Source organism: Uloborus diversus, chromosome 8 (assembly GCF_026930045.1).
Source record: "Uloborus diversus isolate 005 chromosome 8, Udiv.v.3.1, whole genome shotgun sequence".
NCBI lineage: Eukaryota > Metazoa > Arthropoda > Arachnida > Araneae > Uloboridae > Uloborus > Uloborus diversus.
The window spans coordinates 48432857-48577035 of record NC_072738.1 but is presented as its reverse complement, the minus strand read 5'-3'; the positions used below and the strand labels follow the sequence as shown (position 1 = coordinate 48577035).

General features: G+C 32.8%; 3 protein-coding genes across 3 annotated transcripts; 2 read left to right on the top strand and 1 right to left on the bottom strand.

Moving 5' to 3' along the window:
* The first annotated feature begins 23968 nt into the window (after positions 1 to 23968).
* Positions 23969 to 61562, top strand: LOC129228349 (nose resistant to fluoxetine protein 6-like). Its single transcript, XM_054863028.1, has 9 exons — positions 23969 to 24123; positions 36263 to 36348; positions 37428 to 37598; positions 40123 to 40169; positions 48547 to 48626; positions 54364 to 54484; positions 55622 to 55808; positions 57466 to 57608; positions 59113 to 61562. The coding sequence occupies exons 1-9, from the start codon at positions 23969 to 23971 to the stop codon at positions 59365 to 59367; spliced, it is 1245 nt and encodes a 414-aa protein (XP_054719003.1). The 3' UTR covers positions 59368 to 61562.
* Positions 61563 to 85282: 23720 nt separating this feature from the next.
* Positions 85283 to 114657, bottom strand: LOC129227347 (DNA-directed RNA polymerase II subunit RPB3-like). Its single transcript, XM_054861891.1, has 8 exons — positions 114480 to 114657; positions 110319 to 110490; positions 108224 to 108352; positions 107686 to 107737; positions 104244 to 104412; positions 88357 to 88394; positions 86547 to 86749; positions 85283 to 85480 (listed from the first exon to the last, which is right to left on the bottom strand). The coding sequence occupies exons 1-7, from the start codon at positions 114563 to 114565 to the stop codon at positions 86571 to 86573; spliced, it is 825 nt and encodes a 274-aa protein (XP_054717866.1). The 5' UTR covers positions 114566 to 114657; the 3' UTR covers positions 85283 to 85480; positions 86547 to 86570.
* A 484-nt stretch (positions 114658 to 115141) lies between these two features.
* LOC129227655 (double-strand break repair protein MRE11-like) lies at positions 115142 to 136553 on the top strand. Its single transcript, XM_054862246.1, is given in 6 exon segments — positions 115142 to 115278; positions 127563 to 127650; positions 130364 to 131130; positions 133179 to 133365; positions 135347 to 135438; positions 135440 to 136553. Coding segments are annotated over 5 exon segments (1992 nt in total). The 5' UTR covers positions 115142 to 115278; positions 127563 to 127565; the 3' UTR covers positions 136301 to 136553.
* The last annotated feature ends 7626 nt before the right edge of the window (positions 136554 to 144179 follow it).

Here is a 144179-nt window from a genome sequence, read left to right as displayed (position 1 = left end):
ATTTCTCCTAAGACAGAGGTTCCCAATCTCTGGACCGTAACCTCAAATGGGGCCGTGAAGTATTTTTATGGGGTCTTGACAATTTAAATGTTTAAAGACGGCTTTGTGTCCGATTAAATTTAAATGAAAAACGAAAAGAAGAACGAGAAGTATTAATATAAAGAAAAGAATCAATAAATATTCTTAAATAAACGTCTAAAAGTTGAGCTCTGAGATAGGAGAAATATGTGTCTGTGGGTCTGTCTGCTCTCACAAAAAAGTTTTGAAGGAAAAAATGAGTTATAAAAAAGAAACATATTACATTTGTTTAGATTTAACGTTGGCGAAGTTAAAGGAGTGATTGATTGATTCAAAAAGTGCGAAGCACTTTATTCACGCAAAAGTAATATCAATAAACGATTTTATTTTTACAAGAATGACTATCTTTATCTCCACTCCAAATTATCTTTATTAAAATGTGTTTTTGTTTGGTATTAGCAACGAATGAAAAGTAAAATAGTTTTCCTGTGGGGTATTGTAATTTCATATCTGCATAAGATGAGGTGTCTTCGGAAAGCCTCGTAAGTGATTTTCTTTATTTTTTAATTTTTTGAAAACTATTAATTCAAAATTTTAATATGAAGGAATTCTTTTGTTAAATTCCAGCTCTGAACTTTTTTTCTTATGATTTGACGTGTAAAAAGAGTACTTAATCTAAAAATGCTTACATTAAACATGACTAATTATAGTACGAGTATGTTGAAACGTTACTACTAGCATTTTGAAAAAAAAAAATGATTTCGTTTTAACATTAACAGATAGTTTTCATTTTCGCATTAAAGAGACCTTATGGTAAAAAAAAAGAGAGAGGGAGTACAGTAAAGACATTGAAGATAGTTTTGTTTGTTAAAAAGAAAGTGAATACTGTTGAAGGTGAAAATAGAATACTGATCAGAGCTGATTCAAAAGTTTGAAAATTTTACTTCGAACTAGTGTCAACGGTACCTATTTTGGAGCTTTTAGGCTGCTTCCTAAGTGCGATAGGATACTTCAACTACACTGCCATGCTAAGAGCAAAAGTCGTATATACAGCCGAGTTCAAAGCGAGAACTTAGCCGTTTAACGTTCTGCGCCTCCATGTATTTAACGTAAATATATTTATTTGGTTTCAATGTATTTGATTCAAATTGTATTTGATTTAAATGAAACTTTTTCAAAAATTAAAAAAAAAATATTTTCCATTGGCAAATGACCTTCAAACATTATATTTAGGAGAAATATGTGACAAAGAACCATCTGGTGATCATAACACAATTTTTATTTAAAAAAATGCAGATACCACTTTTGTGCTTAGCACGGCAGTATAGCTTCAGTTTAGCAATTGTCGAGGAACCATCAAATCTTCCGTTAAGTAGAGGATTTTGTTAAATCGGGGAAACATGTAGCTCGGTGAGAAAGTGAAAGAATCTGGTAATGAATGCAAACTTGGGTAACTTCAACTTTTATTTAATTTTAGGAATCATTTTGTCTGTTTAAATCTGGTTGAAAAATGCTGTTTATGCATGCTAAAGCGAAAGAACTTTCAGTCTCAGCCCTAGTTTTAGCCTCATTGTTAAGTTTACTAGAAAATTCTTTTCAAGGACATTCAAAATTTATGCTCTCGTGCGGTTGAGGAGAACGTTCTAAAACACCACCTCTTCTTCCGCGGAGGTAAACATCACAACACGTTTCTAGATCCGGTTTCTATCAGTAGTTCAATGGATGACTCTAGATCATTTCTACATCGTTTGAATTTTTCTTTTTTTTCCCACAAACAAAAGAAACGCCTTTGACTTTTCTTTTTTTTTAAATGGACAGTTTTAGAGAGAGTTTTCCAGATGCTCTGATCTGGTCGTGAGATAGTCTTCTAGAAGCTTGTCATATTTCTGAAATTCATTTGCATTATTATGCATCCAGGGTTGTGCTTCTTTTTTTGAGTTGGCATCTGCATGCCCAAGGTTTTGCGGTAAGGAATGGGATAAACCCATTGAAAGATTTTCATCAGCTCGATAAGGAGGTATCCCCCGCTTTTTGAATGAAATAAAAACTGAACACAGAGTTCTGAGCTTATCAAATACTATAAATCTCAAGAAGGAAGTTTGAATTCCGTTTCGGTAATTTTGAAATTGACTGCAGCTGTTTTTATAAAAGTCGTTTTTTGGTGCATTTAATTTTCTTGGCTACCCAATTCCCTTTATTGCATATTATTTGCTTCAGCTTGGAGTGAATTGCTGTTTCCATAATTTTAGTTTAGAAAAATTATTTGAAATGCATTTTTTTTTTTTTTTTTGATAATGAGATATTAGTACATTTTAGTAGCATGGAATAAGTTGTAAATTTCAAAAATTAGTTTTTTTACTTTGTACAATTGCTTTATAGATTTTCGTAAAAGTGCTACTTATATCACGAAGAAATATGCATTTCGTTCAAAAATATCAATTTTGTCCGCATGTTTTTGGCTCATAACGCACAAAGTTTTCCGTCGTGTCTTACCAAACTGTCAGAAAACTTGATAATAAAAAGAGTATCATTATACTAAAATTTAGAATTAAAATTTTGAAAATTTGATGAAATATGAACATTAAAGCAGTTTATTGTCTCTGGGCGTACGCGAAAGGTAGCAATTTATAACATTTTGTAACCAAATAAATTTGGCAACTCGCAAAAAAAAAAAAAAAAAAAAAAAAAAAAAAAAAAAAAAAAACCCTGCGTATCTTTAAAATTTACTACCAAACGCACGACTTTGAGGGTCACGAATTTAGACAAAATCCTAGATATAGGTCCATTCCCGTTAGGTAAGAGCCCAGGAAATGCGGTTTGACTGCATAGGTCTTAGTTCGGCTGCAACTAGGATCCAAAGTTGCTAATTTAGACCCAGAATTGCAATGGAGTTTCTTTCAGAATTACCATTTTCCCCCTTTTTCTGCACATGTACTGCAATATGAGCCATTTATATGCACTTACCTTTGAATTAATTACGTTGAATACTAATTTTTAATAAGTGGTTCGCAAATTTAAATTGGACACTACTTTCAATTTCAATAATTTGAATGCCAAAATATCATAGTTACAGGATATTTATCGTTTGCAAATGAAATTAATTATTTTCGTTTTACATTAATTCTCTGCTAGTAAAAAGTATACGTTTGCTAATGAAAGCATTTACTTTTACAGGATATTTATCATCTGTTATCAAAGATATTCTTCAATGATAAGCAAAAAAATGGGAGAGGGGGGAAAGCTCTAATTTATTCCACATGGCACATTAAAAAAAAAAAAAAAAATATGACAACTTACAAAAAAAAAAACTCCTGTTCAATATTTTTAAAATTTAGAAAGATATGGTGGTTTAATGAGCCATATTTTCATTATTCTCAGTACTATTCGTCCCGTTCCAAAAAAATTGAGATGCAGCTCATCAAATCACCAATATCTTTCTAACAACCAAACGGCACGATCTTGAGGGTCACGGCTATGGACAAAATTCTAGATAGAGGTTACTTCCCACTAGATATGAGACCTTGACATTTGACTGCATAGGCCCTAGTTTGGCTGTAACGAGGGTCCAAAGTTGCTAATTTGGACCCAGAATTTTTTGTCTGTTTTGTCAGTTTTGTCTTTTTTTCAAAACGAGATCGTTTTGACTTTTCAAGTAATTTAAATATAATGCCCATAAATACATAGGTGTTCTCCCTTCCACTTGTTGTACTAACAAAAGATGCCAAATGCGTTGGACCATCGTCTGAAATTCCAATGGAAACACCATTGCGTTTCTGGGTCCAAATTAGCAACTTTGGACCCTCGTTACAGCCAAACTAGGGCCTATGCAGTCAAATGTCAAGGTCTCATATCTAGTGGGAAGTAACCTCTATCTAGAATTTTGTCCATAGCCGTGACCCTCAAGATCGTGCCGTTTGGTTGTTAGAAAGATATTGGTGATTTGATGAGCCGCATCTCAATTTTTTTGGAACGGGACGAATAGTACTGAGAATAATGAAAATATGGCTCATTAAACCACCATATCTTTCTAAATTTTAAAAATATTGAACAGGAGTTTTTTTTTTTTGTAAGTTGTCATATTAAGTTAGTTACAAAATTTGAAGGTTATGACCTACTATTTTTCGCTCATGCACAGCTAGATCTTAACTGCTTTTAATATTTATGTTTTATCAAAGTTTCAAAAAAATAATTTGAAATTTTTGTACAATGATTCTTTTGTATGGGATCAAGCATTCAGAAAGTTTGGTGAGCCACGACAGAAAACTATGCGTGTTATGAGACAAAAACATGAAAACGAAATTGAAAAATTGAAAGAAATGCATATTTCTTCGCGAATATAAGTGATTCTTCTACAAAAATATATAAAATTATTGTATCTCTGAAATCTACAGTTCACTCCATGCTATTTACGAGGAAGGATAATTCAAAAACGTTTTTGTTTTCTTCAATTTGTTGTTGGTCCCCCTAAATGCATAGGGGAAAAAATTGTTATTGGAAAATGACAGAAGAAGCATGCCTTTTATGTGACAAAATTTAAAGAACAATTATTCTTTTAGTTCTTGAGAAGCTAGAAAAACTGAATTAATGCGAGTGTATTGAAACTAATGAGCAGTAGTATAAGTCAATCATAACAAAACAAATCTTGAAAATAGTTTATGAAACAGTTCTTCAATACTTACTAAATCTTTGCTAAAGGGAAAAAAACTCCGAACCCACGAAATTTTTTCTCAAATTTTTATCAGTTCGCGGGTCGGAGGAGACTGGGAAACGCTGGTAAATACTTTTGCTGGATAATGTCATTAGTATTTCTTCATTTTTATAGCTATTTTTGAGCAAGCTGCCATACAAGATTCTTAAAACGCTGTTTTGATGATATAGGTCAGTGCCAATGCCTTCGAAAATGGTAAAAAGTTTTACAAAATTAGAACAGGATGAAACCAGTTATAAAGGTAAGAAAATATGATAAAATTAAGAGGAAAAATAATTTACGGGCGATCTGAGTTCGGGAAGGGGGAGGAGGAGGGGGATTTAAGGGTTGAAACCGCATTTTCCCGAAACTACGAGTCCTATTGAAAAAAAGTAAATGACAAATTTGTTGGAAATACATAGAACTACAACTTTTATGTTTGCACTTTTTTTTACATAACCTCAACACTTATGTAAAAAATTCAAAAAAGTCAATTTTTTGGGTTTCTTATTTTTATCTCCCCCAAAAAACACTTTTTTTCCACGAAACTTGATGAAAAGTTACCTTTTTATGTCTCAAATACATTGCAATTTTTTTATTTCAAATATTTATTTATTTTTCTGATTTTGATCGCATCTGAAATAAGTAAACTAACATACGAATACGGCCAACAGTCTTCAAAACCTCATCAGAAAATGACGTTTACAAATGACAAAATGCTGCTTTTATTTATATGAAAAACGTACTAAAACTTTCAATAAAACTCTCTAAACAGTATACCTCGTTGAAACAACTATAAATAACATTTGATGAAACAGAGAAAAAAACATTAACATTAAAGATTCAAAAAGATTTATCATCTGCAAGAGAGAGAGAGAGAGCAATAAATAAACAAATGAAAAAAAAATAAGTAAATAAAACAATTTAATACACATAAAGCAATAGATCACGTGATTCGGTATATACCGTTCGCAAAGATTGCAGCATGAGAAGCGTTATGCGGCAGTAAAATGAAACCAATAAACAACCTTGATTGAAGCAATTGAAATAAAAGTAAAAAGGGGGAAATACAGTGGTGGACAAAATTATAGACTCAATTTTTTTTTATTTTTTTTAAATTACAACATGACTCAGTTTAAATTATTTTCATTGAAGTAAAGATGAATAGTTGAAGAAATAGTTCTAAAATTAATATATCTTATCAATTAAATTAAAAAAATCATAAAATTAGAAAATTTGCAAATTTAATATTTTATCATTACGTGAAATCTGGACAAAAGTATAAACTCAAAGGTAAAAAATCCAGGATTACGAGAAAGTTTCGTTCGAAAATGTTAATTTAATGCCATAGAATGAAGAAATGTTGCCATCAGTGATTGCTAAAAGTTTCGTTTTTGGAAATTTATGAGAAACATATAAATGCACCGCTGGACAAAATTATAAACTCATTTTTTTTTTCTCATTTTTTCAATCATAATTTAACTCAGTTAAAAAAAATTTTGTTCCAGTAAAGATAAATAACTCTCTCAGCATGGTAAAGCAGGATTGGCATTTCTTAATTGAAGATAGAATGCTGAAGATTACCAATTAATAATGGAAGATCATCTCTTACCTTTTGCTCATCTGATTCCTGGAGGTAACTGGTTATTTTAGCAAGGTAACGCGAGTGTACACACAGCGAAAAGTACAAAAGAATGGTTCAAGCGTGGGGTATGAAAGTTATCAAATGGCCAGCTCGTAGTCCGGATCTTAATCCGATTGAAAATCTTTGGGGGACCACGGTTCGCAAAGTTTATTATGATCGGCACCAGTACCAAACCACAGAGGAATTAAAAAGGGCAATACTTTTAGCATGGAACCCTATGCCACTGCAGCTGTTGGAAACTCTTGTGAAATCTACATGCCCAGCCGCATATTCGAGGTAATTCAGAAAACTGAGGACCCAACTCGTTTTTAAAAGTTTGTAGTTTACACTAATGGCTAGATTTAATGCAGTGTTAATTTTTAAAACATTTCAAATATAGATTTTTTTTTCAATTTATCCATGTTAATAGCAAAATTACATTTTCCTAAATCTATGCTTTTGTTTTACTGAAGTAATTGCAAATGTAACTCAACTAAACTCAAAAAAAAAAAAAAATAATAATAATAATAATAAATAAATAAATAAATAAATAAAATTTTGTCAGCTTATAATTGTGTTTACGCAGTATTGTAAGTTTGTAATTTAGCATTTTTTCATTTTTGGATATTAAATGATTAAGTATTTGAATAAAATTCTACCAAACTTCAGAGTTTCTTACTTTTGAGTTGATACTTTTGTCCAGGTTTCATGTATTATCAAGATATTAAAGTTGAGATTTTTTTAATTAAATTATTTATTTTATAAAGTTTATGAGTTATACTGAATTTAGGACTATTTAGTCAGTTATTTATCTTTACTGAACAAAACGTTTTTTAACTGAGTTAAATTATGATTGAAAAAATGAAAAAAAAAATGAGTTTATAATTTTGTCCAGCGGTGCATTTATATGTTTCTCATTAATTTCCAAAAACAAAACTTTTAGCAATTACTGATGGCAACATTTATTCATTCTATGGCGTTAAATTAACATTTTGGAACGAAACTTTCTCGTAATCCTGGATTTTTTGCCTCTGAGTTTATACTTTTGTCCAGGTTTCACGTAATGATAAAATATTAAATTTGAAAATTTTCTAACTTTATGAATTTTTTAATTTAATTGATAAGATGTACTAATTTTAGAACTATTTCTTCAACTATTCATCTTTACTTTAATGAAAATAATTTAAGCTGAGTCATGTTGTAATTGAAACAAAAGAAAAAAAAATTGAGTCTATAATTTTGTCCACCACTGTAATAACTAAAGTAAGCAAGATACATTTTTGGTAAAACTACCATCGAATACAGATAATGAAATTAACAATGCAAATCAGAATTAAAGACCCGGATTTGGCGAATTCGGAGGGAACATGACCAACACCGACTCCTGGAAATTTAAAGTCTTCGACTCTGACTATCAACTTCATAATAACGAACATTTCATTATTGGCAGTTATTGAAAGCAACGCTTTTCTGCGGCATATGTATCTTTAAAAGTGCTTTGCACAAGATAGCAAGACAGGTTAATATTGGACTTTTTTGTCGGCTTCACAAATTGTTCAATTTTCCAAAGTCTGTCCGACTGTATGCCCTGGAAATAAGTTGTTTACTGAAATTCTCTTTAAAGAATAAAGTTACTTTCAAAGTCAAATCTTAAAAATGCCGAGTATTAATTCATATTGTTGGAGTTCCAGCCATACATTTTATGTGTATCAACCATATTTACTAATGATGTATGTGTCGCTGAGGTTTCTTTTCACGGAATCTGATGGTATTTTGAAAAATACTTTTGGAAAACAAAATGTCAGTGATTAATCTTCGTTTATGTGAACTATTACGCTTACCGATTCGTTCGATCCATGACAAGTTCTCCTTCTGGGAAGATCGAGCAGTTTAACCTTGGTATGGAATTATTAACATCACGGATCGTAACACAGCGTGACAGTTCGGTTACAATAGCTTGACATGCCTCCCACCTTGCGCAAACTTGTGAAGTTGCGACTTATCATTGTAACAATTACTTTATTAGAAAGAAAGGAACACGTAATTAAGTAAACGATCACGTAATTTTGGAAAGAATTGTAAAAAGTCAAACCCTACTTGTTAAATTCGCCATTTGCAACAGGTATTTGAGCTTGAAAAAAAAGATCTTTTGTTAAGTTTGCCTTGGTTTCAATAATGATTTCTAGAACATTCCGAGGCTGACAGTTACTTGAAAGAGTTTTGTTGATTCTCAATGTCTGACTTTCATGAGCCAATATTAATTATTGTTGTTATTATTATAGTTTCTACCGTATAAAATAGTGATCTCGTACCAGTGGCGTAGCTAGGAAGGGGCGGAGGGAGGCGGTTCGCCCCGGGCGGCACTATTTAGGGGGCGGTAATATGACGCTTTAAATGTGAAAAATAATTCAACGTATTTTCCCAAAATGATTTTAATGGCATAGAAAAACTGGAGGCGAAAAAATAAAGCGTTAGTTTTGGTAGCCGTAGACGATGATCATAAAATGACTCTACTGCTTGTGTACTACGATTAATAAACTTTTTTTTTTTGGAAATTCGGCACTTCATGTTTATAAAACACTGCCCTACAGCCCCACATGTAATACAAAGACATTTATCGACATATCAGCACTACTGCTGGTTTTTCTTTCACTTTGACCGAAGCTACTAACTGGTGGCAGAGCGAACTCAAGGATGCAAGAGTTTTTCACTAAAGAGTACCATCCAAATTGGGTAATATAACAGTACCAAAGATAGCCAAAAATTAAATTTCAATTCAAAAAATAATATGGGAGAAATCCCCAGTCTTTGTTGGCTGGGCAGCTCTAACGGCGAAAACAAAGACACCCTACAATTGCGTTTTTCACAGTTAAGTCGAAATTTTTTTCGGACCACGCACTCGAATCTATTCCATTCCCTTAACGTTTCCAAAGATAGCAATAAAATTGTGGTTTTAACTCTTCAGTTTAGTAAAATTTTTTCATGAGCCTCCGACTCCTTAACATTACCAAAGAACGCCTAAAAATATATTCAGTTTTGTAAAAAAAACCTGCAGGGCACCCCAATCCTCTTTTCTATTAGCGTTACTAAAAATTGCCTAAAAATAGGATTTTTGACTTAAACCTTTGAAATTTTCGGTGGAGCCCTGATTTATTTTTCTTCTGTAAGAAAATATGGAAAAAATTCCTTTTCTTTCGTCATTAAATATTTTTTTAGTGTTATTTTAAATACTTTTTATCGTTTAATGTATTATGGTTATTTCTCAAAAAAAGGGGGGGGGGGTGGCAAATTGTGGAACCGCCCCGGGAGGCAGAAACCGTAGCTACGCCACTGTACTCGTACTCATATAGTTGAATTCTTTGGATCAATTAATTTTCATGGTGCGAGAGGCTTCAGACTGTTTTTAAGTGTTTAAAAAAGACAAAAGCGTGTACAGTCGAACCCACTTCATGGAATAGCCATTTTGCCACGAAAAAATATTCTAATAAGCGGGATATTCCGTTTACCGGGATCAAAAGGAAACATTACATTGGTTTGGTGCATTGAAAATGAATTATGTTAAGCGGGATATTCTTTTAACCGATATTCTAATGAGCGGGCTCGACTGTACTTGGAATTTTATCAGAGAAGCCCGAATGGAAGATCACGTGAGGTCTCTGTGACCTCCAAAAAATCTTTTCACTTGGCAAATTTTACTGACGACTAAACAAGTTTTAAGACAGTATTGCGGCTGTATTTTTTTGAGCAATCACGATTGCTTATTGTTCTCACTTGTCTGTTTTTGGCGTTCCTTTGATTTTTCCCACCGCCACCCTCCGCACCGTCACCGTCGACGGGCTCCTCACGATGCTGCACCTCTAGCGAAAGCCGTCTCCACACACACATCCATGTCCTACACACACGCGCATACACACACAACTACACACGCACACCTACACACACATACAAACACACACATACACAAACACATACAAACACATACACAAACGCATACATACAGACACATACACATTCATGCCTGCACAGACACAAACACATATGCCTAAACACACATACACATACCCCCCCCCCACAGACACAAACACACATGCCTACACACACATACACATAATTTTTTTTTTGTTAAATTAGTTTTTCAATGTTGCTTGATGTCCCTTCCCATTAGATGCAACTATGCGTCCATGCGTGTGTTTTAACATTTGGTAAAATTTGGAATTTCATACGGTTAGTTGAGAATTTCCTCATACCCAAATGTTTAAGTTTGAGACGTCCCTGAATTTAACCTGTCTGAATTTGGCGATTTTGTAACCTTAGCATGGTTATTAACACCTCTTATACGAAAGCATACAAAATGTAATGTATTTTTTGAACCTGACTTTTGGAATTTTTCTCTGAAAGAAGGAAAATTAAAAAAAAAAAAAAAAAAAAAGAAATGCTTACTCTCGTTTATTCCACTTAAAGCACTGTTGAAGGTCACTTTGCTGTTAAATATTTGACGGTAATGATGTTTTAAATTTTTTGAGTAAGTGAATTATTTTAACTGAGAGAGCTAAAAAATTAATAGCACCAATGATTAAACTGACACAATTCAACTAAACTTTTAACCTCAAAATATTACTTCTGTATTAAAAATATTTGTGAATGACGTAAGAGCAATGGGTTAACGTATTTTGCCCAAAACTTGTTGCCCCAAAAAAACTTTTGCAGTGTGATAAGAAATAACTTAGACACACATGATACACCATAATTTTAATGCTAATGAAAATATTACAACCAAACTTCAAAAAAAAAAAAAAAATATGAATACATTATTTCGTATAATATTTTTACAAATTTTCAAAGAGGGAGTTCCTTTAGGATTAATACAGAGCTTTAAACGTGTCACAAAATTTTCGGCTCTGGGCCGTAACTCACTTACTGATATTTTATCCCATCTCTTGCATAAGGATTTCTTTTGAGGTGCTAAAGTATTATGAGATTTAGCCCACACTCTTGTCTCCACGATGAATCAAACAGAATAATCCATTGGATTCAAATCTGGAAAATACGGTGGCCATTTTCATTAAACTCCAATGAAGTCGGGGAAATGTGTCTTGCACCAATCTTGAGTGCATTTTGCTCTGTGTGCAGGTGTGGAATCCTGTTGGAAGGTCCATCTTTTGTTTCCAAAGAACTTTTACGACCATGGAAAGACAACATCTTTCAAAATGCGTTTGCGATATGTTTCTTGACTAGTTTTTTTACCCCTTATCGACAAAAACAAGTGATATTTTCCCTCTAACAGATATCCCACCCCAAACCGTTGAAGCCTTTCAACAATGTAAGAAGATCTTAGAGACAAGGATATGTGCTAAACCTCATATAACTTTGGCATCTTTCAAGAAATCCTTATGCAAGGATTGAAAAAAAGTAACAGTAAGTTAGTTGAGGCTCATAGCCGAAAGTTTTCAAACACGTTTAAAGCTCTGTATTAAGTCTAAAGATGGCCACTTTGAAAATATGTAAATATATTAGACGAAGTAATGTATTCATTTTTATTTTTAAGTTTGGTCGCAATATTTTCATTAACATTAAAACTATAATGTATCATGTGTGTCCAAGTTATTTCTTGTCCCTCTAAATATTGCATTAATAGATGAATCGTGAATCATAACTCTTCAGGTAAACAAGGAGACTATGGCTAAGAAAAAACTTAATGCTAACACATACAATGAAAATGGTTAGAGAGTGAAGGAATTATTTGGAAGACAAAAAAATATTTTCTAACATATTTTTTTTTTCGCAATTAATGTTTAAATTTGAGAGTGTTTTTCTTTGGTATAGGTATATCCTAGCTTTTAAATAAGCAATGTTTTATATCTACACATGAACAACTTGGATTATTTGAAATGAAATTTTTATTCAAAATACTAAGTTCATCTTGAAACCATAAATGTAGCTTTAATTATCATTACGTAATTCTTACATTTATGCCAAACACAATGTATTTACAATATAACTGTATTATAAAACATATTACGGCTTTTATATAAAGTTCGATTTTCTACATAAATATTCTGCTATGCCGTTCGGGCTGCACTTTATACAGCATTGTAATAAAAGGATTCCAAAACCAATTTTCACACATTTTATCGCTGTTACGCAAAAGATGTTATTTTTTATTTAAACGGTGTTGTTTTTCTTCACAGTTGAATAATTAATATTTATTTACGACACATTTTGATTTCATAAGTTTTCAATGTCAAAGCAAAAACGATAAAAAAAGTTTTTGAAACACGTTTCAAATCTACTTAACTCAGGTGTTTAGTATTAACATACAATTTTTCCGGGTATAGTGGTTTCGAATTCCACGGTTAACAAACAGCACGCATGGAAAGAAATACTTAAACTCGTCTAAGTATTTAGAAAACTTAGTAATTTGCATTGATAATCGGGTTATTGATTAAGTCATCAAGTTATTCCTCTGAAAGGAAATTAAATAAGTGTGATTGAGTGTGTTACTTAACACCAAATGGTAAGATAAACAGTAAATACTTATTTGACATTAATTCAGTGTGATTAATTAATGTGATATACAATTTTCAAATCCTCCTTTAAAGAGAAAGAAGCAATCAAACAAATATTTTATTTCATTTTTCAATTATTTTTCAAGTAAACAATAATGAAGAGATAAATGTTGTGGTGACTTTTATTGCTTAAGCAAATTTCTGTTAAAATCAAAAAACTGCTGAGTAGAAAAGAAACTACCTGGAGAAAAAATTCCATTTTTTTAATGGAAATAATGCAACAGAATGGGAATTTTTTTAAAGTTTTATTCTTCGCGTTTTTAGTCATTATTATTGTTAATTGTACTTAAGTATTTAATTAAGAATTTGTTTTCTTTAAAAACCGCCCTCTTTCGGTATTTCATTTCGAAAATTCGCTGTTGAAATTTGAAATAAAATATATAAAAATAAGGTTTTTTTTCACCAAAAAATTAATAAACTCATTTACTTACGTCGGTGACTTGCTTTCAAGTTTTTCCAGCATGTTCTCTCCCGCTCTCTCCCCCTGTTTTCATAGTTTCTGCAATTTTTTCTCTATTTCTTGATGTGTTCTTAATATTGTAAGTATCAAGTATCAACTTAAATTGCAGAACTAAAGAACATTAACTTACACTAACACACATAATAAACATTTTAACGTTTGAAAATGTTACTTTTCTTTACTAACAATAAAACTGAATGTCCGGATGTCAGGATGTCTGTGACGTGCATAGCGCCTAGACCGTTCGGCCGATTTTCATAAAATTGGGCACAAAAGTAGTTTGCAGCATGGGGATGTGCACTTCGAAGCGATTTTTCGAAAATTCGATTTTGTTCTTTTCCTATTCCAATTTTAAGAACATTTTACCAAGTAAATTATCATAACGTGGACGAACAAATTACCATAACGTGGACGGGCAAACTATCATATGCAACCATGGGCGAGCAAATGATCATAGCAAATTGCCGAGAAATTCATCATCCATTATCTGTAAATATACAGGCGAACCAAAAGACCTTTTCATTTTCTACTATGAACAAAGCCGTGCGGGTACCGCTAGTTTTGAATAAGGGAGTTATTTAATGTAGTTAACGGAGAAAAATGTAATATTCAATAATATTACCGTGTATTCATATTAGTGTAATACAGGGAGCTTAATTTGCGTGGGAGCTCACGGGAGCTCTTTTCAAATACATGCATTTTTTTTTTCAAATACATTTGAATTTTCATGTATTAGATGGAATTCTGACTGTTTGGGCATTACAACAAGTTCTAGAGACTAAAACTTCCGTACTTTTTTCGTTATTAATTTAAGCCTTGGAAACAGATACTGCAACTTCTGAGAAGATGTGAAAGCAAGTGGAATAAAACGCATTGTTTTTCCATTTTATAAAATGATCATTAAAAGTAATTGCCAAATTAGAAGCATTCTCTGACGGATATGATTTAAAATTGTATAAGAACTGTTGCATTAAAAAAAAGTAAAAATTCAACAGTTAATTAACCTCCTTTTTCTTTCTAGTACTCGATGCTTCATCAAAAATACCCCCAGGTATACTAGTAGGAACGTTTGCCGATTTTGGGGCATTCGATGAGTGTTTAGATGTTGAAGTGAAGCGAAAGGATGGCACCCTTGACTTCAGAGGCAGATCTTGCGCTATAGAAGCAAGACCACCACTTCCATCTATGCCGGTAGGGTATTCAATTGCAAGGACGAAATATGCAGATAACGAAGAAACGGCAAGTATTATTTATCTTTTCATAATCAATAATTACTATGAATGAATATTAGTATATTTTTTGAAAATATTTTTCCCTTAACATCAGCTTTATTGGCATAGCTTTTAGTGGTTTAATTTTAAAATTAAAATAAATTCGTTGGAATGAAATGAAAAGTAGATAAGCGTAGAGTTGTATTTTAAAATATTGCTATAAACTGTCAAAATATTTTTAATTACTTAAAAGAGCTTTAATTCAGATTTTAAGAACGAATTGATATTTTTTTGGTAAATACACTTTAACTTTTGATTTCGTGTTTTAAATTATATAAGAGCTATTCTCGTTTTTAATGGGTTTTACTTTCACTTTAATGATTTAATTTCGTTTTAAAATGTTATTTCTACTTTATAACCATCCTAGAGAAATTTGGTGACATTTGCCTACTGTAGGATCTAAAATAAGTTTCAGAAACTCTGATGGGACATATTATTTCCATTTCTGTTTATCGGATGTTTAGAATTCAGAATGTCGTTCTTCCCGAGTGTGACTACAAAATTAGAAAGTCGGTGGGAGATGTACTTATTAAAATGTAACAATGATACAACTGAGTTTTTAGCTTCGCATGAAAGTCAAGCCATTTAAGTTCAAAATCGCCGAAAAGGTTTTGTTACATTGTGTACCTCTCTGTCATATTAATCTTCCTCAGAGTAAAGTAACGCAACGCCTGAACAAAGTCTTTTAAGGGTCGTGGGTGTGTTATATTAAGCTGGCCACACAAAATGCAACACCAAGAAGGAGTAGTCAGAAGGAAACTAAATTTTACATACGTGATGGCAGCATTGTTATTAGAAACTGATTACAAAACGAAGAAAAATGATCATTTATCACTGAAAAAATTCAAAATGAATGGATTTTAAGTACCCTACTGAGCCACCTCTAGCGTGAAAGTACGTGGCGATACAGTGAAGCATTGAGGAGCAGTAATCTCGTGCGATGTCTTACGTCATTTCGTACCACAGTTACTGTAAACACGCCATTCATTCGATCAAACTCATGAGCTGTCCAATTTATCGTCTCAAGTGATCCCAGTTATGCTCGATTCGTGACAAATCAGGGCATCACGCGGGTCAGAGAAGTTGATTCTGTGTGTGACCGAGCATTGCCCAGTTAAAAAATGGCTATTGAAAGTCACACCGTGCGTGCCAACACATGTGACTGAAGCACGATACAACCGTGCGATTATGCAAATCATAGTGCTGTGAATCAATATTACAGTTGACTATGTCTGTACAAGGAAGACAGCACGCCTTAACGTCCGTGCAGCTGTGGGTGCGGTGTGCCACTGAAAAGCAAAGGCTTTATTAGGACATTCACAGTGGGACACTCGACACTACTAGGAGTAGTGTCGAATTCGAAGGGATGTTTGCAACACAATGGATCCAGATTGTCTTTAGTATGTATCCAGATCAAATTTGGGGAAATAATGGTATTTTCGTGCGTTTTTGGAGAACTCGTTGTGAACTCCAAAATAGTGCCTTTGCTTTGCAGCGGCACACCGCACTCACAGTTGGGATGATGTTATGAGGTGCTATCATATGCGAAACATGGTCACCCCAAATATTGATCCACAGCACCATGACAGCAAAACGGCACGTTAGTGTCATGTTTCAGTCAAATGTGTTAATACTCATGGCAGGAGTCATTTTTTAACAGAAGAATGCTCAATAACACACAGAAAGGGTGTCAGGGACTTCCTCTTTCACATTATTGCTTTCTCTGGACAGCACGATGCTCTGATTTGTCCTAAATTGAGCATATCCGGGGTAACTTGAGAAAGTTAATTGGACAGCCTATGAGTTTGATCGAATGAGTGGCGCGTTTACAATAATTGCGGTACGAGACTGCTATGCGGCAATGCTCGACTGTATTGCCTTTTATATTCACCCTAAAGGTGGCTCAACAGGGTACTTTAACCTCCATTCATTTGGGATTTTTCCAGCAATAAATGATCATTTTGCTTTCATTTTGTAATCATTTTCTAGTACCAAATGTTGCTATCCCTTTTGTAAAATTTCATTTTATTCTATCTACTCCTTCTTGGTGCTGGATTTTGCGTGGTCAGCAGTGTATTTCTACAAAACATGAAAGCAGTAAATACAATTATAAATGACAACCCAAAAATGATGAAAATTTGATACATAGTTATTTGAGAATAAGTCATACGTAGATGTAAATATTTTCACAGAATATTTTATATATTTAATTATTTAAATGAATTTTAACTGAAAACAAGAAATCAAAGAAAACAAAAATAGAAACAGAACTGGTTGATTGTACTGCTTATGATGAAGTTAGTAATATGTAAAAATACATGGGGATCTCCTCTAAAAGGAGTTTAACTCAGCTTAATTTGATACCAAGCAAGATGTAAACAAGGACTGATTAACGCACGGTCCTGCAAGTCCGTGGACCTGAGCACCACAATTTTAGGAACATCAAAATTGGGTACATTTCTTTCCTGTTTTTTTTTCTTTCATTTTTCTGAAATCATTACTTTGAAAATATGCCGACGTTCTTGTGAGAAGGACACCATGTTTTTCCAGGACCTGGGGCATCACCTTGGCTTGATCGGACCCTGGTTTGAATGCGCTCAACATTTGAAAAATCCAGAACATCTCTATGGGTGGATCAGCGCATGTATTTGCAAAGTGATAGGCAATTCATCTTCATGACAGAGACTTAGTCTTGTTCCAGACATGAAGAAGAATGATTACTTTTGCGAATAACCATGAATTGCAAAAAAATTCAAAACATGTTTTTTTGTATGTCATTTGAAAATGGAAGGGGTTCTGTCAAATTTAAAGATATATTCTTCGCCAAGGATTTTTCGTCTGAGATTCTTTTCAATTCTTCAATTAACATCTGAGTCACGATTTCACATAGATTGCCTTCTGTTTCTAGTTCAAAGCAAAGGCATGAGCAAGGGATCAAATTTACATGATAATTGCATTTCGTGATTCTAGATGGATTATCACAGGGTAGAAAGCTATTTTTGATTTGTCATAGAAAAAAAAAATGACTACACCTTATGCGGGAACTACTAAGTAAGTTGCTGTAGCTTTCTTGTAGAAAACTGATTTCGTTGTTTAATTTATAAGCACGATTGGAGGGGGAAATGGGAGTGCCAAACTCTACAGAACCCTAGAACGAGTCATCTTGCCAATCTTAGGGGAGGGTGGTCCAAAGCGGGTATGTCGCCCAAAGCGGGTAGGCATTCGTATGCCGCTGCATGGTGTGGAAGCGGCGATGCATACGTATGTCGTATTTACCCGAACACCCCCGAGTTTCAATTAGTCCCAGCAAAGCAGCGGTGAAGCGGCATGACGTAACCAGACTTAAAATACAAAAAAAATGATACATTTCTTTAAAAAAAACTGAAAGTATGTAAGTTGTGATTAATCGAAGACCAGCTTAATTTTTTTATTGTCAATATTATCGTTATTTTGACACCATCCACCTCTAAACTAAGATGGTCATTCTGTTTTTTTTCCTTAATTTAAGGTTATAATTATTGCAATAAAAAATGAACTTTCGGGCAAAGTGGGTAGGGCAAAGCGGGTATACCCGCTTTCTATATGTTTTGTTGGCAAATGTACTGACAAAAGTTACTTTTTATGATGGCTATTAGCTAGTCTATTGATTTAACCAATAATTTACGTTTTATGAACAAACGTGCTGACTTAAATTTTAAATTTAAATTTGATAAGTATAAATTTATTATTTTTTTCTTATAATAACAGTTAGCTAGTCAATTGGCTTAATCATTTATTACTTCATATTTGAATGACAAATGTACCAAATAGCAATTAGTTAAGCTTATCCGCTTTACCCGAACCTTTTACTCACTTTAGGCTCCCTTGTAGGGCAAAGCGGGTTTTTCGAGTGTTTGTAATGTTTGATAATATCTAAATAGTATTGTGTTTGAAATAATGCAAAAACCACTTTTTACTTTGAAGTTCAAGATCCCTTCTAGGAAATAAAACCAAAATTGTTATTATAAATAGCTAAAAACAACAGTTTTCGATCGTTCATCGTTTACCTACCCGTTTTAGGCCACCCTCCTTAATGTACACTGCTCAAAACAATTAAAGGATATTGTAAGTTTTTGTGCAAAAAAGGTATTAGAAAATATTTTTTTGCATAGAATCGAAGAAGGGAGTTACAAATGCAAATTCTTCTTAATTTCAAGCGTCGCAGTATGCAAATTTTGACTTTGACGTCGAAGACGACGTTTCAGTGGCGGCGAATGAGATTTCACTCTTAATTTATTGTAAGACAAAGCAGAAAAGAATGATCGACATTCAGTAAGCGCGTTGTTTCGATGAATGTGATGCCTCAGCGAACTCATTTAACGGAGTCAGAAGCTTCTAAAGTTGGTTGTCAGGCTAAAGGGAAGCCAAACACAAGCCAAGGCAGCAGAAGCTATTGGAGTTTTGCAAAGTATGATTTCTACGAGATGGAAACGGTTTTTAGAGACTGGAAATGCTGGCCGAAGATCAGGGCAAGGTCGCAGACCGTCAACAACGCTCAACGAAGACCGTTATTTATCTTTAACGGCTCCGAGGCACCGAAATATGAATGCCACCCCACTACAACGACACCTTCGCTCGGGTACTGGCACCACAATTTTGACATAAACTGTCCGAAATCGCCTTCACGCTGTAAATCTGTATGCTCATCGACCAATGGTGTGTGTCACATTAGCTGCAAGACACCGACGCGATACAGGGAGTGGGTAACAGAGCATGTGAATTGAAGAAAAAATGAATGGAGCAACATTTTTTTGTCTGACGAGTCTCGTTCATTGTTTTATCCATTTAATGGCGTATTTTCATCTGGAGGGAGCTTGGCACTAGAAACAATCCAGCGTTCGCGCCCGAAAATGTCAGATTTGGTGGTGGTGGTGTGATAGTGCATGCGGGGATCTCCATTGATGGTCGCACCGAGCTGCATGTCATTCCGAATGGAACTCTGACCGGTCGTCAAAGTAGGGATGAGATCCTCATACCTATTGTAGTCCCTTACCCTGCAGCAATTGGAGGTGACTTCATGTTAATGGAAGAAAATTGCAGATCACACCGTTCTTACTTGATGGATGATTTTCTTTTGGCGGGAGGAATCACACGAATGGAATGGCCATCGTGTTCTCCAGATATGAACCCAATAGAGCATGTTTGGGACATTCTTGGCAACGGGTTTTTAGGACGCCTACCACCTCCAAGAGCCGGAAAGAGCGCTTCAGGAGGAGTGGGGCAGAATACACCAGCCCCTCATTAATAGCCTCATTAATTCCATGCCTCAGAAGTGTTTTACATTGCTGTCCGTCCGGGGTTACCATACCCCCTATTAGAAATGATTTTCTTTTAAGAAAAACCTCAATTTTTTTATCGCTTTTCTCATACGCACAAAGTGCGTTTTTTCCCCTTTTGTACCCAAAAGTTGAAAAAAAGTATTTTTTCCTGCCATGCAAATGTAACTTTTAACTCAAATAGTTTACCAAAGCCTGTCGATAATGTATCAATCATCCAAAAAGTTCTCCAGGTTCAAAATCAACCCAAAACTTCAATATCCTTTAATTGTTTTGAGCAGTGTATTAGCATTGGCAAAATGACAATATTTTGCATCATCATCATTATCATCATCGTCATCATCATCATTATTTTTTTTATCATCATTAGTTATTATTACTATTATTATTATTATACTATTTTTTTAAACATTTGAAAACATGTCCTTAATAGGCTTTGGATTCCTTTTGTGTAAATATATGTCGTATTTCCTGCGGAAAATTAAGAGTATTTTTTTGTTTTTGGAGACCTTTTTACTTCAATAAAAAAAAAACTTACGTAGTACTAATCGTAACCTTAATTTATTTTCTTTCTTTTCCAACAGCTTGGCGCTCAGTTTCGTGAAGCCTACCAGGCTCTTCACCACAAGCAACTTCGACTTATGGTGTGTGTTCCATCTTCTTGTTCTCTTCAAGATATGCAGCTCATGGCTAAGCAAAGTATGGTATTTGAAAGCACTCAATATTTTTTAAATCTATTTGTTTGTCTATAATCTGAGTTCCAAAAGGTTTTCCAATTTATATTTCTTCATGGGTTGTTACTTACCAAAGGTTAAACAGTTGTTTGTAGGAACAGTTCAAAAAATCATTAATCTAACCTACACATTAAGTAATTAAACTTCTTAAACATACAAACAGCAATATTACAAACAAGGTGTTCCGTTTTAACCTGCAAGAGCTCTATTTTCGCAACCATTAGTCCTAGATGCATACTAGACTAGATACTAGGGAGGGTCGAAAAACACTTTTTTTTTCTAATCAATTTCTAATTGCGCGGAAAACTTGCGCATTGGCAACCTAATAACGGGAAAAATAAGTAAAAAAATTATAAATAATTTTTGAAATCGTGCAAGAGTCCTCAAGTTGAGAAAAAAAAAGGAAAAAAAGCGGTAATTTTAAACATATAATTTTTTTTCAAGAAATAATTTACTTCCTTTCTAATATATAAAAAATGCACCTAGAAGTTACCGAAATGTATAGAAAAAACTTGGGGGCACATTGTCGATCATTTGATTTCGCTCAGAAAGCCTTAAAATACCATTTTTAAAGTAAAAGTCATATTTTTTCAAACATTCTTAAGCTGCCATAAAGCAATAAAAATATACTAATAAACATCCGTTTTAATACTTTACATACATTTCTCTTATGTTGAAATGACTCAGGATTCACTAAGTGCAAGCCCGTCATTTCAAACTTTCCAAGGGGGGGGGGTGTCAAAGAGCGCAAATTCACTGGAAGTTTCAACGCAAAACAGCAAAAATCACGCCCACCCAAATGTAATTAAATTTATTTCTCAAAGCCGTGTTGGGAGGCAATAAACCACCTCTGACCCCCTAAATGACGGGTCTAATCACGTGGCGTTGGCAGCAAGTCGAGTCCCACTCAACATCCTACACAATCAACCAACAAATTTGGATTTCATTCATTATGCTGAAGTTTTTTAAACTCTGAACTCATTTCAAATGTTCTAGATCTGATTGTTATTTACTATGAAAACCTTCTCAGTTTTCACGCTTTACGACATTTTCCTTCAGCCTCTGTTACAAGTTTTGCTCATTTCTCTGCCGATTGAGGGTGGCATCAAATATTCAAGTTATGGCAGGGCTGTGGCTTTCAATGAATATTAAAAATCTGTTTTAATACTATACTTATTTTTCCATTATGTTAAAATGTCTCAAGACTAACCATGTGGAGGTAGCAGCAAGTCGAGTTCTCTCTACCCCTCCTCCCCCTCCCAAACACCCTACCCAACCAACCAAACAACCAATTTGTGTGTGATTTTTCTGCTTAAGTTCTTTACATTCTGACTTAGTATCAAATTTTTTTTATCAAAGATCTTGATCTGAATGTTGTCTATTTAATAAAACCTTCTGGGTTTTCATGCCCGCAAACTTTTAAACCAGTCTCTGTCACAAGTTTTATACATCTCTCTACTGACTGAGTATAGCACGGAAATTTCACCTTTTCGTTGAAATTTCCATTCTTCGAGCACATTTCAACAAGTGATCCAGAATTAGGTGTTGAGAATCCAAGACCCCTCAGTTATTCCCAACGGTTAACTATGCCAACTGGGTGTTAGGACTTAATGTTTCCTATGCTGATACAGGAAAAATTATAGTAAAGGCCTAGACCCCTACGCCTGTTTGGTTTGATATTAAGATGCAGTACACCGTGAAATGCGTCCCGAAGCATATACTACAGGTCATTCAAACAACAAGACATTTACCGAATTAAAAGAAATCCTTGATCCCGTCATTTATTGAAACTCGTTCTTTTGTCATCCAGAGAATATGATGAGGCCATGATATTTGACTACACAGAGCACATTCGAGAATTAGACTACATGAGAATACTGAAAATCTGAAATGAGCCTCCAGGGTTCTTCAAGCTTTCATTAATTTTCAAGCCGCAGATTATCCTGAACTTATTGATCGGCTCAAATGTAATCTGATATCACCACAATTGTCAAGAAGATTTTGAATTTCATTGAAAGTCAAAGCCGTGCCATAGCTTGAACAGTTGATACCACACTAAATCGGTAAAGAAATGTGCAAAACTTCTGACAGAGGCTGCAAGAAACTATTGCAAACATGAAAACCCAGAATGTTTTCATAGTAAATAACAGTTAGATCAAGAACATTTGACACGAAGTCAGAATTTAAAGAACTTAAGCATAATGAATGACATCCAAATTGGTTGGTTGATTGCGTAGGGTGTTGAGTGGGACTCGACTTGCTGCTAACGCCACGTGATTAGGCCTGTCATTTAGGGGGTCGGGGTTGGTTTATTGTCTTCCGACACGGCTTTGAAAAATACATGTATTTACATTTGAGTGAGCGTGAGTTTTGTTTTCCGTTGAAACTTGCTGGGCTGTTCATTCATCGGATACACAGGAAAATAGCCAGTTTTTAGGGGAAGTGGATGCATTTATTAGCTTTTAGAGATGCCAGCGTTATCTTCAAAAGTTTTAATCATGTTATAAATTAAATGCTTACAATTATTTCACAACGGTTCTTGGAAGTCTCAACTACTTGGTTCTTTTTAGAAATTTATTTTCATAACAACAGCTCACAAATATCAGAACTACACTCTATAACAAAAAAAATTGACGCACAAAGAAGCAATCATCCTATTGCTTTAAAATTTTGTATACATGAATGTTTTGATCAGCTATGCAAATGACTAAAATTTGGTGTCCAATGAATGTATAGTTTGATGTCCAGCGCATCGAAACTGCGCATCCAGCAGATGTATATAAAGAGCAGATCTTCAACAGTTCCTACAACTTTCGGTTTGACTGCGATTCAGATTACCTTTCAACAATTTAAAAATGCCTGGCCGCGTAGTTTGTGCTCATTACGAGCAACTGTCACAGTTTAAAAGAGGTCGTGTCATTGGATTGAAAGAGGCCGGTTGGTCTGGTCAAATTGGAGAATCGCTCGTCATTTGAGTCGAAGCGATTCGGCGATTCGAAGATGCTGGCAAGGATGGATGGAAAATGACAGAGTTCAACGTCAAGATGGTAGCGGTCGACTTAGGGTCACAACAGATCGTGATGACAGAGTGATTGTCCGATCAGCTGTCACAGCACTTTCTTCATCTCTATGAACCATCAGACGTTCAACCCAAACACCAGTGTCCATCATGACCATTCACAGACGGTTGGGACAACGAAATCTACGCTCGCGCCGACCGTTACGCCACCTGCCACTGACGCCTACACACTGCCGAGCCAGATTACAGCGGTGCATGGCTCGATCAGGTTGGAATGGTGCCGACTGGGGACGTATATTCTTCAGCGACGAATCCCGCTTCCCATTGTGTCATGATGATCATCGAAGATGTGTTTGGAGACACCCAGAGCAGAGGGGTTATCCTGGTTTCACTTTTGCACGCCATGCTGGTTCTCAACAAGGCATTAAGGTCTGGGGTGCCATTTCCTTTGATAACTGGACCCCTTTGGTCGTAACTAGAGGTACACTTACTGCACAGTGGTACGTCGACAACATCCTAAGGCTGTTTTGCTGCTGTTCCTTTTGCAGTATCCTCGGATGATTTTCAGCAGGACAACGCCAGATAACATGCGGCCCGTGTTGCTGTCTGCAAAATGTCTTGTCAAATTCTTCCGTGGCAAACCAGATAGCCAGATATCTCTCCAATCGAGCATGTCTGGGGTATGATGGGATGGTGATTGCCTCTGGCAAGGAATGTTGATAACCTCGTCCGACAATTGCAGCAAATTTGGCCGGAAATACCGCAGTATACCCTCCGGAAGCTTTATCGGTGTTTGCCACGCCGTGCTTCAGTTTCTTATTGAACTTGTTACTGTAACTCTGACATAAACTACTGAATTGTTCTGAGAATTTAATCATTTACTATTCCGTGCATTGTCTTCCTATACACCAATTTTCGTCTCAATCGGATCACTCCTTCTTGGTGCGTCGATTTTTTTTTGTTATAGAGTGTAAATTATATTTTGTGAACTAAGAACCTTTTTTTTTCCTCTACTGTTTTCAATTATTTGTTTTTGTCTTCACTGGTTGCTTGCCAACTGTCCACTCGAAAGGTGATCAGTCTAAAGCTGTATCTAAGTTATTGTCTGCTTGATCTTAGCTTTCTTCTGTGACAAAAGTTTCCGGTGGTTACCGCACAAAATGTGACCGATTGTCAAATTTATGTTTTTTTTTTTTTTCTTAAATACACTTGAACCTCTTATGGAAAATTTGTTCCATCTATGTCGGTTTACCAAAAATTTTTTTCTTCCAAGCATACAATGTCATTTTCAAGTTAACATCGGCAGTAAGAAATAACTTTTAAATTGCTAAATTAGAGAATGATAGAAGGTGAAAATAAAAATCTTTTAGTAAGTGATTATTTTGTAACTATGTCTTTAGGTTTAAAGTTGCATTTTCTGATTTGTATGACATTTATTGAATATTTTTCATTATTATAGTAACATAATTAAAAAACCCATACGCAGAAGTCATATTTGTAAGTTTAACCATTTTTAAGACCTGAGAAGAATCAGAGGCCATCTGACAGGCAGGTTTAGGTGACCTCTTTTATTTGTTTCAGAAAATCGAAAAATCCAGGTAAAATAGAGTACTGTTGTTGATTTTTAAACTTTAAGTACTAACAAAATACTTTTTAAATTTTTTCGAGCTTAATACATAGCATTTTCATACTTACAATGATTCAGTTTCCAAAAAACAAGCAGGTGAATTTGGTTGAAAAATGAATTGAAGTGAAATAATTGTCTGCATAATTTGGCGCCTGCAGAACGATTGACTTATAATTGTGCTTTAAAACTGATGTTGCTTGCTTAGAAAAAAAAAAGTGAACCGACGAGGTTAAATGAGTTATCGGTTTACAGAATTTCAGATAATCGAGATTAAAGTGAATTACAAAAATTAAAACAAATTTGACACTTGATCAGATTTTGTGTGGAAATAGGTAGGACTTTTAAGAAACCGTTGTGAAATAATTGTAATATATTAACTCATAACATAACATGATTAAAACTTTTGAAGATGAAATCTCTACGAGCTAATAAATACATCTACTTCCCATTCAAACTGACTATTTTGCTGTACATCTGATGCGTGATAGAATTGCCCAACCTTGGAAGTTAAGAGTTCTCTTCTCAACTTTAGCAGTCGTCCTAAATATAATAAAAATAAACCTGTATTAATATTTTTCTTCAATTTAGTTTATCTGATATACATGCTCTAATAGTACGAGAAAGCATGAATTTATTTATTAGTGTATTCCTTGATCAAGAAGAGGACACCTTTGGTTGATTTTTGTACATTTTAAAAGAACAATTTTGATCATCTCTAACTTGATCAAAACTCAAAGCCCCAACAATTTTATAGCATGAGTGTGTACCATTTTTAATCTAGTATTTGGGAATATATTGGATTTTGAAGGTTTTGGAGGGCTAAAATTGCTATTTAGCACTTTTTGAGCACAAGTCACTGTCCTAAATTGAACTCAATTTTGTTGTTTAAAGATATTTTTAGCTATTTTAATTTATTTAAATTTTACATTCAACTGTAAATTTGACTTATCAATACAATACCGATCAAAATGAAAAAAAAAAAAAACTTTCTATCTCGAAAATAATTTTTTAATAGTGAAAACTGCGTATGTATGCACGAATGCTGGATTTGCAGTTTTCGCTAAACAACAAGTTTTAGGGAAAACTTTGAAGTGCTGCTAATCAAAAAGTAATTGATATATTAAGATAAAATTTTCTATTTATTCTTATATCCACACATAGAACATCCTCACAAAGTTTCATCCAGATCTGAAAACCTCTGGTGTCAAATCATGTTTTCGCTGGATGATTTGACTTGGAATGACCCCTCTATGTCTCGGTATCTCCTTCGGGTAGGCTTGCCATTCACTCCCCATGTTTGATCATGTAGAGGAGGTGAACACGACATATTTTGTAAAACAACATGAACAAGATACTAATAAGACGTTTTTCACTAAAAATGTTCTTCAAGCAGTTTTGAAAAACCATCCATTAAAATTTTCTTCTTTTGTAACCTGCTGGAATAAAATAGTTATGAGGTGAGTTAGCTTCTTCAGATAGACTTTTTACGTTTAAAATTTTAGCTTACTTATTTATTTTTGCAACGCATCAGAAGCTGTCAATATGACTTAAATTTTTGTGTTGTTAATACAGATTACAAATTCAGATATTCAGTGCCTGATTTACCTATAAGCCCGTGAAGTTCGGCTTAGCAATGCCCTAGCCCGAAATCTGTAGACCAATGTATAAATTTTCTTTTTTTTAATAAGCTTTCAATTTTTAATCATTTCAGTACTCTAAAAATTACGAAACGTTTTATTCGAATTAGTATATATCAACAATACTTAAACTGTGTTTAACAGGTCACATGCAACTGACTGAACTTTCTTGAACGGTCAGGTAAAGTCCTCCAAAAGTCTTGACACAACGTGATCAATTTATATATATATATATATATATATATTTGAGAAGTTACAACATAGTACACCCTAAAACTGCGATTTTTCTTGTTTATCAAGTGATAGCAGACTAGTTTTGGGGAAGGAAAAACTGTTTATTGACATCATCAAAAAAAAAAAAATTATATCACACATTTCAATGTAAGTGTTCTTAATTCAAATTTCAAGAATCAATGATGTTTGGTTGTTCCTGACGTAAAATAGTTGTCACATGTATATATGGCCTGAGTGAAATAAAGGTTCAAAATCATTTTGTTTACACCCTCGATTTACTTTCGCCTATAGCCATCTAATTGCCGGTTATGCCCCGGGGGGGGGGGGGGGGAGTTCATGGCACAAAATGCGGCAATGCAACTTTTAAAAGGTACACCATTGCTCTTGATGGGATGGGCACCTATATACAATGACAAAATGATGAGCAATTGAGCCTCTTACACGACATTTTTTTTTCGATTGTAATAACTCAAGAGGGCTCTAGAGGTGGTTCTGTCTTAAAATTTCTACATCGGGCTCTTCACATATCAGTTGTGCACATCGCCGTATACAAATGACTTTTTATCGAAAAACTATGATTAACGACTACTTTAACTTTAGACATTTTGTCGTTGCCTGATAAGACTACATATTGATATTAAGGAAACTCGGATTAGTTGACGCAGGGTTAAGTTGATGAAGGGCTTTAGTTCTTGAGCACGTATGTGACAAGAACTGAGACTTATGAGGAAGAAACAGATTTGGATGATTTGGCTATACACACGTGACAGCGTGCTTTTTTTTCTTGGGAGTTATTGAAAAAAAAAATATATTTTTTTTTTTTTTTAATTTTATTCTATTTATTTATTTATTTATTATGCTTCAAAGTAAATTTTTATGATTTGCTTTCGATTGTCGTACAGAGTACATAGGTATAATTGCATCATACATAGTAATATAATAATTTATTCCATGACTAGGAGACTTGATTTTGCCTAAGAGAAGTTACTTCCCCTTTTTTTTTAGTTAACGTAATGACGTTTTTTACGTCAAGTTGATGCATCGCGCTTGGGTGAAGTAAATACGTGTACTAGTTTTTTTCACGGATTTTTAATTTTCTTTTTCCCAGAAATGTTTCGAAAGAAATAACCGAAAAAAAAAGAAAGAAAAAAAAAAAAGGAGGAACTTCATCTTGAAATAATTGAAAGAGCTTACTTCAGAGAATATATTCATACTTATGCTAGTGTTAGCAATAAATAAGATTTACGTTTATCATCTAACTCGGATAGATACTCCAAACATTGAATGAGACTCCTCTTAAAAAACAACTTTTAAAAACTTCATTTCGTTGTTCATTCCGTCAGAATAGCAGTTTATTCATTAGTGTATCAACTTCACCCACGTTGGGTTTAAGTAGTATTATTCTACCTATCCCACTATTATCCTTTTAGGCTGGAGACAAAATATATATTTAAAAAAAAAACCAGTAAGATTGTGTTTTGTCTGTGTTTGTCTTGACGTTCTTGATTTTTTTAAATATTTTTTAATTAGTTATTTGACTTTATTTCTCTCTCATCTACATTGTAAGGGTGCAACTGATGTGTGAAATGCAGTTTTAGCTCCATAAGGGCATTTTTGGTGAAACTCGGTATTTGGACCATATATGGATACGCGTTTTTTTTTTTTTTTTTCGTAATGCAGAACTTAACCCTACTACTCACGATTTGGGAGAACCTATTGATTTTCGGTGCAATCATTATTTCACTGGCAATCTCCTAATCTCTTTCCTCGTTATTTTTCTTTTTAGACTCCCGTCTTCAACTCTCAAGACGAAAGCAAAACTTAAGATTTTCTGGAGCAGAAAACGAAACTATTAGTTCAAATGCGCCTTAGGCACCGCTTATTCATTTATTATTTATTTTTTAAACCATCCAGTTAGAGAATAAGTTCAGGAAAGAACTATTAATAGATTAGAGAGAAACCAATCTTCAATCAATGAAGCACTTATTTTGCTGATATTACTTGCTTACTAACCTCAATATTCATTCTGCAAAATTATACTTAAAACCATTTTGTAAAGTCTCATTCTGGGCGAAAAAAAGTGCTATTATTTCTACACCAGTACCTTTCTTCTTTCATTTTATGGTCCTAATAATTTCGCCTGTTTTTTTCCTTGACTTTTTTTTGGACAGTAGTTAATGGCATGTTTTTGTTTTAACAAAAACTTATTTCAAAGCAGCAGGCTCACATTGTAACGTTTCGCAATGCGTATATTTCACAATAAACACGTTGTAGGAACACGAGGTACATATGTAGAATTAAACATTTTCATCACGCAACATTTGCTCTTGAAAGATCATTGAACTGCACTTTACTTTCGCCTGGCCAGTGGCTTTTGCTTCTGGAGACATATCATCACCGACTCGATTTAACCTGCAGATTGATTAGGTAACTAGTCCTTACTTCCTTGTTTGTCCTACTTTCGCGCTTTTCCAGCCTGTGGCGCTAGATGTCATTCACTTACCGTAGTGATGAAAGTAGAAGTTAGCCTTAAACTTGCACAGATTATGTCAAGGTCGAACGGTTTGGAACATTTTTAATAAGGATTTCATTTTGCTTCCCTGAAATAATTATGCGAACTTTTTTATAACTTTAGTTGTAATGATGGTGATTGTAATTGTTATTTTGTTGATCATTATTCTTTTTGTCGAAATATACCATTTATGGATGATTTTCATATGCATTGACATTAGTAATTGCGATTTCGTAATACCGGTATTTTCTGGGGCAAAATACCGGTATTTTCAGTATTACCTTAAAGTAATATATAGTTTCAATTAAAGAATTTTCAGTTTGATTTACTATGCATCTACTTATATTTTTAAACGTACATTTCTTTTTCAATGATACAATACCAAAATCAATCTATTGATGTAAAAATTTGGCTTCAAAAGCACGAACTAATAGAATATCAATAAACAAAACTAGCAGAAAGATTGCAAAATGATATTTTTTTTTTTCCATTTCTCTGATCACTCACTTTCCCTTTTGTGAAAGTTAATTTCGTTTGTAACGTAGAAAACATTTGTGTTATGAACAATTTATTCTAACCCTCAATTGCAAAAACACTTGATGATTTCTTTTTTAATTATTTATGTTAATTATTTGTCTTAAATGTTGAGAAAAAATATTCTTGTTAGCATAACAAATGGTAATTTTTGTCACCGGTATTGATTTGTTGTCCTGTCTCGCTATTTGGCTTTAATACTTGGCAAGAAAATATTTAGAAATTATGTAGTGCTTTGAAGATTTTCATATAGGTAAAGCATAATCAATTGAAACATATTTTGAGATATTTACATAGTTATAATTGCAAAGGTATTTGAAAAGAAAGCGAAAACGAATAAGATAAACTAACAACATCAAATTTATTCAAGTTGATCGTAAATTTCAAATCTAAGAGCTTGTAAGAAACAAACACAAACATCTGCTCAAGAGAAAATGATGTTAATATTAGAAAAGTATCGTCTCTCGGAAAGGAATAACAACTAGCTATAAATTAAAAATAACAATGATAATACACACAACAAAAGAAATACACACACACACAAAAGGATTTATCCAAAAATAACACGCAAGAGACCTAATTATTTGAAGATGAACGACTTCTAGACAATTAGAGGAGGTGTATCACGCATTATTAACAGTACCACACACCTGCGTGAATTCAGGAAGAGTATTTTCAATAACTTGAGCACTAAAATGAGTTCCAGGCTTTGAGACTATTCAAAAGATGCATTATGTTGTTTATTGCTATGGGTTTTTTATTAGGGCATTTGTTCCCTCCTTTTATATTTGTTCACTATACGTTTTCATAAATAATACATTTTTAGTACAAAATGTTGACACGTGACAACGAAACAATGAATTTTCAAGCATTTTTGAGAAATTTCATATACCGGTATTAATACCGGTATTCCGGTATCACGTTTTAAAAATATCGAATACCGGTATTGAAGTTTTGGTCCGGTATAGCGTACGGATTTAGGAAATGTAAAATTTTCTTAAGAAAATTTCCCTTACTAGCTAACTAAAGTAATAGAAAAGGCTTATTGATCTACGATCATGAAAAAACGCACTGAATGCAATGAATAAAGTGTAAAACAATGCTTTACTACATGCTTTTGCAATGCCAAAAAATAATTTATCACCATAAAAATGAACGGATAAAATCAGGGCATCAAACTGTCAATCGTTTTGAAAATCACTCTTATGTAGAAAAGTTTCAATTTGGGGAAGTGCTTTTAGATTAACAAGAAGTTGATATTGTTCTAAAAATGAAAACAAATAAAATAAAAAGAAATTATCACATTAGCACCGAAGTAGCAAACAGGGATAAAGAAGAAAAAAGCTTGTAACTCAGGAGTATTTTCCAATTTTACACATTATGTATAATTAAGAACAGTTTTTAGAATTTTTTAATTTACCATTTAAGATTTGAACTTTTGACGTTGGTTCGTGGAAAAAATCAAAATGCACCTTCTTTCATTACATTTTTTTTTTCTTTTTTACAAAATAGTTATTTTGTTTTCAAACGGCAAATGTATTCCAAAAACATCGAGTGAAAATTTCCGAAATGATAGCCAAACTTTAGATAAAGAAGGAATCGAAGAAGCATCAGCGAACAAACTAAAGATTCCTTAAATTTTGGAAAGTGTTCAAAAATTAATGTTCGGAGACTGTATTTCTATGAAATTTGTTGGAATCAAGGACGGATCCAGCTTAAATTTTTGGAACTGGTCATTATCGGAAGGGGGGGAAGGGTCGAAGTACAATATTCAGACACTATAAGGGAATCTGAGGCATGTTTTTCAAAATATGCGTCACGAAAATGAGGTTTAGGCTACATTTGGTCACTTTAGAGGGGTGGACCACTCAATGGACCCTCTCTGGTTCCGCGTTTGGTTTGAACAAACTTTAAATCTAGTAAAGAATATTTGTGAAGCAAATCAATGACCTCTCAGATGAAACTTTGTGAATAAAAAATAAGGAAAGAAAAAGAAAGATAAAATAAAAAGAATAAAACTAACATCTACAGAACCCACGCTTTTGAGTGTTGAGAACCCAAATTATTGTTTCTAAGAAAACCAATGGAGTTCGAAATAGTAGTAAACAAGTTTTGAATCAGTTCTTGAAAGAAAAACCAAGGGAATAATTTACAAACATATTAACAGCGCTAAAATTAAACAAATGACAAGTAGAATTGCAGACTCGTGCTTCGAAGTAATAAGGAACCCCTTTCTCAATATCGTATGTCGTATCTATTTTCATCTACTAGGCCACTGGTTTAAAAAATAGTTAAATTATTAAGCGTTATTAAATATTTTAATAAGTTTTTCTGTCATATATTACATTTCTATGCTTTCATTGCATTCACTTTTGCTTCTATAACGGAATTGATAACCGAACTATTTGAAAATACTTTCTAAACTATAGTCTTTCCCATATTTTTATTCAGATTTGGGCATTGTGTTAAGTGGAAAAGTGTACTGTATTCGAATAGCTTCTATAAACTGCAGCAATATGCTTCGATTTTCCATTTTTATGTTTTTGAATTATGTTATTTATATATTATGTGAGTTTTGAGTTCTTCCTGTTCGTATTATCGTTATTCCGAATAACTGGAGCAGTTTAAAACCGAAGCTGTAATGCAATAAATAAACGAAATTCTAGTTTTGTTTTTCGACTTTGAAAACAGTGAAAAATAGAAAGAATTAAAAACGAAAAATGCTTAAAATATGCGATATTTTCTTTTCTTATACAGTTGTAATCTCCCTTTTTCTTTCTTTTTTAGTTGGAAATACATCTGATTTTGACATAAGGATACCTCAGTGTTATGTGAAGGGGGAATCAGTATTTCAGCCAATTCATTTTGCTGTAATGTATGTATATTAACAATTCTATTCATTTTTATTTACTTTTTGTTATTTCTTACATGCAACTGAAATGAATAAAAATAAAAAGAAAGATATTCGAACTCCAGAACTCGAATACGCTACCTTGCGGTGGTTAATAATACTAAAAAAAAGGTAAAACATTCCATTCCACGCGTTTTCTTTGGGCTAAATTACAGGCTTCAGACAGTTTGTGGTGTAATGTAATTTCAGAAGAATAGAAAAGAAAACTTCTCATAAACACGATGAAAAATTACTGTCATTCACTAAGCGTTAAAGCAAATTATAAAATACGGTAATTTGTTTGTTTTACCTTTTTCATCCGCCATTAGACAGTGGCTGCAGCGCCCCCTATAGTTTATTGGAGTTGCGAATAAAAGAAACTTTAACTATTCAAAAATAAAAAACGACATTTTTTAAAATTAAAAATTTGTAACATTTTTAAAAAATTTCTTTTTAAATGCAAGAGTACACATTAACTTGCATCTTGTTTCTTGCACGACATTGTTTCAATGTAAGTGACAGATTTCGATTCCATCATTATGCGATATTTATAAATTATTCCAAAGATATAAGGGCCATTCAACGAAAACGGTCATTTTGTCCCGCACGTGACGCCAAATATATTTAATTAAAAATAATTTAAAAGAGTAATGAACGAAATTATGTTGTTTAAGAAGTCTTAAGTGCATTTCGTCGCCTCAAAGCAACAGTAAGATATCTTACTGTTAATCCTGGGATTACATGTCTTACTGTTGCTCTGAGGTCGCGATATGTGATTTCTTCAGCAAAAAATTTCGTTATTACCTTTTAAAATTATTACTTTATTATGAAATACTAGAAAATCGCCCATCGGGATACGACGGATGAAAATTGTTTCTCCATTTGAACGAAGCAATTGCCAGTTTGGTGACATTTTGATAGTTGAAATGTTGACCCTAACTCCAGTGAATATACCCTAAACTGCAGTGGATAGCGTTCACTGTAGACCACTTTTTCGTTTCTTTATTCCCCTGAAATGACACAGTCTTATACAATTAAAACAGTTAAGTTACCGGTTCGAGTTCAGCCTTTTCACAATAAAGCCTTCCCTGCATTTTAAACATTACCGAAACATATTATCAAATTAGCATGCCGTAGCGTGAGTTTCAGTGTTGATGACGTCTGGCGCGTTACTCGATCATTGGCTATCATATATATGAGGATATGACTTGTCACGTGCGGGACGAAATGGCTATTTGTCCGTGGAATGGCCCGTAAGAGGCTGCAAAAAATCCTTGAAGTGTTTAAAGAAATCATTCGAAACCGTTGAATTTTTATTGAGATGTACAGTTTGCATGAAATAATTTAATGATTTTCCCAAAAGAAAGTAGTTTAAAAGCTTATTTAAGGATCATTCAGGTGATGTGTATAATTGTAGCGGGGAAGGTGAGGGGGAGGGTAGAGTTATCATAACAGTTCCATGAAGACATAAAACTGTATGTAGGGGAAAGTGATGTAGTAACGCCCAGTGGATAATCCATCTCACACAAGTATCCCAAAACAGAACAGAATTACAAACTCACAATTGAAATTGCCATAGAGCTAACATCATCATAACTTGATTGTAAGGATGTCATTGTCGGAAAAAAGGTGTTTTTGCAAATTCTGGTAATCATGGCTGCAATTGTTTCATTATAACATCCTACAGTAGTTAAGTAAACATTCTTAATTTTAAAACTTAATTTATTCATTTAGGCTATTAGATGCATACGTTTAGCTGTACTTAGTGCTTTTATTTATTTTTAGAGCGCTTTTTTAAGCCAATTAAATTGCATTCTAATTCCACGCACCGATGAAGGGTAATGGCGCTCACGCAAGCTGATGAGAACATAACAACATTTTCAGAGATTGAAGCCTGCTCACATTGATGAATGTCAAATGTCTGATGATAATGATGATGATCCAGATGATTTGCTTCCAATCAAATAGGATATGTTTACAAACTTCTGCTATTTTTGCAGAGAATTTGGGACAGATATCAAAATGTGATTTCGCTGTACTCAATATGTGGTTTTAATGTGTAGAACATGGTCGCAAAAAGCCTGATGTATTGATCCAATTAATATGCATGGGAGTGAACAGCCCACACAACTACTTTGAGGCAATGAGAAGCAAAGGGATGCAAGTGGCAAAATTAAAAATTTGGAGAGAACCAGTACACATGGTAGGTGAACCTCTCCTCTGTCTTGGGCCAATAGATAGTACTAGTAGCCCTGGTAGTTGCTGCCGTACAGCATGATTTAGAAAAAAAACTTCAATGAAAGTCTACCTAGGAGCTAATCTTTAAACGCATTTTACTCAAAACTTGAAAATGTCCACTTGCATCCCTTTGCTTCTCATTGCCTCATATGTGAATTCTGTTGTTCAAAAATGTAGTATTAATACTTAAACGCAATTACTCTATCATGTCGTGCATTACTGCTCATTTATTGGTGTAGATTAATAAATTAATGTTTTTAAAAACCTAAAAACTTTCATGCAAATAAATTAATTGCGAACAAGGCTTTATAGATAGACTTTGAAAAATAATTATTGATTTTCGTGGTAAATATGGCTAGTAAATCATGTTTTCTCTTAAGTGTGTGTGAGCGGAATTCTCCGACTTTCTCTTACTTACATATACGTAGATCTCTGTATGTATAGTCCGTTTACCAGGAGCTAGCACTTGGCTTCTCCTTCATCACGTGGTATCCGACGTTTCTGTTTTGCTGTTTTCATAGGAGGTTTATGATCATAGCATTTTGCAGCAAAAGCGGCAGTTTTTAAAATTTAAGAACTATAAAGTAAACAGCAGAAGCGAAGCAAGTGACGAAAAAGACATTGATACGTTTTGGCACATTTAATTGCCCGTCGAAGTTAAAGTGTTCAGACTTACAATCACGGAAATGTGTTTACCAATCAGCCCCGCGCTAAGCTGAACTCTGCGTTCAAGAAGGCGGAGCGAAGTGCCATTTCGTTGTGAACGCAGAGTAAGATTTTTTGTTTGAGTTTTAAGATTCTTATTTTAAGCTCAGATCAAAGAATGTTCAGAAAAGTTTGACGGGTTGCATTTTTCTTTAATTTGACTCCTTTTTGTTCTTCTTGTATTTTTTCAGTGGCTGCTTGAGCATCCTCTCATTATTGTGTGCTGCTGGGACTATAGTGGAGATTTTACGAAAAGACGATGAGAAGCTAAAACAAAGTAATCTTCCAAAATAAATTCTCTCACATTCTATGAATAAATTAAGTTTGTGGGAAATTTTAAAGAACATATTTATGTCATTTTTGATTACGAAAATTCCGCAATAGCTGTAAGATCACTAATATTTTGCGCTATTTTCTAGTGCAGTGAGTTTAAACTAAATGATTATAATAAGATTTTTATAACTATTGATTATTGTTAATATTATATTATTATAAAAAGTAATATAAATAATAATAATTATGATGCAGTAATTATGTTAAAAAAGCGGAGAACCTGACCTATGTGCAGTGCATATATTTCGATTTCGTTTACCTGTGCGCTATAGCAGATATTTAACACTACGTTATTAATTCCATTAGATGCTTCAATGTAATTGATAAGTAGTTTCTTATCAAGATGTACATGTCACGGAAGATTCAAAATTAACAATTTGAAACCTCACCTGTCGTAGGCAGGTATGCAAATTTTTCATTTTTCTCTTCTTTCTTTCTTTCTTTTTTTTTTTTTTTGCATTTTTCTCATTTGTTTTACGTTAGCTTTATTGTGCAAACAAAACTATTTGGTTTCCGTTGAAAAAAAGTCTATTTCTACATTTCTCAATTGTTAGTATTGAATCCATAACGCGTTTTTTCAAATATCTTGAGAGCTCATTTCAGCAGATACTACTGTTTACCTGCCTACGGTAGTCGAAGCGTACAAATAGTTTTATGTTCAGAATAAAATCATAAATTACCACTAAGCCTTAACATAAATTAATAACATATAGTAAAATTTAAGTTGCAAGTAAAATAACTTTTGAAAGAAAATATGACTTCTAAGTTCTATTTGGAACAAATGGCTGTCGCGAAATTTCACACAAAAGTACTCAATCTCGCCAAAAAATGCAATTAGGCTATAACTAAAGCCACAGTAGACATTCATATGCTCAAGCTTGTCTAATTGACCTATAAATACCGTAATTAGCAATTCTTAAAAACCTGTTTCTTAGTCGATATCTTTGATTTAAAAAATCTCACGTTTTAACATCCTCACTTAATTGCCTTGGGTGTTAAAAAAAAAACATGTTAATTTTTCAGGTTTATCGGAAAAGATAATACTGGCGTTCTCCTTGCCATCAAACACCAAGCGCTTGTTCGCTGCTTCGGGAGGTTCTAAGGATCTGAAGTGCATTCATGGCATTAGGGCCATTGGAATGTGCTGGGTTATTCTTGGTCATACGTATGTGTTCATGTCGTTTGAAGTTTTAAGTAAGTATTTAGTACACTTTTAAAAATAAAACTCAATGTTTCACCAAAAAAAAATAGTTAAATATAGCCAAATTTAGGTGCTAACATTTATTAGTGATACGTTTCAGTAATGTAATGATGCTTTTACAAACTGGTGACCATTAAAAGCTACATTGGTGAAACTTATCACAAATAGCATGGTTGCAGTTAATTTTTGTTATGTTAAACAATTTTTTTTGTGATATAGTGAGCTTTATTTTAAGATAATATTATTTTTAAGTTCTATGTCAATACGCATGAAAATTTCTAGCTTCGCCGTTAACTATTTTTACAAAGAAAGAGATGTAGGTATTATATCTATTAAGGAGTAAAGGAACTTTTAGTATAAAAACTATCAATATAAAAAAAAGAAAAAAACTAGATAGAGAACCTATCAACAAAAAAAGGAGGTTTACATACATGTTTACGCACTTATCAACAATAAAGAATTGGCTTTAAATCTATCAACAAAGAAGGTTTAGGTTTCGTACCTATCAACAAAAAAAGAGGTTTAAATATAGTCCCTGTCAATAAGGAAGGAGTGTTAGACGTAGTTCCTACTACAAAGGAGGTTTAGGTACAGTACCTGTTGTCAAGAAAATCCAATTCTAAATCATTTTCAATTTCATTTAAAAATTCAGCACAACTTCTGTGAAAAATTAATGTTTCAAAATTCATCGATTGTTTTGTGCGCAAAATAGCAGAGAGTTTTTAGAATAAAAATAATAAAAAATTATTAAATAAAAACAAAAAACCCGACTGCGTAAAAACCAAAAAAAAAAAAAAAAAACTAAAAAGAAAAATGTATAAACCCAGTAATTTAGAATGTTATTAAGTACTACTGAATAACTACACCGTTGAAATAGTTTTATAACCGTACACAGATAAGACAAATCATAAATTCAAAAGCAGAATAGAAGGATCAAAAGTCAGGGCTCACTCCTTTCTGATTCAAGGAATCCCGTTAAATTTGAATGAGCCCCGACTGTTGATCCTTCTATTCTGCTTTTGAATTTATGATTTGTCTGATCTGTGTACCGTTATAAAAGTATTTCAACGGTGTAGTTATTCAGTAGTACTTAATAAAATTTTAAATTACTGGGCTTATACATTTTTATTTTCAGTTTTTTTTTTTTTTTTTTTGCTTTTTACGCAGCCGGGTTTTTGTTTTTATTTAATAATTTTTTATTTTACACTTTTTAGTTCATTTTCACTGTCCCTCTAGGCACCTAACTCGGCTTAAAGCTACATGTTCTTCACCTTCGGCAAAAATGCGCGAACTTAAGTCAACCACAGCACAGCTATATAAACTTCCTGTATAACTCATGATGACGCGAAATCGGAAACGTCGTCAGTCAAATCTTTTCTTTCTTTTGGTGCTGAATTGCACAGGTATATTTTGATGAGGACTACGATCTGTGTGCCTTGCCTCCCTTACGCATGATATATATTTTTATTACAAATATAAACAACACATGGAAAGATTTACATCACAAAGAAGGGAAGGTACAACAGGAGAGAGGTGGGAGTCGAACCCACCGTCTCAAAAATGCCAATGCCAAGCAGTCACTCAGACCGCTCGGCCACTGTGCCCCGACAGTCAAATCTTTCTCGCAAAACTAAAAAAGCCTGTCAAGTAAAACTCAGTCCCTTGAATCAAGGCAAAAACAAATGCAACATGTTATAGTGAAAATCGAATTAGTAGAGTTTCTTTCTTTTGATGCTTATTGCACGGGTTATTTTTATGAGGACTACAATCTGAGTGTCTGGCCTTGGTTACGCATCATTTATTTTTTATTACAGTACAGAATTCACATAAAGAACACATGAAAGAATTTACATCTGAAAGAGGGAAAAGTACATCCGGAGCGAGGGTGTCTTGACCCACCGCCTCAAGTGGGAGAAGCAATCGCTTAGACCACTCGACCACTGAGACCCCAATTAGTAGACTTAGTAAACAAAAAATTCAGGCAGTGAAAACTACCTGCATTTGTCGCACGCAGGTAGCGTGCGACACAGTGTGCGACACCCAGCGTTCGTCGATCCCAAACTGACAAAATGGCAACTGGTTTTTGAAATGGTACTTTTGATTACTGTCATATGTGTTTAGTGACACTCCCAAGGTTAAGACAAATCGATTGACGTAAGAATTACTGAAATTGGCCAAGGCGTTTAGCCTGTAGAACGCCACATAGGAACAGACATACATACATAGACTGATAAACACATTACCCTCCTTTGCGTCGCGCACGCGCAGTCGGGTAAAAATAAAAGTCTTACAATAAAATCTTTCGTGAAAATAAGATGAAACGTCAGAAAGTGGAAGTTTATGTGAATGCCTTTTTTAACAATTGCATTTAACTAATTATAATTATTGTGTATTCATGTACGTATTTATTTACATTTATTTATTGTATTCGCGTTGTAATGTGTAGTCATTACTGCATTATATTTGTATTCTATGTATTTTTATGATTTTCTAAAATGATGCTAATATTTTTTACAGAGGAACCTTCAGTTATTACATCATGGTTCAACAATCTTCCATTTGAGGTTATTCACAATGGATGGATTGCTGTAGAAACATTTTTTTTATTGAGGTAAAATAAATTGATGCTAATGTTCAAAAGTAGAAAGTAATGCAAGATACATATTGTTTCAAAATAAACTGTAATACAGTGAAATTCCGTTCAACGAACTACACAGGACAGTAAATTTTATTCGTTGTAACGGGAATTTCTTTGTGATAGAATTCAAGCAGTGTACTGACAATTAATTCAGCGCAGAAAATTGTTTTCTCTGAAACGGATATTTCGTTGTATTGGTATTCGTTGTAGCGGGATTTCACTGCATTGTCATTTTAAAAAGCATATTTTTGATACATGAGAAAAATTAGATCGCTGCTATATTTGTATTCGTTTATTCATGCTTTACAGGTAGAAGACTGACAACTAAAATAGTGTGTGTTCAATAAATAGATGATTTATTTACTTATTTTTTTTGTTTCAGTGGTATTTTAGTCTCTTACGGTGGACTCAAAGGATTGGAAAAAACGAATGGCAAATTCAATGTTCCTCTTCTTGTCTTAAGAAGATATATCAAGTAAGGTTAATTCTATACTGATTCGTTTTTCCTTTTTTTATAATCTCAAGGTTTTAACCAGGGCTGCGGAGTCGGAGCAAAAATGACCGACTCTGGCTCTTTTTTCGACTCCAGGAATTTTAGAGAATCCGACTCCGACTCCTGTACCCCAAATTCAGTCCGACTGCGACTCCGCATGCACTCAGAGTTTCCGGACTTTGGAGGAAAATGAACGACTCGGATTCCCCACTCCAACTCTTTTACCCCAAAATTAGTCCGACTCCGACTCTTCGATTTCGACTCCACAGCCCTGGGTTTAACAGCAACAAGAAAAAAGTCAGCTGAAATGAAAATAATAATAATAATTAAAAACAAAAGATAATTAATTTGAATTCTGAAATTTTGAATTCAAATTATGTTTTTCGCAATCACGAGTTGCGACAGGGCCCTACTCATTGGGGGCTATTGTTTCTAGAAACAGCTCCTTTCCCCCCCTCCCAAGCCTACCCCTCCTCCTGGGCGGTTACGTGTGTGCAGGCATGTGTGTATGTATAGGCGCGCGTGCGTGCATGTGTAGGCTTGTGTGTGTGCGTAGACCTGTGTGTATGCACGTAGGCGTGTGTGTATGTGTGTAAAGGCTTGTATGTGTGTGTATGAGCGCGCGTGTGTGTAGGACATGGACGCCACCGACCAGCAGAAACGGATTCCAGGAGGCAGTGCTCGGAGCCGCGCCTGCAGAGGCCGGTGGGCGGTGGTGCTGGTGTCCCTGGTCCAAGCTGAAAAAGGAACCACAACATCAAGGACGGTGAAATAAAAGCAATAAGCAATCGTGATTGCTCAAAAAAAAAAAAATCGTTCAATTTATTATCACGAGTGGGCATCTTTACGCACATATTTTCCCTTTATTCCCGAAAGTTAAAGGTTTCGTTTTTAATATTGTGATATGTTCGAATATAAGGAACTGTTGTGCATCATAATATAAAGTCTATCAACTTCCTAAAAAAATTTTGAGTTTAAAAATTAATGATTTGTTGCAGAAGTGGGCTTATTGTCACGCTCGCAAAATGAACAATTATATTCGAATATATCACAGTTAAGAACCCAAGTATAAAATTTAGGGAATGAAGTGCAACTATATGTGAAAAAAATTTACACCAAGGGCACCCCGATGGGTGAGCACGGGAGATTACAGTGACCTCCCCAAAAATTCCTTATTCTGCTAATTTTGTCTGATGTTTTGGCAAATTCGAAGACATAATTGAAATTTTTAAATGTCCAACTGTCCCTTTTCATTAGGTGCACGTGTATGTGCAGAGCATAGCCGAATTCCATCATTGAACAAAATTTGGAGTTCCATTCGGCAAATTGAAAACTTTATCCAGTTCAAAAATTTAAATTCTTGGCACCGCTGTGTCACACCTGTGCAAGTGAATAGAGAAATTAGTTGTTTTCAACTGCTTGTTACAAGTTTCTAAAGCATCAAACTTCAACATAAAGTTGCTTTTAAAGAATATAAAAGCTATCTTATTAAATTCGAAATTAATAAGATTTTTTTTGTAGAACAATTTTTTAAAAGCACGCATTTTTAAAACGCTTTTCGAGGGAAAAGGAACCCTTTTTCACAGCAGAAAGATTTGAATATGTAAATGTAAAGCCATCTCAAGCAATTTATGGTTTTTTAAATGTTGTTGTGTTTGATTTTTACTATTTAGCACAACGTTTTCTATTTATTTCTTAAGAAGGGTGTGTTTTTTCTTGTTGAACAAAAATTTTGCCATCTGCGGAGTTTACGAGGATATTAATGACAGACTAGATGCTGTCCACCATTAACATTTGAATACTTTGTGTGAACGGTAAGCCCTTAGAAACCTGAGGTCAATGTGATTTTGGATCTTAATGTTAATTCCAAACTGTGTTTTTAACAGTGAATAGCAGTGAGATCATTCATAGTACCAGAAAATTTTATGTTTGAGAAATTATTTTAAGGTTCAGATAAAAAAAAAAGAATGTCTCGATCTCAGTGACCTAGTTCGCTCTAACGTTATACGCTGCCCAGAGTGCGTACTCACGATGCCTGCAGCTCGCGTCCTAAGCAAAAGATGCTATCGAGTATAAATAAAAAAACATAGCAATTAAAACTATCTGGCCACCTCAAAAATAAATTCACGACTTTTAAGTGTTCAAAATGCATTAAGTTATTGGAGGAATAATTTCCACCAAAATCAAGATGCAGCCTTTGTGCTATTTGAATTTCCTAGAAATATATTATTTTTTTAATTAAAGCCCACATTTAGGTGCATGACCTTCTAGATATGTAAAGAATAAATCGTTTACGCTTTAAGAAAAAAAAATGGTGCCGACTATTTCAAAAAAAAAAGTGACTGCGAATGAAATTGATACTGCCAAACACTGCAAACTAAAGAATTTCCCCAGTTTTGTTTTTAGATTAAATGACATAGTAATGTCATCAGACTATAAGCAAGTCAGTTAATTAAGTCAATAAAGCAGTCTATTAATTACTAATTTTTGCCTTTTCTATTTTAGTTATCTAAAATAAAAATGCAATTTCGCTGCGACAAATTCTTCGATGTTAGAAACAAAATTAGCTCATCGAGCTGCTAATAAATAATATGAATTTGCATTTTATTTTATCAAGATACTTATTTAAATCTTTATTCATAGTTTATTACTCCGAAAAATGAAAATAAAAAACAAAATGAACATAGTAATTTGACCTTTCCTTTATGAAATAGTTATTTTGTTGTTTTCTCTGCATTTAAACTGCACTGGCGGTGAAACATGTTTTACAGAGTTTAAGTCGACTTCAGAGAATTGACATGAGATGAGCTTGGGGGAATTACTCACCTAAGTGGCGATTTGGTGGTAAAAAATTGATATGAGTATACGAAAAAAAAAATCAAGAAGGTTTTTGAACTATGACTTGCAAATTTCTCAGGTATTTTTCCGGCCTATTAAGATGACCGTTACGAAAAAGGGGCGTGAGACATTGAAATTGGCTTACTTTTGACTTAGTCAAATATTGCGATAGTTTGCGATTAAATTTAAATTTCGGTTTGAATAATCTTGCTTGATATACCAAAGTTGGCGCTGAAACGTAGTGTGCATTTGTGCGAAAATTTTAAGTCATTTGGCGTAAATATTCACTCATTTGAAAGGTTTTTACACAGTTAAAATGTGTCTTTGTTCCTCCAACACCGAACTCTCCTTGGGCCGGCTCTAGTAATTCTGCCACCCTAGGTGATATTGACAAGTGCCGCCCCCCTCCCATTGAATAATAATAATAATAATAATATAAAACAATAATATATTAATAAAATGAAAATAATAGTAAAGTGCTTAAAATTAAAGTTGGTTTCTACTTAAATTCAAAACTGGACTTTGCATTTCCAATCAGTGGTACACACTTAAAAATTATTCTTTTTAACATTCAAGTAGTGGATCTTATGGCACTGAAACATATATTAATAAAATTATTTTTAAAGGCGGCAATTTGCCGCCTTTAAAAATAATTTGAATTTCTAGTTAAATTCCGAACTTTATTTCGCATATCCAAGCACTGGTACACGCTCTAAATTATTTTTTTTAGCATTGAAGCAGTGAACGTTATGGCGCTGAAAATATATTTATACTTAAAAAAAATGTTTCAATTTCGAAATTTACCGCCCCTAAAATTTGAAGCCTTAATCGGTCGCCTAGGTTACCTGCCTCAAGAGCCGGGCCTGTTTGTCACAGCTGTTAACCAAAAGCGATGCTACCTTGCGACTCAAAGCTTCGGACGTCGGGAGTGGTGTTAGAGGGTAGTTAGAGGGTGGTTAGAGAGGTGGTTCAATTACAGAAAGATAAGCTATAATTTATCTTTCATTTCAAGGAGATTACCTATTCATGTATTCGAGATAACGAATTGAATAGCAACAAAAGTATTGTGGAAATATCTCTTCCCGTAACAAAAAAAATTCTTACGATAACTTTTTTAGTATGGACAAGCTTCGTTGCAACGGGAATACACTTTTTTTTTCAGGAATTCAAAGAAACAGAAAAAGAAAACAATTAACACTTTTAATAACTATAGTTGGGGCAAATTTGGCCTGGTCCCTGGTAGCTTCGTAATGCTGTAACTTGGATCTACGTAGCATTTACAACGCTGCCAGGTTAGGTTTGCCCCAACTATAGAAAAACATTCTCTATTAAAAATGTTTCCACGAGACATTTAATTTCCTGAACTAATTTTAGGACTATCTACATAAAAATCACAGTAAAATTCTTCTGGTCTTAAAGGGGAACTACTTCTTCATGAGTTTAACACAACGAAATCAGTAACTGAAAAAGTATCGTGCAAATATCTCCTCCATCGATATAGTGAAATTTAAAGTAACCCCAGGCTGTGAGAGGGTATCTCCATAATTAGGAAAAAAGAAAACACTGATTCAGAAGAAAGTGGAATTGAAATCCACCTCGCAAGCGAATTGAGAAAAGTTAGAAACAAAACTAGATAGAATTCACAGAAGAGTTCAAAGCCAATTTAAGTAGTATTTTTAATGAGCAATTTCTAATTTTTTTGCGTGCATTAAATTTCAAACTTATCAATACTTTCATCCAAAACTTATCCTACTGGTTAAAAATGCTGATAGCGTTTTAAAAAATCAAAGCATTAAAAATTGCTTAAATCAAGTAGTAATAAGTCTAAAGGCACGGTTAGGCTTACGACTTCAGTGTGCGCAAAGCCTTTTATTGAGCAATCGCGATTGCTTATTGTTCTCATTTGACCGTCTTTGATGTCCGTGCCTTTTTTAGCTTGGACCAGGGGCCTCTGCAGCACCACCGCCCACCGTCCTTTGTAGGCGCGGCTCCGAGCACAGCCTTCTGGAATCCGTTTCTCCTGGTCGGTGGCGTCCATGTTGTACACACACGGACGTTCATATATATATATATATACACACACGCTCATACACACAAATCTTTACACACATACACACACGCCTACGTGCATACACACAAGTCTCCGCACACACACAAGCCTACGCATGCACGCTCGCGCGCCTACACACACACACAACTATACACACGTAATTACCCAGGAGGAGGGGCAGGCTTGGGGGAACAGGAGCCGCTTCTAGAAAAAATAACCCCCAATGAGCAGGGTCCTGTCGCAACTCGTGATTGTGAAACACATAATCTGAATTCAAAATTTCAGAATTCAAGTTATTACTTTCTTCTATATCTAATATATAGAAGAAAGTATTGGATTCGTGCAAATTTTCGAATTTCGAATTTTGACGGATTCGAACGTTTTAAGGTGTGCTGAGTCCATTTCGACTATTTTTGGAAAATGTCTGTCTGTCTGTGTGTGTGTGTGTATGTGTGTCACGTCTGTGTGTGACCAGTTTTTTGTGGCCGCTCTACAGCAAAAACTACCGCATGAAATTGAACGAAATTTGGTATACATATGTGCCCCTATGTGAACTTGTGCCCATTGGTTTTTGGCGCGAATTCCTCCAAGGGGGGTGGAGCAATGGGACGTTTTTTGAATTACGCGTGCTTGCTATTCCTCAAGAAGTAACTGGCGGAATCAAACAAAATTTGATCCATATGTTGCCCCTAACAGGAGCAGGTGCTGATTCAATTTTGGTGTCAATAGCTCAAACGGGGGTTGAATTATAGAACGTTTTTTGTCGTCAATTGTGACTGCTGTATCTCAAGAAATAACTAACGGAATCAAACAAAAATTTTTTGACAAGTAGCCCTTAGTGGGTATAAGAGCTGATTTTATTTTGGTGTCAACAGCTAAAAAGTGGGTAGCGCAATCGCTCGTTCTTTTTTTCCATTGTGAGTGCCCTTTCTCAAGAAGTAATGCTACGTTCTGGTTGAAATTTGGAATATATGTGAATCCATACGTAAACAGGCTTTGGTTCAATTTTGACTCCAATCGCTCCAAGAGGTGTTGATTTTTTTTTTTTTTTTTTTTTTTGCGAATAAAAATAGTTTTATTAATGCAACAATAAGAAAGATAAATCGTAATAGATTGTCGTCTGCGTATTTCTCGTGATTTTAATTGTGTGGAAATGATCGGAAATATTATCTCAATGATTTAAAATTTTTAACTGTTGCCATCTTATGTTTGTTAATAAATAAAATATTTGTAATTAATTCAAGTAAGGCTTTTAAAGTAACTTTCCATTTTCGCTCTTTGTTTTGTTTTTACAATAATTCAGACATTGGGATGGACGTCAAGTTTTTGCATGTGTAATTTTGTTTTTGTTAGGAATATTGCTTCCTCGTCAAGCATGGGGAGGGATCAGAAAAAGTTAAAATATAGAAGAAAGTTTCGTGATGGCCACAACATACTAGTTTTTTATTTATCATTATAATTATTTTCTTGTTGTATCCACACTAGAAATTTATGTGCAACATTCCTGAATTTAACTCTGAATTTTCCATTACAGGCTGACTCCTCCGCTCCTTCTTCTCACGGGTTTGGTATTCTTTCTCCCACTAATAGGTTCGGGACCTTTCTGGTACGAACAAGTAGATCCTCAAATTGAATCCTGTAGAAAGTACTGGTGGGCGAGCATCCTCTACTTTTCAAATTGGTGGGGCATTGACAAAGGGGTAAGTCAGTGCGATTGTGGATCTTAATGCTTACTTCCAACTGTTTGTCTGTATTAAGTATCATAACTTCATTAATTTCATTTTTTTTTTTTTTTTTTTTTTTTTTTTTTTTTGATGATGTTAAGACTTTGAGTGAGAAGTATTAGAATACGGAATTGAATCTACTCTTTCGCTAAATTTTGATGCTTGGCTCAATTCATTTGGTTGGGTGTGATATTTTTACGTATATATTTGCATTTTATTTCGAAAGTTTAATACTTTGGTTTTTAATTTCTATACAATTGATGAAAGGAGCCATTATGTATCATTATATGAAGTATCAACAATCTAAAAAACATTTTTGTACGTAAAAAACTGGTTTTTACCTGTACAAGTTTTGAATGTGGATATTTCATTCAATGTTAACAAATAATAATAAGAGAAATAAAGTCGAGGGTCTGCGGAAGAATACATTTTTCCCACTGGGACACTAGTTTTCAATAATGTGGACATTTCCTTCAATGCTAACAAATGATAATAATAAGAATAAAGTCGGGGGTCTGCGGAAGAATACATTTTCCCCACCTGGATCACTAATTTTGAATAATGTGGATATAACATGACCTGCTTCGTACATTGAGTTTAAAGTTAAAGGACAGTTTTAATTTCCCAATGCATTATTAAAACTCCTCTAGAAAGCTATGTGTTACATACCATGCTGTAATATATTTGTGTAAGACATCATATTGCAGCTCGCACAAAAAGACATTTCTTGTGATTTGATTAACATCTTTTGATCTGTTTCTTTCACTACGAGGTTTCTACTTGAGCTGTACATAACTTTGGTACAAAATTTATGTGTGAAGTTATTTTTCCTTTCGTCAATTTTCACTTGGAGAGTGATTTTGGGGGGAAAATAAAGAAACAGTTGTAGTTGAAAAGTTGCGTATCAATGTTGGAAGTAAAAGCAAAGCTTCGTTTTGGGTTGTTATTCGATCAAGATTCTATGACCATCAACCCGAGGGTCAGCAGCTTTTCTAACTGCGCTATTGCACAGGGAGAATATTTGCCCAGTTTTCGAATAAAATAAATTTAAATAAAATTTCGTGTAGTAAGCATTTTTGTAGTCATGATAAATTTGTGAGAACAAATATTTTTCTCTACTTTATTTCAGACTTACTTATTTTTTACTCCAGACTTTTTCATTTTTAATTTTTAAATCTCATTTTCTTGCTGTTTTCAGTGTCTCATTACAACATGGTACCTTTCTGCTGATTTTCAGTTGCACATCGTGTCTCTCATAGTCTTAATGATTGTTTATAGGTAAGTTAAGTTCTTATACTACCCTGAGTTATCTTTGGGAAAACAAGTATATTATTTGCATTCGTAGATTCTACAAAAATATTGGAACTTGAAGCATAAGATATGTATAGGCGGCTTGTACGGTGGAAAGGCGGGGGGAGGTAAGTACCCTTACTCTTCCAAAAGTAAAGTGGTCTTGGACCTCCCCTTTTCTGAATTCGGAATCAACGAGCGATCGAAAAGTGATAGCGCCGATCGATTCACGAGTTTTAAAGAAGTGACTTAATTATTGTGTATCTAATACTTTTCTCGTGTGATATTTCGATTGATATTAAAATGGAACTTTGAAACGGGGGAGGGGGGGGGAGAGGAGAAGAAAAAGTACTGTGGTCATCTGTAATGATTTTTGAGACAGTGTCCCCAATATTTCAGAGAAGGATTAACTCATAATGACATAAAATCCAATATCCAATATTGCGGTTTAATTTTCTAATGCTATAGGGGCACCGCCATCTACCCCCCCTTTCTTTGACCTCCGCTATCTTAAGCCCCAACCGGTTATGAACATAAATGTATTATTTGTATGACGCAGTTAAAATACGTGCAAGACTGTCTGTATGTCAGAAATCTCCGGATTGCCTGTTTGTTCGGAGTTGACACAAGTATTGAAGGACTCAGAACATTCAAAATAAGTTCATTCTGGTCGTCTTAATCTTCTCTAACCTCAATGGAATAAGTTGATTTTCAGTTGCAATCAAAATAAATAAATAAATAGAATACGAATCATGATAATGAGGTTCATCTCTATTGGTATAATTTAAATTTAACGGGCACTGTATTGCCATCAATATCCATAACAAGATAGAGAAAAAAAAATCCCTTTTGTTCTGCTTTTTTTTCCCCAAAGCAACTGTAATTTAAGTCATTTCATTGACGATATATTTTTGAAGTTTCAGCTCCAAGAAAATTTATATTATTATTATTTTATTATTTATTCTGTTTATGTTTATATCATTGCTTTCAAAAAATATCAATATCTAACAATATACCTTTATATATTTATAAATATATATATATATATATATATATATATATATATATATATATATACAGTGAAACCCCTCTATTACGGACACTAACGGGACAAACTTTTTTGTCCGTAAGAGAGGGGTGTCCGCTTTACAGAGGTTTTTTAAATTTAATTAACTTTAGTTATTTGTTTATGTTTTTTGAAATCTTAAATGAAATATGTGTGAATTCTACTCTTTCATATGCATAGATTTTTTTTAATTTACTAGTTTTTACCAACATATACATAATAAACAATTATTTTATCAGGTTAAATTCAAATATTACAGTTTTGCACACTCAAAGAGATTTAAATAACAGGTTCGCATAAAAATTACATACCTAATTTGTACTTTTAAAAAATTGTTCGATTGATGTCTGTTGATATGTTTTGATCGATGAAAGTCTTTCATTTTCGAAATGTATCTTAAGTTCTTGTACCAAGTCTAGTCCTTTAGGATCGTTGTGTTTAATTGAAAATTCCCTGAGTCCATCTAATACGCTTAAAGCTTCGTTAACATTTTTAATTGTTTTAACGTCTTCTTTTACGGACAGTTCATCTTCATCGTCATCCTCAACTGTATGATCTTCGTTAATTTCGCGCACTATGCTTGCAATTTCTGTTTCGCTTTCTTCAGTGAAAACTTGGTCGTCGATGGGAGCATAGTCTTCAGCGGTCACATTTGTGAACCCTGCTTGTTGCATTAACGACTGCAAATCGGATCCATCATTGTCACAATCAACTTCGTTGTCAATTTCCTCTGTGGCAGATCCTTTTTTGAATCCAACGCGATTAAAGCAACTTACTATTGTTTCTTTTTTAACTTCCTTCCATGCGTGCTTAACCCAGCTGATTGCATCTAACACATCAATTGTTTTGGACAATTCGCTACTTGTTTTAGTTTCTTCCATTTTATTGATTAAATGCTTCATAACTAGTTGTCTGTATTGAATTTTAGATGCTTGAATTATCCCAGCATCCATAGGTTGGCATTTCGATGTTGTGTTTGCTGGCAAGAAGACTATTTCTATATTTTTCAAGTGAAAGTCTTTGGGATGGGAGGGCGCGTTGTCCATAAAAATAACAATATGCCTTTTTTCTCTCCCCAACTTCTTATCAAAAGTTACAAGCCAATCAGATATGACACTGGTTGTCATCCACGCTCTTCTATTTGAATACCAGTCTACAGGTAATTTTTTTATATCCAGTCCTTTAAAACACCGAGGTCTGGCTGCTTTTCCGATGACAACTGGTTTTAATTTTGTACCATCCATGCTGGCACCCAACAAAACTGTTAAGCGTTCTTTGGAGATTTTGCCACCAGAGCAGTTTTCTTTCCGTAAAGTTAAGGTTTTATCTGGCAGAGCTCTATAAAACAAACCGGTCTCATCAATGTTATAAATGTCACATGGCTCGTAATTTTCAATCAAACTAGGCACTTTCTCAAACCATTTCTCGCAAACGTCAGCATCCACATCCATGGATTCACCACATATTTTTTTAAAAACGATATCATGTCTCGTTCGAAAACGATCTAACCATCCATTGGAAGCCTTGAAATTTTCTATACCCATTTCAGTAACTGCTTCTTTCGCCTTTTCTTGTAAAATAGGGCCAGAAATCGGAATATTTTTGCTTCTTGCGGACACAAACCATTTAAACACAATTTCATCCACTGCAAGGGCATTACTTTTAGGAAAATCTTTTTTCTTCTCTTGGTTTCCATTTATGAACCATTCTTTCTTAAACTTCTCTTTTCCTTTTAATATACAGCAAATTTGTGTGCGTCCCACACCAAACTTTTCAGCAATGTTCCGTATTCCAATTTTATTTTTTTCTGCGAAATCTATAACTTCAATTTTTTCTTTAAGAGAAAGAGTACGACGCTGACGATGAGTATTCAGAGCCATTTCAATGAGAACGATGAAACAACTGAATGCTTTTACCCTTAAGTTTACTTTATGATATTGCATTGGCTTTACTTTTACTCTCTATAAAATATTTTTGTTAGATGGCGCGTCAACTCGGCTCCACTTAGACACAACACGCCTGCTTGTTAGTCATCTGAAAAGGAACAAGGCAACGGGGGAGGGTGGGGGTATACAGACAGAAACTTGCAGAATAATCATTTTCTCTTTTCTTTTCTTTTATTTTTGACGATTTGATGATGTTTTTTGGAATGAAAAATGCATTTCGGTGTCAAGCTGAAAATTTTTTGCTACGCAGTAGATGCAAAGTAAAATTGCAAAGAAATATTTTTTTTATCTCGGTATAAGCTGGTCGACTTTGCATTAAATGAAGCCTTTCAATGGAGTAGCTATTTAATTCTCAAGTTTTAAATACTATCCGCAAAAAAGGATATATCAATGTAAATGACTTCGAAAAGGGTGTCCGTGTCCGTATTTGAGGGTGTCCGTACGAGAGAGGTTCCTTATACATTAGGTTTAATGTCTCTCTGCCGGGGAATTAAAAACTGTCCGCAGAAGAGGGGTGTCCGCATTAAAGGGGTGTTCGTTAGGAGGGGTTTCACTGTATATATATATATATATATATATATTTATATATAGTTCTCGAAGTAATCAAAAAATATTCAACGGTATTTTAGGCATATTTAGATTTGACTTTTATACTTCACAGTTCTCATTGTACTGCAAATAATACCCATTTCATTGATTGATAATTAAATGCGCACTTTTTAGGTACTCGAAAGTTGGACTTTCAATGCTCATCGGAGCCATCTTATGCTCCTGTGCTGCGGTGGGTTACAAAACATTTGCTCAGAACTTATCTGCAACGATTCAACTGTCTAGCGGAGATAATGAGTGAGTATTTACAAATGCTAATCAGAATCGAAGTCATATAGCTGTAGACCATGCGATATCATTAAGTTGGATCATATCTTGTTTTAAGAAAAGAAATATATTTATTTTTGTACTTCTGAGAAAAATTGTCTTCTTCTCCCGATTAATATCGGTTTCGGATGTCATTATATGTATAAGTTTTTGCTTATGATTTATGTACTGTTGTGTATCAATTGTGTACTATGTATTTGTTCTATGTACGTGTACTATGTATCAATTTTTGTGCTAGAGTGTGTGTGCATATGTATGTGTGAGTGTGTGCGCGCGCGTGTGTTTGCATGTAAGTATATATGAATGGAATCAGAATGTGTGTGATCAGATTTAACTTTTACAAATAAAATTCTATTTTAGCTGGTAATAAATAGAAAGGAAAATAGACAGCACCCAAATATTTACAATTAGAAATATCACATTTTCGTTTCATATGGCCGATTACTTGGCTTTTTCAGCAAAACAAATATTACAAGATTGATTATTTAAGGGGTTTATTTGTGGAATTACGTATTTTAGATAACAAAGTTAAAAATACTCTGAGACTTTTTCACTGATTGTTCGCATTTATGGCAACCCGAATACAGGAGTTTCAATCTTAAAAGTTGGGATCTTTAGCTGGCCATTTCCAGAAGCTGTAATATGAAGTAGGTTTCATTCTGAAAGACTACCGGGATACAGGCACACCCCGTTATTTTATTTTTTATTGGAACTTTCCAGTACATCATCGTATAACTTGTTTTTCTTGCTCCAAATAATAGCTTGACATTTTAACTATGTTGCATTATTCTAGTCTAAGCATATAGCGTCAGCCGGCGCGACTTTGCCAAATACGGGGTGGGTTTTCCTAATTTTCAAAGTTTACTTTTTTCTCTTTCTGAAGCTTAAAAACTTTGTTTTTAAGTTTAGGTTGGAAAAGAACTATGTTGAACGAAAGGTGTATTCGTGTGGGGCAAATTCAATTTATTTTCTTTTTTTTTTTTTTGTTTTTTTTTTTTGAGCAATCACGATTGCTTATTGTTCTCATTTGTCGGTCCTTGGCGCCTGGTTCCTTTTTCAGCTTGGACCAGGGGGACCTCTGCAGGCGCGGCTCCTCAGGTGCTGAGCACTGTCCTTCGGTATCAGCTTCTCCTGGGCGGTGGTGTCAATGTCCTACACACACATCCACACACGCCTACGTGCATACACACAGGCCTACACACACATACACGAAACACTGCACACACACACATAACTATACACACGTTACCACCCAGGAGGAGGGGCAGGCTTGGGGGGACAGGAGCCGTTTCCAGAAGCAATAACTCCAATGAACAGGGTCCTGTCGCAACTCGTGATTGCGAAAAACGTAATTTGAACTCAAAATGTCAGAATGAGGAAATAACATTTCCGGGCTTATTGGCCGTGGTCTAATTGGAGTAGAAATTCCAGACGTTTCGGCTTGCTTTGCTGCAGCCATCATCAGTGGTTTGAGATTGGTGAGACTCACCAATCTCACGGCCAATAATCCCGGAAATGTTATCTCCTCATATTGACGCCGGCCGTGAAAGCCTTAAACAGTATTCAAAATGTCAGAATTCAAATTAATTAATTTAATTAGTTAGTTTTCTTTCATATAATTTCTTTCTTCCTTTATTTATTTATTTATTTTTGGCACAGTGATTGGTTTTTTATTTCGGGGTACAGAAGTACCTCAGTATAGCATTAGTAAATCGAAAAATCATACTGGCGTTCGAGAATTATGCTTTTTTTTTTTTTTTTTTGCTTTTGGGAAAAAGAAATGCACTTTAAAATTTCCGACTCATTTTATACCCACTAAATATCTTTTCTTTTGCAGCAAAGTATTTGAAATGCTCAACCGCATACACATCAGTACGATTACGCATCTTGGCCCTCACTGTATCGGTCTCCTACTGGGTTACTGCATTTATAAGTACAAAGTTCAAAAGATGAATAAAGTAAGGGGATTTTCGTAATATATTTATTGTTCAGAAGTTTTTATGGAAGATGAATTTTCTCTCTCTCGATATAGCAACTCTTTTACAAGTCTCTAGAAAATCTTGAAATAGAAAATTCATGAATTTTTCACTTATTTTATAAATTTCCGTTTTGCAGAAATTTTAATTTACAGTTTATTTGGGATCTTCGATTGTCCCCGCCGTCCTTCCATAAATCCTTTTGCACACTGTAGTGTATTTGCTCTATCGCTCTTATATATGTATTAATATTGCCAAACTGTTTAATGATTATTCTGTATTTACTATAGATTGTCTAAGTGTAAGGACATAACTTTTAAATATATTTCGCATATAAAGGAGTCTTAGCTAGCAGTCAACTTGATCAATTGAGAACTTGAGTTCATCCCTAAGGGGCCTTTCATTGATTAGGTAAGGGTCCCGAGGAAAGGGGGGTTAGAAAAATTTCTACATACTACATGGGGGGGGGGGGGTCAAACCCATTTTTACGTAATATTTTCCCGCGCGGCCAAATACAGGTAGTATGGTAGGGATCATGTTGAATTTGCGTCTGCAAGGTAAAAAATTATTGGAATGAGTAAGGTAAAATATAATAAAAGAATCGCACTATATATGGCGTGTTTTATTTTTAATTAGTATTGCATCATATAATACATTTGAAAAATAAAAATCTTTGATTTACGTCAAACTGGGAGTTTTAGTGTAAGTGATCTTTGTAACAACATTTTATTATTTTAAAAAACGAAACGGAATCTTACGTAATAATAAGGAGGAGGGGTTTCAAAAATCTTACTTATCCTTACATAGGAGTACGGAAAGGGGGGGGGGGGGGTCGAAAGTTGCCAAAATAATCCTTACGTAATTGATGAATAACCCCTTAGTTCCGTATAAAAAGCGATTTTTCAGATATCTGACAGTAATATTTTGCTCAAATCGTGATACTTTGGAAACGTATCTGCTAACTTAAACTATAATAGAGCTTAAATTTTGCAGACTGTTCCCGTATGATTTATACAACCGATTGCTGACGAAGAGATATCCCAGTACAGTTTAGTTGCTTTGATAAATGAATTGATGAATGATGTCCACAATTTCTTTTTAAAGACTTTCTCTTTCTAGTTTCTAGTCATCATCGCCTGGTGCATTTCCGCAGTCATCACTTTATGCGCCGTTTACGGAAGCAACAGGTTTTCCACGGGAGAAGAGACTTCTGTAATACTCACAGTCCTATTCGCTGCTGTGCACCGATCGGTATTTATCTGCGGCTTGGCTTGGGTAGCCTTTGCCTGCATAACAGGACATGGAGGTTAGTTATTTCATTCTTACCAGGGATCTACGTGAATAGCGAGATAATGAAAAAAGTTGAATTGGGCAGCGGTCGAAACAGCATATCGTCGCCTCAGAGCAACACTAAGACATCAAATCCCAGGAATAACTTCACTAAGATATCCTACTGTTGCTTTGAGGCGACGATATTAAGACATGTTTTGACTCAAAAATAATTGCCCTCGTACCCCCGTTATCTAGATCAGGGGTTCCCAAATTTGTTTGACTCGCGGCACCCTTTGAAGAATTAGAATTTTCTCCTTAGTACGGCACCCTAATCTACTTCTACGATATGCAGATGACGTTTTTTTTTCTTTTCGTGCTTTATTTTCATTAGAAACCAAGAAAGCAAGCTTGTACAATAAAGCTAAAATTGCAACAGAAGACAAAGATACAAAAAAAAAAAAAAAAAAAAAAATGCAGGTACTACGCTTTGTCTTCCCACGGCTTAGTAAATTTCTTGTTGTGAAAAAATTTCAGTTAAGCAACAGTTAGGATTTTCTCTAGCTTAAGTGTCACTGTTACTCATTAGATCCCACAAACTGAAAATTTGCTTACATTTGAAAACATGTTTCAATGTACTGTCGGATCCCGCTACAACGCGATCCGACTTACGCGAAATGGCTACAACGCGAGTTTTTCCCCTGAGTAATGATTTTTTTTTTTTTTTTTTTTGCTGACGCAAATTCCACGACTGCAGCGCGAAATTTTTTGGAAAAGAATCGTGCAGTGTGGGCTTCATTGACACTAAATATTGGTTTCGTAAATGGACTTTCATCCCTTTGGAATCACTGAAACAGGAAATTCACTCACTATACTGGTCTAAACCACTGTACTGGTCTACATCGCTTTGCTTTCAATTATACAAATATCCACTCGGTATTCTTCATTTAGTTTTTTTCACTCTACATATGAAAGTTTATAAAATTGAATGACACTCAAACGTTTTCTTCCAACTAAAGTTTCCAAAGATGGGAAGAGAAAGAGAAAGTTTTTGACGATTAAAGAAAAGGTCAAAATTCTGGACATGCTTGAACACTTAAAAAGTGCATCAAAAGTAGCGCGAAAATTAGACATGAGTGAATCTTTAATTCGGATAATTAAAAATCAAGAAAAGGAAAGCCGTAAAAGCTATAAATTAAGTTTTAATACTGAAGCTCGCATAGTGTCGAAGCAAAATACTAACATCATGAAAATGGAAGCTGCTCTTGCATTGTGGATTAAAGGGGCTAGAAAGAGGGGTGTTCAGTTCTTTGTAAAAGAGACTGCAAATTAATAGTTAATAAATGGTTTGAAACAATATGAGGGGTGTTTACAAACGTCTGAAAAAATTAGGTATGCTTAAAAAAAATTACTAAACATACTTTGTTCCACAACGCGAAATTCCGACTTACGCGAGGTGTCTTGGAACGCATCCCTCGCGTAAGTCGGGACTCGACTGTAATACCAAAACAAACGTTGCAATATTATTCTTAATGTTTTTCTGTATAACAGTATAATATAAATTGTTCTGAAGGAAGTAAACATTTGTTTCTTAAAACTCAATAAACGATAATTCTGCCATTTTTTCTTCGTAAAGTTAATACTTTCCAAAACTATCTGCACTTGTATTTCAATTTTCCGTTTTTATTTTTTAGGACCTGTAAACCAGTTGCTGTCTTTAACAGTCTTAACCCCAATGAGCAGGCTATCTTTCATGGTATACTTACTCCATCCGTTAGTCATTTGGATGAAATTAGGGTCTCTACGTGAGAGGCCAATGGCGAGCCATTACGAATATGTAAGTATTTTTACCATGCCAAAAGAATGCATTTTATAAAAGATTCAACACAATAATCTCCAGAGAAATTAATAACCGTTCTAATCTGGTGTTTTCGAAAAGCAAGCTTTTAAAACATCTCAGGACACATTTTACCAAAGTGGTAACACACATTCATGTGATGAAGAATCTTTAAATGAATGAATCACTGAATATCTTATAAGATTTGTGAGGAATAATGATTATCAAACAATGGCGGATTTACAATATCACAACCAAAATGCAGGCACGAAACAAGCTTAATTAGTTCATAACAACTTTAATTTTCAGTAATATTACATTGTGCATTGTCTTTTCACGCATGAACTTGTTCCGCGTAAGGGAAAAAAGTTTTTTTTTCAAATAATTTTCTATAACTCCAATGGTTGAAATATTAAGATAGACATTGTTTAATGACTTTTGATAAATCTCGCTAAAAGAATTGCCTCTAGGTAAATGGGTAGAAAAACACTTTTACAAAACTAAATTAATTAATCTCTTCACATGATTTCCAAATGAAGATTAGAGGTAACAATACTTATCTATAAACAAAGCCTGTATTTCAAAAAAGTATTTTTCTTTAAAGAACATTAGTCCAAGTAGTGTGGAGTCAAAGTTTTAAATCCACCATAGGCATCAAGGCAAAAGTTTGTAGCAAGAGTTACAACGAATTTACAGTTTAGATGAGAATCGAATCACTTTTGTAAAAAACATTACTTTTATTTTCAATATGACATAGGGTTAGTTCAATAACTTTCCAGAAAACGTCACGAAAGTTTCCCCTATCTCAAGGTTTTTTAGTGTTCATTTGTCTTAGAACAATGTTCATAATAATAAGTCTCTTGTATTTATACATTTACATAAGAAATATAAAAAAAAAACTGTGACTCACTTCCCCAATTAACTCTAATTTGAATTCCGAAACTTTGAATTCAAACTATGTTTTTCACAATCACGAGTTGCGGCAAGACCCTACTGGTTAGAGTTATTGTTTCTAGAAATGCTCCCCCCCCCCAAGCATGTCCCTCCTCCTGGGTGGTTACGTGTGTATAGTTGTGTGTGTGTAGGCTTAGGTGTGAGCACGTAGGCGTGCGTATGTGTGTAAAGGCGTGCGCGCGTAGGCGAGTGTGTATGAGCATGCGTGTGTAGGACATGGACGCCACCGCCCAGCAAAAGTGGATTCCGGGGGATGCTCAGGACCAGCCGCGCCGCGGCCGGTGGACGGTGGTGCTGCAGCCCTGGTCCAAGCTAAAAAAGGAACCACAACACCAAGGACTGTCGAATGAGAACAATAAGCAATCGTGATTGCTCAAAAAACAAGTTTGTGATGATCATAAAGCATACTGTTTTAATGAAATATATTCATAAAACGAGATGAAGCAATTTCTTTTTCTGCTAAAAAATTCAGATTTCAATTTGAAAAATAATTTTATTCGCATACTTGGTATAATTTCTTGATGTAATATTTTCTCTTTTTTCTTTTCAGTTTTACTCATACATCACCAACATAGTGATTTCATTTGTTCTTGCTGTGCCTTTCTACCTCCTCCTTGAAGCTCCACTATCGAATCTTGACAGAATGGCTTTCTCAAGTCCTCGCGCTAAAGATAATCCAGAAAAGGAGAAAACTTTACCTAAGTACTTGAACGGTGTTGTGCTATCGAAGATGACTGAATTTTCACACGAACAGGAACATAACAGCGGAGAAAACGCCCGAGACAAATCTCAAAATTGTTGTTAAGCGTTACGAACAAGACATGAGAACTTGTGGTTCGTCCGATTATAAGATTTTTATCAGGCAAAGAAAAGAAGTTGAGGATACGTTGAAACTTTTTTCGCCTGCAGAGTTGATTCCGGTCTTCTTAATCTATGGATCAGGTTAAATACAAAGCAAAGGTACTTTTCCGTTATAGGCACGTCACTTGTCTTGGCGATTTGTTTACTTTCTACCTTGGCGAAAACTGAAGAATTGTGTTTACATCGTCGTTAAGTTGGCTCCTCGTTTTCTACTTTTACATTTTAATAGAACTTTTAACTAACATTTTGTTTTATATATTAACGGAGTATTCAAAGTTGGTTGAGCGAATTATTTTAATGGAATTTTTATGGTATTTAACAGTTTTTTTTTTTTATTTCGTAGATAGTTTTACTTTTAATGACCTAATTTAATTAGTTAACTGATGATTTTTCATGCTCATGGAGCTTTTAGTCCCCTTTCAAGGCTTGTTTCGTTTAAAAGTCTTTTACAAAAACAAAATAATGTATATCATTGCCAAAAAAATAAATTCCCATGTAATTTTCACCTAGCATGACAGCAATAAATAAAGTGAAAAATAATCACCAAGATTGAAAATCCGCTGTGACGTACCTACAATGGAAAAGTATCAAAGAAAATAGAGGATTATACGCAGCTATAAAAGGACTTTAAAACATATGACTTTTGGGACAAGTGCACACAAACACAGATTAAGAAAAAAAAAAGCTAAGTGCCTAGAACTTTATAATCTTCGAACTGTATGATAATCTGCGACGGTGTATACGAGTAGTCTCAGTATCAGGCAGCCTGTCTGATGAATACAGGAATTGCAAGGGGTTCTGTGTTTGTATTATTCCTGTTATATTTGCAGAGTAGGGTATTCATATAGTGGATGGCAGTGCTTTCCCACATTTCGTATTCCATTCACACTCATCATAATCGAACTGAACTTTTTCACTCAAGCACGTTTTAGCTCTCTTGTTGAATTGCAATACAATAGAACCGCGATTATCCGAAATCCTTTTAAACGGAACTCTGTTCAATCGAAGTCTGTTTACTCGAATTTTATTTATTTATTTATTTATTATTTTTTAAGTAAATATTTTCCCTTTCAGGTCACTGCAGGCAGCTATTTCTGCAGCAAAATCAAAATATTGATTCAATTCTAACACTTTTGTTTTTTTCCCTCAAACCCACCTGTAAATTTTTGGAGCACTGAATTATTCTTTTTTTTTAATGTGAATAAAATCAAAAAAGCGATCGAATAAGAAAGCAAATAATTGTTTTATTAAGTTATTATTTTTAACTACGTATTTATATTTTATGTTAAAACTCAAAAATTGCAGTTTACTGCATTATTAACAACGTAATGAATAATATCTAGATTATCTCTTACAAGTCAGCAGATTTTTTTCCCAGCAGTCTGCTACATAGATAAAAAATTCAAAAGTCGCCTGCAAAATAAACCGACATTAGCTATTTCGTAAAATCTCAATCAGTACTGAAAAATGCTTCAAAATAAGATGCTTAACAGAAACGCTAGACATCCATACTACCTGTAGAGTATACCCCTGAAAGTATGGTAGTCTTTTGCTGGAATTTAAATTTTTTTTTTCTCTACCAACTATAAAATAGTCTGCAAACCTGCGTCACAGTGTCGTGCTGTTTCCGTTACCGGTATTTCTTATTAATCTGCATTGCATTTTCTGATTTGTGTGAGTGTGACATTTACTGAACAACTCTGTTTAGAATTATAGTAATATAGTCACGAACCTAATGCGTTGTAGTCATTTTGTAAATGTGAACATGTTTATTGGCAAACTTATGCTTTCTGGTGTCTCCTAAAGTCATTTTTCAGTACCTCTCTTATCCTGAATTTTTGATTTACTGAAACAGGTCCGGTTCCGTTCATGTCTGTTTATCAAGGTTCTACTGTACCAAGTTTGTGACATTTTCAACCTTTATTCTTTTGTCTTCTATGAAGTGACAGCTCTCAAGTACCCACCAGTTCTAATTTACCAGGTGATAAGACTAGTACTAGCAGTACAATGTGCTACAGAAATTTCTAGGAAAAATTTCGTGACTTTTTCGCACTCATAGGAAACTGTTCATAACCATGATCATGTTAAAATGTTATTCGCAAAGTTTCATTCTTGCCTGTATGAATTTAAAAGAATAAAATGTGCTTGAAAACAAAATTGCGTTTGAGATATTTTGTACGCTACATTTGTTGTTTTTTGTATTAATCTTTAAATATAGGGTGATACAAAAGTCAATAAGCTTTTTAAAACCTTATAAGTATAGAACACATCATACTATTGTCCGTTTTTCACAAGAAAGCACTTGACTCCTCCCTTGTTCACGTGGGCTCCGATGATTCTATTTCGCTGTTTTCGGCAGAAGGTGTACTCGGATCATAGCATTCTGTTGCAAAAGCGGCAGTTTTTAAAATGTAAGAATAACTAAAATGCCAATAAACAAGTGAAGCAAGTGATGTAAAGGACACTAAGACTTTTTTGCACATTAAAATGCACGCCCAAGTTAAGGCTATCTGGTTATCTCCTTTAGAAGCGCGTGGATTGCGCACCGATCACCCCCGCGTAAAATGGAACTCTGCGTTCGAGGGAGTGTGGCGAAGTGCCTTCTCCTGAAAAACGGACAATAGCTCGACAGCCCTAGGTGGACCCTATAGTTTTCTCAAGAAAATGAAACCATTTCTTCCTTCTGCGAGCCACAGCTTTCCAGTCTTTGACATTGATTCAGGCCCAAGTCTTCCGTAGCTCTGTGGTAGAAGCTTCTTCTAAGTCGGAAGTTGTGGATTCGATTCCAGCCGATATGCATTGGATGTTATTTTCTTCTCTTGTGTTGTACGTCTGACCTCGATATAAGGTCACCCCTCGGGACTTCACAAAACTGACCTTATAAGCGGGGTGACCTTATAACCGATTCATATATATTTATTGATTAATAAACATGTATATACATTGATTCTTTTCAAAATTTAATTTGTTCAAAAGTATCAGTTAATTAGGTTATAATAGTTTAATCGATTTGAACCAATTAAAATTTTTGATATCAATAAGAAATTTTGAAATGATTTTTTAAAACTTTCATTTATAGTAAAGTTCCATACAAAATGCCCATGCAAAGAAATAGGGAAAACTTTCATTTGGGTAAAGAACTGGCTGACCGGAAGGAAACAAAGGGTAGTTGTAAGGGGAAATTATTCTAATTGGAGTGAGGTTTAAAGCGGGGTTCCTCAAAGATCAGTGTTACTGCCTGTTTTGTTCATTGTTTTTATGAACGATATTTCTAAAAAATATTCCTGGGAACATGAATTGTTTTGCTGATGATGTCAAAGTTATGGGGAGTGTAGAAAATGAAGAACAAGCAAATCATCTGCAAGAGGATCTAGATCATATTACGGAGTGGGCTGATAAATAGGGTATGGCTGTTAATGTTGGGAAATGTGAAGTGCTACATTTAGGGCATGGAAATAAGTGTACAAGTTATTATTTGCAAGGTTCAGTCATTAGTCAGGCAGAAAAAGTTACTGATCTAGGCGTTTTAATAAATCAGGATTTAAAGTTCAGCCAACAGTGCAGCACAGCTAGTAACAAAGCCAATAAGATGCTTGGGTTTATCAATAGATCTATTTCAAACAAATCTAAAGAAGTTCTTCTGCCCTTATATAGAAGTTTTGTAAGACATCATTTGGAGTATGCTGTTCAGTTTTGGTCTCCTTATCTTAAGAAATATATTAATGAATTGGAAAGGGTTCAAAGGCGGGCTACAAGGCTAATAAATGGACTTTCTCACTTGGACTATGATTCCACGCTTAGAAGGCTAAAAATGTACAGTCTCGAGCAAAGAAGAGACCGAGGGGACATGATTCAGTTGTTTAAATTTATTAAAATGAAAGATGTTACGGGGCTGAAGTTTAGCACTGAAAACAGGACAAGGGATCATTGTTTTAAGCTATATAAATCTCAGGCTAACATGGATATTAGGAAAAATTATTATAGCCGGGTAGTGGAACCTTGGAACAGCTTACCGGAAGAGGTGGTAATGAGCAAGGGAGTAGATAGTTTTAAGAGGGCCATTGACCTTCACTGGGGATTGTAAATTGACTAGGACCAGTCTAGCTGGGCCCAGAGCCTGTTGCTGGTCGTCACTTTTGTATTTAAATTTGTATTTATAAATGTTTTGCCGAGATTAATAAAAAAATCTCATGGTTAAAACTGGAGAAAATTATAAGAACAGCGAGCGTTTTGCCCCTGAAAAACCCTTGTAATCAATGATATCCCCCCTTTTTTTTTAATCCCTTTGATCAGTCTTGATGTCATGGAAGTAGAAGAACGTTCTTGGAAATTTTTATCCTGACTTTTTTGATGGAGAAAATGAGTTCATGCTTGTTTCGATGTTGTTGCTTGTTCCACATTTTTTCAGGCTTCCGGTACCAGAATGTCTTACAAATTTTCCATTTAACTTAGATAGAGCCTTTTGTCCGGCCAGTACAGTAATTTCACAAAATAAGCACCGACCAATGATTTTGAGGTTTGAGAAACATGTCATTAGGCATTATCCTGCAGGAACTAATTGTTTAAACTCGCAATTAAGGTTGTTTCTGGTACAAAACATATTGCTCAGTACATCAACATAACTCTCAGAACTCATTCTGCCCAGCACAAAACTAGTATGTTGTGGCCATCACGAAACTTTCTTCTATATTTTTCTTTTTTTTTCTGATCCCTCCCCATGCTTGACGAGGAAGCAATATTCCCAACAAAAACAAAATTACACATGCAAAAACTTGACTACCATCCCAATGTCTGAATTATTTTAAAAGCAAAGCAAAGAGCGAAAATTGAAAGTTATTTTAAAAGCCTTGCTTGAATTAATTACAAATATTTTATTTGTTAACAAACATAAGATGGCAACAGTTAAAAATTTTAAATCATTGAGATAATATTTCCGATCATTTCCATTCAATTAAAATCACGAGAAATACGCAGACGACAATCTATTACGATTTATCTTTCTTATTGTTGCATTAATAAAGCTATTTTTATTCAAAAAAAAAAAAAAATCAACACCTCTTGGAGCGATTGGCGTCAAAATTGAACCAATGCCTGTTTACGTATGGATTCACATATATTCCAAATTTCAACCAGAACGCAGCATTACTTCTTGAGATAGGGCACTCACAATGGAAAAAAAGAACGGGCGATTGCACTACCCCCTTTTTAGCTGTTGACACCAAAATAAAATCAGCTCTTATACCCACTAAGGACTACTTGCCGATAAATTTTTCTTTCATTCTGTTCATTATTTCTTGAGATACAGCAGTCACAATCGACGACAAAAAACGTTCTATAGCTCAACCCCCATTTGAGTTATTGACACCAAAATTGAATCAGCACCTGTTATTGTTAATGACAACATATGGACCAAATTTTGTCTGATTCCGCCAGTTACTTCCTGAGGAATAGCAAGCACGCGTAGCTCAAAAAACGTCCCATTGCTCCACCCCCTTGGAGGAATTCGCGCCAAAAACCAATGGGCACAAGTTCACATAGGGGCACATATGTGTACCAAATTTCGTTCGATTTCATGCGGTAGTTTTTGCTGTAGAGCGGCCACAAAAAACTGGTCACACACAGACGTGACACACACACATACACACACACATACATACACACACACATACATACACACACACATACATACACACACACATACACACACACAGACAGACAGACATTTTCCAAAAATAGTCGAAATGGACTCAGCACACCTCAAAACGTTCGAATCCGTCAAAATTCGAAATTCGAAAATTTGCACGAATCCAATACTTTCTTCTATGTATTAGATATAGAAGAAAGTAAAAATATTGTACAGTTTCCGTCTGTTGCGAAACATCTTCTGACTAGAGATCCTATATACGGATCTCTACTTCAGACCATTATTGAGCCGCCTCCAAATGTACGCTTTGAGATTTCTTTTCCTTCACAGAGATCGTACCAGAAGTAGCAAAAACCATCTAGTCCTTCCTAATTAAACTTTTTCTCATCAGAAAAGATTACATTATCCCACTTTTTACTCATAACAACGCATTTTTGCCACTCTCAACCCTTGATCTCTCATAAACTTTTTTAAGAGTCGGTTGTTACATTAGTTTCACATCATGAAACTTTTTCTCTTCTTGTAAAACATTTTGAACAGTTCGAGAACTGCATCGTAACTTGAACTCCCATCTAAAATCTTTCGATGTTTCTTTTTTAGAGCAAGCTCGTCTTATTATCATGCGTTTCACACGCACAGAAAAAGAACATTTCCTACCTGTTTGTCTTTGTGGTCCTTTATTTCCAGAATTTTTTGAGAAAGCCCTAAATGACCGATTTCTATCTATTCAGGATTGTTGTTATTTAACGTACAGTAAGTCGTGAAGTTTTTCAAACAAATACTTTTCTGTTCTCAGTAGGGAGATAATGGGCATTCACCGACGGGAGGCGGTGTTGCGGTGTTAACACCCCCTCTCACTCCCCTCTCACCTCCGGGTTGCGCCTGTGACCTCCGGGTTGCGCCTGTGACCTCCGAGTTGCGCCTGCGACCTCCGCCGTCCATTGCACCTGCGCCTGGAACTTGAAGAAGATAACGGAGGGTTTTAACGCGCCCGCGTTTTCGCGCGCCCACGTTTTTGGACTTCGTCGTTTTTTACTTTTAGGGAATGGCAACACTTTGTAGAAGATTAGGAGGTTTTTACTTTTTGGATGGCAACACCAAAGTTTTTAGTTTTCGAGTGGCAACACTTGTTGCTACAGGAATCGAACACCAAACTTTGAGTTAGCAAAAACGTATGCTAACCACTATGCTATATTTCCCATTACTCTTTCAGTCTTAATGTGAATCTGTACCATGACGACAAATATTACAATTTAATTAATTTTAAAACCATCAATTAATTTACTCTTTAGTACTAATTATGGTACATCATTAACTAAATTTCAGCTCATAATTGAAACTATCATCATTATTATTATTTTTCATAATAACACAGTTTTTCACTTAAGTTAAGATTTATTTAAATACAACCCATTCGAGATTTTTGATTTATTTCAATGCTTTGTGGACTTGAAATATATTTTAAACTTTGATTTTCTTTTTCATGGATTTCAAACTTTATCTTTTTTTTTTTTTTACAACATTGATTCTTTGCATGAATTTCAAAACTTGCAATCAATTTACTCTTAGCATTAATTAACACTTATCATTAAAAAATTTTCACGGAATTTTTTAAAATCATCTTAAATATGTTTTTTTTCTTTTTTTACTTTTATACAACAAAATATTTTTTCTAACTTGTCAAATTTTCTTAACTTTTTTTTTCTTTGTCAAATTTACAAAATAATTTTTCTAACTTGCAAAAATTTCGAAGAAATAATTTTCTTAACTATTTCTTTTTTTTTTTTTAACTTTCATACAACAAAATATTTTTTCTTACTTGTTAAATTTTCGAAGAAATAATTAACTTAAATATTCTTTCATACATTTTGAACTTTAACGTTTTTTCCTGTCATTTAGCACTTTGATTATTTTTTTTTCACTATTTTAGCGTTTTTCAATTATTTTCAGTCTTTAACTATTTTCTTGCTTTTTAGTCTTTAACTAATTTCAAGCATTTCAGACTTGTATTATTTTTTCGTGATTTCGATTTTTTTTTAAGTATATTTTAGAGTTTGATCATTTTCTCGCTTGTTTTTACTTTATCGTTTTTTTTCCCCGATATTTTTAAACTTAGAAATTTTTCACAATTAGTGACAGGAATCGAACTTTCAAATTTTTCGAAACATTATCAGGTCTGCAATTTTCATCCAACTATTTTAATTTAAAAACTTGATCAATTTACTCTTAGTAGTAAATATCACTTATCATTAACAAATTTTCACGGATTTTCAAAAAATCAAATTAATTTTTTCCAGTAAGCAAATTTCGCACTCAAGTTACATTTCATCACTACATATGCTTTTCAAGAGTTTCATTTTATTTATCACATTTTATTTAATCAACTCTAATAATTATTTTTTGATTAGTATTTAACTTAGTCATTTCATCGCATAGTATTTTACTTTATTATTTTTTTTTCATACAAGCACTCTTGTTAGAATAAAACAAAATTTTCACGAAGTAGATTCACTTTGACTATTTCATTTTCCCAATAATATTTTATTTTACTTTACCATACTTTACTATTTTACTTACTGCGTTTTACTATTTATCATTCATTACAGCTTTTCCAAAATATTACTTTACAACCAACTAATTTCATTAACAGAATTTTCATTACAATTTATAAATTTCAGTTTTATTTAATTATTTTTACCTACGGTAAAATAAAACACATCACATAAAAATGTTAAACATCAATGAAGAACCCAAGAAATGTTAAAATTATAAGTCGAGTATCAAAACTTCACGTCTACAATCCTACAAATTTTAAAAATAGACTCACCGAAAAATAACTTCTACTGAAATTAATTTCAAAACTTACAATCAATTTACTCTTAGCATTAATAAACACTTATCATTAAGAAATTTTCATGGATTTTAAAAGTCATCTTAAATATTTTTTTCATGTAAGCAAATTTCGCGCTCAAGTTACATTTTATCACTACATATGCTTTTCAAGAGTTTTATTGAATTTATCACATTTTATTTAATTATTTTTTGATTAGCATTTAACTTAGTCATTTTATCGCTTAGTATTTAACTTAATCATTTTTTTGCTTGTTTTAACTTTATCGTTTTTTCCCCCATATTTTTGAACTTAGAAATTTTTCATAACTCGTGACAGGATTCGAACCCACAAATTTTTCGAAACATTATCAGGTCTACAATTTACATCCAACCAAAATTAATATAAAAACTTGCAATCAATTTACTCTTAGTAGTAATTAGCACTTATCATTAACAAATTTTCACGAATTTTAAAAAAATCAACTAATTTAATTTTTTTCCAGTAAGCAAATTTCGCATTTAAGTTACATTTCATCACTTTATATGCTTTTCAAGAGTTTCATTTAATTTATCACATTTTATTTAATCAACTCTAATAATTATTTTTTGATTAGTATTTAACTTAGTCATTTTATCGCATAGTATTTACTTTATTTTTTTATTTTTTTCATATAAGCACTCTTGTTAGAATAAAACAAAATTTTCAACCTTCATGAATTAGATTCACTTTGTCTATTTCATTTTCCCGATAATATTTTACTTTAACAACTAATTTCTTTAACAAAATCGACATCATTTATTTTATAGTCTTTTTCCTTTTCGAACAAAACATTCAAATGGTCATCTATACGTTAAATTAAGAAACTTAATCTAAAATTTGACAAAATTAAGTTATAACTAAATACTGAGTAAAATTAAGTACAAAAAACTAACCTTTTTGGAGTGAAATCCCTCAAGTACCAGTTATCGCGATGTTATTCAAAAACAATGAATGAAATTGTAATAAGTGGATTGTTAATTATAACTCAATCTCACAAATTACAACAACACGCATGTTTTATTTGAAATCGCTGCATATGGCTGGCTGCCCATCGTCGATTTGCAGAAGACATGCCGTGATATCGGCAAATCAACGCGGCTGTTGAAAAAAGCTACCCTTATCCTACAGCACTTCGGATCGTCCACACACACCGATGCGAATTGAGGAAATGACTTTATCAATATTGCTATCTACCCCTTTACCGATAACAGATAACAAACCCCACGTGCGAGTATGATTCACCCCTTAGCAAGCACGTCTTGTAAGTGATGTCACTGTTTCTGACCAATTAAAATTAGTTCACGTTTCTCAAACGTCACCCCAAATCTCAATCATAGATCGTCAATAGCCTGATGCCAGGTTTTCCAAACAAAATTTTAGATTTTAATTCGTAGTTTCGAATTAATTTCTTTTTCATTTCAAACTTATAAAAAAAAATTCCAACTTGTAAGAATATTTCTTTCAAAAACAGATTTTTGACTCAAAACAGTATGTTTTCAAACTTGTAATATTTTTCTACTTAAAATATGAAATCAAATATTTTTTTTTCTTCAATCATATAAAATGTTTTTAAGAAATAATTTCTTAAACTTGTAATATTTTTCCACTAATTAAAAAAATCACCACTAATTAAAAAAATTTTAATCTTACGAAAATAAATTTTTCCGCAAAAATATTTTTTTCAAAACAAAACAAAAAAAAAAAAAAAAATAATAATATCTTTGTAACACATCTTTTTTTTTTCTTTTCAATCTTTTTTTTTTTTGCAAAACTTTTTTTTTTTTTCAAAAATTTTCAAACTTACAAAATAAAATATTTTTCAACTGAATCTTCAAACGCAATGATTTAATTAAATTTAAAACTGAATAACACTTTACTCTTAGTATTAATAACCAATAGCATTTAACCATTTACTCTTTGCACTCTAAGTATTAATTAACACACACGCATTACAAATAATAATAATAATAATAATGTTTAAGATACTTACAAATCATCCACTCAAAAGCTTTCAAATATCCATCTAGCATGTTATTGTTCATTCGTGTGAGGGAACTTGTAATTAAACTTTACTCATCAACAGAAATTATAAGCGAAAATATCACATTTTTAGCACTTAATATAATCATACAATTAACAAATTGGTTTTAACTTTGAATTTATGAAAAATAAAAACTATTACACACTTAGTAACATATCTTTCGATATTATTTCATGACAAATCACAAATAGGTGAAGGTCTTTTATTGATCATGTAACCAATAGTTAAGAAAGAGCGTTCTTATCTCATATGAGAATTTGAAGGTCTATATTAAAATTTTTCTCCAATATAAGTATATAGACACGTACGAGTTTGTGTATGTGAATATAACTATGTATTGTTTTCAAAACATTGACATGTTTAAGCTTTACGGTTCTAATTGTGACTTTCCACTTAGCATTAGTCGAAGTCCTTCGAATGTATTAATCTATTGAAATATCACAAAAATTATTTTCATTCAGTCTTAATTACAAAACCATACAATAAGATGAAGTCAACACCGATAGTATAAAGATTACTTACAAGAAAGTGCATATAAAAAATATATGTAAGAGTGATTTCAAAGTATAATCCATCAACCATATTCAACAACTCAATAAAAACGCAAGTCTCTTTTAAAATGATAAACACAATTTATTCACACACACAGTAAAAGACAATTAAATAAACTTACATCTTTAAGTAAAACTCTTCAAAACTTTCAAGCATATTTTTAACATCGATTGCATCAAATAAATCAGACACAAGACAGTTTAAACATGGACTATCAACATTCAAAGTAACGAAGTCACGAGCCAAGTTTTCCCAATTAACATTATAAAGAGCCTGTTCGAAAAAAGTGTCGAACTTTCGACCCCTTGTTAATGATTCACATTCATGCACTCTCATGTAAAAAATGAATCCATTTTTACAATCCACACATTCTTTTTTAGAAAGGTAGTTTATGTTGCGTATGAGCTCATCAAATAGACACTTACGTAGAGAATCAGCCAATTTACCAACTTCTTGTGATGTATACACAGTGCGTCCAATAGAAAAGGTGACTGATTTTAAATAAGGTACAAGACATAATTTTTTTCTAGTTTACAAGATGATTTATTCAAAATATACACCTTGGGAGTCAATACAATGCTGGAAGCGATCGTGAAATTTTTTGAAGCACTCTTCAAACTCATCTTTTGGAATTGCCCCCAATTTGTCGCCGTCGTAGCTGCCTGAATATCTGAAACTGTGGCAAAATGTTTGCCTTTCATTGCCAATTTCAATTTGGGGAACAACCAGAAATCCGCTGGAGCCAAATCAGGGGAATAAGGAGGGTGATCAAGCACCACAATACTTTTTTTGGCCAAGAAGTTACGTACCATCAAGCTTTTGTGTGCTGGCGCATTGTCATGCAAAAAAGACCATGTCCCTTGGTTTTGGTAATATTTGTCCCTTGGTCAGGTCTAACTCGATGAATTCTAGCCCATAAACGCTTCAAAACACTCAAGTAGTAAGCAGCATTAACTGATTCACCTTCTAGCATGAATTCCTTATGGATGATACCCTTCGAATCAAAGAAAACTGTGAGGAGAGTCTTGATTCGGCTTTTTTCCATGCACACTTTTTTTGGTTTGGCATCTTCTGGGCTCTTCCACTCCGCGCTCTGACGTTTTGTGAGTGGTTCATACTTGAAACACCAGGTTTCATCACCAGTTACAATGTTTGCCATGAAGTTTGGATCCCTAGTGGCCGCTTGTTGCATGTCTCTGCAGTGTTCCACTCTGCAATGTTTTTGGTCGTCAGTCAATGTGTGCGGTACAATGCAAGCACAGACTTTCCTTTTTCCTAAATTTTCAGTTAAAATGAGATGGACAGTGGATTTAGGTATGCCAGTAACCTCTTCGATGAGTCGAGTAGAGACACAACGATCATTTCGTAGGATTTCGGCCACTTTTTCAATGTTCTCATCATTTCGAACTGTTACTGAATGACCTGGTCTTGGATCATCTTCTAAGCTGTCTCTACCATCACGAAATCTTGCATACCACTTAAAAACATTCTTACGACTCAGTACTTCACTACCATAAACAGTTTTCATCAATTCAAATGTTTCTGTGGCACTTTTACCCAATTTAAAACAGAATTTAATGTTAGCGCGCTGCTCCATTTTTCTACCGAGGCCAAGCGACTTCTTCTAGAATTTGCGTTATCACGTTTCAAACGATGTTGCTAACGCTTTAAAATTAATCCAGATAATAATTGAAATGTACGTGCGTTTAATGCAATCATTCTTTCATAGATAGCGCTAATAGTTCCGCAAATATTAAATCAGTCACCTTTTCTATTGGACGCACTGTGTATGTGCTGATTTTATCACATCGACAATCACAGGGATATTTTTTCTCAATTTCCGAAAGGATGTACTCTTTTAGAGTATAAGTCATAAGTTTGTCTTTGACACTACGTGAGATACAAGGGGACGCGTAACACAATTTGTCAATCTGGCTTTCCAAAAGTAGAACTCTATCAGGCATCAACTGGAACACTTCTCGTTTCAGTTTGAACAATCTTTGCACACTAACACAGATGTTACCATTCGCACTCGACTCTCCTTTTTTATAACAAAAGCGAAATCATGGTCTTCGATTAATTTTTGATTTATATTTTTACGTAGGCTTGAAATAAGTGATCTCCACACATCTGGTTCTAAGGAAATACCATCTTTAGTTGGTCGAAGAATACCATCTTTCCCACACGTATATCTTCTAATATGCACGCGTGTACGTTTCCGAAAAGTATTCACTAAAGTGAAAATACAATCACCCAAGTGTATCATATCATCAGGCTGTGGAGAAGCCTCAATGTTCATTTTCATGTTCGTTGCATCCATCTGTTCATCTTCAGGCTTCAAAGTTTCAGAATGATTTTCACCAACGTGACTCATTCTAAACTCTCATAGGATTAGGAGTCACAATACTAAAATAACTTCCTGTGAACTTAAAAAATAAATCAAACTAGGTTTTAACACTAGCGGGTGAAGAAAAATCCTAAGTACATGGAACAAAATTTCACGACGTCTTTCAAAGCTCAGAATCACTCTGAAAATGATTCTCCAAACATCCACTATAAACCAATGAATATTCACTTTAACCAATAAGAAGTGTACATAAGTCTCTTGCTACTGACGTCATAGAATATCACACGAACTTTTGAGCAGAGTTGAGTTGTTTTCCACAGTATTCAGATTTTTTGAAAATGCCAACACTTTGACTTCCAACTTCATCCTGACCTACTACGAGTAATTTTAAGATGGCAATAGGTTTTCACATCACATCGAATGCCGATGATGTTTTCGCATCTCGCGCATGACATGGTCAATCACGTGTAATTGATCATGTCAATTTCGAATCATGTCATTTGTTCGAAAAGGATAAAGACTATAAAATAAATGATGTCGATATTGTTAAAGAAATTAGTTGTTAAAGTAAAATATTATCGGGAAAATGAAATAGACAAAGTGAATCTAATTCATGAAGGTTGAAAATTTTGTTTTATTCTAACAAGAGTGCTTATATGAAAAAAAAAATAATAAAGTAAAATACTATGCGATAAAATGACTAAGTTAAATACTAATCAAAAAATAATTATTAGAGTTGATTAAATAAAATGTGATAAATTAAATGAAACTCTTGAAAAGCATATAAAGTGATGAAACGTAACTTGAGTGCGAAATTTGCTTACTGGAAAAAAATTAAATAAGTTGATTTTTTTAAATTCGTGAAAATTTGTTAATGATAAGTGTTAATTACTACTAAGAGTAAACTGATTGCAAGTTTTTAAATTAATTTTGGTTGGATGTAAATTGTAGACCTGATAATGTTTCGAAAAATTTGAGGGTTCGAATCCTGTCACGAGTTATGAAAAATTTCTAAGTTCAAAAATATGGGGGAAAAACGATCAAGTTAAAACAAGCAAAAAAATGATTAAGTTAAATACTAAGCGATAAAATGACTAAGTTAAATACTAATCAAAAAATAATTAAATAAAATGTGATAAATTCAATAAAACTCTTGAAAAGCATATGTAGTGATAAAATGTAACTTGAGCGCGAAATTTGCTTACATGAAAAAATTATTTAAGATGATTTTTAAAATCCATGAAAATTTCTTAATGATAAGTGTTTATTAATGCTAAGAGTAAATTGATTGTAAGTTTTGAAATTAATTTCAATAGAAGTTATTTTTCGGTGAGTCTATTTTTAAAATTTGTAGGATTGTAGACATGAAGTTTTGATACTCGACTTATAATTTTAACATTTCTTGGGTTCTTCATTGATGTTTAACATTTTTATGTGATGTGTTTTATTTTACCGTAGGTAAAAATAATTAAATAAAACTGAAATTTATAAATTGTAATGAAAATTCTGTTAATGAAATTAGTTGGTTGTAAAGTAATATTTTGGAAAAGCTGTAATGAATGATAAATAGTAAAACGCAGTAAGTAAAATAGTAAAGTATGGTAAAGTAAAATAAAATATTATTGGGAAAATGAAATAGTCAAAGTGAATCTACTTCGTGAAAATTTTGTTTTATTCTAACAAGAGTGCTTGTATGAAAAAAAAATAATAAAGTAAAATACTATGCGATGAAATGACTAAGTTAAATACTAATCAAAAAATAATTATTAGAGTTGATTAAATAAAATGTGATAAATAAAATGAAACTCTTGAAAAGCATATGTAGTGATGAAATGTAACTTGAGTGCGAAATTTGCTTACTGGAAAAAATTAATTTGATTTTTTTTAAATCCATGAAAATTTGTTAATGATAAGTGTTAGTTACTACTAAGAGTAAATTGATCAAGTTTTTAAATTAAGATAGTTGGATGAAAATTGTAGACCTGATAATGTTTCGAAAAATTTGAAGGTTCGATTCCTGTCACTAATTGTGAAAAATTTCTAAGTTTAAAAATATCGGGGAAAAAAAACGATAAAGTAAAAACAAGCGAGAAAATGATCAAACTCGAAAATATACTTAAAAAAAATCGAAATCACGAAAAAATAATCTAAGTCTGAAATGCTTGAAATTAGTTAAAGACTAAAAAGTAAGAAAATAGTTAAAGACTGAAAATAATTGAAAAACGCTAAAATAGTGAAAAAAATAATCAAAGTGCTAAATGACAGGAAAAAACGTTGAAGTTCAAAATGTATGAAAGAATATTTAAGTCAATTATTTCTTCGAAAATTTAACAAGTAAGAAAAAATATTTTGTTGTATGAAAGTTTAAAAAAAATGAAATAGTTAAGAAAATTATTTCTTCGAAATTTTTACAAGTTAGAAAAATTATTTTGTAAATTTGACAAAGAAAAAAGAAAGTTAAGAAAATTTAACAAGTTAGAAAAAATATTTTGTTGTATAAAAGTAAAAAAAGAAAAAAAAAACATATTGAAGATGATTTTAAAAAATTCCGTGAAAATTTGTTAATGATAAGTGTTAATTAATGCTAAGAGTAAATTGATTGCAAGTTTTGAAATTCATGCAAAGAATCAATGTTGTAAAAAAAAAATGATAAAGTTTGAAATGCATGAAAAAGAAAATCAAAGTTTAAAATATATTTCAAGTCCACAAAGCATTGAAATAAATCAAAAATCTCGAATGGGTTGTATTTAAATAAATCTTAACTTAAGTGAAAAACTGTTATTATGAAAAATAATAATAATGATGATAGTTTCAATTATGAGCTGAAATTTAGTTAATGATGTGCCATAATTAGTACTAAAGAGTAAATTAATTGATGGTTTTAAAATTAATTAAATTGTAATATTCGTCGTCATGGTACAGATTCACATTAAGACTGAAAGAGTAATGGGAAATATAGCATAGTGGTTAGCATACGTTTTTGCTAACTCAAAGTTTGGGTGTTCGATTAATGTAGCAACAAGTGTTGCCACTCGAAAACTAAAAACTTTGGTGTTGCCATCCAAAAAGTAAAAACCTCCTAATGTTCTACAAAGTGTTGCCATTCCCTAAAAGTAAAAAACGACAAAGTCCAAAAACGTGGGCGCGCGAAAACGCGACCGCGTGAAAACCCTCCGTTATCTTCTTCAAGTTCCAGGCGCAGGCGCAATGGACGGCGGAGGTCGCAGGCGCAACCCGGAGGTCACAGGCGCAACCCGGAGGTGAGAGGGGGTGTTAACATCGCCTCCCGTTTGTAAATGCCCATTATCTCCCTACTGTTCTCAAATTCTTTAATTTTAGTGCCTAGCGGCATGACAAAAATTGAATGTGACACACCCAATCACTTACTAAGCATTTATGCCGTTATGTACTGCAGAGTGCAGAGCAAAAAACAAGCAAATTTTGCTTTTTAGAACACACAAATCCAATTGTCCTTATAATTTTGTTTATAAAACAGAAATGTATAAACTCAAACTAAATTCTATAAATGCGAAATTCCTATGTATTTCCAATAAAAGTAATAAAAAAAGTTTTTTTTACCATTAGTTTTTCCAGTCATAAAATTTGTATAACTTTTCGACCAAAATGCTGCCAAGATTTAGGGATTTTTATTTTGTCCTTATATTTTTGACCACCAGTGTATGAAGCTGTTTAGCTTCTGTAAAAATAAATAAAAGTCTTTTTGGAGGCAGTACTGTACACCTCCGACAAGTTAAACTATGGGCTTGAACAAATCCATTTCTTTCAAGGGAGAGCAATCAGTAAGAAGAGGAATAGTAAGGTGCAGAGTTGGGCGATAGCCCAACTCTGCACCTTACTTAGCAACCATTTACTAGCCTTACTGCACCTTACTTACTGCACCTTTACCCACTTACTGCACCTTACTAGCAACCATTTTATTCGCGAAAAAATCCTGTACCGCTTGCTACTTCTTACCGTAATGTTAATATTTTTCGCTAAATATTCAATACACTGCCAAGTAAATCCGCAAGTTCTTAAGCCTTTTCCCTCACCCCTTTTTCAACTAATGAAATCGTTGAATGGGTAGGGCAGCAGAGCTCAACTTGCCATAGGTGGACAGTACGTCCACCTGATTCTGAGTTTGCCTTTTCTTCTTACTCCAGTTGGCTTCGGCAGGTAAATTCTTTTCGTCTTTCGGTCCATCACTCATCCTCAGAAAATACCAGGCCTATTGCATGGGTCGGATTTTATGATATTTCAAAATATCCGGTTCCTTGAATAGCTGATAAAGTTCATAGTTTCTCCAGACTCCGTTATCGCTGAGACCGCCAAAGATGAATCGGAGAGTTTTCCACTCAAAAATTGCAGGGGTTCTTCCATCGACTTGGGACAACCATGGTGGTTATGACCTCCCTAAACCATCGGCAATAGTATTCATCCACATTGCGTTCAAATACTTAATGAGTAAAATCTAAAAGTATAAATGATTGCAGAGTATACACTTTTGATGCAATCAATCTTTTCATTTAATTGATTATTTTTAGGAGTAAATGTTTGAAATACTCTACTTCCCATCATTACTTACGAAATAACTTAGTTACGCTTATGATATACTACACGCCTTATTCCTGGTCAATTTAGTTCGTTTTATTGACACCCCAACAGTTTCAGAAATTTTTCGTGCTCAAAACACTATATGCTTCAGCATAAACCCCCTAAAGCGGTAAGTCTGTATCCGCCCCTGGGAACTAGGTCTACGTTTCAGATGCGTTCGTAAAAGTAATTATTGAACTATTTACAATAAAACGATGCGGTATGCATTAAATGCTCAGAAACATGGAGGATTTTCGGTTATAATTTAAAAAATATATAGTTTTTACATTGGTTATATTTTTGACCAAAAGTTGGCACTGGAATAAAGTCAATTTTGGTTAATAAAGTTATGACACAACTCATTTTGATCAATAAAGTACTTCAGTACTTGCCAGCAGCTGGTTCGCCTTTTAACGTCATTCGCCTATCTATGTAAGCAGTCGCATACGGCGGCTGCTTGGCGTACTTGTCATTCATCTTTTCACGTCAGTATTGCTGCCTTTGGTGACTGCTTAAATAAATTTCGCGGCGGTATTAATCAACCTATATCTATCTATGTCAATATTAATTTGCATATAATCTTTTCTATTTGACCCCCCCCCCCCGCTGAAGTTCCTTAAATAACGGGCCTGTCTACCACTTACTGACAATATACCTATACCGACCACTATATTTATCTACACTGGCGGACAAAATTAAGAGATGGAGGGCATTTTCACACATTTCTTGGAAAATATCACATAAAACCTGTACAGTTGGTAGCCATATGATAGCACTTATGGTGCTGGTGTCGCTGAGATGAGCTTACGTATTCTTTTGGGCGTCGCTAAGGCAGAAGGAGGAATAAAAGTCTACAGCCAGCTTCTCACCTCATTCCATTCATCGACACAAAAACGACTTGTATTGTGTTTCTTGAATAATATTGTTGTTTTTGTTGATTTTTGGGTGAAATGAGTGAAAATCATCGTTTAGGGCGAAGATATAAGGTGGCAAATTGTGGGTAGACTTGAGGCAGGACAGTCCCAAGCTCAGGTTGTTAGGGAATTGGGTGTAATTCCAAGCGTTGTTTATAATTTGTGGAGTCAGTTTAAAAGCAGTGGGACAGTGTCCAGAAGACCAGGACAAGGTTGTCTGAGAAGAACAACGCCCACTAAAGATCAGTATTTGTTACTTGCAGTCAAGCGCCAGAGGACGTCTACAGCGCCTAACTGTCTAGAGATCTCGCTGCTGCTATAGGAACATTAGTTTCAAGGAAGACAGTTGCCAGGAAGCTCGGTGAAGGAGGGTTGTATGCCATTAAGCCCACCATTTGCATCCCACTAGCTCCCTCCCACTAAATAGAGTGTGTACAATGGTGCAGACAGAATCAACACTGGATACAGCACCAATGGGCACCTGTCCTTTTCACAGATGAGTCCTGATTCAGTCTACAACTTGATTCTCGGCGAATATTCATATGGAGGAAACTTGGGATCCGATACCATTCCAGTAACATCATGCAAAGACCATTATGCTGTTGGAGGAGTGATGGTTTGGGCTGGGATCATGCAAGATACCCGCACATCACTCCATGTGTTCGACACTAGTTCCGTAAATGCCCAGAGGTACAGGCAAGAGATCCTACAACCCCATGTGCATCTTGGCTCTCCGTTCGTTTTTATGGACGACAATACCGACCACATAGGGCTGTCTTGGTAGAGGAGTATCTGGAAAGCGAAGATATTCATCGAACTGATTGACTAGTCAAATCTCCTGGCCTTAACTCTAATAAGCATGATGCTTGGGATGCTTTTGAGAGGGCTATTGCGATACGCCAATCCCCACTCAGAACTATTCTGGAAATAAAAACTGCTCTGGTGGATGAAAGAGAGGGCCTTCCACAAGCACTCATTAAATCTCTTATTAACAGCATGCATACTCGTTGTGCATGCTGTCTATCTGACAGGGATGACCACACAACATACTAGAGGTGACCACACACAGTACAAGCCTCACTTTCATTGCCATCTTTCATCATGAAGTTCCATCCACATCGGACATTTGACAATAACTCTTGAAAATGAATGGCACTTTATTTTTGGCTTTGCACACATTATTGTCATACTATAAGTTATATCCATACCAAATTTCATTTATTTTTATCCATTATTTCTCAAGATATTTGGGAAAATACCTTCCATCTCTTAATTTTGTCCACCAGTGTATCTATGCATATCTACCTCTGATAGTAATTAACAATCTTTTTCAATGCATGTAAGTATTAATTCAAAAAAAAAAAAAAAAAAAAAAAAAAAAAATTGTACACTCAAAATTTATCTATCGATCGCTACCTATACGATCAATCTAAAAAATTTCTTATCTATCTTTATTTATTTTAACTAACCGCCAATCCCTAACAAAAACCAAAAGCATGCAAAAAACCGCGCACTTTATTTATTCAATTAAAATAGCACAAAAAAAAAAAGCTCTATATGTTCCCCGTAGTGCGCAAAAGATTAAAAAAAAACTCACTGCATTTATTGAATTAAATGCACACAAATATGTACAGTTAAATGACAGAGCAAAACGTTTGGGGGGGGGAGGGGAGGAGAAAGGAATAAAATCCCAAAATGGGGGGAAAAAAGGCAAAAGCAAGCGCTGCAGTTAGATCACGTAGGCATGACGTCATCGCAAATTAAAGTTTGCAAAACTTCAGCTATGCTTGGAAGTCGTACCCGCTCTGCATTAAAAAATTGTTTAAAAAAAAATGTAATTAAAGTTTTTTAAAAACTAATAAAAAATACAGAAATTGCTATAGCCGCAAAAACTTTTTCCATCATACTTAAAATTAAATTTCCTACATCGTAGTGCAAAAAATCTTTTTTGGCAAATTGGCAGCAGCAATTGGTTCGGTGTCTGTGGGGTAAAAAGTACTAAAAACTGATAAAAATCAAACAAAACATTAAATAACTTTTTTAGACTAGGTTCTTTAGAAATAAATTATAACCTATGTTACTTCCTGATAGTATAGCCATTTAGTGAAAAAATGGTTAAAATCGTCCAGTAGTTTTGGAGCCTATTTGATACAAACAAACAAAACATTTTTCCACTTTATAATATTAGTATAGGAAGTATAGGTAACAGCTATTCCATACATTTCCCATCATTGAGAAATACATCCGTTAGACAATGAGAAACACCCTGTAAAATGTTAAAAACTTTTCAGAGAGTATAGCTGACACATGGTGGCGTATTGCTTCTTTCAATTGAGCCAAAGAAGTAGACCGATGAATTAAAATAACACCACAGTCAAAAGGTGTAAGATTTGGAGACAATGGGGTTCATTCAAGCAGAAAAACTTGACTAAGGACATGACTGTGTCCAAATGACGACCTATGTGCGGAGGCACTCCATTCTGCGTAATGTCATTGAATGAATTTTTAGAATTGTTTTCAATGGTGCCCAATGTTCCTTCTCAGCAGATGTTATGCATTTCGTATGTGTCTCTAGCTCTTTTTCTTGCGAGATTTTTTTTTCATTTTTTCACAGCATTTTTCAAATTCTATGATTAAAAAAAAAAACTTTTAAATTTTTTCTGGCTGCTGCCTCCCTGGCGAGAGCCACTCCTGCCAAGCCCTAGTTACACTACTGATAGGAAAACATTTTTGGGGAGACAAGGGATACATGATCCCACAGCCAAAAATGTACCAAAATCATTAAGTAGAAATTTGAAACCTGACAATTATATTGAAGTTATACTTGTACATAAAAGTTGGCAACAATTTGTTTTTTTCAGCTCAAGAAATGATCGTCTGAATGTGACAAGGGAAACTTTTTTTTAGGAAAGCATTCCAAAGTTTACATTAAGTTTACATTATCCATTAAATACGACTTAAAAAAAATTCCGAAGTGTAATATTAAAGTATAGACAGTCTTTAATAAGTGACACATATTTTTAGTAAATTGCCACTGATTGTTAATAATAAAACAAGTATGTTTGCAAAAATCGCATATTAGGTCATATTATCGCATCCTTCGTTTAGAGGGATACATGATCCCAGGGATCAAGCATCCATATCACAATATAAATGCAATGAAAACAATATAAAAGTTGTTTACTTAGTTGACATTAACTTTAAACATTCAAAACCATGTTAACATAATAAACCCATTAGCGGATAGAATGCAAAGTTGGATTTCTAGAGTTTGAAATAAGTTTTGTGAAGTGAAAAGGTAATGTGTTTGATCAATCAATTTTTCCTGAAAAATTGACAAAATGTGTTCAGCTGCACACATCGAGTTGGGTTGAGTAGAACTTAAAGAACTACAACAAACGAATTGTTTGCATTTGACTTTTCAGGTTTTGAAAACATATAAGCTAGGCTTTCTTTTTTATAAGCACAATGATGCTTAAATTTTCCCCCCTCTTTTTAAAAATTAATTCAAATGATGAAACTCTTAATTTTATATTGCAAGACAAGAGGCAAATAAAATGAGTTTCGTGCTTGTCATCCTATTTTTCTTTTTTTTAACTTGTTGTAATTTTAGCTTTATTACTCTACTTAAAAATTTTTAGTTTTATTTATAAAATATAGTATGTTCACAACTGTATTGGATAGTAAATAACTGATCAAAAGCATCATAAGTTTATGAAAATTGTGTAAATTTTTTTTACAAATGTCTAGTGAAATTTGAAACTATGTTATTTTGTATTCACATTATAATAATCTAATAAAGAAAATTAGAAATTGTGTTTTTTTTAGAAACATTATGTAGAAAACTAAAATCTATAAATAAATTGCCGATCTAATGAAAAGTGTATATATTTTCTCGGTGGGATCAAGTATCCCCCATGAAGGGTGATATGGGGATACATGATCCCTTTATGAAATTTTTTAAAAAAATTATTTTACCAAAACTATCTCTTTTATTTCAACTAAAAAAAATACTGTCAGATAGAGAGGGGGAAAAAAAAAACTTTTCTTCACATACTTAAAAAAAAAAAAAAAAAAAAAAACTGATAATTTGCAGAGCAGAGAAAAAAATTGAACACTAAAGTGGGGATCAAGTAACCCCAGTCTCCTCTATAGACGCATAAATTATTTACCCTTGTGTCCCTGACTTTTGAAGACATTTCATATATTTCTGTTTTTTTTTTCTAAATATTTTAAGTCAATTTATAATCTTTCCTAAAAATTCCGGCTTTTCCAGGTGAGTGAAAACCCTGGTCTTGTGTATTTATGTTGCAGAATCATGCCTTTTATTATAGAAAATCACTGGAATTGCCCAACGTTGCACAATACATATCCATAATTGCGAAAGTACCATTCAATGGTATCTATTTTTATCCATAAGCTCACTTCACTGTTGAAAAGGGTGTTCCTTATAATCCCTGAAAATGAACAGGCAGTTCTCTGCAATTTAGTGTGATTAGAGCGTGTAACACCACAAAATCCCGTTACAACGAACTTCAAAAGGAAAAAATTTTGTTTGTTGTAATAGAATTCAAGCGATAAAATGGAAACTAAACCGAGACTGAAAATTTGTTTTGTAAAAACGGATATTTTGTTGACTTGGTTTTTGTTGTAACAGAATTTCACTGAATTTTTCTTTTTGACTCTCAGACATTTCTTTACCTGAAGAATGTAAAATTGTAAAATGTGGATAAGGGACTATCCATAATTGATGCCACACTTTTGAGGAGGGAGAGGACTTCGCAAAACTGAAACCAAGGGTGACATTATACGTTTTTTACAAAAATATGTTTATGAAAAGTAGCGTGCGTGTGACAAAAGGGTAGAGGGGGTGAAGTGAAGTTGAACTTTTTAGATGGGGGGGGGGGCGGAGAAAGCATTACTATCCATATGTTGCCCATTTTGATTACTGAGTGGGCAGACTAAGAATTTTTACGAACTGTGGTGAAAATGCAGATAGTTTAACGACAGCAGTATCAGTTACTTCATCAAATTATAAATCACACTGATAGTTTTAATACTTTTCAAATAAGCAGTAAAATCAACAACTAATGAACCAAATATTGGTTGTAGATTTCTACAGTTAACTGTAAACACAGGCAACTGGTGCACCAAAAAATTGAGGGGTCAAAAAAGATGTGGTAGGTTCAGAGGCCGCACCCTTAAATATGATTTTTTTCTGTTTCCTTCTTTTTTCTCCTGAATGAAATTGGGTTTTATTATTGGATTTTAACATAACTGATTAAGTGGCCTCTAAAAATGTGTAATATGGTCTCAAAAATCAGAGCGGATGACCACTGTAGACTTCCCCTTCCAATTCAAACTCCCATTCTTATGAAATAACACAAGAAAAGTTCATTTACCTGGAATTTTTAGTCTTTATTTTCATAAAATAAATCAATACACACTATGAAGAATCACTTTTCAATTGATCGTTAATCTTTAACTCTGAAAAGTGAAGGGGTAAGTACCCTTTACTTTTTAAAGTGAGGGGGCAGTCCCCCCCCTTGCTGCCTATGAATGTAAACTCTAATTTAGACTCTTAAAGCTTAAATGTTTCAAATCACAGAAGTAAAATACTGCTTTTTAAGTTTTCAAGGGTGATGTCTCAGGAAAGCTCTAAGTTCACAAATTACCATGAAAAAATTTCATCGCCATTTACGATACTTTTCTTAATTTTAAACTAAAAAATCTATTTTACTGCTTAAGTCTAGCAAATTTGAACAACTCATAAGAATTTATTTACTCTTCTGCATAAGAGGCAATCTATTAGTACAGTACATTTTATGATTACTAGATGACGCCACTAATACTCATCTGTGACCCAGTGGCCTATCCAGACGATCCTTTTGGGAGGGGCAAAATGACTAATGCATTATATGGGAGGCGGGAAACAACAAAAAGAAAATGTTTTCATTTCATCCGGAAATGTAAAAGCAAATTGGTAAGCTCAAAAATTTAGTTTGTAAACATTATATCAATTAATTGTTGTAGTGAGAATATAAATTAGATTTAAAAAATTATTGCTGTGAACAACTTGTCATTTGCACAAAACGTTGCTAGGAAGAGGTCAATAATTAAGAGTCAAAAGCTCACATCTGTAGACTGATAGATGTGTCCATTTCCACTCTATAAACTGGATGTTTGCCTTTCCATATTATCGGTGGTCAGGTGGTACTTGGATTTTTTTTCTCCATGCAATTTTAGAAAAACTTAGTTGGTCTGTCTTGAAATATTTATTTACCCGATAGGTAAAATCGCGTTAATTAGAAAGGTTGCATTAATTTAAAAAGAAAAAAAGAAAGAAAAAAACTATTTAGCAAACTTAATTATGTTAAAAAAACAAGTTTGCAAATTAATTAATTGGTAGTTTATCTCTAAAGCTGTTTTGGTTACTTTGCATTTATTGGATTTTACATTTTCCAATAACATGTAAAATTTATGAAAACATTTGGGGAAACACAATTCACACAGTTTCTCAAAAAAAAAAAAAAAAAACATTTGGTTTAAATCAACAACCATGTCACGTTCTGAATGTTATAATTACATGAAACAGATCTGATAAGTCTACTAATTCTACACCAACACTCCTTTTGCAGAAGAGGGATAACCTGACTTTTCTTTATACATATCTGCATCAAATAACGTTGAAAAACAAATTTCGAGTCAGCTTCACTTCATTATATGCAGAAAAATGAAATGAAAAAATAAAATAAAGTAAAATCAAAAGAATAAAAAGGTCCTTTTTAGAGTTCGACAAAAAAAAAAAAAAAAAAAAAAAAAAAAGTGGTTTCTTGCATAAATTATTTAACTCTTTCTTTTCTCAAAAGTAAATGATTTTATTTGGTTCCAAACTATTCACTTAAAAAATAGCATTTTGTACAGAAAAAAACAACACAATTAACATATTATTCTGCCATTTTCTAGTAAATATACAGCAGAATATTATTACACATAAATATGGTCGCTGATTCTTCATGTAACCTATTTTCTCAAAATGTAATTTACAATGATTTTTATCTTGGTTCTTCACCAATAATCTTGGGCCTTTAAAACTGCAAGAAATGAAATATTTTTACAATACAATGAAGGAAAAAAAAAAAAAAAAGAACAATAATTCAGTATTAGCTTCTTGGTTATTATACATATCTCATAAATTCATTTTTTGAAGGCCACACTTGCTTTGCCACATGCACAGTTAAACATTTGACATGAGCACACAGCAGCACTCTTTTTACAGTCGACATTGGGTAAATAAATGACATTGCAGGATTGGACATATTTATGACGCTAAAACTGAGGTTGATACAAGATATTGTAAATCAAATTATATACTAATATACAGTGGAACCTTGATAACTTGAAATCCAAACAGAACATGAAAACATGTCGACTTAAGTGGATGCCAACTTGCTCAGGTTAAATTATTTTAATTCCTTAAGAGTTTGGATATCACTTAATTACTAAAGTAAACATTCACATTACGAAAATTAATTCCAGTAAATAAATTCTTTTTGGTTTCTTTTTTTGAAAAGCATATAATAAATTCAAATATTAATTGAATACCTCATGAGGAATAAATCCATAATTTTTGAAAAGAGTTCTATAGGTTCATTTATCCTACATTTCAGAGTTGCACTAACAGCACAGATTGTGGTGGCTAACTCCCCTGGATAAAGGATGGAATTTTCTTAAAAGAGCTTTCCAGAAAAGGATTGACTAACCAAGAAACCCCACCGTAAATTCTGGGAAGAGGTCAGTATGAAGGACTGTTGGTAGCAAAAATTGAACTACAAAAGCAATCGGATGTCAACTTATAGGGGAAAATGTGCGTCAAGTTAGAGAGGTTTTTGCCCATTAAAATCAGCATTGGGCCAACTATAAGATAAATGTCAGGTTACTGGGTAGTCAAGTTATCCCTGTGCCGAGTTACAGAAGTTCCACTGTACAATAAAAATAACTCAACTATAGGTAGTGCAATTTTTTTTATAAAATCAAATAGCTTTGTAGAATGCAGATCAATGTTAAATTTCTCAACATCAATTTGTATGATTTTTGAAACAAAATTACAACAAAATTAATATTTATGTCGGAGTTCTAAAAATTATTAAAATTTCTTACTTTGCAGAAGCAATCTTTAAACTTTTAAATTGATAATGCATCCGTCTGCATCTCATGGCTAAGTTGAGTTTGCAAATCACTTAATTTCTTTTTCAAAACACTGAGGCCAGTAAACACAATAGTTTCAGGTCTAAGAGCTCCACAAGATTCAACATTATAGTAGAATTTATTCGGTTTGCCATCTGGAATGTACTCAGCTTCCGCTAAAAAGATTAAGATAACATTTATTAGTTAAAAAAAAATAAAAATAAATGAAAAGTAACACATAACTAAGAGATGTTATAAAATACAAAGTAAATTTAGGATAAAAGCAAGAATGAAACAACATGCAGTTAACTTCAGTGCAACTGAAAAACAATTTTATTTCATATAACTCTCCTGCCATCCAGCAAGATTATAATCGTCAATTTATAATTCTATCCAAATGGTGGAAATCAAGTTTTTAAACTGTAATCTGTGATAAAAATTAGACTGATATATTATTTTTTTGAGTGTTAGGAATGTAAGGAATGTAAAATGGCAGCATTATTAATATCATCAGCATACTTAATTTAATTTACATGTTTGTCAGGAGTGCCTGCTGCTTTTAAACAACTTTTCATGATTTTGCACAAGTTTACCAATGTACACAGGCTTTTAATTTGCAACAATGTATATTTTTTTTCCTAAACCCAATAGCTATTCAAGAGAAGGATTCCAGACTTTTTCATTTCTTCTAACTGTGATTACTAGACCAGTTGTGAATTGACAGTAATCATAAAATAAAATCAGAAAATTTTATCTTTTATCAATTCTTTCCCTTGCAATTCAGAGTTCAAGAGATGACTTATAAAATTTTCTGAAACTTCAGACCAAAACCACTCTTGGTATGTTCTAACCCCTCACTAACTCCCCCCCCCCCCAATCAAAGCGTTATTGATGATTGCTAAAATTGAAAAGAGAAAAAAAAATACTGTATTACCCAACATTAGCCCGTATGCAGGATATAAGTGAAATAGCTTAGCATGTTGAGAAATTCAAATTTCTCAGCAAAAAAATTTAAATATTAAAGGGACTTTTTCTTTTCTTGATCGAGGTCGTAAGTTCACTTTGAGGGGGACAAATAAAGCTTTTTTTTTTCCAGCTTACCATTTTTTATAAAGTGTAACAAACAGATAGTAAATAATAATATATTATTATAAAAAATATTTAATTTTAAATAAAATAATTTTTAATTCCATTTCAAGGGGCAAGTTTGTTTATTGGACAGCAAAACTGAATGATTTATGTAGTTGTAAAACACATTAACTTAACAAACACAAATTTTTGTTTTGTTTTAATTATTTTTAATAAAATTATTCATAACCAACTAGATTTTGCTAATGAGATTAAAAAAAAAAGGGAATTGCACATTGATATTTTAGCAGAATCAAACAGTTTATTAATAAGGTAATGTATGGAACTTTAATTAATTTTAAAGTTTGTCAACATATATTAAATGCGTTAAAACATATATTAAATGCGTTAAATTTAATACATTTTCTAATCTCATTTTTCTATCATTCCGGAAAGGGGGGGGGGGGTATTGAAAACTTGGTGAACCCTGAATTTTGGGGCATGCACGCTGATGCGGAGAGATACAATAATACAAAGGATGTTGTGAAAGTTATTAATTTAAAGCTTGTAGTTTAATTATTATTATTATTTGAAATGTAACTGGCTTTAAAATACTACAATATTAATCATTATTTACAATTAAATGTTTTTTCACTTCCATATGAACTCAATAAAGGCAAAATTAAAAACTGTATGTCAAATAAATAAAACACACCTTTATCTTCATCAATAGTAGAATATTCACTTTTAGGCCTGGAAGAAATAATCAAAGCATCAATATTACATAGCATAGAATATGCAAATACTTAATGCTAAAATTCTTAGATGAACATATGTCGTGTTATGTTTTTTGCAAAATTAAAATAACAAGTGTTTTTGAATAACTCATTGTAACAGCATTGAAGGGCTCAATAAACTAGATTTCGTTGGATTCAATGTAATTTTATCTACCAGTAGCATTGCAGGAAATTTGCTCCTGGGTGGGGAAAATAAAACTCTTGGCAGCACAATTGGTAGATGTAACTGTTAATATTCAATTTGATTGAATTTTGTTAAGAGTTGAATGATATTTTTTGCTATTGCTTATATTGGTGATTTTTTTTCTCAGGAGTCTAGAAAATAGTATAAAACTACTACATGTTTAGCAATGGCTGGCTATATAGAGTAAATAATTTGTTTAGATGCAAATGAATCAAAATTCTCATATGTAAGTGCAAAATTAGAAGTGTTAACGTTCTCAACTACTCAATGACACATATGAGAAGGGTTAAAATAAATACAAAAAACAAAATGTGCAAGCAGTAGAAACACAAGAGTAAAAAAAAATGAGCGAGCTTTACAGAAGCGGATACCATTGCCTACACAGTCGAGACTCACGCATAAAAACATAAGAAAACAGCAAAGATGAGTAAATTTTACCACTAATCTATAAAATTCAGCAAGTATGTATGCTCTAGAATCCGAGATACAAGATCAGTTGTCAATTTCCATGATTTTTGTGCTTTCTTTGACGAAAATGGTGATTTTTCATGACCATTTCCAATCATGGTCGATATCCATGACTTTAGGTGTGGGGATACCTTACCACTAATAAGATTAAATTATTGCTTTGGTAGCAACATGATAATTCCAGCTACAAGATGGCTTATTTAATCATAAGTTAAAGCAGATTGAATGCCAACATAAAAAATTAATAATATTTTCGGAAAGCAAGAAAGGTTAAATAAAATTCAACTTTTTTACATCACAAAAATTAATCATTACATAAACCAAATAAGAATCATAATTACACTCATGTTCAAAATGAAGATCACAAACATGTTGAGGAAGAGAATTTTTCGACTGGCCCTTGAGGTCTCCGTACCTCAATCCTATTAAACATGTTTGGGATGGTCTAGGAAGAGCAATTGCACAGTGTAACCTCTCTCCTAATATCTTCCAAGAGCAGCCCCGAAAAGTGGTCCTTTTTAGGGGTGATAGTAAGGAACTCAAGTAAAATTTTCTGAAATTATGAGGAAGCTCAACACCTATGAGTAAAAACTTTTCAAATATGCATACAAAAATTCCATTTTAAAAAACTTTAAAAGTTTTTTTTAAAATAATTTTTCAGTTTTAGAATGTGTTGTCAGCCTGAAGTTTTCGGATCACAAATACCCCTGGCACTTTTGGAAGAATGAGCTTTGTTGCCTAAGCATTTATCGACACCCTCATCAGTTCAACCTAAGGCTAAAAGCTATAGTCCAAGAGCTAGCAACGTCGAAAAAACAAGAATTTTAGGAAAGCTGGTTCTTTAATATATCTTTCCCGAAGACGTTTCGAACAGCGTGCGGGTTGTCTGCCGGCCGGTAAACGTTGTGTTTTTTAGTGCGCATCACATCTTTAGAAGTAAAAATATGGATTTTGAAATCATTTTAGTAAGAATCTTTTCTTTTTCAGTGAATTCTAAACACTTTTCGAAACACGAATTTAATATTGCCAGACAATTTTGTTGTTGCGATATCGTGCCAGATTCAATTTTTTACGAAAAAAAAATTAAAAAAAAAAACTATTTTAGTATGTCTGTCATTTTAACATTATTTTACCTACATATGAATAAGTACAAAATTAATTTGACAGACATGAATTCAGTTGCGTACTCGACAGACAGACCGATTTATTGCTGTAGAGTAGCGCAGCATTATGCCTCTGAATATGAGAAAAATGAAACATTATTATTTAAATTCGTGCCAAAATGATATAAAATAGCTGGATATATATTTTGTTTAATAACAGGAGAAATATGTCACTTATAAGTATCAAAATTAGAATATTTACAGATTATATTTAAATCATAAAAATCCAATTGTAACTAAAATTTAGAGCCAAAGTTCTCATTACTTATAAATATTATACTTAAAAAATTACAATCCATTTTTAACTAAAATAGGTATGTTCATTCTATAATTGTATCGCAAAAAAGTGAAGTATCTCCATAGTCGTCATCGTCGTCACTGCTCTCATCATAATCATTGTAATCATCGTCATCTTGCGTAGAGTTTTCGTTGGATAATACTTCACTTTCAATAACGATGTCAGCAACTGATGATGGAAACTGCTCCCCAGCAAACCAGAGAAAATCGTATTTATCATCATTGATGACCCAACCGGAAGTTAACGGCGATAAAGATGACGGATTTTTTAAATTAGCGTTTCTCCAAATTTTTGTCACATACCGCACTCGCAATAAATGCTGATATAATTCAACTTTGCATGGGGGTAAGCTCGATGCATCAAAATTTCGAATTTTTTTTTCAAAGTTATCACTACATTTTTTCGATTCATAAGTTTTTGAAAACAGATAAAAGCGAACATCGTTAACATTTGAAGGATTAGTCACCCCATACATGTGACATATAAAGTTTTCTAACCTGTCAAATGTGCGTTCTAGTACACGCTCATCGTCTGTTGTAATCTCTTGACATGCCAACTGGTATTCAACAGATTTCTCTAGCAACTTGAAGGGCCTTAGTTTACCTTTCCGGAAAAAAGCTGGGGTGTAATCACATCCTGTTATTGCGTGGAAACATGGTAGAACTTTTGATAAGGAAATACCAAGAGCTTGATATAACTCATTGACGTTTATTAGACGTTCATGGTTTCCTACTCCCCATTGAATCCAAAGCTTTAAAGGTGCATTCAGGTGATCCATATTGCCTAGAAGTATAATAAGAATATCAGAGTCTGAGCAACGTACAAGAACTTGAGAGTCAAAATTTATCTGGCAAATATAGTATATGATACGAGTATCAGCTTCTTCGTGTTCTTCACATGATAATGATTCTTCAACGATTCTAATAACTTGATTATTTACAACCTGATACGAGTAACACTTATCAAAACTCAGGTAAATAGTTTTATTCCCAATAAAAGGAAACATGTCATCATTTGCCCAATGATCAATAAAAAACCTTACAAGAGTTTCCTTGAACTGCGAGTTTCTGAGTTCACCAGCAAAATGATGAGGCCGAATTTGACTAGGTTTGATGAAAACTGTACTGGTTAATTCACTGCGACGTAAACGCTCACAATCTTTTATGGAAGGTTTGAAGTACTGATCAAAAACAATGTCAATGCGAGATGATTTAAACTGTGAAATCATTTTGAGGAATTTTTTCGATATGCCATCGAAAGTTTGTGGTATTTCTTCCATAAGGTGTAACATGAAGAATCCGTCCAAAATACTGATATCAAAACATAACAATTGCTGATTGACACTGCTAACTTTCTTTTCGAATACTTTGACTAATTGTGCTTTATCCGTTTTACAAATACTACCATCGGCTTGGCGCATTGATGTTGGTACTGGTGTTAGTGGAAATCCTAATACTTTTTCAATATCAACCTTGTTGTTCATAGATATCCCCAACATTCTACCGAATAGATCTCTTTGCATTCTTAGCTCAACAATTTTGTTACCAAGAGTTAGTTTTTTCTTCTTTGGAGCACAAGCAAAATTAAGCACTTGATTTTTTTTATTGGTTTGTCAAATCTCTCCTGATCTTCAGCGCATTCATTTACAAACTGCTTTCGCAAATCGTCACCCTTTTTTTCAATATTCAGCAAAAAGTCAGCTGTATTTTCAGGAGCGGGTTTCGCAGTAGCAATATTGTACAAACTATTTTTGTCCAAATTTTGATCAAATGGATTGTTATTTTTCTGAAAGATTTCTATAAAATCGGTGATTTGTTTGTTGTAAATTTTGATTCTATTAGGTTGTAAATCGGCAGACACGTCTTGTAATTGCCTCAATCCACAAACATCGAGAACGTGAGAAATTAAAGCAGCTCTAATGCTGTGACTCTTTGACCAGCGCTGACGGGCAGCTATGGAATTGGTAAAATGTGCAATACCGCTAAGACGTCTAGCCGCTTCGGCATTTATAGTCTGCTCCAGTGTAAGGTCAATTGGTATCCTTGAGAATGGTTTGTCGGTTCTTTTTATTCCAAAACATCCGTTTGTGAAATCATCTTTGAGTCCTGGATGTGTTTCATCAACATTATTCAAACTGTCTAAATATTTAACACACCATCGAGCATAATTCGGTTGATTTACAATGAAAAACAAATTTGTTATTTTTGGAATCACATACTTAAACATTTCGAAATCACCCATTCGTATACTTCTTGATAGGGTAATGTAATAGTTTACAAGCTGGATGTAAATCATATAGAATTGAGCAGTTTTCCCATGTTTACCTTGTCTTGTTTCTGCTACGAATTTTTCATAAGCAGATATTAGTCTCGATAATACATTATTTGATAATTCTATCATCGTAGATGTACAAGTAACTTTAACCTCCTGGTAATGTAAGAGATCGTCAGAAACTTGCTATTTCATAAAATAGTATTCCATTTTGTCCATCTTTAAAAATGTATCAAAATGCAACATTTGCAAGCCAAGAGCCATCAACGGATGCAGACGTTTGCAACGATTAAAATGCTTTCCTTCAACTATCCCATTTACTGAGCCAGGAGCAATAATATGGCTCTCAATCATCATATGCGATAGACCACATTCATTAATAAAAACGCCTATGGCTTTGAAGAAAGCCATCATTAAATGGAATGAGCCAAGATGGATGAAGATATTATCAAATTGGGGCTTTGATGTTGATTGAATTTTATATGCTATTTTAGCTTTTTTTTTTTTTTTTTGTTAAATACGTCATCCTTTTGTACACATTCAACAATGTTAAATTTCACAAATTATGGGATGACGTACGAGAAAATTTAACAATACTCCACACTGATAAACAATTTTGATATATACAGAAGAAAATAATTTTGTTCAATAAGAAAGAATATATATAAATATTTACATTAAGATAAATAAAAATAAATAAATAAATAAAAATAGATGAAAGCAAAAGAAAATAAAGTGAAACAAAAAAAAAAAAAAATAAAATAAAATAAAAATCAATAAATAAATAATAAAAATAATAATTTTAAAAAATTAATTAAAATGCTTAATGCCTATATATTAAAAAAAAAAAAAGTAAGTAAAAAAAAATTTATCCAAAGAGAAAATGTTCGTGGTCAATTAGAAATGTAATAAGATCTGTAATTTTCATTTTTGCTGCAGGAAACGAATAATAGTTTTTTAAGTCTTGAGTCCAATTGCCAGAAGAACGAAGATGGAATGAAGAAGTGTGAATGCAATGTTGTATGTAATGTTGAGGATTTCCAATTGATTTGCATCTGCAGAGGTCACTATTTCTAATATGGAATCTTTTCAAGTATGAAGGGAAAGGGCCATGGCCAGTAAAGAAAAAAATTTCATGTCTATTCAAATTCAAAGGAGTAAGTTTAACTTTCGGACGGATTTTGTAGATTAGTCTTCCTGTTATGTCTTGTTCCCATCGTTCTTGCCAATCATTCAGTAGATCTTGTAATAATTTATGCTTTGCAAAACTTCTTGGAAATGGCAAAGGATGCTGTTTTGTTGGTACTAAGAGTCCATTTGCTGTTTGGTTTGCGAGAAAATCGGCTCTATTGTTTCCAGCAGAGGTTGAATGACCTTTAATCCAAGAAATTTTGATATTATCATGATTTATTAGTTGTTGTTGGATTTCAGCTATTAAAGAGTTTGTTGGGTTTAGATTACCAATTGATTTAATGACTGATTGACTGTCACTGTACATAATTGATGGTAAGTTATTGTGGGTTACAGCATGATCTATTGCTTCTTTTATTGCTAACGCTTCTGCTTGAAAAATAGAGTTGGAGACATTTAGAAGAAATGTGGTTTCGTCAGTTGGAGTTGTGTTATTTAAAATAAGGAAAGCTGCCGTTGTAGCTTGTTTTGTTTTCGAGCCATCTGTGAAGTAACGGAAGGAAGAAATATTAGTGCTTGAATTTTCCAAATTTGGTGAGTTTATTTGTAATGAAGATGTTAAGGAAACACTGGGATGAAATAAAATTGTTTTGATTTTCTTTTCAAAGGAAGACGCTCGAAGAATTCCAAAACATGTGACAACGTCCTTATTAAGTCTGAGTAATGTTCCCATTTTTGCTTCGTAGGAAATTTGAATATCTAAAGGAGGTATACCGGTGATTATTTGTAAAGAACTATTTGCTGTTGTTGCATATGCTCCTGTTAAATGTAATAACAAAGGACGTTGTAATTTCAAAAGATTTAAATTCAATCTTGTAGTTGGATTGCTTGCCCAAATTGGAGATGCATAAGCTATTATTCTGAGAAAAACAGAATCATATAAGCGAGCTCTGAAACGAATATTGTAGCCCCAATATTTTCCTGCCAGGCGTCTTAAATGTTGTAAATAATTGGTTGATTTGGTCTTTAGGTGTTGTATATGTGGTAAGAATGAAAGGTTTTCATCAAGAATGATTCCTAGATACTTTAAAGTCCTTACTCTTTTAATTTTTTCAGTCCCATATTTAATATTTTGATTCTTAGTTTTTCTTCTAAAAAGTAATAAACTTGATTTATCTGTTGAGACTTTCAATTTATAATAATCTGCCCATTTTTTGAATTGTATTAAAGCTGAGTTTGCTTCATCTCCCATGCTCTTTATTGTTTCTTTAACAACGCCAATCACAAAGTCATCTGCGAATGCTTGAATAAAAACTCCTCTTGGCATTGAAGTGTGTAGAATATCTTCTGCTATTAATGACCACAAAAACGGACCGCTGCAAGATCCTTGTGGGACGCCTATCATTTGATTATGAATTACAAATTCATTATTAGAATCCATTATTAATTTTCTGTTTTCAAGCAGACTGTGAAGGAATTTTTTCAAAATATTAGGACACTGTAATTGAGAAATTTTGTTATGGAGTTGTGGATGTGGAATGCTATCAAAAGCTCTTTGAATGTCTAAGGAAATTATTAATTTATGACCTGTTATATTATAATCAAGAAGATTTTCCCAAATATTTTGTAAAGCATCCTCTGCTGAATATCCTTTTTTGAAACCAAATTGATTTTTTGGAGAAAAATTTTGGTAATAAAATTGAACTCTTTTAACAACTATTCTTTCTAAAAGTTTTCCTAATGTTGGTAAAAGTGTTATAGGACGATATGAAAAAACATCTTTAATATCTTTACCTTGTTTGAGAAATAAAATCAATTTTCCAATTTTAAAAACATCTGGAAAATAAGAAAGCTTGAGGCATTTGTTATAAAAACAATGTAGTAGTTGTGGTAGTTTTTAAAAGATTAGTTTAACTATTGCGTAATCTATTGAATCTAATCCGGGGGCTTTTTTACTATTACAAGAATTCAAAGAATTTTTAATTTCTTCAATTGAAATTTCTGGTTCAACACTTGAAAGATCATTGAAAGATGAATATGTAGTTGTTGAGATCTGGCAGTTAGATAACGGATTTCTTTGCGGTATTGGATAAAGTTCATTTAAAATGAATTCCAAATTTTCTTTTTGCGTAGCTCCGTCATTAAAAATTGGCAAAGTAGTTGGACGCTTAATTTTTTCAAAACAGGATTTATAAGCTTTACCAAATGGATCAGATGCTTGCTTGCAAAAATTGCGCCAACTTTCTGTCTTTTGTTTTTTGATGTTTCGGAAATATTGGGCTCTGGCTTTTTTGTATTCAATTTTGACTCTAACATTTTCTTCTGGTGTTGGCTGCTTCTTCAATTTTCTTTTTAATCTATTAAGATTTGTTTTTTCTTTTTGTAGATCATTATTCCACCATTTTACTTCAAATTTGTTTGAAATATCTTTAATTTTAAACGAATTGTTGCAACAATTCTGAATAGTAGTAATAAAACTATTTGAGAATTTATTAAGTTCAAATGGTGTTAAAATATTCTGGCAAGAATTAATGAATGGTGTTAATTTTTCTGAAATCTCTTTTTCAAAGTTTTTAATTCCTTTAGATGTGATTTTATAGCGTTTAATTGCATAAGTCGAAAGCTCTTTTTGAAATTTAAGTGAAATAAATTTATGGTCACTTAGGGAATCTACATCATCTATAACATTCCACTGGTAATTATCATTTTGAATTAAATTTCCTTTAATAAATGTTAAGTCAGGCCAGCCATTTCCATTTTCATGTTCAAAAGTTGGTGAGTCATATGAACTATTTATTAATTGCAAGTCATTTACTTGGTAAAAATTTATTACTCTTCTTCCTCTTGGATCTTCACCAGCATATCCCCAAGATTTACTTCTACTATTGAAATCACCCATAATTATAATATTTTTATTTGAAATATTTCTCAAAAGACTTTCGAGATTACGTAGAGGGATTCTAACATCTTCTGTTGGTGTTATATAAACTGAAATAATAACAATTGAATCTTCCTTGAAATCAGCTGATATTGCTATATGGTTTTCTTTTTGGTCTATTTGAGAAACTATTATATTTGAGTCAGTACTTATAACAGCAGCTTTTTTACTTAAAGAATAAAAAATTTTCCAATTACTAGGTTGTTCTGGTATTTGATCGTTTTTTAAATATGGTTCTTGAATAAGGAAAAACTTCGGTAACATTTGAGTAGATAAAAGTTTTAAAGAACTAGTAGCGATGCTTCTTTTGCCTAAATTTATTTGAATACAATTCAAAGAGTTAAAAGAATACTTTGAGAACTGAATATTAGAAGAAGGAAAAATTGTAGATGAAGTAAACAAATTCGGATGAGACAAATGAAGAAGAGAGGAAGAAAAGTTAATAGAAAACACAGTATTATTCGTCATAATTGATATTCGATTTCAACTTTTGAAGAACAGAAAGATAATATGGACAAGATGAGTCAGAAGCAGGGTGATCAATCAAATATAAAGGAGAAGAGCTTGGAAGAGATTTAACGCAATTTGCGCATTTCGTGAAATTGCTTTTGCATTCATGTTGAGGGTGATTTCCAGAACAGAAAGTGCATTTTTGCAAATTACTTTGGCATTTGCTAGACAAGTGTCCAAATGCTTGGCAAAAATAACACCTTTTTACATTAATATATTCTCTCAATTTGTAAGTTTCCCATTCATTTTGTAAAAATTTGCATTTCATGAGTATGTTAAATGTGAAAGGTTCGCACTCTATTACGAAATTCTGTCGACCGTTTCTTGTTTTGTAATTGAAATTAATTTTGAAGTTTAAATTTTTTCCTGTATTTTCAAAAATAATGTGGTTTATGTGTTCAGTTGTTGTTTCTTTAGGTAATCCTTGAATTAAAATCTTTGGGTTTATTGTAGTTGTAGTTTTAATTCTCGTATTAAGCTGTATGTTAGGTATTGTTAAGAGAGCTTTTTGTAGTTTTTCTTTGTCTATTTTATTGTAAAGATCTATAGCCAGACCTCCATTCCTAATAACACGTAACTTGTGAATACGTATGTTGTCGCTTGCTGGATTGTATTCTTTTTTCAAAAGTAATTTTAAATCGAAAGAAGAAGTATTTTCACGAAGAGGGTAGACTAAGACGGTATATAATTTTGGATTTTTCTTCATTACATCAGCATACGAATGTTTATATAAAGGAGAAGCCGTTTGATTATCGGTAGGTTTCAATTCTGTAAACGTTTTAGAAAAACTATTAAGTGAATGAACAGGAGAAAATTTAGTGTTGTCATTTTGAAGATGAGCTTTTAGAGGTGTATCAAGCTCACTCTGTGTTGGAGAAGTGTCGACTACTTCGTAAATTTCATTTTGAAAGTCTAATCCATCAGAGGAATGCGTAGGGAAAATAACATGATTAGTATTCTGAAGGTTGAAAATATTATCTTCTTCAATTCCTACCTGGTTTTCTGCATCTTTTGAGGTAGTTTTCATAGTAGTGTACAATAGGTTTGTGGTAGTTCGATCTTCTTGAGTTCCTACGTCTTTATACTGTTTTTTAATTTTTAAAGTGTCAAAGTCAGATATAGCAACTCCTTTCAAGGAAAAATCTTCATTTCCTGTCAGTTTAGTAATAAGTGAAGGAGGTGACAAATTATTATTTTGTGCTATAGATGAAATAAGATCTTGACAGGAAATATTATCCGAGTCAATAATTCTTGACTGCAGAATTGTTAATATATTTATAATAAAAGATCTGCATTCTTCCTTAAAGAAGTATCTCTTGTTTGCATTAGTTTTGGCATTAATAATATATTTAATGCAATCAATTAATTCATTAGAAGTGTGTTTAATAGTTGGTCTCAAAACTACTTTATCTGCTGGCTGAATGCCAAACAAATCTGCTATATTTCTTTGAGAAGATGTTTCATTCACATTATCACACGAGGAATCATTTTCTGAAGATGTTAAATCAATTGCATGAATTTTCGTCTCATTAACAGTAGGTACTAGTGCTGCAGTTGAAATTAATGGCGATTTCTGAAATTCAAAATCACTTTCCATTGTTGTACTTTAAATTTGTTTTCATTAAATACTGCAATTGCATGAGCTAAGGCAAAAGCAGAAATATCGCCAACAATGAAAAGAAAAATCCGCCAATCTTTGGAACGAAGTATTTCAATTTGAAATGTTCATACAGAAGTAAAAATATGAAAGTTTGTTATGTGAAAAAACAGTTAAGACACATTAAAGTTTCACAAAGTAAATTTGTGAGTCCAGAAGCTTAATGCAAAAGTCAATTTCAAATGATATTAGCACATTTGACATGAAGCTAAGTCATTGTAAGTTTAAATTTATCGATCATATAATATCATACAAACTTCAATGTGTTTTTCCAAAATTACGTACTTTCTTTAAAATTGAGCAAAATTCATAGAAAAAGATACCTGCATGTTCCTCATTGAAAGCTTCATCAGATTACATCAGAAAAAAATATAATTAACAAAAAATTACTGCTAATATCATTAAAAAACACGGAGCGTAAAATTAGCAAAACAACAAAGCTTAATTCACTGTTGCCATTAAATTTTAGCTATTGCCAGATCATAAGTAACTTGCACGTACCTTTGATTACATTCTTCTCCAACGATTTGGGCCTGTTCCAGTGTATGTTTAACCACCGCTGCATTTGTTGGTGAAAAATTAATAGGCGTAAGATACAATACTTTTTGTTTGGGGCTAGTATCTTCAATGATTTTACAATTAAAACCAGTCCACATTGGAGTATTTGGCACATGAAAGACGTGTGAAAGTAAGTATAGCATATCTATTGTTTCTATCAAAGGTAAGTTTACGGGCCGAGTTAATGCATTGTCTTCAACTGGTGTTAAATGTTCTAATATCTGCAATCGATTTCCATACGAAGGGAGTTCAGGAATTTCTTCGTTAAACGTCCGTCTTCTTTTTGCTGGTGGTGGTGACATATCAAAACTACTATCTATATTGATTAATTCTACATCGTAATCATCACTTACAATTTGGTAGATGATCCCTACGGTGTCATGCAGTGTATCTTTTCCATTTAAAGTGTCAACGTATCTATCGAAATTATCGAATGCTACACCTGTGCATAATGACGGACTTCGAATGATGTCAGGAGGACAAATTTCAGAACGTGTTACGGATGAGATCGTAGCTTCAGTTTCTAATTCTTCCAACGTATTGTAGTCGCAACAATGTCCAAGTCTATTCAAAATATTTATCATCTTTCGACTACTCGTAAGACTTTTGACAGTCATACCCAGAGTTATATGTTTTGATGGTTTCACAGTACCGTTGCTTACACAAAAAACAGCATCAGAAGCCAATGAGTTGCTCAATCTATGACAATTAACTCCATCTCTGCGACTATCTTTACCTCCAATCAATGCTTTAAAGAAACGATCTAATTTTTCAGGAATTGTGCATTCACCATTTATCAAATCCTTTGTTTTCATTGCAGCAGGTAATTTTGTTTTCTCCATTTTCAAAATTGTAGTTCTTAGAATCGAAGCAACTTTATCGATGAGATCATTTTCTTCGAGCATCATAAAGTCTTCTTCTTCTAATAAGTTACTATCAGTATGCATAATAATCTTTTTTTTTTGTATTTTGTTATAATCTTTATTTGCTTGAACTGTTTTAATATTTTTTCTTCAAGATGATGATTTTTCATCATATTTATTTCTGATTCAGGATGAAGTACTAATTCCTGTAGTAATTCATAATTATAAGTGTCACAAAGAGAATTTAATAGCAAATAACTTTTTTTTAAAATTATGTCTTCCTGAATTATTGACACAATTTTATCGAAAACAGTGTTGTGAATATCTCTTACGCAATGCCAAGAGGCTCGTGCAGTATCAGTAATTATTCTTTTGTAATGATTGAAATATTCCAATTCACATGAATGATGATAGAATATTGGACCATTTGAGGTTTTCAGATAACTAATTTTTTGTATCAACTCTTGATTTTGGCATTTTTCAACCCACTGCGTTACTTTTTCAAGCATCTTGACATCATTGGAAGAATGTAAATTTTGTTGCTTACCTTTGACTTGTTTTCGATCCTTTTCACAGAAAAAACAGACTCTTTCATTACTAAGACTTGAACAGGCATCACTACATGACAAAGTCTCTCTTGCATCTACTGGATTATTCGGTAATGTTGAAGAAGAACTTGATGTGCCAGGAAGAGTTATTGATGAATCATAATTATCATCAGATATATTCCGATACTTCGCCATCAAGGATGCAAAGGATTTGTAACATCGTGTGTGGTATCCATCAGAAGTATTTAGTTGTTGGGGTAACTTTATATTACTATATTTCAAGTTGAATGTAACACGAACACTCAAAACTTCTTCACATTTTTTCAATTTTCCTTCGTCAAATGCTATTATTTTTTCATTTATTCCATTGCAAAATACACATTTCATTTTATTTGCCATTATTCTGTCATAATTTTCACGATAATTTTGAATACATTTTTAAAAATAATATTTAAGAATAATCATATTGATGAGAAAATTTACAGTAACATTTTTCGTCAAAGACGCGTAAGAAAAACAAAGTTTACATACCAGCAAAACATTTCCACTGTTCTATCTAATTTCTGTTTTCGCTGATATTACAAAGAAAATAAGAAAAAGCAGACGATATTTAAGTTAAATAACGCAAAGACACATAAGCATTGCATACGATAGTTTAATTAAATAAAACAAAGAAGTATAAGCATTTCAGACTATTATCGTATGCAATGTTCTTTTTTCTTTGCATTATTTAATTTAAATATCGTTTGTAATGTTTGATAAATATTAAATGTTCAAATGTAAAACACGGCAGACGAGGAAGGGAAAAAAGGAGTCAGAAAAGAGTCTTCAAAAGATCTTGAGCAAGCAATTCACTATTATAGACCTTTACAAATATATATATATATATATATATATATATATATATATATATATATATATATATATATATATATATATATATATATATGTATTTTTAAAAAAATAAAAAAAAAAGCTTTAACTGAAGATTTAAATTACAATTTTGTAATTTTTATCTCAGCTCTATGATTGCGCCACCACAATCGTTATTATCTTCCTGTTTCAGTAAGTGATCAACAAGAATTACATCACAGTGCGCAAATTGAAAATGGATGTGGTTCTCTGCGCGGCACGCTCGCAAAATGGAAAATACTTAACTTTTTACATAAATTTTAACAAAAAATAGGCAACATGTGTGTGAATTCAACAAGCAATTCTTAATTTTAAAGCGAGGTGACTAATTTGACCTAAAACTTGGGCACCACGCTAGGAATACTTCTTTTGTTTGGTCTCAGCTTATCGGTCTGTCTGTCGAGTACGCAACCGAATTCATGTCTGTCAAATTAATTTTGTACTTATTCATATGTAGGTAAAAAAATATTAAAATGACAGACATACTAAAATAGTTTTTTTTTTAATTATTTTTTTCGTAAAAAATATCATCTGGCATGATATTGGCAACAGCAAAAATATCTGGCAATATTAAATTCGTGTTTCGAAAAGTGTTTAGAATTCCCTGGAAAAGAAAAGATTCTTACTAAAATGATTTCAAAATCCATATTTTTACCTCTAAAGATGTGATGCGCAGTAATAAACGCAGCGTTTAACGGCCGCCAGACAGCATGCACGCTGTTCGATACGTCACAGGAAAAAATATATAGAGAAATCAGCTTTCCTAAAATTCTATCTCGAAAACGTTGCTAGCTCTTAGACTACTAAGAGGTGGAGTGATGTGGAGAAAAAGTACGAAAACTCATTGTGAAGCTTGTATAGAAGTACACGATGGTTATGCTACATATCCAATATACTTTTACCGAGATAAAGGCTTTATCTCTGATTCATTATGTAACACTTTTTGATATACTCTGTTTCAAAATTCCCAATCAAAATAATTTCCATGTTATGTTTCTATGTTCTTTTCCAAATTTGTTCTCTTTTCTTCAGGAGATATGCTTCATGTGTTTACTTTAGCGCTCATTCTTATGTCCTTGTTTTTATCTCATTGTTGCTCTGTTACAAATGTTTTTTTTTGTAACTCAAAATTATTTCAGTTTATTCTTTCGGTTCTTAATTCAAAATAAAAAAAATTGTTATATGTTAATAACAGAAATAGTTTTTAAAATTCTAAAAGTTTTATGTGCTTTAACCTTTAAACACTTTCAATCTTTTGGCACCCTTTTTTACTTCCTGTCAATCGTTTGACACAGTATAACCTATTAAGGCTCTTGCGGCATATCAACCAATGATATTCTTTCTTCCATAGTAATATACCTCTGTACCAAATTTTGTGGCAATAGTGCAAGGGCGGATCCAGAAAATATTCAAGGAGGCGACAACTGATATCCAGATACTTAACCTTTTATAAATTCCAAAACCACCACCCTTTAAGATCATAGGCAGCTCATCAATTGGCTAAAATCGTCTTTTTCTTGGAATTTCTATTGATAAAAAAATTCTGGAGGAGTGTCCTTAACACCATTTCTTACCCTTAACATCATCAAAAGTGTTCTATAATTGTTTTTGGACTTCAATTTAAAATAAACTGTCTAGGGATGAGCCCCCAAACCTTACTAATATCATCTAAGAGCGTCTAGACTGAGTTTTTTGAACTTGGAAAAGCTTCCTATACAAAGTTCTACCGAAGTGTTATGAGATTCGTTACAATTCAATTTCAAGCCTAAAAGTCTGAAAAAACTCCGAGGGAGAGATCTCTTACATAACATTATTTAAAATGGCTTAAAATTACGTTTTTTGAACTTCAGTACTGAAATTGTGCCGAGGGAAAGTTCCTGTATCTCAGCTCAAGGGGGGGGGGGGGGAGATTGCTCCTCCCTTGTATCTGTCCTTGCAACAGTGGTTAGTTTTTCAGTTTTCGAAGATTTTATGTTTGTGACCAAAATTTTGGACATGAGTATATTTAAAAACTAACTTCTGGGGCAGTTAAGAATAGGATAATTGATTGTCTATAGTTGAGGCAAACCTACCCTGGCAGCATTGTAAAGGCTACTCAGATTCTTATCACAGAGTTACACCACTACCAGGTTAGGTTTGCCCCAACTATAGTTCTGACAGAGTTTGAAGCACTGATACATTAGAACCATTTAGTCATTATCTGATTAAAACAAATAAAAATTGCATTTATTTTATTACATTATATCTTTCAAAATCTATTTCAATGTTAATTTGATTCAAAAATCAGCATAAGAGCATACAGACCATTCTTCTGGCCTAGGATATGTTGTGTGTCGAAATGCATTGTCTGGGTCATACTCAAAAGCAACACCACAAGTTGGATTCCACTTCGCATGCTCTTTAGCAAATCCCTTTTTAGCATATGCACGGACTTTAACTTCTTGTCCTTTTCTCAACTTAACGATAAGAATGTCTAAGAAAAAACAATAGACAAAATATACATGATGCAGCACTTTTAAAGAAAGAAAATGAAAAAAGGGCTGTCTATAAATGTCACTTTTTTCAACAAATTTGACCTCCCGATTCTCTCACAAAATGTCATACTTTGCCTTACACCCTCCCAACTTTTGTCAGATGTCAAAATATTTGCATAAGCATATTATAACGAAAAATGCATGGTATCACAATTCTTACTACCAAATTCTCCTTCACTTGTCCCAAAATTTCTTACCCCACAAAGGGTGACATCATGTGTGGGTGTCTCATAAGTTACCTTTACTACAAAGAAATAAATCAAAGAAAAGAACTTATTTCTGCAAAGAGTTTGCTACTTTTTATTCAAAGAAGTTTTCTCATGGGGGAAAAAAAGAAAAAGAAAAAAACAGATGACTTAATTTTATGTTTACCAAATGTAGACCTTCCAAGTCTCGAAAAGTAAACATAGGATATTTTTTAGGACATATTTTATCAATATACTGACACATAAATACCTATCTGCATATATGTGTTGTGTGTGTTTAGATAGATACACACATATATCGTCAGCAACATGCTGAACTAACGAATGTGAAAATTGGCACTTTTCAGGAGAGGCAAAAAAATATTTTTTCCTCTACCAGACATGTTAAGTGTTTTTCAATGTTTTAATTTTTATAGTTAACTTTAAGTGTAAAACTATCCTCTGAAGTAGTTATAATTAGTGATGTTCCGGATATCCGTATCCGTGGATATCCGAGGTAAAATAAAGATCTGTATCCGTATCCATTACTTTTTTGACGGATCTTAAACGGATCATTTCTATTCTAAAATTTTAAAATATTTGAATAAAAACTCTTAAATTCCGTTTAAATTAGGTTTTGTTCCCTATTTAAAATTTAAGGTATCATTTCAGAAGCCAATTTGCAAACCCCCCCCCCCCCCCCGCCCTTTATTGCAAAAAGGAAGGGGAAATAAGTTTTAAAAGTGTGTATCAGTGTGTCTTTTTTGAGGCATCGTAGCTCCAAAACAGATGAACCGATTTTGATAGTTCATTTTTTGTTGAAAAGGTGACTTGATTGAAAGTGTTCTTAGCCTGGCCTTGTTATTTAGAACTTTAATTACTGGAGATATTAATTAAAAACCGGTTTAACGTTTTTCACAATTAGGGTAGTAAAAATTTAGCCGTACGTTAAAAAATGTTGACCCTAATTGAAAGAACGAAGTTTTCTGCATTTGATATTCATTTGAAACTTCCAATTTATACACAGTAGGAGCTATAATCTTGTTAAGTAAATTTTAAATGCAATTCTAAGCCTTTATATGCATGATTGGTAGCAATTTCATAGTCGGAAGATAAGGAGAAAAGGCTCAATGGTTTAAAATTTTTACCTGCTGCCAGTTCATATTTGTTAACAAATGTGTAATCTGACCCCCGAAATTCATCTTAGTATGAGGTCGGCTCTCTGGGACATGTTTTGGTTTCTTAATTTTTAATTTAATATTAGTTTTTGTTATTAATTTGGGGTTTCTGTTATTCTTCATTTTTGTTTTTCTTGGCATCCTTTCAAAAAAGTGAGACTAAATTCTCTATTGTATTTACTGTTTGCAAAGGTGTTCCCGGCTCTGTATTTCGTCGGTCGGAGTACGTTCGGTGGAATGGGTTAGCGCTGCATTTATGCTGAAATAAAATGCGAAAAATTATTTCTAGCCTGTCCAGTAGCAGCTTTACACTCTTGTTCCTGTATCCTACATCTACCGAGCAAGCAAGAAATAATTTTTCACATTCGATCTAAGCATTAATGCAGCGCTGGCCCATTCCTTCCAACTCTCCCTCAATTTTAACGGAGAATTCTTTAGAGTAAATCATAGTCTTGATTATATTTTTGCCGCAGTTGACATTTTTTGAAAAAACTGCCATTATGCTGACAGGAATACCTTCCGTAACAAATTTTACACTTGGATAGTTGAATTGGGTGAAATTTTTTTTTTTTGAGATCCCGTATCCGTTTCCATGGATCTTGACACTAATGATCCGGAACCGTATCCGTAGCCGCGGATCTACTTTTTTAACGATCCGGCACATCACTAGTTATAACAAGTACCTAGGTAGCCATTTTTGAGCACTATAGCTAACCATTGAGTTTGAAAGACACAATTTGAGATTTTTCACATTTGTTAGTTTAGCATGGTGCCGACGATATGAATGCACACACACATACTAAGTACACATATACAGGGTGATTCAAAAAAAAAAAAAAAAAAAACGTGGACAAAATGACATGGTAGATCAGTCACACCAGTCCTACAAGGATCAAAAAGCGTATAGGAACGGATGGTCACAAACGAAATACCGGCTTGCTACATGCACACAAAGCCATGTTCTGAAAAATGCATAACATATCACATACTTATCCCACAAAGATGATTTTACACAACTCTTTATTCCTGAAATTTCACGACTTTTTAATCTATGTCCACTAATAGTAGTGAGCAGTGGGAACAGAGAGCCAAGAGATTTTGATTGGGTGGAATTTCAGAAAATATTGAAGGAACTATGCCCCTCGTGTGAACCCTATTTCAATCAATTTCTCTTTTACATTTAATATAATGAAGAAGGGAAAATTAATCAGTGTCAATTCTTTTGATCTACTTAATTGGTTGTCAATTTTATCAAGTAAATTCAAAGAAAATAAATAATACTGATTTTGATTAAATGCAAATATCAGTAAGGAAGGTGGATGAGCAGAAATTTGACGGAATGGAAAAAGTTCTGCCCCAAATACTCTAAAAATGATGCCACTCTAACACAATGGTTGTTAGATAAATAAATACCTTTATGCTGAAAAGTAAAGAAAGAAATTACAAGGTCAGAAAGCACTAATTACAGATTACTCCAGACACACACATCTTTTGTCGCATGTCTTTTCATCCATAAGCTCATTTCTTTTGCATTGAAAAAGACGTTCTTTGTAAAGCCGTCTGCAGTAATCTGCAATTTGCACTTTTTGACGTTTTCTTACTTTACAATGGTCGTACTTTTGTTTTCTTGCTTTCAAAAAACTTCGCATTTGGCGGGAGACTGAAGAGAAAATTTAGGAAGAGGCCAAGTCAAATGTAGAACATTTTTTGGCAAAGCAGATTTTATATACCGTTAAATGTTAGGATTATTGCGAAAAAATGATATTTAAAGAGAAAATTGGTGGAATTAAAAAAGTATATATATATATAAATAAATAAATTGTTCTGTACATAAAACAAAAAAGATTACCATCATTTTCACCATATTCACTCATATTTCCATCTCTGTGTCTTGAAGTCACCTAGAAATTAAGTATGAATCAAATAACAAAGAAAAATTGATATTCTATTATCAGAATTTTAAGTCAATTTTGGAATAAAATACAAATCTATCTTTACTAAAATAGTGAGAAGCTAGTTTAAGGGCGGTGGGATGAATTTTAACATGAGATCAATTTTTACTGCTAATATTTCTAGAGGATCATTCAGAAAAGTAACTATAAAACTACTTTTTGTATACTTGTGTTTACAAAAAAAAAAAAAAACGTTAACACAATACTTTCAAATAATGGTTTTATATTATAAATTACTATAGTGAAAAATGATTCATACTTCAATCAAGTCCTGTTTAAGAAGTTAACCATACATGTTTTTCTCCAAAATACTTTTCATGATCTAACAAGTAATGCTTTTATGAAAATGAATCTCATTTATTAATATAATTGACTACATGTTTGGTGGACCAATGCCTGAAGCAAAATTTCAAGTTAGACTTGAAAATAACTTACTGGAACAACTTTTGGATCACTAGATTTTAGATCTGCAGTGGTCACATGTCTTGTTTGCTCTTCTGTACATTTTACATCTAATGTAAACTCTATGGAACAATCAGGACAGAAATCAATGCAAGTACAATCCTAAAAGTAGCAAAAGAACACATAAGTAACACAAAATACACAATTTCAAATTTTTGATTGCTTCAAATATCCCTTTAAGCTTTAAGTTCCTCAATTACCAATGGTCTTTTACAGCAAAGACCCCCATACTAAACAATTATTACTTCTTTAACGTGATTCTTAAAATCTTAAAGTGCTCGGGTAGACTAACACAAGAATCGCTTGATCTATGAAGCTTTTTTTTTTAATTGCAACAAATACTTTTCCCAATGTATTTCTATTCATATGAAAACAATAACTCATTTATTTTCACCTAAGAAGATTTTTAAATAACCAGAAAGTCACTTTCTTGGCCTGTCCAAATCTTTTTTTCCAATGTCTAAAAAATCATTTGAAACATTTACATCAACATTCCACAGATGTTAAACTTCATAGCGCTAGAAAGTACATCTCGGAAGGATCTTGGAATCTCATCTATATTTTTGAACTAAGAGGTGAATGGAAAAAAAAAATGTCTAGTTAAGCTAGAAACAAAATTTAAATAGTTGAAATCAAAGATATCTGTTTCATATAAAGGATACAGAAGAATTTGACTAGCAAAAAAACTGACCTAATTTAAAAACTCTTACGATTGTTCAAAGAATAGCAAGGAAAAAACACGATAATATCCACTTAATAGGTTTTGATTCAAAAGAAAAGTTTTTCTTATTGTAATATACTTTATATATCAGTGTCAAGTACAAATATTTAGGGGCAAAAAACTGACTAACTGCCAGGGAAAAAAATAACCAAAAGACACCTACTACAAAAAAAAAAAAAAAAAAAAAAAAAAAAAAGACTAGGGCCTACCTTGAAAATGAAATGACAGTCAAGTGCAAAAAGAAAAAATATATGCTACAAAAAATGCTATGGAACCCTCTTAAAAATATCTGAAGATTCAAAATACAATGCAATGGTATGTATTTTTTTATTATTTTTTTTTTACAAAATGAAAAGAAAAGAAATGAATAAAAAAGTTTCTGAAAATAATAGAAATTAGTCTAGAAAACTGCCCTTTAAAACTGGATCACAAAAAAGGAAAACGAAATGCCTTTTAAATACCAAGATACAGTGTAGAATTAAATTTAACATAGTCTGTTGCAAATTTTCTATCCTTGAAGAAGTTATTGCTTTGTACAGGACATAAAATGTCCGTGAGTCATGCACACGGATTATCAATAAAACTAAGAATTAAATTGGGAAATAAAGAGTAATTCTAGAAAGGAAAAACTAGCACTTGGGATAGATTCCATTTTGAAAAGAGGCCATAGCTTAAGGATGGGTACTTCTCACTTGCTATCTTTCCTTTCTGACACTATTTTGAATCAGCAGAACTGGAGCATGTGCAAATTTGCAGGTGGTTTCAGCTAAAGAAAAGAGTCAGAGGGTGGGTTTTTTGCAGATCAGTCAGCTCATTCTTTATTGTTGCTTGAATTTTAGCATTAAGCAATTGGCATTTTCTCACTTCTTCAATTCTTATTTTCCAAAGTAATTTCATTTTAAGGAATATCAATACTGGACACCATTGCAAAAAAAAAACTTACAAATGATAAAAAATTCTATTTGTTTTTGAAGAAGGTAAAACGCTAGTAGAAAAAGAAAAATTTAAACACTTTCAACTCCTGATTATGACCTGTTAATGTAAATGAAATCAGATTTCATGCTTTTGTTTTTTCCAATTTTCTGCCAATTGGAATCCAAGCTTAACTGCCTGATTATCTTCCAGGCACTAATTTAGATAATACACCATTTTTTAGGCTGAATCTTGGTACCACAAAGGCTGACTTCTCTTTTTTTGTTTCCAAAAAGGGATTTGATTCTTTGAAAAAATATTGATTAAGGCATAAAATGTGAGCCGTGATATACTATCTTTTCAATTTGAAATAATAAAGTCAAACATTCAATAACTACAACAAACAGCTGCAATAAATAAAAGTATACTACTTACTCGTGAGTACTGCATTTTGTCAACTACATCGTCACTAGTCAAAGGTATCAGACCCAACCTGTGAGCAATAAATTCATCATGTAAAACAGTTGAATTAGCTTCTAGCTGCACCCAATCAATGGCTAAAGTTGGAACTTCAGCAATGAACACTCTTCTTAAACTGTTCGCAACACTGCAGAGAAAATGCAAAACATAAATAATATAAACATTAAAGATTTCAATGTGGCTTCAAAACGCAGAAGCTGTAATGAAACTACCAAATAATAACACAGAATTACTGTGAAAAACAAGAAGTTCCATTCAAAACTAAACGAGCTTACTTTCCATTATACTAATATTGACTTTCTAGTATCTGATCAATAATCTCAAAATTAGCTAAAATCTCAAATATTTAAAACGACACTTTTTAACATTTTAACCTGATTTTAAAATGTTAATAAAATATGCCTCGTTCATTTGAAGAAATAGATGGGTAAATAATAAATAAACGAACAGATAAAGTAGCAGCACATTTTTAACAAAGCAGCTAATACATTTTTTTTTCTATCAGAAACAATTTTTTAATCACTTTCAAGAAGGAAAAAAAAGCTTTAAAATTAAAAAGCTCATTAAAATAAAAACATTATTTAAAAAATTGTTTTTCCCTGGTTGCCAAAAAAAATTTAAAAATGAATAAATGTACTTTAAAAATAAATAAAACAATTAAATGTCAAATGAAAGAAATAATTTTCAATTTTCATTGAAAAAAAAAATGTTTGCGCACATTGTTATTAGAAACAGAAAGGACTCCAAATTTCTCCACCAAAAACTGAATACATAAATTAAAACTTTAGAGAGAAAATAAAAACAAATCATTTTAACAATATTTATTTCACAGTAAAAACCATGGCTGTGGAGTCGGAGTTGATCTCATTTTGGGGAAAAAGAGTCAGATGTGGGAGTTGAAGGTTTTTAATTCACAGATTTGGAGTCTGAATTGGTCATTTTCCTTTAAAATCTTCAACTCGGCCCATGTTTGTGGAGTCGGAACTCATTTTGGGATAAAAGAGTCAGAGACTTTCAATTTTCAAGAGTCAGAGTCTGCCATTTCCCGTCCATGTCTAAATTTTTGCCAAAGCTACGGAGTCAGTCGGAGTCGGACAAATTTTTGGGTACAGGAATCAGGTTCTGAGTCAACTGCCCTAAAATTCTAGGAGTCAAGAGTCGGTCATCAAGAGCTATTTCCAACAAAATGTTTGACGTAAATCTGCTTTTAAGTTTGGGATCTATATTAACTTTCAGTTTTGCCATAGGCCCTGTTTGGTTCAAAAGGAAAAAAAAAAGTGATACTTCGATTTCTTTGTTTTAGTCAAGATTGAAAATAGCGGTCAAAGGGAAATATTTTTCAGACATGTTCATTTAATGAGTTCAAATTCCAGAATGCTTAAAAACAAATATTCCTTGAAAAGAGAAAAATCCCTCGCTTGATTATTTGAAGGAATATACTCGTACTATCTAAAAGAACTAACGAAAGGATCATGTAATATTTTGTAGAATAAATTATATAATAGACACAGCATCTTAAAACCCAATAAGTAACATCTCTTTGCGTAGGTAAGAGCTTCAGTATCACTCCCCTTAAAGCACCTAAGTGCAACAGTGAAGCACAATAACATGGTTTGCCCCTGGAAAAACCACCGACATGTATTCGGCAGAAGCAAAAATTGCTACAAACGCTGCGTTGATACAGGATCGTCCAAGCCAGTTATGAACCAACTCTCTTGGACGATTCCTTATCGACCGGGGCAGTTTTTACACAAAAGCCGCAACCAACCCTGTATCGGTCAGGTCAAGGGTTGGGTTGATTTAGCATTTGCTGCTTCACTCATTTTTCTTCTGGTAGCTGCTTTTACACAATTATGCGATTCAGAAATATAAAAAAAAATGCATTAGTTGGTGCACAGTCATAAGACATTTTCTTTTTTTCTGACCAATGTTTAATATTTATTTAGGCACTTTGAATACGAATTAAAACTGTTACCTTACTAATAATTTTATGAATATAAAATAAAAAAAGAATATTATATTACTTTGTTACATTAATGATGTATTATTACATCATAAAAATATACGCACTGCGGGGTCTGCAGGTGCGCAGATCCAGGACTGCCTGCAGCTGCACCTTTTTGCCCCCTATCATCAGCAAAGAAAGTCTAAAATTGAGTTTTAAAACTACAAGTTTCAAAATTCTTCCGAGGGAGTACCCCCCTTCCTCCCTCTCTTCCCTATCTGATCAGAGGTTCTCTCTCTCTCCTTTTTTTTCTTACCAAATGAAACCCCCCCCCCACCCACCACCCTATTTTTTTTGTTCTCTAGTTGCATCACTGAATTACATGCATTGGAAAAACAGGTAAAAAGTTAGGATTTTGCTAGATGCCTGAAATTGGGGCTTAGATCTCACCCCCCGCACTACCTAAATTAAGAAAAAACAGAGAAGACAAATTTTTTCCCAGTAACGTTTTTTTGTCAGAAACGTAAAATGTTGTTGTTTCTCCCTTTTAAATAAAAATGTAACTACCCCCACTCCGCAAAACTTGTTGATTCAAAAAATAGAAAAAGTTATGATTTTCTGCATTGTAAATAACTAGTAAACTATATAATTTTCCATGTGTCAATTAGAGGGCCTACGGATCAGGTTGCGCCTGGGGCCTCAAAATCACATGATTTACCACTGATCGGCGAACCCTGTTGCTAATACAAATTTTAGTCAGGTTTTGGACAGAAATTTAGGTTTTTGACAATAATGTCAAAAACCATGATTAAAACTACTAACTGCCAAAAACTTGCCAACCCTGTGATAAATCCGCCACTGATTACGGGGTGAGATAATTTAACCACCTTACAGTTTACGACGAGATATCTCGTCCATTTAACATGTAATTCTGGGACTGTCCAACTGTAAGGGGATTAACTACTACATTCAATAATTTTGAACTATTTTCTCTGTAACAGCAATAAAATGTCAAAAAGCAGTTTCTACTTTTTTTCTAGTGAGTTAAAAACAAATAACCATAAATTTGAATGAAATTGCACTTGTTAAACAATCACAGCTAATGAGTTACAGTGTATTATTTTATGTCATAAAGAGTAATTTTGGGGTTGGGGAAATTTAAAGGAAATATATATTGAGAAGGAGGATTGCTCAAATACATTTTGCACATCTAACTTTACTTGTTTTTGATTTCAAGCATATGTGATAGCGCGATATCCCCATTGACACTTCTTTGATACGATTAACAATTAACATAAAAGGTAGAATACATATGTGCACAACATGCAAGGGTACTAATTACTTTGAACAAGGAAGAAACTCGTAAACTTTTGGATCTTCCACTGTTTAAAGTATTCTCAAATATCAATAAGCAGGGGTCCAGCCAGAGGATATTTGGGTTCGTTAACGGATCCTTCACAAAAATCCGGTCAACCAAAATAGTTCTTTCACAAAATCCCAATCAACCAAAATGGACCCTTCACAAAATTCTGATAAACAAGAATGGATCTTTCACTAATTGTTTATTAAAAGAGCAAATCTGAAAGCAAAATAACGCATATTTCGGTGTATAAAACTGATAATTTTTGGAACCTTTTTAAAAGTCAAATTAGAGGGATCAGCTTATACAAAATCTGGCTAATTTTGCAAAGAAAAAAAAATCGGCACTCTTGTGATGCTCCTGCAAGCAATAAATAATTGCTACTCTGCCAAATAAATATAATGCTTGTTGTTTGTGTTCTGTACAGGACGTTAGTTGAGAAACATAAAAATAATTCCCAATGCTGCAGCAACTGATCAGAAATAAAAAAATAAGGTCAAATATGAATATTAGAAACATAGTTACACAGAAATGTGGGCTATACATTTTGTGTGGAAGCTGTTTGACAGCTGTTATACATCTAGAAGGTTTGTGGCGAACGGGTGGACAGCAGAGTAGTACACAGTTTTTTACTATTTCTAAGGATAAAAGAACACTGATGATCAACTTGATTAGGCTTGAAACACACATTGAAAGCTAAGAACTGTAAGCAGAAAGTTAAGAACTGTAATAAAAAGCTAAAAATAATTTAAACTGAGAATGTGCTACTAAACAAGTCGAAAGTATGTAAGTATGAACCGAAAGAAATTACCTTAAATCAGTATCTTCGATAAAAAATTTCACATTTTCCTCCGTTAAATCACTTATTTGTACTGATGGCTGGTTAGCGTACGGCATTTTATATACTTAAACAGGCCAGAAATTTAAAGGAAATATATATTTAACGATCGATATCTTCGTCTACTAGGGCACTGACAGAAAATAACATAAAACATTATATTACATTAATAAGTTAGCGCTATATCAATGCACTGCCAAACGCGCGGAAAATAAAAAGATTTATAAGATTTTTCTTTAATAAATCTTGTGCAACCTTTAAATAGCAGCAGAAAAGCTTTAAAAATAAAAATGAATAATCCGCTTAACACTTTTTATGCCAACACTTTGTTATTTCTATCTTTGCAAAAAGATAGGAAGTGTTTTAAATGAAGTTGCAAACAGTACGGTTTCTAGGGACTCTAGCTAACAGCAAAGAATATGGTTCCTCTTTTTCGGAAGTTATATTTATGAAGTAGTATTCTGTATTTAATAACTAAATACATTGGTCTTGAATCAAAAAAGAAGTGAGAACGAGAAAGAGAAGGCTTTTCCCACCAGTTATTGTGAAACGAGGAAGAGGGCTCTTTGCTTCATATCTTCAATCACCTAGTTTGACTCAGCAGCACCGAATGTAAAATAAAATCTGATGTAGAAGCGGGATTGTTGACAATGTGATTTTCGAGCATAGATAACTTACTTTCGTTTAAATTTGACAGAGTTATGTGATGCAATAAAATAGGAAAAGAAAGATTGATCATCAAAATAAATATTATAGTAATTGAGGAATTGATGTAAGTAACGTTTTATACCAATCGTAATTTGAAGTATTTTAAAAATTTTATCTGCATACTCGTCTGTACACTAATTTTCTTTTCTTTTCTTTTTAAATGATGTTTGTGTGTAAATTAACTAAAAGAAACAGCACATTCACTTATTTTTTAGTTAGATGTATTATTGTGTTCATTCGATTCCTTCAAATGATTTTAAAAATTCCAGTGATTTAAATATTTACCTGCAGTTTATTACTTTTAGATAACACGATGGCCCCTATGACTTAAGCTGCTCATTTTAGTGTGTAGCTAATCGTGTTTAAAATTTTCTCTTCGATTTATCCATAAAATCTGTTTCAAGGTCAATTAAGAAAAGGCAAGGAAATTAAGAAGTTTTTCTCAAAAAGAGTTTTATATTATGTGCATTTCATTCAATGTTATATTTTTATGCATTATAGTGAAACATTTAAGTGGAGTTATAACAAAATACAAACTGTTAATGAGCCTTCTGTCTCAACAAATTTTATTATATGCCGGGTTTGACGTATATACATTGCAACACGTTTGTTCAATCTTTAAAATCCAAGTTCTTCCTCTAAGCTTTGAGTAGCATGTTATCAGTTTCTGTCTTAATGTGTTACTGCCTCATATGAATTTGGATAAACATGTAATAGGTTGGATGGAGTGTCCACTTAACTGGTGGATAACAAATGTCGAAAGAAAATTTCTCTTATCTCCTAAATTTGACAAAAAAGTTTCTTTCAGCTCTTAAAAGCACTGAGAATAGTGGAAGACTTTCTTCAGAATTAAAACTAAATATAATTCCTGGAAATGCTAAGAAACTTTACAGTATTAAAAAATCAGAAAAAAATCATTTGGACCAGTCAACATGTACTGTCCGCAGACAACATCACGGGTCCGTTTTAAATTTATAACTAAAAATGTTTGCACCTAAAATTGTTTACACTATATAATTACATCTATTGAGTTATTTTAAGTATAACTTTCATTTTAGTTAATTAAAAACATTATATAAAACCGAGACTGTAACAGATACAAGCAGATATATATATATTTAAATGTGCAAAATTACTGTACAGCAAATAAAGTTCAAAATGGTTAACATAATATTTAATAACAATGCAAAGCAAAAAGTAAAACATTTTGCTACTGATGTTGATTTTTCAATATACTTCATGAAAATTTTTTTTAAATTTTTGATTTGGAGCAAGTGTTCTGTCTGAAAACCTATTTCATCCAGCAGCCCTAAAAAAAGCTACCAAAATTTTGAGAATTTAATTTGATCATTTTTACTTAATTTCAGGATGTAATTCCCTCCCCCCCTCCTCCGCACACACCAAGTATGATTAATTCTGAATAAAATGGATGTGCAAGTTAAAATTATGTGAAGCTATTTGGAAAAAAAAAGAACAGTGAAAAAAAAAATAAGCAAAGATTTGACTAATGCATAGTCAAACATAGGCTAGGTTCATCAAAAATAAGCAGTGGTTGCTGATCCCGCAGACTACTGATTATTATTTTTTTACGATGATCCAAGGCGGATTTCACTGGACTGGGTCCAGTGGTTCATCAGTAATTTCGAATACTGCTATACATACAATTTACTACATTTAGCACTCATCTGTCTACTTAAACAATTAATCTAGTAGTAAAGACAGGTACCCGCTACCCACAAGAGTCTTTTTATCTCTTTTTCTGGGGGGAAGAGGGGGGGGGGGGCATTCCAAAGAAATTGAAAGGGTACGTCTTTGCCTTTGAGCGGAATAGACATCTGGCATCTCTGCTTAATCCGTTCACGACCATGATCACGTACGTATACGTGATCACCCGTTTCTTCCTCCAGCGGCCGCATTATCGTGGGCGTGATTATACGTATACATTACATATGTTGTGAGTAGAATTAAATGATTTTCACGCATAATTTGATACAAATTTATTTTTGAGAGGAGTGTTTATGACTATATGTTTTTTATGCCTATTTTACCCCATGCAGGTGAAAATGGGTAACCTATGGGGTAAAATGGGTATTGAAGTCTATGAAGTGATAAAAAAACATATTATTTGTTCATTACAGTGTGATAATATAGACGTAAGAGTCAGTTAACAAAATTTAGGAACAAATCTGATATACCCCCCTCTTGGCGACTTTTTCCTGTTGGCGCCAAAAAAGCGTCGCCAAGAAAACTATGTATGACGTCATATGTCATACATCGTTCTTAGCGATGCTTTTTTAGCGCCAACAGGAAAAATTCAAATTATGTCATTAATTATTTAATGAAATTAATGCATTAATTTTTTTCCGTTGTTTCTCCGGGATACGAGCCCTCGGTCTCATAGTACTTTCGTAATGAGACCCCTGCCTCGGTCTCATTACGAAAGTACTATGAGACCTCGGGCTCGCCAGGACCTCGCTGCCGCTCGGTCCGTTATCCCTCCGACTTTTAATATACATCACAGTCGGATATAAGTCACAGATCTCCTCCGTTCAGTATACAATAAAGTCACAGATTTTATGTGAAATTAACACCATTTTTGTGCTACAAAAATGCCAACCAGACCAAAATACAAACTACCAGAAACACACTAAAAACACAATAATTCAAAATATGTTCACTTACCTTTTTTACTTTTCTTTTACTTCCTCACGTGAGGCAGTGCACATATGTTCCGCTCTTAGGGAAATTATCCCATTTTTTATTATCATTACTTTACAAAAATATTTAAATATAAAATATATATATAAAAAATCTATTTAGGACTCCGGTACGTCCAAACGTTGGACGACCTGACGAAAAAGAAAAAGAAGATTCATTCAAAAATTTCAATTGATACATTTGGACAACATCACAAACCGAACTCATAATTAAAATAGAAAATTCAACTAAATTAACATTAAAAAACAACAAGAAAAAGAATACTCTAAAATAAAGTTTGAATTGAAACTTTATTTTAGAGTATTCAACTTAAAATCTCCCTAAGAGCGAAACATATGAGCACCTACCTCCTAAAACACATACACGTGCAAAAACAGACTTAGAGAAACTACTTTCCAGCGTTCAAGTTGCAAAACCAGGGTTGCCAAGTTATCGCCTTATTGGCGATTTTCGTATCGAGCGAAAAATTAAAATCTCGCCAAGAGGGGGGCATATCAGAGGAGAGCCAAAATTTAACTATTTAATTTAAAAAAACAGTGCGAACAGTAAATTTGACAAAATATTAATAAGGTTTCTTTCAATGCATGATATCCATACTTGTCATTCTTTAAAAAAGTAATGGCCTTTATTGTTAAATTCTGGCTCATTAATTTTTTTTATTATTTGATGTTTTCAATAAAATCCATGTCGTCTACATCAGGAAAAATAAAAAAAATCCCCCTTCTCGGATTTTTTAAAAATATATCATCTCATAATATTTTCCTCAACAGCCATATATTTTCCAATAAATTCTTTCTTGCTTGTTTTCTCTAAATATAATCTTTATACCCACGCACCTGTGGTTAAACTTTGCTTCATAAGCATATTTTTATCAGTTTCTATTCCAGATACTGGCTCTGAATGGAAACTTTCTTTTTCCACTATTTTTTATTTTCTTGTTTTTTAATTTATTATTTTTTTCACTTTCAACTCTTAGCCTTTCTACATCTTTGTCAATACTTCTTGTATTTTCCAGCATACGTTTAAGTTGTTTTAAATAACTCATGCAGGTAGTTGTCAAATCTGAAGCCCTTGTTGAAATTGCAGACAATATTGCACTTTTGAAATCTTTATAAGGTGACAAAATCGTGCTTTGTGACGTATATTTTTCGATTGAAATGAGGATGTGTTCTGAGAATTTAAAGGTACATTAGAGAAATTGGTAGCATCTGATTGCAATCAAGTACAAATGTAACGACCAGCAACAGGCTGAACCCAGCATATTCTGTGAAAATTGTTATTTTGTGTGCAAGTGCACACAAACTCTAGACTAAGTATACCGTTGGGTTCTTATTATTTATTATGATGGAGCAAAGTTTATTTTATAAAGTCATGGCATTGGCATATTTTTATGTTTCAATCATTTTAAATTAACCACAAAAATGATTAATTATTCATTTAAAGGAAAATATGCTGTATCTTTTGAAACAAATTGCTGGAATGATAAGCCTAACTATATACCCATTTTCCCCCATTTTCAAAATATGAGATTGAAAATAGAAAATATTTTTTTTTCTTCCCTGTAAGTTTAAGCAGCAACAAAAATGTCCAACTAAAGATATTATGACACAGTAATAAAAATTTCTCAAAAATCAGGAGCTGGAGATAGAAGTTAAAAAAAGTAAACAAAAGGCAGCTTGAATTTATCTACTTTAATTTAAAGTGTTACCTTTCACTAAAAAATAATCTATTGATAAAATATATTTTGTAAAATAGAATTCAGAACAGCCAAGTATAATGTCCCACTCAAAAAAAGACAAATTTAATTTAAAATAATTTGTTTTTAAAACCATATATTTTGACTAACCATTTTACCCCACCTGACCCTATATCAAAATATCGGATATTTTCGATATTTTTGAAAATATCATGATATTTTCGAACCCTGGTTACAGCCTCTGCAGCTGGATTAGTCAGAGCTCAGGTTTATGACTTTTGCTCCTTGTGTTTGTTTATATTTTCTGAAATGGAAAGGATGAATATTTATTGGTTAGGGGTTGGAGTAAGAAAATTACAGTATTGAGTTTGCTGGATCATATTCGGTATCGTTAGGATCAGTTTTATTTCAATCATGATTGATAAAAGAATGAAATTTTTAATGGAAGATCAGATGTAAAAACTGATGAGTGAATCATATATGCAGGGGTGATTGTGGTCCAGTATTTTACCGAATTTCCGGTATTTTTGGACGTATTTCCGGTATTTTTATGTCTGAAAATACCGGAATTATGATCTTTTTTCGTTATGCTTTTATCTCCCTACCTCCGCAATTTATTTTAAATTATATAATACTTATCAAATATACCTGCAAGAGCCTTAAGATGGACAACTATCCCTTAAGATGTACAAATGTCAAGATAATTTGTATAACACCAGCTCAAAAGTAACTTTGTAATCCATTAAAAATTTAATTAAATGTGCACGCAATATTTTGACTCAGAACTATTTAAAACTATGGCAAAGGTGCACTTAAGTAATAGGGGCCAAAGATTACTCCCCCTCGTTGAAACTGTCAGGTATTTTTTGATGAACTCACAATCACCCTTGCATATATGAAAAGGAAGGAATTAATTTTAAATATTGGAGGCAGTGATACTGAGGAGTGAGGATGTGGATTTTAGTGCAGATTTTTAGAGAAAGTTAATGGCAAGTGGACATCAAAGCTTCAGATCTATTTTGCAGCAATAATTAGTTTGATATACTATTTCTCACATGTGTCTGAAATATTTTTTTTCGTTTTGATTTTCTAATGTTTTGTCTGTATTTTGAATGCGTGTTCGCAAACTTAAAACCCGCGTACATAGACAGTCTTTTGTTTTACTGGAAAAAAACATTTTCCCTCAAAATTCGTGGTTTATTAACTACGAATTTTTAATATGGGGTCATTCCATGTCAATTCAACCAAAAAAATGGCATTTTGATACCCACGGACACAGATTTTGATAAAACTTGGTGAGTTTAGTCCTTTAATGTAGAAAAGTATCCACATCAATTTTTTCTTCTCAATCTGGTTTAATTTTCATTTTACAGCCAGTCAAAATTTTGAATGTTTAGTATTTTCCAAACTATGACAATTCTGCTCGTTGATTGAAAATAATTTGTATTTCATTTATTTTTCAGCCAATTTTTATGAAAATTTACAGTATATTAATGAAAGTATGAGAATTTCAGAAAAAAATCTAAAAAAAAATCTAAGTAATATTTTAAGAGTAGAAAAACATTATTATCATTATTTTTTTTTTCTAAAAGTATGAAATACGTTAAAGTCAATGTCAACCAAAGGGAATATGATAATCAAAAAAATTCTTTTTTCCTGGTGATCTTAGATGTCTGTTCTGCCATTAAAAAAAAAAAAAAATTAAATTAATGGCTTTTTCAGTTCATTATATTTTAAGCTTGAAAATATATCCGCTTCACTGTTTTTTTTTCTTTTTTTTTAAATTTTATTTATCTATTTTCTCACACTATTATCAAAAAATGAATGTATTTAAAAATAGGTATAAATATCTGAATAATTTGCACATGAAATACTCTTAATTTTTATTTTAATCAAAAAAATGCTATTTTTTTTACAAATTTCATTACATAGTACACTAGGGCAGCCAGAAATACCTTCTGGAGGGGGTTTTTGGACCAAAAATTCCTACTGGAAGGGTTTTTTGGAACAGTAATACCTTCTGGAGGGGTGTTTTGATCAACACAATACCTTCTGAAGGGGATTTCTTTATCAAAAATATCTTTTGAAAGGGGATTTCGTTATCAAAACAGTCCTTTCATATGCATAAACTATTGTATTAGAATACACATGTATGTTAAAACCAATGCCTTTGGCCTCTCACTGTGCTACTGACATAGTAGCCTATTCAAAAGTTTTCTCTTCTCATATTTCTTCCAGTCTGTGAAATGTTCTCATACTGCAAAAGTGAAACACAAATCCTTCTTCATGTACACGTTTCCCAACCAGTGGTTTGATAACCCCTAGTGGTTCGTGAGGGCTGAGGGGTAGAAAGGAGGTTCTCAGAAATACTATTGTAATGCAGAAGTTCATTATTCATATATGCTCTTTACTCATCATTTATTCATTTGTCTCTTGCAAGGCGCAGAGAGTTCCATAGAGTGCTGAAGAAGTTACACTTATTGATACAAAGCATATGAAGTTGAAAGCATATAAATACTTTCGTCTTCTCAGTAGCTTTTGATCGGAAAATTCAATTAAACTTAATGGAAACAGTACAACATAGAGCATATGCAAACGCCTGCTTCACTATTAAAGTGGGGTATTTCCTATGAGCTTTTATTGATGAAAAAGAGAAGCAATGATTGGCAACCCAAAAATACATCAGGGATAGGAAAAAATATTTTTACTTAAGAAAAATTTTCTGGGTGAAACTTGCAACAGTGTGAATTACACAGTTAAAAAAACAAAAAACAAAAAAAAAAAAAATCAAAGGAATAAACTATGCAACTTGCTTTGTCGTGTATGTAAAAAAGGAGTTCATGAAATTTGTTCAGATGGAGTTTCTCTTAACAAGTGGGCATACAAATATGTTTGTTGATAAAAAATAGCCTTTTTTAAATGTCTGATTATTAAAGCCGTTTTATTGTTTTTCAAAAATAAAAGAAAATTTTTGAGCACTCAAACTCAAAATTGCAGTCAAATGATAATTACGCGCGGTATATTCCTACCAAACAGCTAGGCTCATAGTCCTGTACAAGAAGTTATAAATTTAAAGGACTGTTCTAGTTTTATTGCAAGAAAAAGGATCATATTGTTAAACTGAGAGTTTCTAAAGGGTATTTTCTGAAACTATTCCTTAATTGCCATCTGATTCAATGTTACAAATAAGTATACTGTTGAGTCAGAAAAAAACTTTTTCTTAAAATTTGATATTCCCTTTTGATCAATGTTTCAAGGAGCAAAAGGATTTTCCCACACACAGAGAAGCAAATTAAATACTGAACATAAAGACTGAAACTGACAGATATTTGAGTCAAACTTTGAGATACTTTAATTCCACAACTACTGCAGTAAGTTGCATTTAGATGTTCTGTGTGCTTAGAGCTGCTTATGTTTACCTAAATGGAAGATAAATGTAGTGTGGGAGAGTTGACATTAACTCATTGTCACAAATTTAGTCATGAAGCACACAAGTTATGGAAAATGTTAATGATTTGTCTGAAGATGAACAAATTTTCCTAAACTTACGAACTGAATCAGAACAAGAATTCAAACTATTTGTCTGCATCACAAAATATTTCTGAAAAAGTTTGACTTTCTGCAAAAGGTGATAAAATATCAATCATCATACTACATAAAGAAGTTGGAAAAACATTTAAGTTGAATCAATATTTCAGAGAAAAAGTAAATAAAAAAATATCTTGTAAATAATAGGAATAACAGGCTGATTTGATAGATGCTGAATGTTTAATAAAATAATACATTAAAAATTGTGTTTGTAGGCTCTTTATTCTAGCAAATAATACAGATATGTAAACAAATTGGGTAATGAAAATATTTTGTTTTAAATACATACATACATAAAAAGTAATGGCATAGCCATTAATTTTATTTTTCTAAATGGCAGAGCACACTTTTAAGATTCTCTCAAAGGCATTGGTTTTAACATATATGCATATTCTAGTACAGTAGTTTCTGCATATGAAAGGACTGTTTTGATGAAAAAATCCTCTTTCAGAAGATATTTTTGATCAAGAAATCTGTTTCAGAAGGTATTGTAAATCAAAAAACCCTTTTCAGAAGGTATTTTTGGTCCAAACCCCCCTCCCCAGAGGGTATTTCTGGCTGCACTAGTGTACTATATAATGAATTTTGTAAAAAATAGCATTTATGTAAGTAAAATAAAAATTGAAAGTATTTTATGTGCAAATTATTAAAATACTTATATTTTTAAATATAATCATTATTTGATAATAGTGTGGGTAAATAAAAAAATAAATAGATAAAATTAAAAAAATATTATATTAACTTGCATTTTTGGCATCTTAAATTCAAATTATGTTTTTCGCAATCACGAGCGTGTGTGTGTATGTATGCACGTGTGTGTTTGTGTAGGCGCATGTGTGTGGGTGCGTGTGCGTGTTGTGTATGTATGCATGTGTGTGCGTGTTGTGTATGCAGTGCTTGCTGTGCGTGTAGGTGTTCGTGTGTGTATATATGTAGGCATGTGTGTTTGTGTCTGTGTGCAGTCATGAGTGTGTGTATGTGTACATGTAGGAGTGTGTGTATGTGTAGGAGTGTGTGTATGTGTGTGTGTATGTGTAGGTGTGTGAGTTTGTAGGTGTGTGAATGTATGCGTGTGTGTGTAGGATATGGGCACAACCTGGAGACAGTTTTCGCAAGAGGAGCAGCATCGAGTGGCGGTCGGTCGACGGTGGTGCTGCAGAGGGTGCTGGTGGAAAAATAAAATCAGCGTAACATCAAAAACAGTCAAATGAGAACAATAAGCAATCGTTATTGCTCAAAAAAAAAAAAAAAAAACAATGAAGCAGATATATTTTTAAGCTAAAAATATAAAGAACTGAAAAAGCCATTAGTTTTATTCTTTTAAATGGCAGAACAAACATCGAAGATCATCAGGAAAAAATAATTTTTTTGATTATCCTATTCAATTTGGTTGATATTGACTTTAACGTATTTCATAATTTCAGGAAAAAAAATTATGAAAATAATTTTTTTCTATTTTTAAAATAATACTTAGAATTTTTTTATATTTTTTTCTGAAAACCTGATATTTTCATTAATATTACTGTAAATTTTCATAAAAATTGGCTGAAAAATAAATGAAATACAATTTATTTTCAATCAATGAAAAGCATCGTCATAGTTTGGAAAATACGAAAAATTCAAAATTTTGACTGGCTGTAAAACGAAAACTAAAGCAGATTGAGAAGAAAAAATTGATGTTTATACTTTTCCAGGCCCATATGCACGGTTTCTACCCGTGCATATGGGCCTGGAGAAAGTACTTCTTCCTTTTTACTTTCTTCTATATCTAATATATAGAAGAAAGTATTGGATTCATGCAAATCTTCGAATTTTGACGGATTTGAACGTTTTGAGGTGTGCTGAACCCATTTCGACCATTTTTGGAAAATGTCTGTCTGTGTGTGTGTGTGTGTCACGTCTGTGTGTGACCAGTTTTTGTGGCCGCTCTACAGCAAAAACTACCGCATGAAATCGAACGAAATTTGGTACACATATGTGCCCCTATGTGAACTTGTGCCCATTGGTTTTTGGCGCGAATTCCTCCAAGGGGGGTGGAGCAATGGGGTGTTTCTTGAGTTATGTGTGCTTGCTATTCCCCAGGAAGTAACTGGCAGAATCAAACAAAATTTGGTCCATATGTTGCCATCAACAGGAACAGGTGCTGATTCAATTTTGGTGTCAATAACTCAAACGTTTTTTGTCGTCAATTGTGACTGCTGTATCTCAAGAAATAATGAACGGAATCAAACAAAAATTTATCGACAAGTAGCCCTTAGAGGGTATAAGAGCTGATTCTATTTCGGCGTTAACAGTTGAAAAGGGGGGTGGCGCAATTGAACTTTCTTTTTTTTCATTGCCAGTGCCATATCTCAAGAAGTAATGCTACGTTCTGGATGAAATTTGGAATAAATTTGAATCCATGTGGAAACGGGCATTGTTTCAATTTTGGCGCCAATCGCTCGAAGAGGTGTTTTTTTTTTTTGCGAATAAAAATAGCTTTAATAATGCAACAATAAGAAAGATAAATCGTAATGGACTGTCCTCTGCGTATTTCTCGTGATTTTAATTGTATTGAAATGATCGGAAAAATTATCTCAATGATTTAAATTTTTAAACTGTTGCCATCTTATGTTTGTTAACAAATAAAATATTTGTAATTAATTCAAGCAAGTCTTTTAAAATAAATTTCAATTTTCGTTCTTTACTTTGCTCTTGCGGTAATTCAGACATTGGGATGGTGGTCAAGTTTTTGCATGCGTAATTTTGTTTTTGTTGGGAATATTCCTTTCTTGTCAAGCATAGGGAGGGATTAGAATTATAGGAAAGATATAGAAGAAAGTTTCGTGATGGCCACAACATACTAGTTTTTTACTAGTTCTGAACAAGTTAAGAGAATGTTTTCTCACCAAAGCTCAGCCGTGAAATATATTTTCAGTTATTTATTCTTAAATACTTTAAAATTCATAACAATTCAAATTGCAATAGCAATTTTTAAATCATGCTCCTAGGTAGAAGCATGATTTCTGATTGGAAAATTTTATTTGTAACTAGCCGCCTGCGGCGACCAGCTGGTTTGCCTTCTTACGCCATTCGCCTTTCTGTGCAAGCAGCCACCTACGGCGGCTGTTTGGCTAACTTGTCATTTACCTTTTACTTCAAGTTTGCCGCCTTCGGCGGTTGTTTAAATAAATTTGGCAGCAGTATTAATCAATCCATCTCTATCTTTTTTTTTTGTGCCATTCACATTTTTACGCCAAGATTGCCGCCTTTGGCGGCTATCTACCTTTACAATCTATCTCTACATTTTCGAATCCATCTCTATTTATTTTGACCTCCCCACCCATTTCCTAATAAAAACAAAGATCACAAAAAAACCGCTTTTTTTTATTTAAGTTGAGCAAAAAAAAAAAAAAAGGCCAAATTCCCCATAGTGTGCAAAAAGTAGCGTTTGACAAAGATAAAAATAAATCTCGCTGTTTTTATTGAATTAATGCACACAACTATGAAATGTAACATAATATAGATACAGCGAAAGGTCCAGCTTGGGGGGGGGGGGGGATGGAAAAAGAAATAAATGCAATCCCTAAATAAAACAAAAAAAGGAAAGAAAAAAAGTAAGCGCTGCCGGAAAAACACGTGGTCATCACGTCAGAAAATGTAGATGTAAGCTATATAGTAAAAAAAAAGATTAACATTGCTTGCGATTAAGATTCCATCGTAAATATCGAATCGAAATCCAAGTAGTGACGTCACAGGCATAAAAGATGGAAGAACGCTTTTTCGACTGATGCGTGAAAGGACATGATGTGTTCAGCATTAAAAAAATTGTAAAAAAAAAAACTATTGGGTATTTTTAAGAACTTTTTTCTTCTGAAGAGGGCAAAATGTTTTTACTATTACCAACTTAAATTTCAGAAATGAGGCTTTGATACTTCTCGCAGGATGATGTTAGAAAAAAATAAAACCCAGAAAAACATGCAAATTAAAGGTTTTTTCGAAAATTCATAAAAAATACAAAAATTGCTCTATCTTTAAACTTTTTTCATTCATCATATTTAAAATTAAATTTCCTATACTATAGTACAAAAAATATTTGTGTGGTGCGATTGGTTCGGGGTCTGTGAGGTAAAAATTACTAAAAAGTGCAAAAAAACACATAAAACATTAAATAACTTTTTTTCTAATTAAAATATCAAAAATCGAAGCCCGAGGTGCACATCTTCGGCAAAAACAGAACCTGTATACCAAATTTCATCTTTCTCGGCCTCACCGTTTTTCCGGGAAGCGCGCCACACACACACACAAACATCTTATTTATTATATTTATAAATGCTAAAAAGTATTTTATTTTCTCTTATTTTCAGACCATGAGTTTTAGAGAAGAAGACAAGTTAAAGATTTTGCTAGCTACTGATTGTCATTTAGGGTACCTCGAAAATGATGCTGTCAGAGGTATGATTTACTTAAATTAACAATTTTTCATGCATAGTAATTGTTTTAAAAAGTTTTCTACTTTAAAATGTTACAAACATAGTTGGTGATTGCTTAGCCTGATATTGTTGTAATGCTGTGATTAAGATCAGAGTAGCCGTCACAATGCTGCCAGGTTATGTTTGCCTATGGTTTGGAATTTAGAACGCAGTTTTTCATTACATACAAAGCAAAGACCTAAAATAAACTGGAATTATTTTTAAGATATATATTTTCATGTTTTTTAAAAAAGGATCTTACCCCCTTTAAAACTCTCCGTTACAACTAATAAAACTGTTTTACCAGTGCTTTCTCTGTTCGTAACAATTTTTGAAGTCATCTTTAGAAATGGATGACAGCTTCTTCCTAATTTTTTTCTTGACTTCTTTGTTTTCATATCGCTGTTGTTTCATGCCTTTTTTCATTCAGGGGGGTAAGAAAAAGTCACCAGGCCTGTGAGGTGTGTGGGGCAGCACCTTACACAAACAATATGTTTCCACTCAACATTCTGTTTGGTTGTCAGTCAGATTCTGAAGAACAATCTTGACAGCAAATCAAATCTTCAGATCGTATCTGAACAGAGCTTTAAGGCAACCATTTGTGCTGAATAGGAAGCAAAATTTCACATTTACATGTTGTTTGTTTGGCATTGCAAAAAGCGAAGCAACAATAAAACATCTCTAGCAAAAATAATCACTGCAGATGAGCCTAACAAGCGAGACTGACAACACCAGAGGCACTGAATTGGCAATGATTTGCACTCACCTGGTAGCAAAAATGCATATTACGCAAATTCAGCTCGCAGCGATGCTCTTTTGATTATTTTTGGATCACCCCTCTTATATGTTTTCTCATTTGAAACTTATCATTTTAAAAAAAGCATATCTTGGAAAATTTAGTGACAAAATTTTTATTCTATTCATTACTATGTCAATGACAAAAAATTAATCTTATGCAAATCTAATGTAGCTAATTAAAAAACATTGTGATTTCTTTGTAATGAGACAACTCTTGACTAATATTAAGACAAAGGGAAAAATCATAAAAATCCAATTGTTAAATGGTAAGAAAACTGCAAATGAATGTATTCTGAGCATAAAATAAGAAGTAATGCATTTGTAGCTATTAGACCTAAATGAAAAATGAAGTTAGGTAAAAAGCTATCATTTTTTTTTTTTTTAAATTGCAGTGTTATTTTTGAATGTTATACAAATGGGAAAATGAATTAAATATTATACAAAAATGAAAAATTAAAGGGGGTCTGCTGGGATTCCTCAGAATCCTTCTGTAAAATCCACCCTGAAAGCTGTATGAACAGAAGATATCCACCTGGTGATTTAGGAAAGATAGAAAGATTTAAACTATAATCTTTTGCTTAAAAAAAAAATTAAATGTCTCTGAAATAACTTTGAGTTTTTATGCAAATAAATTGCAGGTCAATTTTGTAATATTTGTGGAATCTGTACTGTATTACCCTGCATTATCCGGCATGCCAGAAAAAAGCGAGGTTGACCAGCATGCCGGCAAATTCAAATTTTCCGGCATGCCGGATAATTGGAAGTTTACTTAGCATCAAAACAAAAGCAAACTTCTCCATTCAGTTCCAATCAGAAAGCAAATCACTGTATGGAAAAAAAATAATAAATCCCCAAAATAACCTTCTTTCAAAATAAAATAAAAAAATAAAAATAAATAAATAAATAAATAATGTGTATTGCAAGTAATATGTGCCTATTATTTGTGGTAGGTCATCATTAATGGATTTAATTATAGTAATCAATTCAGAAGCAATCATCGTTACACAGATTTGTTTATAATTTTTTAAAATAAATTATTTTAGGTTCTTTTTAGAGAGATTAGTTTAATTTTTATTTATTGATAAATTCTTTAGCACCAGGGGCAGTAACTTACTTCTTTAATATTTGCTTACTTAGTTTTAATTTAATTTTTATAAAATTATTCTTTTTAAAACAATATTTTTCTTGTTAAAGTAACAAATGACATTGTTAGTAAATATTTTTACGAAATTAAATTGTTTATTAATGATAATAAGATATGTATAGAACTTATATTCATTTTTTAAGCTGAACATATGTTTTTATAGGATTTTTCCTAAACTCGATTTTTTCCGGCATGCCGGAAAGGTCCAGGCAACTGTTATTGAAAATCTGGTGAGCCCCAATTTTGCAGCATGCCGGATATGATAAAAACATATAAAAGAGAAACGTATAAACGGTGCTGCACTGTATATATATGTGAAAAAATTGGGAAATTTTAAAATGCTAAATGGACTACACAAAAGTTGAAGCATTTGATTAATGGTTTAACTTTTTTCCTTCCCATAACACCTTATTTCTTAAGAAAATTACAGAGGCAGTAAGATGTACATTTAGTTAAAGCATTTCATGTTATACAGTTAAAAAAATATATATGTAAAAAAAAAAACACTATAATTAAATTCATCAATGACAATAAAACAGAGCAAAAAATTCACACATGTCAAATTCAGGAAAACTTAGTATTATTCTATTGTATATTTTAACAAAATTAAATGAGTAAATGATTTTTATTTCCATTAATGAAAACCATTCAAGATAAATTAATGCTGAGAAACAGATTTTGTTTTAGCAAAACAGAAATTTGATTTTTTTTTGTAACAAATAGTTTTATATATCCTATATTATTATTTTTTTAGGCAATGATTCCATGGTCACTTTTGAAGAAATTCTCAAAATAGCAGTGGATAAAGAAGTTGATTTTATTCTACTCGGAGGAGACCTTTTCCATGAAAACAAGCCATCTCGCAAGATATTACATGACTGTATGTCTCTGATGCGAAAATACTGTATGGGGGACAGACCTATACAGTTTGAATTTTTAAGTGACCAGTCGGAAAACTTCAAGCACAGTGCCTATCCCATTGTTAACTTTGAAGATTCTAATTTGAATGTGTCAGTTCCAATATTTTCTATCCATGGCAACCATGATGATCCTGCTGGTCCAGGATGCTTTTGTTCGTTAGATTTATTAAGTGTTTCTGGTTTAGTGAACTACTTTGGAAAGTGCATGAACCTGGACAGTGTTAATATATCTCCATTGATGCTGCAGAAAGGGAAAACTAAGCTTTGTTTGTATGGTTTAGGTTCTATTCGAGATGAAAGGCTTCATAGGATGTTTCTTGATGGAAAGGTAGCTATGTTACGCCCAAGGGAGAAATGTGAGGAATGGTTTAATTTAATGGTGTTACACCAGAATCGTGTCAAGCATGGAGCTAAGAATTACATTCCAGAGCAGTTTCTTGATGACTTTTTGGACCTTGTGTTTTGGGGACATGAGCACGAATGTCGCATTGAAAAAGAGTGGAACGACAAACAGTCTTTCTTTGTCACACAGCCTGGGAGTTCGGTGGCAACATCTCTGTGCCATGGGGAAGCAGTTCCAAAGCACATTGGATTGCTTGAAGTGAGTATAATATGAAATGAACAGTGCTTTTCGCAATAGTTGTACAAAGAATTGCATATTACAGGGAAAAGCCCTCGACAGTCAAAAATAGCTAATTTTGAGGAAAATAATGGGAATATTTTCCGTTTCATGGAGATCCCCAGTACCGCTTATTTTCAATCAAATATTTTAACTGACTAACTGGGTTTTGTACGTGAGATAATAGACTATTTGAAAAGTACACTTTGGCAACCACTACATGGCATTGTTTTTTCATTACTTTGAAAAATAATTGATTGAGTTTTTTCCCTGTACCCTTCAGTTCTTAATGTTTTTCAATAGAATATAAAATGAAAAGGTAAACTTTTTAAGACATTATTTGAGCACATAGATATGAGAATCTGGTACAGATGTGATACATCCCCTCACCTCCCTTGGCGAGACTAGAATTTTAGCACATTACAAAAATCGTCGACAAGACAATGATTTTTTTAAACATGGCTTCCGTGGCTATACTAACCTATGTTTGACAACCCAATGGCAACATGGATATAGTCAAACTTGTTAATCGTGTGAACATTTGGGAGTGCTTATTATTATTTTTGTTTTGTGTAATGTACCTCATAGGAAAGCCTAATTTGTGTTTTTTCAGACTCAGTAGTTGTGTTTTGATATGTTAGTATTAGAAAATGTCAGTCAAATCAACTATGTAGGTGTGTCTAGTAGAGTATGAGAAAAGTTTTTGTTCGATAAATACATGTTGGGATAAAGTTTTTATTTCTATTGGTACATAATTTTTTCATGAACTATTAACCTATTTGTTAATTTAAGCATTTTAAATAACTTATAGTGTTTCTTCTTTGTGTACAAAAACTTTTCTAGTTTCTGGTATTTTTGAAGTGTATATTTGCTTTGTTTTTTTTGCTGTATTTTCATGTTTTAACGTATATTGTGTTCTGAAGTGTTTTGATCATGTTTTTTTATCTGAATTTTTCCTGTTGGCGCCAAAAAAGCATTGCTAAGAACGGTGTATGACGTATGTCGTCATATGTTGCTTTCTTGGCAATGCTTCTTTGGCGTTGACAAGAAAATGTCACCAAGGGAGGAGGGAGGGGGATATATGACATTATTTCAAAGAATCTTACTCTTTTCTTGTATTTTTGCTTCAATTTGATTTATACCCGAATTATCTTTTTATTAACAAATAACAAACACTTACCTTGATTATTTGTTATTTTTATCTAATTTCTGCAATTTTATAACCAAAATTACATGGATGTGTCACTGAGACAAGATCCTACATTTTCCTTTTTTTTTTAAACGGAGAGTGGTGGTTTCAAGTTTTAATTGTAAAAAGTAAATCAAGCAATACAAAACAGAACATTAAAAAAAATAAATTAATCAATTAACTTTTCTTTTGTAATCTTTTATTAATCAAAGAGTGCAAATGCTGGACTTAGTAACATTTGCTGTATGCTGTGCTATTTTGGAGTAATTTGTTTCCACGTAAGGTTACTATGTTGTAGTCAAACCTTATTTATTAGAAAAGCAGTTCCTTGCATGGTAAAATAACATTTTAGATGAAAAACAAAAGTTTAAGTGCTTAATATTGAAATTATTTTAATTCAAACTGACATTTCTTCTTTGCATTTAATTGCTAACAACTAATGTTAATGTATCAAAAAAAAAAAAGATTTTTTTTTGTTTAATTTTTCAATTTTTAAACTTCAGAATGAAATGGATTTGGTCGACCAAGCTTTTATACAAACTTTCAATACAGTATGAAAAATTCATTCTTTTAACTGATGAGTATTTTTAAACACAAAAATAACAATAAGAAAACTTATTTGAACAATTTTTCATGTATTGGATTGAAATAGTTAAGGTTTATGTGTCATGCCCAACAAGTCAATGGCTCATTGGTGGATCTACTATGTTGCACTTGTTAGCAGTGAAAATTATGTTTTTTTTCTTTTTTTTTGTGCTGCTTTATGTATCAATATTATTTTAAAGTTTAAAATTAAAATTTCCTTATTTATTTGATTGTAAATGTTGATGCTCTGTTTTAGATTACGGGTAAGGAGTTTGAAATTAAAAAAATCCCTCTTCAGACAGTTCGGCAATTCTTCATCAAAGATGTTGACTTAGAAGAAACAAGCTTGACTTTGAATGAACCAGATAGCAGTGAAAAAGTTATGGATTATTGTCGAGAACTTGTAGATCAATTTTTGGAAAAGGCAGAGTCTGAGCATACAGGTTCGTCAGATATATTTTAATGCTATTGACCAGACTTTTCATCCTTTTCTGTAAATATATTAATTACCATGCTTAGTGAATGAAAGTTTTTGTTCACTGGGTTTTGAAGGTTTTCTCCACTTGCAATGCTTTGTGCATTTTGTTTTGTGATTGGTACTTCGACTACTGTCTAATTCTATGAGTTGTGAAAAATGCACCAGAAATCTCCCTCTTTTAACCTGCCATTAGACCTAAAATACTTTAGACCTAAAATACTTATTTTCCTAAATGTTTTAGGCCGGCAATTTCTATCACACACTAATCATTCCACCTCCATTGGAGATTTTAAAATGTGCTCCTTATCTAGCGCAGAGAGAAAATGCATGTTACCATTAAAAGATTTTAACCTTAAATGTGAGCACTGCATTGCTTAAAACTATTAAAACCTTGCAGAGTTGCGTTTTGTCCACTTTTTCGTAAGAAGTCTGGTGTGGCGGAAAAAAATGGATGAAATTGAACGTATAAAAATCCACAGATTTTCCATATGTTTGATACATACAATTATTACGATGATGCAGTAGAATTATTATATAATTGCATTGTTTATAAAAGATTCTTTTTAATTAAGTGTCTGGTAGAATCTTAATGATTGTATTTTGATCGTAATCTAATAAATCAACAACAAAAATTTTATGTTTGTTTACATATTTGCAACAAATTTTAGGCAATTTTTTACTGTAAAATTAACTAAATTTAACAAAATGAAACAACTGTTGAACATAATGTGCATAATTATATTGCTATTAATGTAAATTATCATATTTGTTTTTATCATGGTAATTTTTTTAAAAAAACAAGTGTAATGATTATTACAATTTAATTAAAAACAGATGCTGTGACATTATTTAGTAGTGAAAGATAATACTAGGTTAGGGAGGTAAATTTAATGACTATTGCCAACAATATCTTGTAAAAAATATGTAAAAAAACAATGCATTTTTAAAATTAGCTAAATGTGCTCCTTCTCCCCAAATTTGCAAATCAGTCAACAATTTAAAAAAATGTATCTGCTAAGTTGTTCTAGAAACGTTTAAATCTTAGATTTGTGTGTCAAAAGTTTTCTGGTGAGCACTTTCCTCTTGCTTCCTCAAGTTGTTGTTTTTTTTAATGCAGCAAATTGCAATCTAATAAATTTTGTAAAGTAATATTCATTTGTATTATTACATTTAAGAACTGTTTGTTTTAAAAATTGTTATCTTTAACTCCAAATGTGTGTGTCCAGGGTAAACTTGGACACTACTGAACCAAATTCATTGAAATTTTCACAATTCATGTTGGTTAATGCTTATAAAGCTTACAGACTGTATTTTGGAAAAGAAAGGTAAAAAAACAATGATTAGTTTTTTATTTGAAATTCCATTTTAGGACTGAAAATTGATCTTTTTACTCACAAATATTTATTGTATCGTCTCAATTTTAGTTTCATCGGAAGGCGCAGAAAAAGCATCGCTATAGAAGATTTTCTACCTATGGTCCAAAGGAGCAAAGGTCCTTAATTACTGAAGAAAAGAGTTATAAGCATTTTAAGCAAGGGAAAATCAGTCAAATCTGTCAAATAAAGCCTTAAGTAACCCTGGAATTTTGTCCTGTATTGACCATTGTTGACATGCCATTTGATTAGTGGACAATTCAGTTTATTCCTTATCTTTTCTAGAATTGCTTTTTAGTGATTGAAACCTTTTAAATATTTTGACAATGTGGAAGTCATCATATGAAATTATTTATACTTTTTAAAGTCGAATGCAGCTTTTATTCAATATTAAACAAGAACTCTCATGTACAATTAACTGTTGCCAACAATGTGGACATAATGCCTCGCTACCCCCTTTTTGCAAATCAGAAGTTTTTTCAATTGTTATGTTCTTATTGATAAAATTAGATAAATCTAGTGTGTTCACTGTAAACTTTTAAGTACTTATTATTACTTTTGTTTTTCTTGCAGGTCATCCAAAGCAACCTAATCAGCCTCTTATACGACTGCGTATATTCCATCCACAGACATTTGAAACATTCAGCGTACATCGGTTTGGTCACAGCTATGTCTCCAAAGGTAGCAAACAACAAAGACATTCTCCAATTCACTCGTAAGAAGGGGGAAAGACTGAAAGATACTGAAATCGATAATGAGATGTTAAAAACAATTCTGAAGAGAGAAGCCTTAGATCAGAGTCGAGTTGAAGATTTGGTTAAAAAATATTTTGAACTGACAGATGAAAAGAAGAGATTAGCAGTATTGTCAGAGCTTGGAGTTAGCAATGCTGTTCAGGAGTTTGTCGATAAGGAGGTTAAAGAAGCAATCAGCTGCCTTGTCAATCATCAAGTTGATAAAACCCAAAATCATTTAAAGCAAAAAAAAGTTGAAAGTACTGATATTGATGAAGAAATTTTGAAGTTTAAAAAGGAAAGACAGCAAAATACTGAAAAAGAAGTGGAAGAGTTGCAGTCAATACTTAAGAAAGCAAACCAATCAATCCAAAAACGGTCATCAAATGACAGTGATGATGATGACATTTTCGCTGATGAAATGGAAGTCCAGGCTCCAAAAACTCGAGGTCGAGGAAGGGGTAGGGGAAGTAGAGGTGGAAGGGGTAGTAGAGGTAGTAGAACATCAGTTGCTTCCCCTGCCAGCGAAAGTTCTTCCACCACTTCATCACGTCGGAACACTTCTCGAGGAGCAGCTTCAAGAAAGCAAGTAGAAGAAGTTAGTTCAAAACGTAAAATGCCTAGTAGGAGTGCCAGTAAACAAACAGATCTGAGTAGTTTTTTCAGTAATGGCAGAAATACACAAGATGATGACGATTGTATAATAGAGTCTGATGAAGACGTGGGAGTCAAGAGACGGAAAACAGCCAAACAGAATGGAAGAAGGGGAGTTGTTTTTGATTTTTCAGATTAATTGTTGAAAAATATCCTATGATTACCCTACATAATATTCGTTCAACAAAATCAAATGTGCATAAAACTGAACTAAATGCTAAAAATATTTGTAACTGGAATTGAAATATTCTTCTAAAACCAAAAGTTAAACGATGTAAATTTTGTTACGTTGTAATTGTTCAAAAAGTTTTATTTTGCTTGATGTCTATGCTAAAACTTGTTGTAATTTCATCGTTGGAATCTATTTTTGACCTTCATTAAAACTCTTTTATGTGCACTACACATATTTTTCATGTTTATTTTTCAAAATTAGATTATTTATATATGTATTAATATACAACAGTTGTGCCCATCTGTGACCCAAGCTTATCATTTTCATTCATTATTAAGAACAATTATTACAAATTTGGAGCCAAACAGTCAGAAATTGGGTTTTAAATAAAATAATAGTTTAAAAAACTAAAAAAACACACTTTTGTAGCAAAATGAGCTAAAAAGTGAAAAATAATCTTTGGATGATAGTAGTTGACCAATCACTTAATTTTAATGTAATACAAAAAAGCGTGGGGGGCTTCTTATCAGTTGTCTCGAATTTCTTCCATTTGTTGTCCAAGCAAAAATGTAAATAGACAGCACCCCACGCTTTTTGGTATTGATTGTGTAGCTTGACGTAAGTGATTGGTCAATTACTATCATCCAAAGATTATTTTTCACTTTTTAGTTCATTTTGCTACGAAAGCCTGTTTTTTTAGTTTTTTAAACTATTATTTTATTTTTCTCGTTTTTAGTCTTATGTTGGAGAATTATCAGACAAAATTGCAATTACTTCTCTTCGTATATAAAACGAGTGCGAGGTAATATCTTAAAGTTAAGATAAGGGCACCACGATGGGAAGCTATTCTGAGTCATCGATGTATGTTTGCGGAAATCATATTTATATTACTTTGAAAATTTGAGATGCATTTGAATAAAAGTTTTGTTCAACAATGGTCTGATCAGCAATGAATTTCCAATTGAAGGCTCACCTAAATTTTGGCATGAAATTAGTTAAAAACAATTATATTTCATGTTCTAATTGTCTTGGAACATTGGAACAAATTTTGTCTGATGCAGAAAAATTAAAGGTTTTTGTAAATATTTTTAAATAATTTTTACGAGCTATATTTGATGTATTTTTAAAAAAATTTCCTTTTTCACATTGTTGGATGTATGCCAAAATATTGATTAAAATTGGAGGAAGCTAACAATTAAAAGCGTTAATTAATTAATTTGATTATAGAATATTGCATTGTCATCCGGTCTGATGTCGCGTTCCAAATTTCAAAAGAATCCGATCGCAGGAAGTGGGCGAAATTTGAGCTGCAAGATTCTGTTACAAGATACATATATACATACAGGTGAAGCTAATAAAAGCGTGTTAAAAACAGATGGCAACTTTGTTTTAAAAAAAATAAGCATGTAGAGGAACATAGGGCAAAGTGAAATAGTGAAATATTTACTTTGTGTTTTTGCTTCACCTATTTGGTAATATTTTAGCCATGAAGTACCACTTGTGGTCTATTCCAGTCAGGAAAAATTTGTCTCTGATGATCAAAATATACAGTTGTACAAACAATTTTTAAAAATTGATACTCATGTTGTAATATTTTGTGTAGTATTAATTTTTTTTAGTTATTATAAAATGATAAAGATTTTGTTATGAACATTTAAAATGGTAATTTAGACCTACTAATATTCAGTGCACTACTTATTTATTTAATATTAAGCTTATTTTTCAATGTTTAGTACAATTAGTCATGTGCATGCGGGGCAAATTAAAATTGATAATTTCATTTACTAATTCAACCATTCATTAAATCACTAACATATTCATGTATTAATTAATTTATTTACATTCCTTCATTTGATAGTTCACTTACTTGTTCATTCATTCAACTATTTTCTTATTCAATCAATTTCATTCACTCATTCATTTTTTTCTCATATATTGCTACATTATCTTATTCATTTATTGGTTTATTGCTTCATTGTCTATTTATTTCTTTATTTATTCTTTTATTTACTCATTTCATCAAACAGAAATTATTTTATTAAAAAAATGATCTATTTTTCACTTTGCTCCATGGGAAAAAAAGTGAAACTTTTCCACTTATTTTTGAAAGTACAAATTTATGACCAAAATTTAAACACAATGTTTCAATGCCAGTTTTATCATAAAACACATTGTTCTTTCTTTAGGTATCCTAATTTTCAAAACGAATTTCCCAATCATTCATTTTGAAAAAAAGTAGGTTTTCTTAACTCTTACACTTTGCCCAAATTCCACTACTAATGATAATAACCATTTTTGGTTTGTAATTTTCTTTCCTTCTTTGTGTTTACCTATGTTATCTAGAAGAAAGTCAACTTTCATTTAAACTTAATCAGTGTTTTAAAATTTAGTTTTAGCCCTTGAGCTTTCTGGTGCATTTAAAAAAAAAATTATTAAAAAACTCAATTTTTTTGGGCACTCCAAGGATCTATTTTTTTTTTTTTTTTTGAAAAAATCCAGTTACTTTGGGAAGTTTTCTTCTTTTTTTTTAACTGGCGGGAAATGTAAGCTTTTGTAGGAATTGACTTATTTAAGACTTCCGTTTTTCCAATTAATCATGTTTTTAAAAACTTCCCATCACCAAGCTTTTGCTTTACTAGAAATTGCACGCAGCGTTTGAGATTTCAATCCTTTTGCATGATGCTAATTTTTCAATTATTTTAAAGAGTGGGAGCCATTTTAACGTATGCTACCATAATGCTGCTTATTTTAATTTTTATTTCAAAAATATATTAATTTTTTGTTCAATTCAATCTTTTAACTGATGAATAGTTCTACTATAGAAAAATAACGCTGATAAACTTAATTTGAAAAAAAAAAAAAAAATCTTGAATTTTATTAAAATAATTAAAAGTTCATGTGTTAAGAAGGAATATCAAAAAATTTTAATTTCCATTTATTGCAATACAAGTGACCATATTTTTAATGAAATATAAAAAAAAAAATATTGCTCTTGACTTATATAATGCTACTGAATAAAGTAGAATGAGTAAAATAATTTACAAAACAATGGCAATAAAATCAGTAAAAAAAAAATCAGAAAAGCAGTCACTTTCGTGGAATTGCCCTTCAGGGAAAAATCAGAAGCTCAGAGAATATGCGTTTTGTCATGAAGGAAATCGTTGAAGGTGAAACTTTCAGCACAAGCACAGCTGTGCAGGTACAGCTAGTTTCGATCTAAGCATATCTTGGGGATCTTTTTACAAAAGTCATGTTATTTAGGAATGACAAACTCCTCTACTAGCTTGTTTTTACTAACAACGGGGACAACAAGCCACTCTAAACCGCTCCTCTCTGCAGGTTCTCAAAACTGCTTAAGTTTGAGAAGGCAGAGGTAGCCCCTATGGGTGCCCAACATGAAAAAATGGGTCGCAAAGAAGGCTTACAAATAAACGGTTTATTATTAGTTGATATTTTATTAATTAACTAATAATTATTTATTTTTTTTTGTGCCACAAACCTTTTAGCGGAAATTTCGAATTGAAGTATTTCATTCATACCTCTTCAGAATGCCGTCGCCAACGCATAAAATTTTAATAAGACGCTTAAATATTTCTAACGCTTAGACCAGCCAACTGGAGCAGTAAAATGGGCGTATCCTGGATTTCCATTGATGGGGGGGGGGGGGGCTATACAGACCAGTGTTGGATCTCTGTTTTCCTAGGCGGAGGAAAGACTGAAAACTGCTGCAATTACCATCTTTCTTCAATCCCATGTGTTGTTTTACTTTTTATTTTCTCAAAGGGGGGAAGGGAAGGAAAATTTATAAAATGTATTTTTTTTTTTTTTTTTAATACTGAGAAATTCAGAATTTCAATTTTTTTTTGCTTTGGAAGGAAGGTAGATAACAAAAGTTACCAGGTCCTAAAAATACTTTCAGGGTTTTTGGTAATGTCAAAAGAAGGAAGGAAGTGGGTGAACCTTCCTTTTAAATTTTTCCAAATTAAAGTCTTACAAACGCAGTTTTAGCCGATCTTTGGCGGTGTTAGATGGCCAGAAGAAAAGTTTAAACTCCACCTCCGGGTACTTTTTTAAATTTTCTGCCAAATTTCACAAGTTTTGTATGGTTAAAGGAATGGGACATGGGGCCGCTTCCCAGTGTTTTTTTTTTTTTTTTTTTTTTCTAAATTGAAATCATTTTTAGGTTATATTTGGGGGTGCCAAAGGGTCGATGCTTTTTCACAAAAATTTTGTGAAACTGAAGCTTTAAAAACGCAATTTTAGAAAATTTTTAATGATCGGTAATGTTGAGGGAATTGGAAATATTCAGGTGTTCTCTCTATAGAAATTTTTCGGATTTTGGAACAAGTTCTAAAATTGCATTTTAGGAGAGCTTTGGTGACGTTAGAAGTATAGTCAGAATATAGGACTTATTCCCAGAAATTTTTTGAAATTGAAGTTTTAGAAGTAAAACGCATATCTTTGGTGATGTTAAGATAGGGGATCGGATATTGGGAGTTCCTCCAACGTTAAAAAGCTTTTGTTTGTAAGCTATCTTTATAAAAGCTACGCAATGAAAGTAGGGCGGGGGGGAGGGGAGTTCGGCACCAAAAGCCACTTGAAATTAGAGTCCCTAAAAAAATTGGTAAGGTTCACTTCGTTAATTTATAGTGGACTATTTTTAAAAAGGTAAATTGATAAAACGTAGGTAGAACACTTTTATTTAGTAACTAAACATAATGTGTAAACAAATCTCGGTGCACCTGCACCTGATTTGTGTGTCTTCAGGTAATGACTGCCGAAGCAAAATGTGCGAGCCTTTTAACAACTGCGATAGCGCCACATGCGCATCATTTCTAGAGTTGAGATGCAACAAAAATTTTCATCCTATTTTTACTTAGGTGAGGGAAAAAAAGAGTAAAGCTCTCCACCCGAAATGTTTTGAAATCAAAGCCCTTAATGCAATATTCATCATTTTTGTGACACTAGGAAGGAGCATAAAGATCAGAGGCCTTCCTCAAGGAAGGGGCAGTTGCCCCTCCTCTTTCCCTGCCCCCCCCTCTCTGTCTGCGCCCATGAAAGGGGAGTTCACCACAATTTTAACTAAATTGGTCTGAAAGAAAATCAAGTTCCTTTTTTTTTTCTTTTGTCCATTGCATTTACCTTTATTTTTTATACAGAGATTAACTTCACTGACACGATCAATTCCACCAGGTTTTTCTTTGCCGCTTTAAATTAATTTCTACGGCGACACTTGTTTAAAATTTTAGGGATTTAATTCATATTTCCAGCGTAGAGACAACATTAATAATAGCGTTTTTGAACTTTAAGAGAAGTAACTAATCTTATACTGGAGGTTTTACAAATTCTTTAGAAATAAGCAATAAATGGACAATCCATTAATTGTTAGCGAAGTTTTATGATATATCATAAACTAAAAATTATCTTGTTTAAGTTTAAGAGTTAATAGATGCAAATGACAAAATTAAAGCGGTTCTAGTGTAGAAGGTAATCTACCCTTCTAGTTAGATAATTAGTTAATAGATGGCACTATTCAGCTCAAATTTTTGTGGTAGATCATTTCATGTATATTTTTTAATCTGTAAAGCTAACTTCTTAAACTTTTCAAATTCGTTTTTTTTTAAATATTTTCTCTTCTTTTTTTTTCTTTTTTTTTTTTTTTGCGTGCTTTAAATCTGGCATTTTATATTGTAGTCGAGAAACGAACTAATAAGCTTCAGAAGAAGGTCGCTCTTTATATGAATTCCGAATTTCATCAGAATTTTACTAAGTTAATTAAATGCGTAATTCTAGAATTGAGCAACTGATTACAAATGTATATGTTACATTACCACAGCGATTATTTGAAATGATTTAAGAGTGATATAATGTCGAAAAATTTTTGTTATGTACTTCAAAGCTCGGTTAAAAATGTTCCTAAACGGAATTCAAGTGATAATTACTTTACAAAACTATTTCTTAACTCCGTGCGTAACTTTTAACTAATAGCATGTCTAATAAGCAGTAACGGCAATTTGTTTATTTACTTCACTCGTGAGGAAATGACTTTAAGTACCCCTCACACATAAATAAGGTATACGCGGTAAAATAAATGACATAATTCGTAATAAATGTGTGCATGTATTCAGTAAATAAATTAACTCTTCGCACTTATGTGCGTACAAATATTTATTTTTGTGACAGCAAAAAATCGACTTTGGTCTCAGTTTTCTTAAATCTTGCGTTCGTTGTCTTCATCACAGAATATCCGAATCTCCTCTTCAATTAACTTAATCTTGTGCACTAATTAAATGCAAACATTGCCAGCTTCAAACTGCATCAAGATGTTACAAATTAGACCTGCTTGCATTTCATTAAACGTAATTAACAAAGCCAGAACATTTTTTAATTGCATTTCCTAAACAGAGATTTTAATTCAGTTTGAAGATGTTGATTTTAAGAAGCCCTAATTTGTTGGGAAATAAAAGTTGCTTTGTTCGACAACTAGGTCTAGTGTTTCCTTCTTATGCTACAGAAAATGGAGAACCCCGCGGCTGTGGAAAAGTTCTTTAAAAATCTTATCTGATTGTACTGCAGGTATTCATCAAAGACAATTTTCGTTATAAAAATAAAGCTGTATCCACACGGTGATGCCTGTGCTAAGAATTTTGAGGAAGTTTCTTGAGTTAATAAAAATATATCCCCCCCCCCCCCGCAGAAAAAGAATGTTTTTAACTTAGCTCAACAGAATAATTAAGTTTCAAAAATCTACATAGCTACGGTAATAAAGTTCGTTGAGCAATTCCACGGATAGCTGACTGACATTCACAGAGCAAAACGATAAGTATTTTAAAACATAAATTATAAAGTATTAATTTTTAAAAATATTTTTCCGCCTCGCTTATTATAATTTTTAAGCTGAATTTCATGGTATTATTGAATTTCCAAAATACATATTGGGTGATTTTAGAAAAGCTGTTAAAAGCATGGTGACATGAATGCAACCTGTGTGAAAAGTAATACTGATTCAATAAGAGATTTTTCTAAAAATAAAAGGAACTTTTATTAATTTCAGATCAGGATCAAAGAACAATGAATAAACTTTCGACCTATGACATTTGAGTTGGAAAATATTGCTACAATAAAGAATTACAGTTGTTAGAACGGCTTGGTAACTGACTGACATCCCGGTAACTGACTGACATTTCTGAAATTTTCTAAATAATGCAAATGTTCAAAATTAAGCAGCAAAACTTATAAATAAGTTTACATAAAAGCTAAGCAATGAAAATACATCTATTAAATTTAATACAGTGAATGCCAGTTAATTGAATCAGTAGTTAATTGAATCAACCGCTTTTATGAATGAAATTGTCAAAAAAACAGAACAAAATCCAGTTTTTTTTGAATTAGCCGCTTTATTAAATCAACCGCTTTATGGAATCAAAACTATTTAGAACAGACGTGATTCATGTAAGTGGCGGCCATTGTATTGCTAAAATTTGCATTATTTACGACATGTTGGTAACTGACTGACATATTGACAACTGACTGATGTTACAAACATGCAACACAAAATATCCATTAAAAAATATTTTCTCTAGTTTATTGATTTCTTCAAGCTGAATTTAATAGTATAGTTGAATTTTTAAATTGCATTTTAGATCATTAAAAAGAAAAAAAAGTTAAAGGCATGGTGATTGGCATGTATGCAACCTACGGGAAAAGTAGTATAGATTGAATAAAAGATTCTCCTCTGAAAGCAAAAAGAATTATTCATAAATTTAAATTGGTGTCAAGGAATAAGGAATAACCTTTTAACATATGATGGCATTTGATTTCAAAAATATTACTAAAATAACAAAAT

What these genes read in the sequence shown, in the direction of transcription:
- LOC129228349 (XM_054863028.1), top strand. Translation starts at nt 23,969, where the DNA reads ATGGTGCCGACTGGGGACGTATATTCTTCAGCGACGAATCCCGCTTCC. An exon ending in CATGTCGTTTGAAGTTTTAA is followed by an intron (nt 37,599 to 40,122) that starts GTAAGTATTTAG and finishes TATTTTTTACAG; the next exon opens with AGGAACCTTCAGTTATTACA. An exon ending in AAGTTCAAAAGATGAATAAA is followed by an intron (nt 54,485 to 55,621) that starts GTAAGGGGATTT and finishes TTCTCTTTCTAG; the next exon opens with TTTCTAGTCATCATCGCCTG.
- LOC129227347 (XM_054861891.1), bottom strand. Translation starts at nt 114,565, where the DNA reads ATGCCGTACGCTAACCAGCCATCAGTACAAATAAGTGATTTAACGGAG. An exon ending in GTGATCCAAAAGTTGTTCCA is followed by an intron (nt 107,738 to 108,223) that starts GTAAGTTATTTT and finishes CTTAATTTCTAG; the next exon opens with GTGACTTCAAGACACAGAGA. An exon ending in TACTATTGATGAAGATAAAG is followed by an intron (nt 86,750 to 88,356) that starts GTGTGTTTTATT and finishes TAATCTTTTTAG; the next exon opens with CGGAAGCTGAGTACATTCCA.